Source organism: Corylus avellana, chromosome 6, assembly GCF_965113065.1.
Source record: "Corylus avellana chromosome 6, dhCorAvel1.hap1.2, whole genome shotgun sequence".
Lineage (NCBI taxonomy): Eukaryota > Viridiplantae > Streptophyta > Magnoliopsida > Fagales > Betulaceae > Corylus > Corylus avellana.
Window position 1 is genome coordinate 26,807,201 of NC_142495.1, and position 137,696 is coordinate 26,944,896.

At 36.1% G+C, this 137,696-nt stretch overlaps 15 protein-coding genes, 1 non-coding gene and 5 pseudogenes across 19 annotated transcripts; 15 read left to right on the plus strand and 6 right to left on the minus strand.

Annotated features, from left to right (window-relative positions):
- Positions 1-4,262: 4,262 nt before the first annotated feature.
- Positions 4,263-5,470, minus strand: LOC132187801 (uncharacterized). 2 transcript variants are annotated; one of them, XM_059602239.1, is made up of 3 exons: positions 5,303-5,470; positions 5,098-5,203; positions 4,263-4,758 (listed from the first exon to the last, which is right to left on the minus strand). In XM_059602239.1, exons 1-3 carry the CDS (start codon positions 5,333-5,335, stop codon positions 4,610-4,612), a joined length of 288 nt encoding a protein of 95 aa, XP_059458222.1. In that variant the 5' UTR covers positions 5,336-5,470; the 3' UTR covers positions 4,263-4,609. The 2 variants fall into 2 exon arrangements, with proteins under 2 accessions (XP_059458222.1, XP_088373932.1); XM_088517806.1 differs by having other exon boundaries at positions 4,263-4,803.
- A 4,905-nt stretch (positions 5,471-10,375) lies between these two features.
- Positions 10,376-10,527, minus strand: LOC132188920 (U12 minor spliceosomal RNA). The gene has a single exon (XR_009440978.1). It is a non-coding gene; the product is annotated as a U12 minor spliceosomal RNA (small nuclear RNA).
- A 550-nt stretch (positions 10,528-11,077) lies between these two features.
- Positions 11,078-22,760, minus strand: LOC132186890 (putative sulfate transporter 4.2). 2 transcript variants are annotated; one of them, XM_059601003.2, is made up of 17 exons: positions 22,367-22,755; positions 21,367-21,415; positions 20,361-20,562; positions 19,656-19,824; positions 18,493-18,558; positions 18,304-18,411; positions 16,904-17,011; positions 16,754-16,819; positions 14,642-14,702; positions 14,337-14,464; positions 14,016-14,057; positions 13,729-13,845; positions 13,204-13,255; positions 12,540-12,678; positions 12,287-12,375; positions 11,799-11,875; positions 11,078-11,686 (listed from the first exon to the last, which is right to left on the minus strand). In XM_059601003.2, the coding sequence occupies exons 1-17, from the start codon at positions 22,679-22,681 to the stop codon at positions 11,366-11,368; spliced, it is 2,109 nt and encodes a 702-aa protein (XP_059456986.1). In that variant the 5' UTR covers positions 22,682-22,755; the 3' UTR covers positions 11,078-11,365. The 2 variants fall into 2 exon arrangements, with proteins under 2 accessions (XP_059456986.1, XP_088373610.1); XM_088517484.1 differs by lacking the exon at positions 12,287-12,375 and having other exon boundaries at positions 11,515-11,686; positions 22,367-22,760.
- Positions 22,761-25,877: 3,117 nt separating this feature from the next.
- MTP11 (Cation efflux family protein) lies at positions 25,878-30,667 on the minus strand. The gene is made up of 6 exons (XM_059601316.2): positions 30,161-30,667; positions 29,130-29,239; positions 28,758-29,003; positions 27,220-27,300; positions 26,826-27,059; positions 25,878-26,302 (listed from the first exon to the last, which is right to left on the minus strand). Exons 1-6 carry the CDS (start codon positions 30,324-30,326, stop codon positions 25,952-25,954), a joined length of 1,188 nt encoding a protein of 395 aa, XP_059457299.1. The 5' UTR covers positions 30,327-30,667; the 3' UTR covers positions 25,878-25,951.
- Positions 30,668-33,831: 3,164 nt separating this feature from the next.
- Positions 33,832-40,868, plus strand: HEXO1 (beta-hexosaminidase 1). Its single transcript, XM_059600755.2, has 15 exons — positions 33,832-34,348; positions 34,435-34,518; positions 34,721-34,756; positions 34,976-35,087; positions 35,196-35,266; positions 35,408-35,538; positions 36,148-36,164; positions 36,371-36,419; positions 37,003-37,103; positions 37,458-37,517; positions 38,296-38,329; positions 39,104-39,202; positions 39,505-39,564; positions 39,657-39,907; positions 40,393-40,868. The coding sequence occupies exons 1-15, from the start codon at positions 33,986-33,988 to the stop codon at positions 40,566-40,568; spliced, it is 1,644 nt and encodes a 547-aa protein (XP_059456738.2). The 5' UTR covers positions 33,832-33,985; the 3' UTR covers positions 40,569-40,868.
- A 2,939-nt stretch (positions 40,869-43,807) lies between these two features.
- MKP1 (mitogen-activated protein kinase phosphatase 1) lies at positions 43,808-50,161 on the plus strand. The gene is made up of 4 exons (XM_059599998.2): positions 43,808-43,984; positions 44,358-46,931; positions 48,845-49,025; positions 49,947-50,161. The coding sequence occupies exons 2-3, from the start codon at positions 44,514-44,516 to the stop codon at positions 48,899-48,901; spliced, it is 2,475 nt and encodes an 824-aa protein (XP_059455981.2). The 5' UTR covers positions 43,808-43,984; positions 44,358-44,513; the 3' UTR covers positions 48,902-49,025; positions 49,947-50,161.
- A 1,254-nt stretch (positions 50,162-51,415) lies between these two features.
- On the plus strand, positions 51,416-52,292 carry LOC148585083 (uncharacterized). The gene is made up of 2 exons (XM_088517695.1): positions 51,416-52,048; positions 52,179-52,292. Exons 1-2 carry the CDS (start codon positions 51,416-51,418, stop codon positions 52,290-52,292), a joined length of 747 nt encoding a protein of 248 aa, XP_088373821.1.
- Positions 52,293-53,401: 1,109 nt separating this feature from the next.
- Positions 53,402-54,313, plus strand: LOC132188073 (uncharacterized; annotated as a pseudogene).
- Positions 54,314-56,999: 2,686 nt separating this feature from the next.
- Positions 57,000-60,119, plus strand: LOC148585084 (uncharacterized). Its single transcript, XM_088517696.1, has 3 exons — positions 57,000-57,724; positions 57,884-58,013; positions 59,872-60,119. Exons 1-3 carry the CDS (start codon positions 57,095-57,097, stop codon positions 60,117-60,119), a joined length of 1,008 nt encoding a protein of 335 aa, XP_088373822.1. The 5' UTR covers positions 57,000-57,094.
- A 5,531-nt stretch (positions 60,120-65,650) lies between these two features.
- Positions 65,651-66,533, plus strand: LOC132188071 (uncharacterized). The gene is made up of 2 exons (XM_088517697.1): positions 65,651-66,289; positions 66,420-66,533. Exons 1-2 carry the CDS (start codon positions 65,651-65,653, stop codon positions 66,531-66,533), a joined length of 753 nt encoding a protein of 250 aa, XP_088373823.1.
- A 1,121-nt stretch (positions 66,534-67,654) lies between these two features.
- On the plus strand, positions 67,655-68,571 carry LOC148585085 (uncharacterized; annotated as a pseudogene).
- A 2,025-nt stretch (positions 68,572-70,596) lies between these two features.
- LOC148585086 (uncharacterized) lies at positions 70,597-76,144 on the plus strand. Its single transcript, XM_088517698.1, has 4 exons — positions 70,597-70,675; positions 71,160-71,888; positions 72,053-72,182; positions 75,816-76,144. The coding sequence occupies exons 2-4, from the start codon at positions 71,280-71,282 to the stop codon at positions 76,142-76,144; spliced, it is 1,068 nt and encodes a 355-aa protein (XP_088373824.1). The 5' UTR covers positions 70,597-70,675; positions 71,160-71,279.
- A 3,318-nt stretch (positions 76,145-79,462) lies between these two features.
- On the minus strand, positions 79,463-80,434 carry LOC148585087 (uncharacterized; annotated as a pseudogene).
- Positions 80,435-89,226: 8,792 nt separating this feature from the next.
- Positions 89,227-91,601, plus strand: LOC148585088 (uncharacterized). The gene is made up of 3 exons (XM_088517699.1): positions 89,227-89,513; positions 90,549-91,293; positions 91,458-91,601. The coding sequence occupies exons 2-3, from the start codon at positions 90,682-90,684 to the stop codon at positions 91,599-91,601; spliced, it is 756 nt and encodes a 251-aa protein (XP_088373825.1). The 5' UTR covers positions 89,227-89,513; positions 90,549-90,681.
- A 2,859-nt stretch (positions 91,602-94,460) lies between these two features.
- Positions 94,461-97,589, plus strand: LOC132188779 (uncharacterized). Its single transcript, XM_059603315.2, has 3 exons — positions 94,461-94,520; positions 96,386-97,130; positions 97,397-97,589. Exons 2-3 carry the CDS (start codon positions 96,528-96,530, stop codon positions 97,535-97,537), a joined length of 744 nt encoding a protein of 247 aa, XP_059459298.2. The 5' UTR covers positions 94,461-94,520; positions 96,386-96,527; the 3' UTR covers positions 97,538-97,589.
- A 2,528-nt stretch (positions 97,590-100,117) lies between these two features.
- LOC132188076 (uncharacterized) lies at positions 100,118-101,044 on the plus strand (annotated as a pseudogene).
- An 11,301-nt stretch (positions 101,045-112,345) lies between these two features.
- On the plus strand, positions 112,346-113,614 carry LOC132188077 (uncharacterized). 2 transcript variants are annotated; one of them, XM_088517432.1, is made up of 3 exons: positions 112,346-113,091; positions 113,199-113,289; positions 113,442-113,614. In XM_088517432.1, the coding sequence occupies exons 1-3, from the start codon at positions 112,465-112,467 to the stop codon at positions 113,534-113,536; spliced, it is 813 nt and encodes a 270-aa protein (XP_088373558.1). In that variant the 5' UTR covers positions 112,346-112,464; the 3' UTR covers positions 113,537-113,614. The 2 variants fall into 2 exon arrangements, with proteins under 2 accessions (XP_088373558.1, XP_088373557.1); XM_088517431.1 differs by having other exon boundaries at positions 112,347-113,091; positions 113,199-113,295.
- Positions 113,615-115,015: 1,401 nt separating this feature from the next.
- Positions 115,016-115,955, plus strand: LOC132188327 (uncharacterized). The gene is made up of 2 exons (XM_059602750.2): positions 115,016-115,648; positions 115,739-115,955. The coding sequence occupies exons 1-2, from the start codon at positions 115,034-115,036 to the stop codon at positions 115,817-115,819; spliced, it is 696 nt and encodes a 231-aa protein (XP_059458733.2). The 5' UTR covers positions 115,016-115,033; the 3' UTR covers positions 115,820-115,955.
- Positions 115,956-119,061: 3,106 nt separating this feature from the next.
- LOC132188449 (uncharacterized) lies at positions 119,062-120,097 on the plus strand. Its single transcript, XM_059602902.2, has 2 exons — positions 119,062-119,832; positions 119,987-120,097. Exons 1-2 carry the CDS (start codon positions 119,215-119,217, stop codon positions 120,095-120,097), a joined length of 729 nt encoding a protein of 242 aa, XP_059458885.2. The 5' UTR covers positions 119,062-119,214.
- Positions 120,098-122,962: 2,865 nt separating this feature from the next.
- On the minus strand, positions 122,963-124,758 carry LOC148585089 (uncharacterized; annotated as a pseudogene).
- A 6,017-nt stretch (positions 124,759-130,775) lies between these two features.
- On the plus strand, positions 130,776-131,613 carry LOC148585090 (uncharacterized). The gene is made up of 2 exons (XM_088517700.1): positions 130,776-131,443; positions 131,533-131,613. Exons 1-2 carry the CDS (start codon positions 130,823-130,825, stop codon positions 131,611-131,613), a joined length of 702 nt encoding a protein of 233 aa, XP_088373826.1. The 5' UTR covers positions 130,776-130,822.
- The last annotated feature ends 6,083 nt before the right edge of the window (positions 131,614-137,696 follow it).

Sequence of the window (137,696 nt, forward strand, 5' to 3'; positions counted from 1 at the left end):
AATAAATAGTTCAATCCTTAAATTTGAAACTTATATATATATAAAGAATGCAGATCCAATAATTATTAGCTCGGATTTTCACCAAGACATGATCCCCGTAGGACGCGTAAGAGGCAGGGCCTGGAAATTTGTTTGCTTACGAATATGTTGTGTTTCTATCAGCTATCTATGGAGTATCACAATTACTTCACAAGCACTAGTTACAAGGACGTGACATGTCTTAGGTTCTTTCCCCAGGACCACAACAAGTGCCAAAATGGTTCTATCGATCAGTTGAGGGATTACAGGTGAAAAAGCCCAAAAATTATGTGATTTTATACAGCAATTTTTTTATTAGAAAAAAAAAAAAAAACAAAAAAAAAACAAAACAGGGATGTTACAAAAGAAAAGATATTTTTCCTAAAATATATTCTAGTAAGGTCCATTTATACCACCTCTTAGGAATATTCTCTTTGTATTGTTTTCTTGATTTAATTTGAATATTCAATATCATAATAGTAATCATAATCTGATGAATAATAATTTTTATGGTATTACTTGTTCTCGGCCTTTAGATAAATCATTCTCTGAACACAAAATTTATTACCCCTAACGAATAAATAATGGATTGAGCTATCTTTAATTAAAAATTTAAGGGTAATTATCTTTTTTCCTCGTGAACTACCGCTCATTCATAAGTTGCTCCCATAAAATGGCATGTGCTGCATTGAACTATTATTTACAAAACCCCCATTCATTAGTCAAAATTATTAATAAAAAAAATTATGCAAATACCCAAAATTTACATAAAATACCCTTAAAATTAATAATAATAATAATAATAATAATAATTTTTTTCAAAAACAAAAAAGGAATCTTCGAAGGGGTGGCTGGACTACCCCAAAAAACCAATAAAGGTTGACCTGAGTGTTGTTTGGGGTGGCTCGGCCACCTCCAAGTGGTGTTTGGGAGTAGCTTAACCACTCTTTTGTGATTTAGGGATGGGCAAGCTACTCTCAAGAATTTTTTGGGGGTTGCCTAGTGATTCGAGGGTGGTTCAACCCAATGATTTTTTAATGTTTATTTAATTTTTTAAGTTTTTAATGTTTATATTTTTTATTTGTGGATATTTTTGCACTCTAACGTCTAAAAATGGAATATTCTGTCTGATCTAGTGCTAATGGTATCGTTTTTTTTTTTTTTTTTTTTGTAACGAAATAATAATTCAATGCGACTGGGTATAACATGTGTTAGTTCATGGGTCAAGTTATAAATGGGCAGTAGTTTATAGATGAAAGGGTAATTACCCCAAAATCTGGAAACCTGCGGGAATTACAAAAAATGGTGCTTTCCTTTTTTATTATTTTCTCTACATCTTCTCTCCCCCCCCCCCTCCAAAGCCAAGAAACACAGACTTGAGCGTCAGAGTGTTCGGAGAACCGACAGCATTTCCCTCTTTTGCAGGTTTTGGTCATTTTGGATCCAACAAATAGGTTACTAAATGGGAAGAAAACGTTTTGTTTTTTTGGACAGCTTTTTGTATGTATTACGGCAAGCCCTTTTCCCTGATGTCCGAAGAAGTCACGATCGGATCACGTGATTGATTAATTATTTACGATCCGATGCATCCAGAGAAAGATTAATCCTGGGCCCCTACCCCTATCCCTACTATTCATTTGATTTACAGCAATATCATGCACCATGCAGAACCTTATATATTAAAGATAAATATTGCACACGGTGAAAATTATATGGTGACTTGTTCAGATCGAGAACGTTCCCCAATGGTTACAAAATGTTATGTGTGACATGTAATTGGTCTGATACAGGTTGAGACATGATATGATAATACTTTGTTTTTTTCTGGGCTGAGACGTGATATATATAGTACATAGTACATACAATAATACAACCATAATAGCACACCTCTATGATATGAATATTCGAGCTTAATTTCTATCATTCAGCTGCCAAACACAAATAGGCCAACTACTGATTTCTTTGTCCCATACCGGTAAGATTTTGCACTATATATGGTTCATACAACGTTAAGTGAGCTGAAGCATGTGGCCCAACAACTACTGGGCTTCAAACTCTAGGGCCTGTTTAATTTGTAGAATGTTTTTTCAAAACAGTCACGAAACTGAAACCTGCTTCTGTACTGTTGCGCGCTTCCGCACTTGCATCATGAATATATGCGTCGGAGATTTAAGAGTATAGATTGTATTTTCTGAGTGTTTTTTTTTTTTCTTTTTCTTTTTTATATTAATTTCTTGGGAAGTAGCTTTGATATTATATAAAAATTTGTGATGAAGATATATAATTCGTTGAAAACAACAGAAGAAAAAGAAAAATGGAGACGCAAATTAAAAGATTTTGGGGTGATTCGGCCTTAGAAGCTTACATTAATCACTACTATTTTGATCTTATATATATATATTGACTTGGGTGACCCTATTTATATGAAATGAAGTAAGTGGAGAGAATAAATGGTACATATTCTAATAAGAAAACATATATCCATCTAATATATATGGAAATCATATATATATATATACATGCTAACATTTTGTGAAGAATCCATTATTGTAAATGACACAATCAGAAATTCATATTTGAAAAATGATAACATGCAATGACCCCAATGCTAGCAAAATGACAAAATTATCTCTATAAAATTTTCAATAAGACAAAAATACCTTTAAAATTTTGAAAAAAATAAATAAATGTTAATATTTTTATTTTTATTTTAGTAAGGGTAATTTCATCATTTTTTAAAAAAAATTTGGAATACATTATCATTATTTTTGTAATTTAGAATGTAAATTATCGCAATTGATAGTCTAGGGAATAGATTATCTTTGAGGTAGTAATTTGAAGAGGTTAGATGGACTTTACCTTTATTTTTATATTATTAGAAGCTAAAGCAAGTCCGGGCTGCAGCCCAATTACCAATGTAGCTTAGAAGCCATACATTGTGATGCTCCCATCATATCAAATTTTGTCAATTCTCTTTCTCATATTTCATCGCTAGTTTCACATTATTTATTTATTTTTTCTGTTAGTAAAGTTTCACATTACTTTGAAGTGAAGTTGATGGATGGTAGTACATGGTATCACTGATTTCAGACACGTGGCCCATACAGAACCGCTAACATCGCCCTCAGTCCCCGAGAAAAAAAAGTTTATGACAGCGACGACAGCTAGCTGCTTAGTCCTCAGTCCCCACGTTATAATTAGCTTCAATGTTAATTAATAAATAATCTCTTATATATTAACTAATAGCATCACAACAAAACAAATTTTATACGACATTCTATGACACATGATTCTTAGTGTCGCTTACAAAATTCACAAAACCAATCCCAAAACGTCAATACAAATATGGAAAATGTTGGTCTACTTAATTACTCTTTCACTGTAAATTTCTTTCAAAAATATATATGTTTAACATATTCGAACGAGTTTGTCTAGATTTACCAATGCCATGAAAGTGTAAAAATTATTTAATTTTACTAAAACATGCACATCTAGGAAAAAAAATAAATTTAGTCTTTTTAATTTTATTTGGAGTTTATTAGTTAATTAGGTTATTTGCATTTCGATTAATATTTTATCAATATTTTAAGAGTTATTGTAATGGGCTTAACCTAAAGTCTGTTAAATTAGGGTTTTTGTTATTTAATAATTAATGAGCTTAACCCAAAAGTCAGTCAATTTAGGGTTATAGTTTATTTTACTATGTCTAATTAAATGTTGTTTGTAGTCCTATGGAGAACAGATTATGAAATTGAAAAAAGATGGTTTATTTCCTGAGAATTGTGACTGCTCTTTTATGTGGTGACTCCACATTCCTGATGAGATGCCAAATTTATCCAGTTGTGAGACGTCAATCATTTATCTTTATCCGTGCTGTGTAGGTGACTTATCTCTTATATAAAATTGAAAAAAGAAGAAGTCATTTTTCCTTAAATTCCAAAAAGAAAAAAGAAAATCGAAACCAAAGATACCCATTGCCAAAAACTAAAGAACAAACCTAAATTCCAAAGAACAGTAGTACCCTTCTGACATGATTATATACGTACAGTTTGTTGTATATATGTTGAAGAAAGAACTCAAAAGAAAAACGCCCAATTGGTCCTCTCTATCTCTCTTATTGACCAAAATTCAAATCATTGAGACCAAGATCAAGCCTTCCACGAACCAAAGGCCAAAATTTTGAAGCGAAATTTAATTTTGACAACATTGTTACTCAAAGATACAATCATAATAACAAATAATCGTTCAGTTAACTAGTTAATTAAATCACATTAATTGCTCCGATTGGTTTACACATATGGACAGTAGATAATTAATTAATACAGTAACGTGGCCTCTTCTGACTGGTTACAGCATGCGATTTATTTGGGAGGAGTAGCAAATATTCCGTGATCTTCCGTATAATTTGATATTATATGCATGGGGGAGAGGTTGGGGACCACGATACTGGCACCTGACTCATCTAAATACCTCTGTGTTTGACTCTTTGTAAAGAATTATATTTTAAGGTACTCAAACCAGCTAGCTAGCTAGGTTTCTACCAACCAGATCGAACACAAAGGTATAAGATCGTTTTCATATAAATTGCATGCTATTCGTCTGAATCTTTGGAGGACGAATCCGAAATCATCTTCTGGATCATTTGGCTTGTCTCTTCCTCCGACATTCGGTCTGCTTTGCTCTGAGATTGAGCATAGGCCTCAAAGAATTCCTTGTTTTCTTTCTCCAGTTCATTCCACACTGCATATATATATATATAGATATATCCATGCATGTATAAATTGGCTGCAACGTTTTCATTTTTACACTATATACATGCATTAATCTATCTGTGTGTGTGTGTGTGAGTGTGTGTGTTTTTGTGTATGTTATTAACGTTATCATTTTTGCAGTACAAACCGAGCTACGTGTAAACCATGCATTTGTTCAAGATCATGATTCAAGAGATCAATATGCCAAGCTGAATCCTATTTGGGATCTTGTCAAATTTTGAAACAAGCTTATGGTGATGACTATATATATATATATATATATATACGGGAAGGAAAGCAAGAAGAGAGAGAGTGAAAAGAAACAAACCTGTGGAGGTGATGACAGGTTTGATGTTTGCATGTTTTGAAAGGGCTTCCATGCACTCTTCTTTACTCATATGGAAGATCAGACATTTCTCTATCAGGTGCTGCACCTATATATATATATATACAAGTATTTCCGATCATCATCATCATCAACAATAACAAAAAACACAAAAGTTAAATGAACTATATACTCAATCATGAGTTACCATGTGTATGTATGAAGCAGAAGAGTCCCCCATGATCCTAGCTAGAATCTCTGATCTTCAGCAAGAGTACTATATGTAACCGAAAGAAATAATAGAGGAAACTGTTAATTGATAAGAATTGAGAAAGAGAGATCGAATAGGTGCAATATGTAGGAAGCAGCTAGCATATAGCATAATGGAGATGTAAAACTATATTATATTATATACTATCTCAAAGTAGAAGGGGGTGGTGGGGGGGGCCAGGAGTCCCACGTGGGAGACTGATGATAATTGGTTGGGAGGAGATTAGAGGAGATTTGTAACTGACCATTTTTTTGTCTTGTAGGATTGCCATTAGGGCTGCATCTTCCACGTGATAAGTGGGTCATCCCGATGAGAAATGACAAACCTACATCACCCAGATGGCGGCCTCCTACAGTACCCGAACTGACCCTCTCTCTCCCAAACCACATGCTACCAAAGACATGTGTTTTTCATCGACTTTTCGTTTGAAATTTGAAAAATGAAAGGGGTATTTTGATAATTCCATTCCTATATATATGATTTTTCTCAGTTTGCAAAAGCATACACATTTTGCCCATATATACCATGATGGCATGCAGCGCTTGGTAAATATAATTATATGCCATCTCGATCGGCTTCTCTAAGTTGCTCCAAAGAGCACCTGATCAATTAATGCATATGTTCAAACCAATTATTATATATATATATATATATATATATATAATAAACTCGCTCGCTGTCTTGTCTAGCTTTACGGAAGAGGCCATAGCTTTGTGTCCACTCTAGGATCTCAACTATACTACTTTTGATGGCTCTATCTTCTCTTGGATTTCATCATGTCAGCTAGCTAACTTTTGTTCTATTCAATTATTCTCTGCCTTATTAATGCCTTATGCAAGGTTCAAACTACTCTTGTTTACAAGAGTCAAAATTACCATGTATTCATTAATATGCCTTATTAAAAAAAAAAAAAAACACTCTTTTTTTTTTAATAACGCTTGAAAAATACATAATTTTTTAATAGAGAGTTGTACCTAAGGATAAGGATTAATGCTTGACTAACCGAATGTATTTGGTTATTCATGAACCTCCCTCCCCTTTCAACAACAATGCGGAAAACACCCCTAAAATTAGAAGATAGGCTCATTTTCTAGCTACACATAATTCTCTCGATCTCCAAATAGCTCTCCCATATATAATTACATGTTCTTATCTAAGAAAATACTAAATTAAGCATCAAAATGAGTCTCGCTAACCCTTGGTCGCTTGATGGTGTATATGAGGATAACCCCCTAGCAAATGAGCCTCCCGGCTCAAACTAAACCCAATATGGTCCATTATCAATTAAGTAATGCATACTAGTTCAACCTAATGACATGAATGCTCCAAGTTTAGAGAAAACGCTTTTGCATAAAATGATTAAAATCCTAACGCCGAGCCACAGAATCCTAATGTCCTAAGAATATAAGTGCAGCAGCGCTTGTGTCCTGTTCCTAGTTTGTGACAGTTCTGTCTTGTTTCTTGTAGTTGATATTAATAGAGAGCAGCATCAACATATTCCCTCTGAAAATAAAAATAAAAGAAAAAGGAACAAAGAACAATAGGCTCTAGTGGCACAATAGACACTATGCATCCAGAAAATGAATATTGTTGGCTCCCCCTTGCCCCGATATTTTCGTCTACTACATTCTATAAACGAATTAGTCCTGGACCCCTACTTTTCATCATTAATTTACAACAATATCGATATATATATATATATATATATATATATATATATAGGTTCCTGCATGCCTCGATCGTCTCGTGTATATATATATATATATATATATATATATATATATATATATTAAAAATGCCATGCATGAAGCATGAAAAGATAAACGCTCTGCAGTGAAAAAAAGCCGGTGTCCAGTAAATGAGATTTTCTTGTGTGGTCCGTCAACAACATAAAATTAATGTGGATTTGACATTTGACAGACACTACTATATATGCACATGAAACGAATGGTGCTGCAACACACACAGAGATAGCCATTATCGATCATTCTAGATTGAGATTGATGACGTGTCATATTAGCATTGGTTTACATTCACACAAAGCGTGAGCCATTTACCTACCATGCATCTTTTTTTCCTTTTTAATGTATTTTAGGAACGAAAGGATTTTCTTTTTTAATTTTTAATTTTTTTTATAAAAAATATTTTGACAGGGTATATATATAATCATGTGAAAAATATTATAAAGCGTTTAATATTTTTTGATATGAGAATTTTCGACCACATGCTTAGAATCAGTGCAAGCCGTACCATAATGCATATATATTGCGATATCCTATGATGAGACAAAGAAATATTAACTGTATGCGAATCACACACGCTCGATTTAAGATCATCTTTGACAGCTGTGTGATAGAATTTTTTTTTTTTTAATATGTCCACACAAAAGGGAAAGAGAGAATTCGAACTAGTGACTTTCGCTTTATGAAACACGATCCTCAATTGATTGACATACCCCTTAGAAACCTCTGTCGTATGATGGAAAGCTATTTATACTATATATTATGTCTCAATCCTTTATCAGACCAAATCATAAAAGTATTCAACAATTACTTAGCTTAGGAAGAAAAGTAGCGTCATATATGCAGATTATAAAGATGTTCCTGCATTTAATTATATCATATGACTTCAATTGGAATTTTTTGTTTTTTGTTTTTTACATGTCCGCCCAACGGCCAGGGAGGGAAAAAGAGGAAAGAGAATTCAAACTAATTTATATCTGCTTTATGAAGCATGGTTCCCGTCCGTAGTGACTTCAATTGGAATTAGTCACGTTGTTTCATCACTTTAAATAAATTAGTCAAATTATAATTTCTGAAGCTTAGTCTTAGTGAGAAATTAATGTACATGAGATGTCGACTAACTTTTTTAGACGTCACACAATATTGTGTGATACCTACACACGGTAGATTTCTCACATTGAGCAGGTAAATTATAAAAATAGTACATGGGTGATAACTGGTAAGTCTAACCTTACTTCTCTTATAAAGTTAATATGATCATATTGGGTGGATAAATTGTTCATGTTGAGTTGATGGATTATATAATTAAGCTAGTGTTGCATGGGTGATAAGGTGCACACTGATTCCTTATTAAATAAAAATAATTAAAATAAGTAATTTTAAAAATCAGGTACTTTTTTTTTTATTTCTCGTAGCATCTAGAATCCTAAAAACTCAGTGTATGATTTAAAGAAACAATTTTTTTTTTTTTTTTCGAAATTTTTTATCAGGGTTATTTTTGTCATTCTAACTTCTAAATACCAAATTAAAGACGATATTACAACCCCAATAATAGATTAGGAGAACATTGTAAAAATTAAGAGATTAAAGAAAACATTGCAAATTTGCTGCTAGTTAGAAAGCTAACTATAGTTTCTCCTGAATAAGCTACACATCCATCTCTAGTCCAAATTCTGTGTCCTTCTAACCAATCATTGCATTTTAGAGTAACAATTATTACTTCTTATGCATATGATTTTGATGAGGTAAACACAATATTTCCTCTCTCAAGGTTCTCTTAATCATCTCCTCCTTCATCATAATTTTTATTTCTTTAAACCATGTATTGCATGATAAAAACAAGGAGGTTGGGAAAACATAGATCCACTCTTTGCGGGGGAGGATTAGCCATATCCCTATTGATGCTGACTCAGCTGGGACATTTGCCTTAGCTCCACGCAACAAAACCTCAAATTCCAAATCTTTTAAGAATAATTCTAAAACTTATAATCATTTTTTAACTTGTTAACACGTGTCAGTATGTGTTTGGAGGATTTTAAAAAAAATTAGTAGCTGACGTGACTCTAATTACACGTGTTAACAAGTTGTAAGTTTAGCTTTACTCATTCTTTAGATCGATATACAAAATTATAATATCTTGACTCAAAAATTTTCCCTCTAAACCTCTTGCACTCAAAACCTCAGTCATTTGTGCCCTAGTGGGGTTAGGTCAGGCTATGACTTAGTTGGATTTGAGGGAACGCCTTCGGTTTTCGGTTCCCACCGTCTAGGCTTCTACTGTAGGTGATATTATATCACGCCTAAGTAAGATAGTTACAATTGGTCTCTCTGACCTACCATTTTTTATTAAAAAAAAAACCTCATAGTCATAACCATGTTTGTGATCCCTTCCAATTGTTGCCAAGCATTAGTGGTCAAATACTTACCACAACACAACATACAAATTACAATTATCAAAATTGTAGAATAATTCAATTGAGTAATACTGACGTGACAATTGGGTTAATTGAGACCAGCACGTTAATATTAAGAAAAAAAAAAAAAAAATTATAGCACTACTCATTATGGAGAATCTTAACCCAGTTGGTCCACACGTGTAGACAAAAGTGTCGACTTTCTTCAGCCGATGGTACAGAGTTTGGTTTTGACACGCAATGAATGTAGAGTAAATGGACCACCAAAAAGGAAATGAAAAACTTATGATCAAACAAGTGGGTGTATACGTGTATTTGTGATCAACCTAAATGTGAATGGCTAGGGGTCAGATATTCTATCCATTTGGGTCTACTTATGATCAACCAAGTGGTTTCTCTTTAGCTATATATGAATCCTGTGTGTTCTTCATTCTTCGAAAGTTCCAGACTCTTTTGTCATATGAACCACATTGAACAAACGGTTGGCATATAAGATAGGACATTTAAAAGGATAGGGAAAGGATGAAGAATACGCAGTTCATTGGAAGGTTCAAATTGAACAACATAAGGAAGAAAAGGAACAAAGATTTTTATGTCCTCTTATCATCGAGTATGCCCTTTTCAGATCACCTTTCTGTCACTCCTGTCCAATAAACAAGAAAAATCCAATATGTAGAACAGAATAGAATTGGACATTTAGCAGAAGGAATATATACCCATGGCCCCACAAATGTAATAATTTCTGGAAAAATAAGCCACCGTAAAAGTTACCAAGTTACTGTTAGTACTTCAATATATGCAAAGATAATTAGGACTTTTCGAAGTTTGGGAATAGAGATTGGGGATGGGTAATTGGGAGGCCCGCACAAGCGAGTTCTGCAAAGTAAGCAGCGTCAGCGCTTGGCCAGCCTATCACCCCTCCATAAATTCTTGCGCATGTTACTGTGGGCGCTGCGAGCGGCTCCCACCGCGCGCTTTGTTTTCCTTACTCATTAGTTTAAGGCAGTTTGCTCTATCCCACTGAAGTCCTATTTATATAGCTCCACTTAGGCGAGGTTTTCATAAATTTTCGATGTGGGACAATATGGAATTGGCGCCGTGCAAGGAATCAGAACAGAGCACGCCCACGTGCACGTGAAATTTAAACGCACCAAGGATTATGACTTCCTGAAGACCACTATTTTACTACGATGATGTGGTTGTCTCGTTTAATCTTTGACTTAGTTTTTGTTAAAAATAAATTCAAGTGTTTGTTGGAATTGCCACAAGATAAAACTGTAGTTTCTAGTGTTACTATGTGTGAAATGACAAAAAGTATCTCTCTTTGTTAATGTGTTTTAGAAAGAAAAACAAAAGATTTCAATTTGAAAAAAATGTGTTTTTAGTATTTTTAAAACTGTTTTGAATTGTTTATTAATAGTTTTGTTTTGAGGAAAAAAAAAAAAAAAACTAAGAATGTAACAAATGGAACCAACAGTTAATCATTTAACCAGTTATAAATTGTCATACCAGTTTACAAAGGAATTTATACTTTATAGTAAAAACTGTAATACCCATAACAGTGCAGCGTTAAAAGATAATGCAAATCACACTTATTTCAACTGTGACAAATATACAGAGTCGGATACAGATGGGGGAGGCCCATAAGTAGCTTAATTGCATACAAGAAACCTAGGTAGCTACATAACCTACCCTTTGAAGCTCATACAAATTGGTTTATATAAATTATATAACAATGGAGCCTAATTACAAGAAACAATCTAAAAATTTGACATATATCTAGCAGAAGCACTGCCATGCAAAAATAATGGCATTATTAAATTTGATGAATATTGAAGCAATGCTCAAGACTTCCGAGACAACAGTGGCTCCAATTGAGGGTCAATGTCCTTGGAAGTTTGAGATTTTTGGCTGCCTGACTCCAAGTCGGTGATAGTTAAATCTTCCCCTCTCTGTTTCAATAACCTCTGAAACAAACTGGGTTTTTTATCATCAGGTGAAGGATCTGGTGTTTTAGACGTTTGTTTCAAGCTCTGAACATGCTGAAGGCAAACTTGAACAGCGTCATGCACTCTCACAAAATACCACTCCTTACCAATCAAATCTACAACACCAGATCTTGATAGGGTAAGCAGAACGTCTCTGTTTGGATTGGAAATGGCAATCTGCAAAGAACCCAGACATATATATCCAATAACATTAAAGTTATGGTTTCGAGAGATTCAAAGCGTTCAAAAACAAAAACTTTAATCGACTTTGTTGAAAGGGGCGCTCAACCTGGATGTCCCGTAACTTGTACTCCTGATGCAAGTCTTTTAAAGCTTGCACGGCACTGGAGTCTATATATGTTACAGCTGCAACAAAGATGAATAAGGTTTCAAATGTAAAAGATTGGGCAATTATTGGAACCTAATGTGGATGAACTATATAAGTAAATTTGGCAGGTACAATTAATGAAAGAACAACGGAACTAAATAGAAACTGAATATTTATGGATGATACCAGCTGAACCATGGAAAGTACTACGGTGAAGGAATCATAAGGGAAACACGATATCGTGTAAAAAAGTTTAAGAGCTTCACCAAATCAGAATAAATATGTTTTGCATAAAACATTTGGAACTGCTTTTACTCTCTAACAATGGATCTTCCTTGCTTCGATAAAGAGTTGAAAAATGTAACCACTTCTTATTTGTTAGGATAATATGGAATATTTCTAAGGACTTGGCAGCAGATATGACTCCAAAGCAGCCGAGAAAGACTTACGTGCCATCTCTATAATGACGAAATAAATTCTTTCAACTTCCGGTCCACGACTAGTAGATCTATCAACATCAACTTCATATTCCCGTAGCCTGACAGACAACATATGGATGGCTAAATTTTTTTTTTTTTTTTTTTTTATTATTAGGAACTTGGCAAGTATAACTCAACTATGGATATTAGCAATATTAATTAACAAGAGTAAAATGAGAAAACCACTATTTTCAGATTTGATCAATACAAGTGTGAATCTCACCTGTCTTTCATGTAACTTGTGTTTGCAAAATATATGGGAGCATCAATCCGAACAATCACAATTCCATTATATGTATATGCTTCTGGATACTGTTGAATGTTTCTATATATAGTGGTGCCTGGAAGACGCCCCAAGACAGCTGGAGTATACCCCAAATTAACAATTAGAAGATATAGGTACTAGAATACCCTGAAGTATTCAAAATTGAAGCTAAATACGATTGCAAAGAGAAACTATGCCACTATTGAGCTCCAAGCTTTTATTTCTATCCCAAACCCACCAAGGAAAGCAAACCTTCTAATACCAGAGCCAACTAAGGAATATGTATTTTAACCAGCAAACAAGGAAGTGGTTCCAAAATCTGATTTATCAAAAGCTTATTGAACATGCGGTCATGTAAACTTAAGATCCCACCAAAAAGAAATGAGAAACTGGATTACTGCAGCTGATACCAAAGAGGTATAACTCATGGTCAACTACAAAAAGATAATGAAAGATGACAACAATGATCACAATGACCATGATGAATACACGCTGGACCACATATTAAAAACGCTCGAAGTTTAAACACAAAGCAAGCATATGCATAATATGATGTGATACAGGGAGCACCATGGCACATTTAAAATATGCATAGACCTTGTAATAAAATGCAGCCACTTACCAACATGTGGATTTGCTGATTCATAGATAACAAAAGCAAGGGAAACACCAACCTACAATTTGAAAATCACATTATAATTGAAAAGATGAGCTTCTTCCAGGTTATCATTAGCAGTCATGCAACCTACACATGTTTATTTAAAGTTATATCTATTATGTCTCTAGGCCACACCTTATGCTATATTGCAGGATTATCATATGAAATATTTATTTTAGACAAAAGTCGGTATAGTCACTGTCTTTATTTAACTTTAAATGCTCACAGTTGTGAATGCTTCTGGGTATGAAGAGTTTGAACATTTTTTTTTTTTTAATAAAATAAAGTTCAAAAAAGAATTTCAAAAAATATGTAATGAGATTTAGACTACTATCAGAAGCAATATACTAAAAAGCTTCTTTTGATGCATCTTGGGAGTTTAAAGAAAAACTCCCAAAAGGTGTGGCACAAAGCTTTCAAATATAATGGCACTGCTTAATATCTGAATCCAACTACAAACTAATATAGTAAACTACTTCAGGTTCTCACCCCAACAAGGACGCCGATCTCAATACCAAGGAACAATGTTGTAATGCAAGTAATTGTCCAAAGAAGAAAATCTTTCTTATCTACTCGCCATAAAAATATTGCCTCATTGTAATCCACCTGGAATGATACATCCAAAAGAAAAAGGTAAAAAGTTGTGATCTGAACATGATTGTTACCAGCCCTAGTCTAATGAATGTCAACTTATGTACCTTGCAAATTTAATTGTCTAGCTATAACAGAAAGTTGATGATGTAAACATCCTTGGCATGGACTTATATAATACTCACCAGACCCATTACAGCAGAGACAACGATGGCAGCAAGAGCACACTGAGATGGAAGAGACCACAAATCCCACAGTTAGCATTCCAATAATTGCACTCCTTAAAAGTTTGGAATGCAAAAGTGGATAAAACAAGAGAACTAAAAAAGCAACAAACAGTTGTAAAGGTGCCATATCATGTTTTATAAAATGTCCAACTTCCTAGGCCGTGGGTTCCATAAAAAAGCACCTATAATCTAAAATATGCTGTTCAAACCAGGAATTGATAAGAAGAAAAGACACCGCAGCCTCACTGAGAAAAGAAATGTATTAAAGTGGAAACATACCTGTGGAATGTATTCAAACAATGGAGTCAAGAATAAAAGAGCAAAGCACATTATGATCCCGGAAACTATTCCAGATAAGCCAGTTTTTGCTCCACTTTCATGATTCACAGCAGACCTAGAAAAGGAACCTGCGTGGAACATTGAAAAGAGATGAATCAAGTTTTTATAAGTAGGTATATAAAGTAAAAACTTTTGTGATAAACAAAATTATAAAGAATGAATGGATCATTTCTGTCCAACACTCATAGTTAATTACGAATTATAGACTCATGTTTGCAGCTCTTAAAACCTCACATAAGTATCACCTGTGGTAGGATATGCTGAAAAGAATGAACCCATAATGTTGGATACTCCAAGACCGAACAACTGTTTAAAACATATAGAAGATTCATCAGATATTTATTTGCTCAAAATAACTACATAAGTCCTATTGCTAAAATTGCTAATTACCACCACAAAAGACCAAATCACAACCTAGTTCCCTTTTTTTTCTCCTCGGTGCAGAATATAGCATTCTCTTTTAAAATAAATGATCATGTTTAATATGTAAACTCTCATAACCAGTGAAAATACAAAAGTTCATATCTTTCTCATCTTTTATTAGATGCATGGTGCATTCCTAGGTATAAAAAATGAGTTACAAATGGTAAAAATATAGCAAATTGACACCTGAAGCACCATATATGATGTTTATGATACCAGTTTATGTAAAGCCACATTAGTTCACTCAACTGACACCTCCCATTTCAATTTACTGGGGGAAAAAGGATTAAAAACAAAAGTAAAATGTGTGACTCTTATCTGTAGTAAAAGATGCAGAAAATAACAAAAAACTTATTCCTTTATGAGAAAGAGAAGTTCATCAGCACAATTAAGAGACCAGGTATTCAGTCCATCAAAACCACTCATGATGAACTTAAAAATTGCTGAAACTTAAGTCCCTCATCCAACGAAGTCATTCCTTTTACACTCCAACCAAATGATGAAATTAACTACATGAATGATGAAGCTAAGGGCTATGGCAAGGAACACACATCAACAATGGAAACTAATAACAAAAACCTAAGAAACAAACATACCACAAAATTTCAGATTTAACTATAAGGTGCTTAAGTTTTCCTTCTAATTTTTTGTATGATGCAGCCTAGAACTTATCACCACATTATATACATAAAATACCAGTCAATATGAACTCAATGAAAACATTTTGAAAGATACTAGAAACCAAATGAATATAAATACAGATCTTGAGAATCCCAATTCCCACACAGCTATAGCAGGAAGTCTTACAGGTTCAGTAGCAAAATGGAACATGTTGTTGACATTATTCTTGTAATATGAGCATCTCTTTAGATTTTAGCAGCCAAAACTTCATTTTCATAAACCAATGAAATTATTCAAACACATGAAACATGGCAAGGAACATGCTTAAAAACAGGAATTGATCATGATGATTAAATGAAAGGCAAGCTTCCAAAACTTGAGATTTGACTCCTAGTTGTTCCAAATAGGGGTGAAAATTTAGAATCGCTAACCGCTTTTCTAACCGCTATAACTGCTAACCGCTTTTGAAAGCGGTTATTAAAAACTGCTAACCGCTAACCGCTTTTTATATATATATATATATATATGACAATAAGTCCTTGCAGTATAGTGGTAATTATTTGTATGTTGTATTTAATTCTTTGCTTAAAATATTGGTAAATGTTGCATTTTATTAACATTAATTACTTTTGGGCTCCTTCAATATGGGCTCTTTTTGTAACAATTCGGCCCAATTTGTAGTATCTAACAATTTTTTATGCTAAAATGGCACTGAAAAGGAAAAAAAACATTTAAAGTGAACCCAAATATATCCTAATTCTCAAAACCGGCCCAAAAAAAGCCAAACAAAAAAGCCCAAAAAAAGTGGTTAGTAGGATGAGGTTAACCGCCTAGCAGTTAGCGGAGGCGGTTAGTAAAATTTACTACCCGCATTTTCACCCCTAGTTCCAAGTAATGCAGTCAAAAAGTTTAATCTCATGATGTCCATCCAAATATCAGCTGATTTGAGATCAATAAACAGAGTCTGAAATACGAACAAAAATGACCGATTTTGAACATCTCAATCCCCATCTAAGCACTTATGAAAGGGAAAATAAGAATATTGATCTACCTACAAAGTGCTGCAAGAAGATGAAACCCCCATGGGAAAATAAGATTTTGTCTGCTATAAATGGCGGTGGCCAGGGTAGGGGGGTTTGCTTATGTATGGGTTTAACATTGTACAGACCTTCATGCTTAAGCCAATCAACTATTTTGTAAAGAAAATCATGCACACCATTTACCAATATCCAAGTTGTGTGTGTGTATATATATATATTAGCTCTGTGTGTGTGTTTAAATGACATGCACTGTTATGTATTTCAAAAGCATACCTCTTGATTTGAATCCAACTCATACCCATTCTTCGCTGCTAATGCTTTTGCAATTCCCACAGATTCCTAGAGTTCAGGATGTAACATGATTTGACTGGTAACTATAGTTAATGTCAAACTAAGAAAAATAATCTAGACAACTTCTCTTACCAATATAGCTACACCAGTGATGAGAATTGCAGTTGGAATCAACGACGTTATGTACCCAAAACCTTTAGGTATAGAAAATTTTGGGAGGCCCTGAGGTATATCTCCTACCTAAAACAACACCAAGAATCCTTTATCAGTCTTGTTAACATATTAGTGGCCCAAGAACATTAAGACAACTAAAAGGAAACATAAAAAAATAAAAAGGAAGAACAATTGACCAACATTTTTATGTGAAGCTTTTTGTCTTTGACACTAATAGCAATTCAATCTTAAGACAGGGTTCCACATTAGACCATGATTACATAATGCAGGGAACTCCATAACATCACATCATTAGTTCGGATTCCAATCCCTCCATCAACACCATCCTTTTGCCATCTTAACCTCTGTATACAGACAGCACATTGAACTAGGTGCTTCTCAAACTTACATAGTTAACCAAAACAATATTTCAGTTAATTTTTTCTTTATAGGGGATTCCAAGGTCTGATATCTCCATCTCTTGCACACATGTATATCCACGCAAATTTCTCAAGAAGTATCTTTATGTAGCTAGTTATATTCATGTTCAAGCTCCAATGTAATCAAATATATTTAATTATTACTTTTGACATCTTACTTATCGGATCAATTCATTCTAATTTTTCTTTTTCTTCTGACTCTTTAACTCCATGTATGATGATAAAATTCACAAAAACATCACATTAGATGCAACTACAAGTTTCTTAAATCTAAGACACAATCATTCACCAAATCTGCATAGAACTGGTTTACTAATAGATGTGTTTTAATCACCACAAAGTTATTTGACAATCCCAAGCATTTGCTGAAACTATTCAAGAATCAATCTTTATAACCGATCAAATAGTCATAATTTCCTTTTGTCAATCCCAAAAATTTAATCAATGAAAAGACTTTCTTAACAATTGGTCGTCGACAACAATCTGTATTTGGTTTCTCTGACCTAAATCATCTTTTCTTTTTCCATTTCGTGATGATCAATATTTACAATTAAATTGTTGTAGCGCATTAGAAATTACGCTTAAAATTGAGGACTTAAATACAACTTCTTCAATATGTTGAACTAGTGAAGTCCATTAAGGATATTTTTTGTTAGGAATAAAGGCATTTGAAGTGCTAATAATCTTAGTCAAATTACAATTTGATCCAAATTATGTAGATGACAACTGCAGGGATGCTACCAGATTAGTTTTTTTTTTTCTTAAAAAAATTATTTTAGATTCATGATTGCTAATTTCGGGTGGATATCGTATGAGCAAGCATGCCCAAGTCTTAAATTCATTACTCCAGAAGCATAAAACTAGAAACAGCATTTCCATGACCATATTACTAGATCCAATACCAAATAATTTAGAGTGTCTAATATATGCCATTCTCACCAAAGATATGGAAGATGAATCAATTATTTTTGCAACAGTTGTACCCAAAACAACTCCTGTGAGGGGACCTGCAGCTCTCAGGAATCGCAAGTACTTCCTTGTTTTTCCCTATATGTGAAATATCAAAATCATAACTAGATTCCAGGTGAAGACAGATATCCCTTCAAAACAAATACAATGTACTCATACCAGGTGCTTCATGACCAGAAGTATTGCAAGAATGATGGATCCCATTACAAAAGGGGGCCATAAAAACTACAAAAGGAAAAACTTCCTGTGGTTAAAAAAGGGAATTTATAAGCGAATATAAAAAGGCAACACAGATGATGTTAAACTGAATACCTTGGTATGAAAATATTCAGCTATGCATATTAAAGGGCTTATTGAACACAAAAAAACCATGACCAGCTAGGTATAGTGCAGAGTGAAGTTGGAAAATTACTGGTGCCAAAAAACCATAATGTGAATTGCACCCATTTTCCCAATCCTTTATTTTTTACTTCGGCTTCCTATTTTGTAATTCCATGTTTCAGACCAACTTCTATGACTTCTAATGCTGAAAACTAGGTTTGATGGGATTAGTGATATATCCAAGCTTTAATCCTAAACGCCTTCACATTTCATCATAGGAAAACATTGTTTACAACCTCAAAACATCGGACAGGAACCTATTAGTTAACTAGCCACTGACTGCAATGGGTCCTCCTCTGCAATCAAACATAGTCTATAACCTAGTACATTCTTCTCAGTAGTCGCATATAAATGCAGAAAAGGTACTTTTAAAAAAAAAAAAAAAAAAAAAAAAAATCATTCGGAATCATTGGCCATAGAATATGACAAACAAAACCTACATAAATTTGACTACGTTCAACTGATTCAGAAATCCAGGAGAAGCTTCAATATATCTAAAATTTATAGTATGAGCAAAACTATGTTAAATGTACAACTGCCGGATTTTAAGAGTTTTTTGATTCCCCTAAATAAATTACCAAAGAGTGACCCAATCTCAAGACACAAGTGCAGATATAGACTGTCCTGTGCCACTTTAGGGGTAAGAACATGTGAAAGAGATACTTTCCAAAAGGATTTCACTTGATGAACATGGATAGACACATATTACAAATAGAAAGAAAATAATCAACAAGATTGCACTCAATAGAACACACAGAACCTAAACTTTTTCTTTGAAGTCAGATATCAACTTTATTGCAAACAGAACTCATAAAATAAGGATATCAGGTTTAGTAGCGAATCAAAGAAATGGGAAAAATCAAACACATTTCCATAGAAACGGCAAATATATGAATAAAATAATATGTGAAGGATATACCACTTGGGCATGCAAAGCATACCCCATCTGCTCCAGCTATGATGCTCTTAATCAATGGCACGATCTTGCTACTCCGTACAATATCATATCCCAAAAAGTATTTTGCTTGAGATAGTGCAATCACGATGGCTGAAGCAGTTGTAAAGCCAGAAATTACAGAGTGGCTGATGAAACGAATAAGCCACCCGAGCCTTTAAAGTTCAAAGAATAGATTGCATAAATTATAAAAGGCATAAAGAAAATCAGAGAACATACTTATCAAAATGATTCGAAAATCAGGGATTAACTTAAAAATAAAAAATATTCATTTTCAGGAAACACTAAAAGTCAATGGACAAGGTTAGGATCCATGTAATTCTCAAAATTTGCCCACTCTTCAAAATGAAGACAGGCTAGATGCTAAGTGGTTGGTTCACATGTAATAATACCAAACAGTTTTTAGAAAATTCAATCTACCTAACATGAATGCTCTGTACCTCCAAAAGTTCCTCTTTGTGAGATAGAAGACTGTCATTATACGACTTAAGAATAACTTTTCAAAGATATCATAGCCACACAAGAAAAGGATCAATATTGGTGCATAAGATATATTGTTCTATCCCCACAACACTCTGCATGATTCAACCTGCTGAGGTTTTTAAGGTATACCAACAATATAGTCTATAAAAACAGAAAGCAATTTGCATGCTTTAACAATTTCAGAAAAGAGAAAGATAAGCAGAAGAACCTCAAGAGCCCCATTATGCATTCCAATATCCCGACCATAAGCGCCAATAATATTGCAAGTTCTGTGTATATCGCATCAGATGAATCAGCAATTTCACCTAAGACATTGGAGACCAGGAGAGAAACCAATGCTACTGGACCAACTGCAAGCTGTCGGGAGGACCCAAACAATGCGTACACAAATAAAGGCACAAAACCAGAGTCTGCCTTGCAAAATCAGAAGTTACAATTCCAAAATTAAATAAGCAGGTATGATAAATAAATGAGGAAAAGAATCAGCATTTATGTAAGTAGAAAAGGTATAATACAGCTTAATAGAATAGATACAAGTAAAATTTAAATTTTAAAAAATAAAAGACGATAAAGTAGCAATTTAGATACATTTTTGAAACATAGAACTGTGATACATTTTTGTACATAGCACACAGTTCTATCATTGAACCACTACTTCAGCATGTGCTCAACCAAAAAGAATTGTTGGATGAAGATTGAAGACAAGCAAAATTTAGAATTCTGGGAACTCGATAGTCAACATTTCATAGGGAGTTCTCACTGTCTCCTAGAACTTGCAAATGTTAATTTAAGAATTTTTATCCCTATATCAGGTAGAAAGTATAGCAGAGCCAAATCAGATAGAAAATACTGAAATTTAGAGCTCCACATTTTTACCAGAAAGAAAGTTACAGAATTTTCAATAATAATATACTCAACTCAACTCAACTAAGCCTAAATCGTAATTGAAAAAGGCTAGCTACATCCAATCAGATCGGCGACATGGATCTTTTTCACCATTCACTCCATAAAATATCATGCTCTCTCTCTCTCTCTCGCATTAGTAAAATCATAATCTTTATTACAACTAGTACCCATGCTTTTAATCCTTTTCACCTCTACAACTGGAATTTTCCAGCGCAATACAATAATAATTATCAAAATGGATCAAAGCAATATCTCTACAAATGAAATCCATAAACTTTAATAAGATAATAATCTGGCATTGAACTTACAAAGTCCATATATTGGTTCAAGCCCAGCTAACTTTGCATAAGACATCGCCTGGTCATTCACAAGAAATAGTCAAAATACTGAACTTGCGTCCAATCCATGTAATTAAAATACCCAACTCAAACAAATCCCATACCAATAAGGTATCTCTAATATGTCACGATCAGGAAATTTACGACACAGTAGCACCAAAGGAAACCGCATAAAAAATATTTGAAGTTAAAATCAACTAGCGTAGATGCTTCATGTGTTCTACACCATAATTGGCTTAGAACTTACAATCATTGGAATTTTCAATATGTGTCTGTAATATAAAATAAACAGTAAATCGAAACATAATTTTCAAAGAAATAACGTATCAAATCAACAATAGTGAAGCAAATGGCCCAAACCTATCATATCAAAACAAAGAAAAATGGGACTATCCACAAATACGAACTTTTGGTAATTTCAACTTTAATTATGGCAACTGAGCTATGGGTCTATGACCTTGCAAAAACACCGACTAGATTGTAGAAATTTGTCCAATCATCAAAAAGTGCTGAACTCTATTCTACCACGCGTTCAGTAACCATAAACACGTGAATTAGGAAAGCGTTCAAAATCCGCAAAAGAAAAGCAAACAATTCGAAAGAGAATTGACATTTTCAAATACTCCGTTTGGTACCTGAGAAATCGCAGTAAAAGAAAAAAAAAATGGAGAATTTAGTATGTAATGTCGAGAAATTTTAATATTCACAAGCAAATGAAGAAAAATATTTAAAAAAAAAAAAAAAAATTCCACTCGACTAATTGATCGTAAAACAACAGTCCAGCTTAGTTGAGCTGAGTTCTGTAGCTTTCGGAAACAGAAAGAACATAAATTCAATTTTTCTCTTTCTTTTCGTCGCTTTTCCCAACAACCAAACAAAGGGGAGAAAGAAGTAAAACTAATATCAATTTCTTTCGAAAACCAGTGGCCGTAAGAAGAAAAAAGAATGAAATGGAGAAGAGTAGGATTACCTGCGGGACGAGCATAATACCGACGGTGGTGCCAGCCATGAGATCGACCTGTAAGTACTCCCTCCATTTGTAGGTACTAATCCAACGGTAGCAGGGAAGGAAGAGCCCGATCCACTCGGCCCAGGTCAAGCGCTGGAACTTTAACGTCCATCTGGAGAAGAGCGCGCTGGGATAAGAGCCGGAAAAGGAGGTGGAAGTCGACGTCGTATCGGGATGCTGCAAGGGGATGATCTTGACGGGCCGGGTCGAGCTCGACATGGAATTGTCCGACTCTGAGAGATTCGGAGCGCTAGGTGATGCGTACGATATTTCCATCCGCCCGACGGTTCACTTCGGGTCATATAATAATCATCGCCTCCATGGTTCGGGGCGCAGCGTCGTTTTTGCCTTTTTGGGAGCGCGAGGATGGTCAACCTTTATGATCAAAACGACAAAACTCGTTTCGCCACGTTGGAATATTCCATTTCGTTTACAAATATAAATTATCACGCCGGAAAGATTTGACTTATATGCTGTAACAGCATGTATGCTGTAGTTGAATCAACGGTCAAGATTGAATTTCTCAAAATCTCTTTTCATTTTCTCTCTCCTATTAAATGCTTTTAAAAGTAAGTCAACTTTAAAATTCAATCTTAACCGTTGATTCAACTACAGCATGCATGCTGTTATTTTAATAACAGCATATAAGTCAGATCCCGGGAATTACCAAAAATCGTGGTAATTAGTAGGCTTGGTAATAAAATTTGTTCAAGTTTCCCAATGTTAAAAACGCATTTTACCATTCAGGGAAAGTTGATTAGAACGTAGGTGGACGTAGTTTTGGTCAGGTTCACGAAGATAATGTGATCTGACAATTTTCCTGCGTGTACGTCATTTGTGTTTGACTCGCTATCTTGCTATTATTGACAGCAAACCACGTGCAAATCGATTACTGGCCGATCATACTTGAAGGACCGGATTACTATAATTGGACCTCTCTCTCTTACCAGAGTCGGAATTCCGAGTTTTTTTTTAAAAAAATAGAAAATTAGAAATGTTATTTATCCATATTTTTCATTTATTTCTTGTCTTTTTTTTATTCATATTTTTTGTTTAAATTTAAAAATAATAGATAAATCAAAGATGGGCGAATAATATCTTTACTTACAAATTCATCATGCTGTCATATGCGAGAGGAGTTCTCGTGTCCGAGGGAGAGAGTTCTACCAAAGCAGTTAACTCGAAATGACCTGAAAGCTACTCTTACATTCTCCTTTTACTACTTGGACATCTACAAAATAAAAAGAAATTAGACAAAAGGGCTTGACGGAATGTGCCAGTAGATGATAGCTATGATACTTAAGTTAGTGATTTGTTTTTAGATGATAATAACAAGTCCAATTCACAAAGATTCGACCCTTTTATTTGGATAGAAATCTCCTTATATAGGAGGGTGTGACAATTGGCATCGATCAGATCCATTGTCTATAAAATTAAATTAAACTTTTAAAAGCTTTCTTGATTTCAATCAATCTTGGACGATTGAATTTAGTGGGTCATAATCATATCATAATCAATCAGTAATAAAAGGTGGATTTTACTTTACATTTGCTTTTAACTAGCATCATTCAATAATTAATTGTCATTTTTGGATGGTTATGATTGTTTGTGTCATAGTGTAATTAAGTACTTAAGAGGCCTCCTAATTAACTTCACTTTATATAACTCAATAACATTCGACACCTCAGATGACGACATTGACTGTTGAGTAGGTTTAATGTTGGAAGACCATATTGAAAAATGCTAAACATCCCAATTTTTTTTTTTTCAAAAGTTGGTTATCAAATGATATGTTACCATCCCATGAGTTGATAAAACACTTATCAACATAATAAATCTCATGAGATGGTAACACATCATTTGGAAACCAACTTTTGAAAAGAAAATTTGAGATGTGTAGCACTCCTCGACCATATTATATACCAATAGGTCTCTAAGGCATGACTACTTTAATGTTGTCAAAATTATATTATTTTAATTTGTTTCAATTAGTGTTGTAACAATTATGTTGTCCTAATTTATTTTAGTTAATGAAATTTAGCCAATTTTGTAGTCTTTAAACTGGAAGAAACTTTTCTTGGCTCTTACGAATAATAATTCAAGGAAGATTGACTATGACTTAAGGAGATTGCTTTTAAAATGAATTTGAGTTTGAAAATGTCATGCACTTGGGTACACGTCTAGGAACCATATCAAACCTCGTGTAAATAGAAATGCTTTTTTAATTCACTTTATAGTTGCGTGTTATTTATTATACTGCTTGTGACTAGGAAACAGGTAAGTGAGATGTTAGGTGTAGTATCACTATCATTTTTTTTTTTTTTTTTTTTGTTTCTATACATATCACTATCATTCTTTTCCTTGTTGAAAGGTAGGATTGAACAATTTGCAAAATATAATGCACAGGAAAAGCAAAGAGAAAAGAAAAATAGAGGGAGGGGGAATTGCATGCAAGTGAGTTAAGTGAAAATTGAGAAGGGAAAGGCTTTGTTTGGAAAAAATTTCTTTCTTTCTCTATTTTGTTTTCTATTCTCAAAACAAAAACAATTAACAAACAGCCCTAAACACAAAACTATTAAATTACCAATTACTCCAAAAGCTTAAGCGGATAGGAAAAAGTAAATTTAATTGTTTAACCATTACTTTAACACTACCACTCATGTGTGAACTCAAACTCTCATTTTAATAGGTAAGGTCTAACACGTAAAATATTTAATTTAAATATGGGGAGAATTGATGAAGTCAAGGTTCGATCCAAGACCTTTGGTTCTAATACCATGTTAAATTACCAATTATCCTAAAAACTTAAGCTTATAGGAAGAGATAAATTTAATCATTTAATTATTACTTTAACACATCCTCTCACGTGTGAGCTCAAACTCTCATTTTAATAGGTGAGGTCTAACACCTAAAATATTTAATTTAAATGTGAGGAGAATTGATGGAGTCAAGGTTCGATCCAAGACCTTTGACTCTAATACCATGTTAAATTACCAATTATCCTAAAAACTGAAGCTTATTGGAAGAGATAAATTTAATCATTTAATCATTACTTTAACACACCCTCTCACGTGTGAGCTCAAACTCCTTTTTAATAAGTAAGGCCTAATACGTGGAATATTTAATTCAAAATTGTTTTTACGTTTTTGCTACATCAAAACAATTTTTAAACTAAGAACAAAAAATACCTCCCAAAACACATTAACAATCAAAGCTCTAATTTTTCTATCTAATAACATTTTATCCAACAAAGAAATGTTTATGCCCATCATTGACGGTGCGCGAAATCTTGGTTTCCCCATAACAAGTAGTAAATGTTTAGCAAATGCTCAAGCATTTTACTACTCCAACTATCAAATGTTCCAAAATATAGAAATTTCCACCGAGCTGAAACCATCCTGATTTACAGCTTCAGGTTGTTCTCGGTGGGAATTAATATCATATTCAAGTAGGGGCAAGGACGTGTAGAGTGGAAGAAAAAAGAGAGCAAGAAACAAAACTACAATAGATGTAGCATGTGACTTACATTTTTCCTTTTTTTTTTGACTAGGAGTGTGTCTGCTGAGCATGCTCAGGTTTGTGCGAGTACTCGTAATCCAGATGTACAAAGGCACGCTCAATCTCGGGCAGGAGTTCAAGCTTCTCCTGCAAAGATTCCCCGATGTCATGAGCCTCTTGCAAAGGCATGTCTGCCGGCAAAACTATGTCAACCTCCACAAAGTAGTGCGACCCAAAGGTGTAAGCCCGGACCGTATCAATATGTCTTATGGCCCTGTGGTGATTCCAAGAGAGGTACGTGAGTTTCTGTAGATATTCTGGAGCAGCTGATCTTCCCACAAGGGAGTTCACATTTTCCAACACTGTCATTGACCATGTACGGATAGTGTACAAAGCCAGCTGCAGCAAGTCCAAAGTAATATGTAAGTGCAATGGTGCCGAGAGAGAGAGAGGGAGAGAGAAGAAGTAGTAGAATGAAATGCCAGCAGCATCACATCCTTTCAAACTGTGACAGCATTTGATGGATCCAAAAGTCTTCAGGGTGTAAATTGACGAATAAATCAGAAGCTTATCACCATATTACTAAACAGATTTGTTTAAAAGGACTAGAAATGTCATGTTATTGGTCACAGAAAAGAGAGAAGTATGAGGGCATAAAAACATATGCAGAATTGCCAAGGTACATATACTTGGACAGACGGTTTCATAAGAGCACTATGACAGCCTTTTATCTATTCCCTAAAATCCTATGGCTAAAGTTGTAGAAGATTGGTAACTTCAATAAAGGACCAATATATGGCGACCTCTATATCTGTTCTATGCAAAAATAAATGATATGAACATTTCCTCAGCATAGATGCAACTATAACTCCATACATTGAACACAAGAAACAAAAATTAAGAGAGAGAGAGAGTTCCTTACAATGATAGCTCCAACAGGATCCATCCAATCATCAATATACTTTGCAAGGAGAGCAGCAATGAGTCCAATGACGTTGGTGATAACATCAAAAAAGTGATCTTGGGCATAAGCTTTGACGATCTCATTTTTGAAAGTGCGACAATAAATAGCCAAAGCGAGTTTTACCAGAGTCACAGAAAGCATAATCCCAACAAGCCATCGCTCCTGGTCGTCGGTCAAGCTGAATGACAAGTCCTAGGAAGCACATAAATATTGAGAAGCAACATTAGAGACAGTTTGTGCTCTCGAGACACAAATATATCCAGAAATTCCAAGAATCCTAACAAAAATAGAGAAACAACTCCATGAAAAATGGAACTTTAATACATCAAGAAGTCAACTAGCACCCACTTACATCAGATAATAGTGTGCGCACTGACTCCAAGATAATCTGCAGTCCAAGAGTCGCCATGACAGAGGCAAATACGAGGATTCCCTGCAAATTATTGTTGAGATGTATCAAACTATGAATGTAATATAATTCATTTTATTTCAACTACGAAACCAGAAAACATATTATGAAAAGGAGTTCTTTTTTCTATTACAGAAAGCAATAACGAGTTCCAAAGAGAGGTGAATAAAATAGGGAGAACAATATAAAATGACAGGGGGATGGAACACTCTTCTTTTTAATACTTGGGGTAACTTCACTGAAGACTTCTGAATTTCCATCCGATTTGACAATCCCCCCCCCCCCCAAAACTTCAAAATCTCTTAATTTAGTCCCCTGAACTTTCAATAGCAATCAATTTGGACCGCTCCATCAGATTTTAAACGTTAAATGACATTTATACTCCTGACTTTTTTTATAAAATTCCAACTTTACCCTTAATTCCAAAACTTTTTTTTAATTTTTTTTTAAAAAAAGAAAATCATGGATATTTTGGTCTTTTTTGGTATTTCTAATGGCTAAATTTGACGGAGAGGTTCAAATTAAGAGCAATTGAAAGTTAATGAGACTAAATTGAGAGATTTTAAATTTTAGGGGGGGTTTGTCAAATCGAGTGAAAGTTCAGAGGTCTTCAGTGAAATTACCCCTTAATACTTCAAATTAAAGAGCACATTCTAAGAAGAGATAACTATCACCAATTAAAAACCAAGTATTAATTCATACTGCACGGTTCAGTACCACATGACAAACAAATTAGGGAGCTGCGCAAAGAGACAATATTTAAGCATGCACCCAGAATATAGGCACACATGTAAGAGCACTTGCAACTACTAAGTTTATTTTAATAAAACATGAACTTCTATGATTTCATAAGTATTTGACACAATTTGACTCATCATAAAAAGTTAACTTTCCCTTCCTTCCAGTGATAATATCACAAAAGAATACCACTTTTGCATTAGGATGTCCATTCAACCACATACAAGTCAAGTAATATTCATGTACAGTTAGTGAATGCAACTCAAAAACTTGATCTCACCAATTATCAGCCATGGATCATTGCACAAAATCCATTTACGATTGGAGAGAATGGATTAAGATTATCAAACTCGAAATAGTGCTGCTTTGAGACCAGTCCACATCCTTCCACAAAATTGGTAATGCAATTGGAAAATAAGTTTAGGACAAGTTTGAATAGGTAGTGCTGGTAGAAACGGGTTCACATACTAGGATTAAGAATAACTGTAAGAGGGCATGCATGATAAAATTGATTATTGGTCATCTAGAATCAGAATGTTATTAAATAACAGTGATATAAAACCTAGCAGAAAAATAATTTGGCAAAGACAAGGTGACAGTGCATATCAAGCAGGCAACACTATATATGCATGTACAAGTGTAAATTTAGCATAGACTTGAGTTCCATCAATACTGCAATTATCGCATGTAAACTTGAGCATATAAATTAGACTATCACGCAGACTAATTGGAGGATGACTGACCAATGGCTGCATACGTTTCTTCCCAATAGGATACTGATATGGGTTTGGAGTTTGCATGGAGAATGCAGTAAACCACAGGATGAAGCCAGACAGAAGATCAAGAAGCGAGTCCAGTGTGGATGCAATGATGGCTAAGGAACCACTTCGGACAGAAGCATAGACTTTAGCTGTAAAGAGAGCCATGTTTGCAACATTTGATATTCTAATGGCAAATGTTTCACTTTTAGCCAACTTTTCTTGCTCTTCCTGGAACCATAACAATAGCACCATTTCAGTTTTAAGTCCACAGCCCCCCCCCCCCCCCCCCCCCCCCCCCCCCAAAAAAAAAAACCATAAAACTTAAGCATTTGGCAATGCAATGATGTTATGAACCTTTGACATCCCAGGAATAAAACCACGTTCCGCTAGGGCATCCATTTCATTAAATCCCTCAAGCATTTCTACCTGCTGCTGATAGTACTCGGCCACATTATCTTCTGGACCTGCAGCCATAAAGCAAAACGATTGAGATGGGGTTCCTGTGATATCTCTCAAATGTTGACTGTGTATTATATAATTCCTAGCATTTAACTCTCCTACTACTATTTAAAAGTAACCAGTGACATACAAAGGCCATGCAATTCACAACTTCTAAATCCTCTACTTAAACATTGGTGACTTCTAAAATGCACAATGAGTTTGAGGGAAACCATTCTTCAAATTCTATCAAGCTGAACTTCTAATTAGTCTCTTGAACTTATAAGACAAAAATGTTTTAAGTTCTTCAACCTTATCAGCTTATAAGATACCATCTACGAGTCAAATTTCTTTCTTTTCTCTTAATCTGTGAATAAACTATCAAACATGTCTACACACACACACACATACAAAAAGTAGGAGAAGTGAAGCAAAACTTACAACCTTAACCATCCGGAAAGAACCCGAAACAGCCAAGCAGCCAACTCAAAAGCTCAGAACTCCCCATAAAGAATTTCAAATCTTCTTCAATCATATACGATTCCACGCATTTCTCTTATCCCTCCCCTCTGCCACTTTCAATTACTCATTTTTACGGCCAGTTTACAGAGCAAACTCAGAATTTGACCTAAAAAAACAACTAGTACCACACAAAATGTATGGCAAAGCATAGCAAACTGAAGCTCAAAACACCACAGCCCTTACTCCACACCCAACAAGCACTAGTTCATAAACATTTAAACATACACAGAAGCACTAAAAAGCAATAAATTCTCAATGCCTGACAACTAAAATTAAAGCGAAAAGAAAAGAAATTAATACAACAACCTCACCAAAAACAAGTAAAATTCTCACAAACCAAAAATAAAGCACAGAATATTTTCCATTTCAGACCAAAAGAGAAAGATAATTAAGAAAACACCAACCAAAAGTGACAGTAAAATTACCCAACACCCCTAGGCAGTCGTGGAGGCCACGAGGAGGCTTTTTCTCCTTGTGCTCCGAGGACACCTGGAATCCGTCGAAGTTCAACCGCCACGACTGGTCAGTGCTGCTAGGCTGAGCCAAGAGCAAGCGCTCCTCGTCGCTCTCGGGCGCCAGCGGCTCCGCCATATTCGTTTGGAAATTGAATGGGAACGAGAGGACTTTTCCGCGAAATCTGTAGAGCACTGTTGTGGCTGCTACTGTTGGAGCGCTGTGAACCAGGGAAGAGAGAACGAAGACGCAGACAAACGAAGAAAGAAAAACGGGACACGTTTCGGTGTTTGGTCGGCTGTGTGGATGACCTTTTGATGAGTGTTGTTGTAGAGGTGATAGTGAGAGTGTCCGGGTCTAAATTAGGTGCGGGAATGTAGGGGGGCTGCTTGAATCGAAGTAAAACGTGGCGCCGCATTGGACGCTTGATGAGAGTCTGAGATCTGCTGAGTAGAATCATGGTGAAATGAAATCCGCCACCCGATTCTGATCGTCCAATGAGGTGGCACCGTCCCGTCTGACATTTGGTACCTAAATAAACAATTTAGATAAGGAGGCTTCAATCAAGCTCCGGCGGGACCCAGGAATCCCCTCTTTGATAGAACCACCTCGGTCAAATGGCGGCCTCGGGCCGCAACCTGCGTCATTGCGGTCCACATAAACGCCCAAGCTCACTGCAACCTTGCTACGTGTTATAAACCATTCGTTTAGTAGCTAAGATAATAGAAAAAATAAAAAATAAGAGTTCACGCACTGCTCAAACCACTAATCATATTTTCAATGCCCCTCTAAATTATAGATGTCACCAATATTTCTTCCAACTATAAAAAATATCGAGAAACTCTAAGCCTTGTGAAACCCTAGCCCTCCCTCCAGAGCGTCGCTGCCTCAGGGGAGGTGGGATGTCCTTCCTTGCCTCCCGATTTTTGTTTTAGGTTTGTTTTTGTCTTTAGTGTTTTCTGTTCTGTTGTGCTTGTGTTTTATCTCAGTGGATACTGCTTTTGGGGGCTTTCACTTAAACTCCTCCCTCCCTGTTTGTTTGTGTGTGCTGCCGATCTCCTCCGCGCTCACTTCGCTGCTCACCGCTCGCTGTCAAGTCTTTTCACGCGCTCCTCCCGCGCCAAGCTTTTTGTACCACCTTCTGCGGCAGTTTTCGGCCAGCTCGCGATCGGCCTCCTCCGGCTGCCGTGACCCGCTTTGAGTGTTTTTCGCATTTATTTTCCTGTTTTATTGTTTTTCTGTTTTGTATTTCCTTTGAGTTCCCCTGTATTTGGTTTTATTTGCTGTAATTTCTTTTTCTGCGTTAGTTTTATTGTTCCCTTTATTTTCCTGTATGGTTTTATTTATGCTTGTAATAAGACTTTCACCTCCTGCTTTGTTGCGCCCGGTTGCTGCCCGATATTACTGGTCCAAACCTTTGGGTTGTGGATGTGAAATTTATTTTGGCTTTCGAGTCGATGAGGATGAGTATCGGCTTGTGGGTTTTGCTCTCAAGGCCGAGGAATAAGTATCAGCTTGGGGGTTTTGCTCTCAAGGCCGATGAATAAGCGCTACCTATGCATTAGATGGTATTTGTTTGATGCAAATTTGAGTTTTCAACCTGATATTTAGTCATAGGTTAGCGAATGCTGTGTTTTGGTTAATTTAGTCTGTTGTTAATGACTGTATCTTTAGCTTCGGCTATGATTTACTTCAGAGCTTTTTGCTCTGTTTGTAAGAGCTTTAGGCTCACAACTTTTATCAATAAATAAGTATGATATGTTTTAAAAATTGTCAATATCTCCCTAATAAAAAAAACATCTTATTAAAAATTAGAAAGTAAAATAAAATTATGGGTGACAAATGTCATGAATTTATATATATATATATATATATATATATATATATATATATATATAGCAAGAGAATTGAACGGAGAGTGACAGAACTACCGAAATAGTCAAAGGTGATTTGACCACCCAAACTGGCCACCTAAAGCACGTTTTATGCAGAAAAAGATTGGTTGGTGACTCCTAAACTTCTGCAGCTTACTTTAGCTACTAAAATGTTAAAAAGTCCTCTTTATCAACCTCAACAAAACGTTGAAAATTCTCATAAGCATGAAAAACGCTCAACTTATTTGATGAGTATTGTTTACTCACAAAATATTTTTTTTAAAAAAAATTCTGAATGCTCTCTCTCCTCTTTATTTTCTTTTTTTTTATTTTTTTATTTTGGTTTCACCTCCCATCTTGGTATGCCACCTTGAGGTGGATGAACCTAGTGGCGTGGTAGTTGGTTGTTGACAATGCTTGTGAGTGGCGGTTAGTTAGGAGAGGGAGGAGATGGAAATAGAGAGAAGCAAAAGATTTGGAGGAAAATTGTTTTTGGAGAATGAATGTCTCGTTCGTGTAAAACATTGAATCTAAAATTTGATTTTTTTTTTTTGTTTTTTTTAAAGGTCAGAGAAATATATATTTTATAAAAATATGATCATTATAAAAAAACAATTTTCAAATGTATGATTGCTGGATAAATAATAAATATCTATTTGAAAAATAATATTTAAATTTAATAATTAATATAGATAATTAAAATGTTGAGCCTGTTGTACGGAATTTGAAAAAAAAAATGCATAGCTAAAATACAAAAAGGTAATTAAAAAAAAAAAAAAAACTATTATGACTATTTACTTTGATGAGACTGCTATGAATGAGCTTTACGGGAATAAATAAATGGTTATTTTATGAATGTGTCTTATTTTCTCGATTACTAACATCTACGTTTCCCGGTTCAGTATTTTAATAATATTGGCCAAGTGGTGACGTATAACACTTCAAGAAGTAGCTCAATTGGTTGAGATCACGCTTAATAAAACAAATATCACTAGTTCAAATTTTTCTCCTACCTCTTGTGCGAACATGTCAAAAAAAAAAAAAAAAAAAATTCTCTTTCTCTTACTACTATTTATACTCATTTTATATGAAATGAGATCACGTGTTTTGAGTGATTTTGTAAGGAAATTAATTACTACTTAATTGTTAATGTCTCTCTAAACTATCAATTATGTCAATGTCCCTTTAAACTACCAAACAATATCAATGTCATGAAATTACAAAAATACTATTCATAAAATTATATAATTTTGTTTTAAAAAGTTAAAAATTGTTTTAAAAAAATAAAAAATAAAGGACAAAGTTTTCATCCAAACTGGGTTAGAGGGAATTCCTCAAACTTAGTTTATAAAAATAACATGTGTCAAATTTTTTAATAACATATAAGATGCACATGAGTTTTTAATAAAATTTATTCAAACTTTGTTCCTGCTATTAAAAAAACATATGCATCTCACATTTTGGAGGGATACATATCACTTTTATAGATTAGGTTGAACGAATATTTTCCACCCCAGTTTAGAGGAAAATTTTGTCCAAAAAAACGGAGTCATCCTTTTTTTTAAAAAAATTTTGTTTCTTTTTAGTTTTTGCTTTTATTTTTTTGGAATTTATAAGGATACTTTTTGTCTTATTAAAAATTTAGGATATTTTTACCTTTTTACTAGCTTTTGAAAAAATTGACATTTTTAGTTAATTTACCAATTGAAGAATATTTGACAAGAATAGTAACATTAATCTAAATGACAGCGCAGACGGCCGTAACTGCTCCTGGTCTTCTGTTGACAAAGCCGACGGCCCAGATTCTCTATCGGTTCATCACGATCAACCGTGGGGCCCAACTGTCTTGCTTCACCACCTGGTCTGTGTTCACTCAGCTGAACCCCCAGACACCGTCTCCCTTCCCACAAGCCCCGATAAACCATGTTCGCCGACTCCTTCAAGATCTCCCACGTCCTCGTCCTAATTTTCGCTTTTGCCCTCCGAGATTCTCAATCCCTAAGGCTCAATTCGGCCCCAGAAATCGATGACTCCCTCACCTACCTCTGGCCTTTGCCCGCCGAGTTCACCTCCGGAAACGACTCGCTCTCTGTCGACCCCGGCCTCTCGCTCGACGTCGCCGGCCAAGGTGGAAACTCCAGCATTCTCAGGGAGGCGTTTGATAGGTACAGAAGGATTGTGTTCAAGCACAGCGGGGGGGTTTCTGTGTTTGATAGGCTTTGGGGAAGGAGATCGGTGTATGATATTAGCAAGTTGAAGGTTATTGTTAACTCGGATAGCGAAGAAGTGAGTTGCTTTGACTAGAAAGTGAATGTTTTTGAAGTTTTGATTGTATGAATTTGAAAGTATTTTTTTGTTGTTGTTATTTTCAGCTTCAACTCGGCGTGGATGAGAGCTATACGTTGTTCGTTGCGAAGAATGATGGTCAGTCGATTATTGGGGAGGCGACGATTGAGGTAATTTGAGGGTTAGAGATTGTGGGTTTAGCTTCTTTGGTGGTTTAAAGCTAATTGAATGAACATTTAAATTCAATTTTGTTGTTCACTTGATGAATTAGACGGGTTGGGTACTATACTTACTTGTGTGATGCACTATGGTTTATTTCTCTCTAAGCAGTCAGTCGTGAGATTCAGTGATGTTTAATACTCTCTATTGCAGGCAAATACTGTTTACGGGGCATTGCGAGGGTTGGAGGTATGTATGATTACCATTGCGCATGTTTATTAATGCATTTAGGCCTAGGCATTTTACAATCTTGCATTTGTGGCTCATCTCCATTTCCCTTGAAATGGAGGATCCTATTCCGCGATTGTGTTATTCATACTTAACTTGCAGAAAATATTGACTAGCTTGTGATTGTCTCAAGGCATGTGGGTCTTCCCTCATGAATTATTCTCTTTTGTAATAATGCAGACATTCAGCCAATTATGTGCCTTTGATTATGAAACTAAATCAGTACTAGTATACAAGGCTCCTTGGTACATCCAGGACAAACCCAGATTTGCTTATCGTGGACTTCTGTTGGGTAGGCTAAATTTATTTTATCTCAGGGAAAAGTAAACTTGGAAAATTTATCTATTAGTTTATGCTAGAATGTTGCTTGATACCAATCTTTATTGGCATTGTTTTGCAGATACTTCGAGGCACTTTTTACCGATTAATGTGATTAAGCAGATAATTGAATCCATGTCATATGCTAAACTTGTAAGACCTGTTGCTCGGTATTCTTGTCAAAGTGCGTTTCACAATTGACATTCAGTCTAGGACTCGTCTGATAATTGTACCATATTTTGCTTCTCTAATTATGTCACATGTAATTCTGATACTGAGAGTTGCATTCAGTAGAATGTCCTTCATTGGCACATCATAGACGAGCAGTCATTTCCTCTCGAAGTACCTTCATATCCAAATTTGTGGAAAGGTTCATATACAAAGTGGGAGCGTTACACGGTTGAGGATGCATATGAGATTGTCAAGTAAGATTATCTTCTTACTTATCAAAAAGATTATCTGAAGCAAGTTTAAATGTCTAAGTAACTCATTAGCTTTAAATACATTCAATAGCTTGTCTAAGTAGTCCTGTTAGACTCTCCAATCAGTTGAAGTTACTTGTCTAATAATCCTAAAATCAGATTGATTGCAATTTATTAAAATAGATAATTATCCAAATCATATGACGCTACTCATTCTCTTCAACAAAGAACTGATTTGTCATAACAGGTGCAGCATTGATGTTGGATTGAGGATATACCAAATCTACTTTTTATTTATTTTTTATTTTTTTGTTATTATTAGTATTTTTTATTTTATAAGATACCAAAGCTACTAAAATAGATAGTATGAAAATATAATATGGTATATTAAAAAAAAAAAAAATTCCAAATGATGTTTTCAATATGTAAAAAATATATGGCCTGCATGTTATTCCTGTAACCAAGCAAATTATTTTTGGCTTTCCTTTTCTGTCCTCCATTTACATGGCTTTCTACATGTTCTGATTTATTTTGCTTGTCTTTTTATGTTTCCTTAGTCTGCCATAGGCTAACAGTGTTTTTCTTTTCACGTGTCCATGCATCAACTTGAAGCTTTGCCAAAGTAAGAGGTGCGTTCTATCTTTATATTTTGTTGAAGCTTCAGTAAGACAAAAACAATTTGTACGAGATTGAACTTCACAGTTTTTCTGTTTTCAAAGTGAATTTATGCAGTAGAGAAAAACATTTTGTAAATGTCTCCTTAATATGCCATATAATGGTGTCAGCTATTAAATTAGTATTTATGGGGCTGATTATTTTACACGGTGCATGACAGGCATCAATGTCATGGCAGAAGTTGATATCCCCGGTCATGCAGAATCATGGTAAAGCATTGCTGTTTACTTTAAGCTAGCTATAGCTCAAATGGTACTTCCTCCCTTTGTAGCAAGGTGGAGCGTGAGGTTGTAGGTTCAAGTTTCACTGGGTGCATGTGTAACTTACCAGTTAAAAAAGAAGATATAATCTTTCAAGCTAAGAATCTCCCCGTATCCAAAGACTGGAAGGGAAATTTTTTTAAGGTTTAAGAAATCTTCTAGGGCAAGCTTAGATTTGGCCTTTTAGTGTGTCCTAACCAGTAGAAATGATATGGCTTTCTGGCCTTCAAACGATAACTCCATAATGGTTTCTATGAGCGGAAGAAGGGAAAGACAGCTATTTGTTAAATTTTTTCTTTCCAATATCATAATCATGGATTAAATCCTGCTTTAGAAATTCTTATATTGCAATTTGGTCTGGCAGAGCTGGGAATTCAGAATTATTCCTTCAAGCTGTTTCCACAAAGTCACAGAGAACATTTGTGGGGAATTCATAGAATAAAATACCAAAAGATTAGAATTTTCCAACTCTTCATTCTTTTATTGATCTATTTCCTCCGAGAGATAAGGATGTTATCTGCCTTGAATGCAGGGGCACCGGATATCCTGATCTCTGGCCTTCTGCTTCATGTACAGAGCCACTTGATGTTACAAAAAACTTTACTTTTGATGTAATTTCTGGTATTCTGACAGGTTAAGCTCCTTTAATACCTTTTCCCTGATGTTCATTCAGTACCTTTTTTTTTCCTTCTAAAATTGTACAAGATTTAATATGGTATTTTTTAAAAAGAGCTCAGTTTGTTTAGATGCGGTTAGCTGCATTTGACCTGGTGGATGTCTCACATAATTCAAAGACCAAAATGTAGAAGACTGCCATATGATATCAAACACACATGCAAATGTATGTGTATAAGAAGTTCTTGGTCACATGAAAAGATGTTTAGTAAAATTTGGGAAGGGAAAAAAAAATAAAAGAGTAATACTTATTTGCAATATGTATTACGTTATTTAGATTAGTTTATTTATTTACAAATTTCCATTTTACAGATATGAGGAAGATTTTCCCCTTTGAGCTCTTTCACTTGGGTGGTGATGAAGTTAATACAGGTTAGTTTGAGTGGCTTCCTTGTTGCAAGATAAAATTCTGCTATCACTATATTGACAAAAGGAACAATATAAATAAACCGAAAATAAAATCTTCTGTGCTCTTATGCTCCAAGAATGTATGTGAATAAAATAGTTTAGCACCAAATTTGTTTTTTTTTTGATAAGTTTAGCACCAAAAACTTAACTTATGCTAGTAATGATCTATAGTCTCCTTTCTTTGAGATTACAATTTTGTTCTTTTTTTTTTTTTTTTCACTTATAAAAAAAAAAACAATTTTGTTCATTTTTCCTTTCCATTATTATGATAAGCTTGAGCTTCTTGCTGTTATATATCTTCAATATAAGGAATTGTCTTGATGGAGTTGAAAATCTTTAGGCATTTAGGATCCCTATTTATGACCTGTCATTGGAACTGTGAAATCTCAAAATCATTGGAGATATCAATTTCAGTCTGTTTCTCCAAATACATATGGATATGTTTTATGCAATGGAAAAGCCTTATAGGCATTGGAACTACTCATAGAAATGGCGTCTTTGTGAGACTTGACTTCTCAAAAGCTATAACATCCGTCAAAAACTTGAATTCAAGGTTAGAAAGCATAATAAACTAAAAGTATTAGTTGATAATATAGTTCGTACTTATTTGCTTGATAGGATATTATCTATGTGTCAATTCTCTCTCTCTCTCTCTCTCTATGTGTCTGTGTCTATGTGTGTGGTATTACTTTTGTGCTTCTATGCTTATGATGTTTTTTATTTTATTTTATTTATTTGACAGATTGCTGGAGCTCAACTCCGCATGTGAAGCAATGGTAAATACCTGAATTGTTTTGGTTAAAAGTCTTGTTACATGATGACTTATGATCCATTAAGTCGTATCAGTCAAGCTATATGAGGTATGAAACATATATATAGTCTAGCTTGAAGGAAATGGCACAATGTGTAATTACAGAGATACTTCATTTTGCTGGTCATTTTGACTCCTATCCAAATCTAATCAAGGGTAAAAATTCTATCATGAGGTTTCGCTTTACAATTACTACTATTTGTGGAAAGTGCTTTGACATATTCAACATACCAATTTCTTAGTTTAATTCACAGTAGTTTACATGTTGCCAATATACCCTACTTTCAGAATAATGTTAGCCTTTTTCTAATGGTTACTTTTATCTGTGTGGCATGTGTGTAACATATGAATATCATAGAAGATAAGACACGAAAATGAAAATTTGGGCTTTATGTTATTTTGTGAGCTATTAGCACAAGTATCACTAGGGTTAGGGTTAGGGTTTAATCCCTAGGCTATGTAAGCTTAACTTTGTACTGTAGTAATTAGCTTTTGAAGAATAATATTTTGATAGAATGATTTGTCATCTTCTTCCTACTGATTTTTCTTCCATCTCCCGCTTCTTCTGCTTCTTTCCTCTTCTTCTCTTACTTCTTTTCCTCAGCTTCTTCTCTCTTCCTTCTCCTTCTCTTTCTCATCTATTCTAAATTTCTGTTGATTGTCCCGCATCACAATGTTTCCATGTTTGAATTAAATAGTGTTTATGTGACCTTGATTACATTGACTATCTAATGTGCAGGCTTCAGGAACGGAACATGACTACTAAAGATGCCTACCAATATTTTGTTCTAAAAGCTCAAGAAATAGCAATTTCAAAAAGTTGGACCCCTGTCAATTGGTATGTCCTAATTTACCTCAACAAGATTGTTTGCTATTTAAACTTGATTTTACTCTTGTATTGTGTGTGTGTGTGTGTATATATATGGTCTTGTTTGGATCATCTTGAGAGTTTGGAAAGTTCTAGGATATCAGCATAAGGTATGCAAATGGAAAATACTTGAGAAAATTGAAATTGGAAGTGCATAGCTGATAGCTTACATAAGCCTTGACCAAAAATGTCCACTATGCAAGTATCCATGAATTAGTGTCATTTTATTTAATTACTGAAGCATGTGACATATTTGAATTTTCACATCTCAGGGAAGAAACCTTCAATACATTTGCGGCAAACCTTAATCCACGGACTATAGTGCATAACTGGTGAGTTTTTCCCCTTGGGAGCAGTTTCACATTAGTATAAAGCAAAATGTCTAACTGTGTGAATTCAAAAATATTTTGCTGCATTGCTTTAGGTTGGGTGCTGGGGTTTGTCCGAAGGCTGTTGCAAAGGGTTTCAGATGCATTTTCAGCAATCAAGGTGTTTGGTATCTTGACCATTTGGATGTCCCTTGGGATAAATTCTACACTGCAGAGCCGGTGGAAGGAATAAATGATATTTCCAAGCAAGAGCTTGTGCTTGGAGGAGAAGTATGCATGTGGGGCGAGACAGCAGATACATCAAATGTTCAGCAAACAATATGGCCTCGAGCTGCAGCGGCTGCAGGTATGCCATTGGTGAATGTAAATCATTGATTAAGACTTGGGCATCGGCATTGTTTGGCCTCCTTGGACTTAACGTCTTTGAACCTGCAACTGGCGTCCCCATTGTCCACCAGTTGCAGGTGTGGAATGTCAATGGGTCTAGTTAGTTGTGCCTAATTTGGAAGTTGAAACAACTAAACTGATTGGATAAGTAAATGCATTAGTTTCATTCAATTCAAATTGTATGGTCTGAGATACACACACACACCAATAGACATGCGTACACACTAACCAGTGATTTGAGTTTGCAGTGATGCCTGAAGGGTGAGAGAGTTCATCCTATGTTTTCATTTTTATTGTTTCCCTCGTCATTATCTTGCAAGATATAGACGCTCCTATTGATTGTCTTAAATATGAGATGCATTTCTTTTCCTTTCTTTAATTTTTTTTTTTTTGGCTATTATTGACTCTGAAGCATGCCATTGGACTCTACTTTGTTTCCTACAGAGCGCTTGTGGAGCAAGAGGGACGCCATATCCACCGGAAATATTGCCTTAACTGCACTACCCCGGCTGCAATATTTCAGATGTCTCTTGACCAGGCGTGGGGTTCAAGCTGCCCCAGTCGCAAATAAATATGCCCGAAGCCCTCCGAGTGGCCCAGGGTCATGCTATGTGCAATAATACTTCTATTGGGAGATCCTGTGACTATACACATATCAGGCTGCATTTCTGTGCATAGTATTCAAAGAATGTAAGCAATGTTTAAAGGTCTTTTCTTGTGTCCAGCATTGTATGATAATTAACTTATATTTTGATTTGTTGTGCCACATTGATGGGTTTGGAAGCTTGGGCATGTAAATGTTGAGATCAGTGTTGACTGTGAGGTCAGATGAATCTCGGATCTTTCACTGGTGATTAGGTGTTGATTTTATTCGACATCTGGCGTTTTATTATGAATACAATATTGCCTGTTCTGATTCTTGTAGGCTGAAATCTATGCTTTGTGAATCCTTGCCCCTCAAATATGTTAATATGATCGCTTGTTTCTATGTCATAGTGAAAAATGTTCCCTCTATCTGAGAAAAGTTCCATTTTTTGACTCAATGGGGAACATATGTGTGGCATACACTAGAGGGGCAGATTTTCTTGCCCCCGTCAGATACTCTGAAGGAAAACTAGGGAAGCTATTAGAAAAGATGACAACCTAGGTTGAAAGTATTCAAATCTGCTAGCTTACTTTTCAAAGAATCAGGAAAAGACTAGCCGACTATAATGAAGAATGATGCTTTTACATGGGCTGAATTCATATTCCAATTCTCTATGCCTATGTGCTCTCTTGAATTCCACAGTTTGAAACTGACTTCTTCTTCACACTTGCTGACCTACTTGAGTATTGCCAAACCCATAAGTAATGCTAAGTTCAAAGGTTTCCTACTTATTTTAGAAGAGAAGTGTACGTTATACACCATATTTTTATCCCATTTTGCTAATGTGACATTGCTAATCAATTTTTAAATCAGTCATTGTTTAAAATAAACAAATCAAATACTGTGCAACAAAGTGAGATAAAAATTAAATGTAGTATATAATATTTCGCATTTTAGATAGAGTAATGCTACACCTGCTTACAACTTGCTGACATGTGTCAACATAAGGTAACATCAGGTACTAAAAACTGAGATAAGACCTGAATGAAGATATTATCTTAAGACAACTGAGTCATGAAGTTTAAGTTACTGCAAACTAATCTTGCACGGCTCCATCTTTACCCCTTCTGCACTGTTGTCTTACTTGCAAGATAGGGCAGTGAAAAAGACTTTCAAAGTTGAATGAGTGCAATCCTAACAAAATGCTGGGCCCTAATACATAATGAGAGTCTCAGAGAGTCCTCATTACTGATTTTTTTTTTAGTGAATGTGACACATGAGTGTTCATATTCAACATATTATGATGAGTTATTATCATAAAAGTTATGAAATATCCCTCTTGAGCTCATATGTGGTTCACCTTTATTCTCAATTTCACACCCTAGCTTATCTTCTTTATTTTCTAGGAAATATCAGTTTCACAAGTTAACGACTTGGATTTGACCCAAAAAAAAAAAAAAAAAAAAACTACAAGAAATCTTTGTATTTTTTTCAACAGTCTAAATTTAATTAAATTTCAACTGTTGAAAAAACTACAGAAAATTTCCTGTACTTGGTTTTACAACACCTAAGCTAAAGACTTAAAAAGCATAATTAAAGGATATGGATCAAAGATTAGGCTTAGGATTAGTTTAAGCAATGTCACTTTCCTCCTTGAAAGTCAGAGTAGGAGATAAAACTTAAAAGGGTCTCTCATATTATTAGTTCTTTTTTCTCACATAATTCAACATCTCTTTGAACCATTCACTTACTATCAAGTCAATCATCAACGATGGTGCTTAGGTACGATTTCTAAATAATTTAATGCTGACAAAAAAGTCATTTTCTTTGCATGTATTATCAATCACATTTTTCCTTTTCTTATCTTAACTTTATTTTATTTTATTTTATTTTATCTCCTCAGATCTATAAAACTAAGCATTCCCAAGGGCTCTATTTGTCCCTTTTGGGGGAAAAATTGTTTCTATTTCCCAACATTCTATCCTCTTCAAGTAGGGAAAAAAATAAAGAGTTTAATTGGATACACCATTAATGTCATGGGATAGCAACGGTGAACATGATCCTGCACTATTTTTAAATAAGAGCCCCTACTATTAGGTCCATTCCGATAATACCTAATTTGCAGCCTTCAATTACTATGTGACACATCATCAATTTAAGAAAAATGCAAAAAATAAAAGTGAACAATATACCAAATCAAAAAAAAAAAAAAAAAAAAAAAACGGTGAGTCTGGCTGATGGTGAACGCCTCAAACCCCGCCGTAACTCGCCTCAAAACTCGTTTTCTAATGCCCCCAAACCCGTTTCTAATGCCTCAAGGCCCGTTTCTAATGTCTCAAAACTCGTTTTTTGATTCAAAACGAAAACTTAGAGGTAGAAGGTTAACCCTTTAGGGGTTTTATTGCCCTAAAATTGAGTGTATTTTGGTTCAACTTATTTTTGTGCACTTTTTATGTTTTTGCTTATGTGTCAGTTTCTTAATTGGGGGTTGCAAAATAGGTGTTATAAGGATGGTCCTGATAAAATGTTCTCTTTTTAAATTTTGTTTTTTGTTTTTTTTTTTTAAAAAATTTATTTTTAATTTTTTTTATCAAGAGATTTATTTATTAAACCACTTCCTAAGTTTGTACTGTCACCAAATAACTCTTTTCGTTTTCCTATTTATTAAACTTTTGATGGTGTTGAGTAACGTGTAGCTATCCACACCCATGCATAATAAAAAAAAGACACGTGTTTAAACCATCTAGTCAACTAGCATATATCAAACATACGGCACGGCACGGCATGGCATGTTGGATTGCCACATCAGCACATAGTATAAAAATTATACACATCAACAAGAAAAAGAAAGAAGATTATTTGTGATTGAGGTGAGTCGAGTGAGCTATGCGTTTTTTGTCTTTGTTTCTTTTATCCTTATTCTTGCTTATGTGTACAATTTTAAAAATCTTGGCTAAGGCGGTAATCTACTGTGGTGTTTGTTTGATGTAAATTAACTAGATAATCTGAACACGTGTTTTCTTTTTATTAGATACGACAGGACTTGATGGACATGTGTCACTTAATACCATAAAAAATTTAACAAGACCAAATGAAGTAGTGTAAATTTTAGAAAGTGATTTGATAATTTTTAAATTGTAGGGACTTAATTTGATATAAGATAAAATTTCAAAAATAAAAATAAAAATAAAAACCCTGAGCTGGCACACACAATAAATACATTTCAATAGCACATTAATTAGCTCCCTATCAGTCAAGTAAACAAAGAAAATGGCAACAATTAGAAAAGACTCATGTTTACTACTCCATTTCACCACTAGCGCAGCTTTGCCTCCTTTTCTCTCTCTCTTTCTCTCTCTCTCTCTCTGTTCTCTGCTCTTTCTCACATACCCAAATCCACTTCCTCTCAAAATTACGTCTCCTTCATGGCTTCCTCATGCGGGTCACTCTGTAAGTCACAAATCTAACCCTCTCTCTCTTGGTAACGCATCACAGGAAGACAAAAAAAAAAAAAAAAAAAAAAACTGAAAAAACCCTAGAAATTTATACTTCTTGTTTCTTTCGCTGTATGAGTTTATATGTATATTTTATTTTATTTAATGTAAGCATTTTACTTCGAGATTGAAACTAGGATTTCCACTCTTTTTTTGTTGTTATTTTTTCCTTCTAGATTTGCCACTTTCTTCTCCATCCAAGTTTACAGTGCTTAATCCTTGATTTACTGTTAATTTCCTTTTTATTTTTTTGCCCTTTGTGTTATCTGCTTAATTATTATTATTTTTTGCTCAAATGTTAGTTTGTTGACAATTTTTATCTGTCACAGTGTGCAACTTGTGCTTGATCTGATATGGGTTTAATTCGTCACATTTTGGTTAAAACCACCATGCTTCACTTACCGAGGATGAAATTCGAAGATTAGCGCTTCCCAGATTTCTGGGTTTGCTTCTATTTCTACACTAGGAAAAAATTTGAAGTGGGCATGGTGGGTAAAGAGGATGCCTCGAGTAATTCTCGGGCTCCGTGCCAGTTTTCTGGCAACCGTAGAATGTTTTTGCGTTCGGCGTCGTGGTCCTCTTCCCGTGTTGCCTCTCAAAACCCGGATGCTGAGGAAAAGGAATGTGGGGATCCAAATGGTACTGGAGGAAAGAGTAATGGGCAGATTCGGAGGTTCCCTGTTCCGTTAACCCCGAGATCCCAGCAGAATTGCAAGGCTCGGTCGTGTTTACCACCGCTGCAGCCACTGGCTATTGCTCGCCGGAGCTTGGATGAGTGGCCGAAGGCCGGGTCAGATGATATTGGTGAGTGGCCGGGACCACCTACCCCGAGTGGGAGAGGGAATGGGGAGAGGTTGAAGCTTGATTTGTCATCAATTCAGCGAAACCCGGATAAGAATGGTGGGCTTGTGAAGAGGGATAAGATTGCTTTCTTTGATAAGGAGTGTTCAAAAGTGGCCGAACATGTATATCTTGGTGGGGATGCGGTTGCGAGAGATAGAGATATACTAAAACAGAATGGGATTACTCACATTCTAAATTGTGTAGGTTTTGTTTGTCCTGAGTATTTCAAAGCCGATTTTGTGTACAGAACTTTGTGGTTGCAGGATAGTCCGTCCGAAGATATTACTAGTATTCTTTATGATGTCTTTGACTACTTTGAAGATGTTAGAGAACAGAGTGGAAGGGTTTTTGTTCATTGTTGCCAAGGGGTGTCTAGGTCCACATCCTTGGTGATTGCGTATCTTATGTGGAGAGAAGGGCAGAGTTTTGATGATGCTTTTCAGTATGTCAAGGCGGCAAGGGGTATTGCTGATCCAAATATGGGTTTTGCTTGCCAGTTGTTACAGTGCCAAAAGAGGGTTCATGCATTCCCTCTTAGCCCGAGTTCCGTATTGAGGATGTATAGAATGGCTCCACACTCACCGTATGATCCTTTGCATCTTGTCCCGAAAATATTGAATGATCCTTCTCCGTATGCATTGGATTCTAGGGGTGCCTTTATTGTTCATTTACCTTCTGCAATATACGTTTGGATTGGTAAGAAATGTGAAGGCATCATGGAGAAGGATGCAAGAGGGGCCGTTTGTCAGATTGTCCGGTATGAGAGAGTGCAAGGGCAGGTAAGGATGATTAAGGAAGGGGAGGAACCAGCTCATTTTTGGGATTCTTTCTCGCACCTCTTACCTTTGATGGATAAACCCGGCAATGGTGTGGAGATTAGGGAATCAAAAGTCAACATTTGCCCAGGTGAACGGAAAGTGGACTCATATAATGTTGATTTTGAGATTTTCGAAAAAGCTATTATGGGGGGCTTTGTGCCTCCATTTGCGTCATCAGAGAATGAACATGAAACCCACCTTCCTGCTAGAGAAAACACTTGGAGTGAACTAAGGCGTAAGTTTGCATCTGGTGATATGAAAGAGTTTGTGACGGCTCCCAAATTGTACCTCTCTAGGGTCTACTCAGATTCTAGGATGATAGCACATTCATCTACAAATTTATCATCACCTTCATCATCATTGTCATCATCTGCGTCATCGTCATCGTCATCTTCTACTTCTTCTCCTCCTTATCTCTCTCCAAATTCTGTCTCTTCTGATTCAAGCACTAATTCGAAGTGTTCTTCAGAATCCTCTCTGGATTCCCCTTCTGCAGCTTCATGTTCTCTTCCGGTGTCTTCAACTTTGTCTAACCTTTCTAACTTGTCTCTCTTGTCATCCAAAACTTCTAATGGTCCACAAATTGCTGGTGTCAATGTTAATTCACAGCCATGTTCTAAATCAACTTCTGTTATGTCCAAAATATTTTCACCATCCCTTGCAGAGCGTAGGGGTAGTTTATCAAAGTCTCTGAAGCTGCCGCTGTGGGCTGAGAATATGAGGGCGGCATATACTCCCTCAAGTTATCTTGCTGATGAAGAAGATGGTGTTAGGATAAACGAGAGTACTTGCTCGCCATGTGAACTGGATAGGATAGAAGATATGTTAGAGTCCAAGGATGCAGTTAGAAGTGGAGAGGAAGATTTAACTCAATTATGGAGAAAACATCCCTTGGGAAAAAGTCTGGGCCCTGCTGTCTCAAATGGGATGGAGGAAAGTAGTTCAACACCTAGTAATCTTATGCAACCTTTAGTATGTCGGTGGCCCAGTTTAGAGAAAATTGCAACATTTGAGGCGGCTGATATGAATTCCAAAGATGCATTTGCTGTTTTCTCTCCAGGTGTAGGCAAAAATGAGAATAGGATATTATATTTTTGGGTAGGAAGGTCTTTTGATCATGATGAAAATCAAATTCGATTAGATAGTAACAAAGAGTTAAATGATCTAAAAGAGCTCGATTGGAATCAAGTTGGTCGTGCTGCTCTTGCCCAAATGGGTCTTCCGAAAGACACGGCTGTCAAGGTATGTAATCTTCACGTATTTTATTATTATTGTTTTGTGTGTATAAGTTTTATCATTCTCTACATGACTACAATTTTTAAGGCTAGCTCTATGTCTTCTTGTATGATTTAGTCTCTTACTGTCTAAATTTTTGACGTTTCACGGTAAAAAGCTGATTTGGTTTGTGGCTCAAATCTAATTATGCATTAAAATAAGTTATATTTGAAACAAAAAAGATATAGAGTAACATGTTTTTAACTTTAAAGGAAATATTGGTTTGAAGTGTTGGGATATTTTTTAAATGACATCACAGAATCGATACTTCAAAATGGCACTATATGATTTGAATGAGATTTATTATTATGAGTAATCAATTTGTCACTAATAAATTATCTTTTAACCTATGGACTGACCCTTGCTTGCATCCTGGTAAAAGCCATTGTGATTGGTTTGCGGGGAAATATTTCAGGGTTCAGGCCCATTGGGGTCAAACCTTTGTAAGCCTAGTGTTGGAGAAGAAATATCTGACTTGTAAGCTAGTTCAAGCCCCAAGTCACTTTTTAAATGGGCTAGATAACACATGCATGAAGTGTAGTAAAGATTTCTAGAGGTTAGGGGTTTAGTTTCTCTCCAATATGATCTCTCATGTCGGCTTCAGAAAAGGAGTGGACCATGTGATTGTGAGTTTTAAAGGTAACTAAATGTCTGTATTTTGGTGTAATTTTAGAACTTGGTATGTCAGTTTTGTGTCCAGTGTCAACTTAACTATGGTTTGAGCAAATGATGCTTTAGTCCATGGTCATTCTATCATATAATTCTTGCCTATGTGCCTTTGTCAGGAAAGTAAAAGGTAAAAATGAGAATACCTCTTCATATTCAAGTACTCAAATTAGAGTCCGTTGGTGTTACGGCGGTAGGAGGATTGGTTATTAATTTTAGCATGGTTTTCGGTTTAGGCGAAACAGGTGGTACTTATTAAGCTCTTGCTTTTTGAATAATTTCTTATATATATATATATATATATATATATTGTGAATTATCTGTTAAAATAATCTACTTATTTTGGCTCATGTCTATAATATAAAAAACTAATTATTTAAATGAAAGGTGATTTCATGTTGCTTTTGAATCGTACACGTGGTATGATTTCTCAGTTTCTCTTGTCAAGAAGACATTATTCACTGAGACTGAAACCCAAGTACTCCAATAGTGGAGTGCACGACTCAGCCCATAGTTTCTTTGTCTTTATCTTCTCCTACTTCTTTTTCTTCTTCCTTTCTGTCTATGCCCCACTTTCCTCCTCTCCCTCTCATATCCACACAGTTCATATGATGCTTGTGTTTTATTGTCCATAAGTTGGTTGAACTGTGGCAATAAGAATGAAACTTTTGTTAAACTTGTAATTGAAGAAATTTACTCTTTGTTGGTCATTGGAATGGGATTGCGAATGGAAATGTGAACGAAAAGGCTTTTGCAACGCAGGGAGCATCCTGAAATGCACAAGAAAATCTTCTCGTCTTGTGAAATTTGATTCTGCCACATGGTTCACTTACAGTTTCTTTTCTGTTTCCTTTTATTTTATCCATTTATATGTTTTATATTAATTTTTCTGCCATTTACGAAAATCTTGGGGCTTTTTGCTTCATCTCCTCAGTTTTCAGAGACAGCTTAATAACTATGGTTACTTAGCAGTAGCATGTTAATTTTTAATTACAACAACATTTTCACCTACAGCGCATTTCTAGTCCAACTTACCAAAAAGAGAAATCCTTTGTGCTTTTATTGTTTCCATTTGCATTCCATATCGTAACATTTTTTAAGCCATTTTGTTTCTTTATCTCTATATTGTGCTGGTGGAAGCAAGCAAAATCCATGCTGAAGCATTCTTTCAGTGACTAATAGATCTTCTAATTTGAATATTGGTGTTGGAACAGATTGTTAAAGAAGATGAAGAGCCAATAGAGCTTCTTGCATTGCTGAGTTCGTTGTAGTGGCAATGCAAAAAGATTCTGGAATCCAGTGCCTTAAAATCTTTCTCTGTTTCTTTGGTTGGCTTAATTGCACTTCAACTTTCTCAGGCATCATATTGAACTTTCCCTTGCAAAAACCAGCGAGGTAATATTCTATTTGTCCAAGTATCATTAACCTAAATACATTTCTTCTCGTTACCAGAACATGCTATGGGGTATTCTTTTTGTTATAATAGGGAAAAAAATAGGGAAAGTAGGTTTTCTTGGAGATTATTCTGCTTAGACCACGCATTCCTAACAACCTCCTAAATTCAAGGAAGCAAGATGCTTAATTTGCCAGGAACAACTATTCATATATAACTAAAGGAAGATACCTTAGTTTTGGATCGTAGGTGGGAAAGCTATTCGGAAATACTTTTGTAGTTCCCGAAGGACCCCCAATTTTTATTTTTGTTAATCTTCTGCTAAGAATATATATTAGGCATATCACGTAGTAATAATGTTCCATCACATCCATGAAACAGTCGTAAGAGGTTGAAATTTAAGCTTTTGCTACTTGACCTGCTGCAACATGCAATTGTATTTTCAACTATTTCACACCTGCTTCATCAATGTACTATTGAGAATTTGTGTTTGAAATAGTTGTCTCTCTCTTTTGCTCATCAAATGGCATTTTGAAGGGTCATGATTAATGTCTTGGCTAGTGTTGTTGAAAGATCATGCTCGCAAAGACAATCAATAGCCAGAGAACCAGCAGAAAGCTTGGTGTACAATCATGGCTTTTGAGGTCTTCGTTTGGATCCTTGGGTAAATGAGGCAAAAGGAAGTACAGAAGTTAAACATGATGACACTGATTGGAACAGTAATTGGGTGTGCCATTTGGCTTTTTAATGAAGTTCATTTACTTCATGAGCAACAACTATTTTTTTGTCTCGTTGGTTTTTTTTTTTTTTTTTTTGGGGGGGGGGGGGGGGGGGGGCAATGTCAAGAGCACTTTTATTTGTTTATTTATTTATTTTTCCTTGTCAAAAGAGATTTTCATTTATTCCTTGTTTCTCATTTGCAGGAGGCTGATTTGAAAGTTCTCTGTGGCTCTTCACTTGGTTGTACAGTGCTGTAACACCTTCACTCTCTAGTAACACATTTTCTTGCACAATGAATCATCAAATCTGACAAACTGAATTTTCTTGTATATTCGCAATTAGAAACAATCTGAGGGCCATAGCGGAATAATAGATTCGTTGATACTTTCTTTTGTTGGTTAATCTTATTCTTTCTTTATATTTTTCCCTTTAAATTCCTTAATGCAATGTTCAAATGTTTAAGGTATCACAATTAATGTTATGCCTCATAGAGGAGTGAAGAAACGTTGTTGCTGTACAGAGTTTCCTTACCCTTTGGCTCATGTAAAACACCATTTTTTTTTTTTGGGTTTTACCTTAAAGCCTCAAAATTTCCTTACCCTTTTTGACTCCAACGAATACTGAGTCACTTGGGAATTCCGGCTGTCTTTCTTTACGCATTTTATTCTTGCTTTTATTTTTTGTTTAGGCTTTATTTTTATGTCACGGTAAAATACTTTTTCAAATAAAAAATGTAATTTAAAAAGCATTGACAAAGGTGCCTCGAGATTTGATTTACAATGGTTGTGCCTTTATTGTATTGCTAGTTTACGTTCCCATTCATGAAAAAAGGCTTCCCCAAATTAAAGAATTACCGTCTTGTTTGGAGAAAATTAACCGTCCCTTGCAGCAAAATGTGTCGCAAACTACAATTGGCGTCTTCAATTGCTTGAAGTAGTTATTAGGGAAAAATATAATTTAGCTCCCAAAACTATCAGATGTTTTCGTTTTAACTTCTTAATGTTTAAAAAGTGATAAAGTAGTCCTTCAAACTACTGAACAGTTGCAATTTAGTTGCTCCGTTAGTCATTACCATCAAATAGGATGGAAAATTAAAACTAAGTCGATTTGGCAAGGTTCAGTTACTCAATTGCCTTTTTGGAATTTTTTTTTTCCCCTCAAAACCATGTCGTTTTGGGGGACATTTTTTAAATTAATTTTTTTTCTTTTCAAAATAGCATTTTAATAACTTAACCTTGTCACAACGACGTATTTTTTATTTTTCCATCCTATTTGACGGTAATGACTAACGGAGTGGCTAAATTACAATTATTTGGTAGTTTGAGAGGCTACTTTATTATTTTTTGAACATTAGAGGGTTAAAATGAAAATAACTAATAATTTTGGGAGCTAAATTATATTTTTCCCTAGTTATTACTACTCATAAATCTCTCACTAATTTGTGCCCAAACAAAGTTGAAAGGATTTTCCATTGAGGAAATCAACAGTCCCATTGCAGCAAATGGACTGTTGATTTGCTGTTCCAAGTCCCGAAGGTTCATGGAATGGTGACTGCAAACCAAGAGTGAATTCCATTCCGTACAGCCAAAAGACTATAAAAAGGGTAACAGCCAAGACAATTGAGGGCACTTACTGGACGGAATCCTCTTTAATTAGCATTCACATACCTAAAATGGCAGCAAAAGAGGTAAGCCTGAAGCTTTTCATAGAGAAGGGAAGCCAACAACGGGTGCTCTATGCTGAAGCAGAAAAGGAATTTGTTGATTTCCTCTTTGGCATTTTCACTCTGCCAGTAGGAGTTGTCTTTCGGCTTCTGAAAGAGGGTAACGTCACGGTAGGCAGTTTGCAAAGCCTTTACCAGAGCATTGAAAATATGAGTGTTACTCACATCCAACCATACAAAGACAAAAGCTTCCTGTTAGAACCCAAAGTATTCATGCCCGGTGCTAAACCCCCCACTCTCCTATTGCCAAACGTTGCCTCAACATTCCGTCGATTGTATAAGTGTTCGAGTTTGAGTCCGAGCGCATACAGTAGTTGTTTGAGTTATGTGGCTGATAACAATAACACAATTTGTGGTTCGTGCGGAACTAGACGGAACTTGTTAGCAACAATCATAGACTCCCCAAGCGCTTTCTCCACTAGTGAGGAAGGTTACGTGAGAGGGACGGTTACATACATGGTGACGGATGATCTGGATGTAAAGGTCTTGTCCACCACCTCTCTTGTCACTCTGCTTTCCCAGTTTAATGTCAATGATATAAGGGAAATTGAGGAGAGAGTGGTCGTTGTTGGCATGGATGAGGTATATTATTTTTGCTGTCTGTTTTGTTTATTATTTTTGGTAAACTTTGAACAACAAAGTCGTTAAATTTAAGGGTATCATTACATATTATAACACTATTGTTTTCTTTATTTATCTGGTTTGATTGTAGGGTGTGAAATTGCTCCATGCTTCTTTGCAATCAAAGACTGTTTTGACTGACGTCTTCCTTCCGGCGAAAATCATTCGAACTGAGGTCTCAGTTAAGAATGAGGAGACATGTTAAAATATGATTCACTTTCCGTATCGGAATATGAGTAAATCAAGGGTTTGATTGTTGTGAAGGAATCATGAAATAATAGCAAGTTAATTAGCAACTATGGCAATGTCGAAAATCAGTGTGCTTAATTACTAGGTGTAACTGCTCTGTCGTTGGATTTGTTCATCCAGGATAATATACAAGTGATTGTTAATTTATGTTTGTTCATTTAGTTGCAGTCATGTAGTAAACTTCTGTTATTTTATAAACTGATATTGCTTATGAAGATAATTCGTAGTATAGTTGACTTTTCAAGGGATCAGTTGTTAATTTATAGTGGCATTTGAATGGGTTCAGATAACTTCAACCTTATTTAGAGTTTTAGATTTGCGATTTTAAAAAGTACGATTTAAAAATAACGTTTTTATAATGGACGATTTGCAAAAAACATAATTTTTAAAAACGCAGTTTTGTTTGACAAAACTACAGTTTGACATTTAAACCTCAGTTTAGCTTTTAAAATTGTGCATTGTCAAAAAAAAAAATTCATTTTATCTGCAATTAGAAAAAGCAGTTAATCACACCTTTTTTTTTTTTTTTTTTTTTTAAAATGCAATCTCAAATAATTCATTTCTTTTTTATTTAGTTTAAAATTGCACTTTTGTCTATAAAATTGCAACCCCAAACGCGCTGTACATGAATATATGTGATCCGTAATTGCCTTTGTTCATCCGCTTCCTTTCACCTCATAGACGTGCATTCAAAAGGATTTAATTTTCATTGAGAAAATCAAAAGTCCCTTGGAGCAAAATGTTTATTCAACTGCTCCAATTCACAAACTCCAATCATTTTCCACTGAGAAAATCTAAGTTTTTTGCAGCAAAATGTTTATTTGACTGTTCCACTTCACGAACTCCAATTGGGTTTTTAATTGCTTCAAGTACTAATAAATCCATCGAGAAAATCAACAGTTCCATATTGCATCAGAATCTTTATTCGACTGTTCCAAGTCCCAAAGGTTCATGAATTGTGACTGCAAATGCAAAGGGTAAAACAGACAGAATGCACTTCAATTCCAAGAGTGAATTCCATACAGCCATAATACTATAAAAAGGGTAACAGGCAAGCCATCGAACATGGCTGCAACAAACGTAAGCCTGAAGCTTTTCATAGACAAAAAGAAGCAACGGGTACTTTTCGCCGAAGCAGACAACAAATTTGTTGATTTCCTACTTAGCATTTTCACTCTGCCCGTTGGAGTTGTCACCAGACTTCTCAAAGATGGAGGCGGCGTGGTAGGCTGCTTGCTAAGCCTCTACCAGAGCATTAAAAATTCTAGTGTTACATCCATCAGGCCAGACAAAAACAAGCTTTTTCTGCTGGAACCCAAACTAGTCATGCCTGGTGCTGAGCTCCCTCTCCTATTGCCAAACGTTGGTTCAACATTTTCTCAACTGTATAGGTGTCCGAACACAGGCAGCAATTGTTTGAGTGTCGTGGCTGTTGATGTTGGCACGATTTGTCCTTCATGCAAATCGAAGATGGACCGGAACGTAAAATGCGTGGACCCAACAAGCGCAACCAGGGCTGCATCCTCCGCTAGTGAGGAAGGTTACGTGATAGGGACGGTTGCATACATGGTGATGGATGATCTGGAGTTGAAGCCATCTTCCTCCAGCTTTCTTGTCACTCTGCTTACCAAGTTCAATGTCAAGGAATAAGGATGTTGGGGATATTGAGGAGAAAGTGGTCGATCTGGGCATGGATGAGGTTTGATTTGGCAATTAACACTTGTTTTCTGTGCATTACAACTTCCAAATGCTTCTTTTACCAAATGATTACATATTTTAACTACCTTCTTTTATGTGGTTTGATGGTGGGGTGTGAATTTACTCGAGGCTTCTTTGCGATCCAAGACTGTTTTGACTGATGTCTTTCTTCTAGCAGAAATCATTAAAACTGAGGAGTTGATTGAGAACGTGCAGACAAAGATCATTAAAACATATGAGTCAATTAAGAACGATGGATATATGTGGAATTTGAAATAATGATGTAAATTCCGTATCAGAATTGAGTAAATCCAAGGGAATGATTGCGTAGATCGAATACAAGTGATTGCAAAGTTTTGGTGTTCATTTAGTTGCAGTCATGTCAACTTCGGTTAATTATAAACTGATATTACTGATGAAGATCAACCTGACCCTTATTAAAATGGAACCATTACTCTTAAATTAGAGTTGTTAATTCAAATGAATATGTTATAGCAATTTCTGTATTTTCAATGTACTCCATGGATAGAAAAATACAGTAGATTAAAAATACACTTCTTTGAGTAGATGAGTCCCATAAGAGTTTTCTGTATTTTCCTTTATTCGATAAATTAATTAATTCCAAAACAAATGTGCACAAACTCCAATTGGCTTTTAAATTGCTTAAAGTAGGTGTTGTTACTACTCATGAATGATAAATCTCTCATTAATTTGTGGGCAAATTAAACTGAGGATTTTCCATTGAGAAAATCAACAAGTCCCATTGTAGCAAAATGTGTATTTGACTGGGATCAGGATCCTTGGCAATACTGTCAAAATTGTCCATCAGTTTTTTCTCAAATCTTGACCATTCAATATTATCCAACAGCTACCAATATGTTCTGTGTCCCACTAAAAAAAAATAATAAAATATTATTTATTATTTCTTTAAAAAAATATAAAATAAAATATTAAAATATTAAAATTAAAAATTAAAAAAATTGGGTTGGCTTCGGGCACCCCCTAGGGCCATGGGGGTGCCCGAAGCCACACCCAGGGCCAGGGCCTTGTTGGGGGTGGCCGAAGGCACCCCCATGGCCCTAGGGGTGGCTGAACCACCCCCAGGGGCGAATAAGGACAAGGGATATGTGGAAATTTGATTATTTTCAGTATTAGAAAGAGAAAATCAAGGGATTGATTGTTTTGAATGAATAATGAAATTATAGCAATCAAGGCAATGTCAAAAATCAGTTTGTTTAATTACTAGTTGCAAGAGCTCTTTCGATCGTAACTTTTTGGTGTTCATTTACTTGCTGTACGTCATGTAAGCTTCTACTAATTATAATCTGATATTGTTGTTGAAGATAATTCCTAGTATGGATTTCCTCTCAAGTGTGGTTAACATAGTAAAATTTGATTGGGCTCAGATCAACCTGACCATTATTAAATGGTTAGTAGTGCTTAATATCAGTCATGTTAGAATTGTTAATACAAATGTTTTTTTTTTTTGAATGAGAAAAAAGAATTACAAGGGAGGGTCATTGCCATTCCTGATCTGAATGGAAGAGAGAATAGGGGACCCTGTGCCCTGTGGGAATGCTTCCAAATAGGGGAGACCCCGAATGACCATTTAGCTAAAGCATGCATGTACTGTATAATTAGCATATCGAGAAATTTTCAAAGTATTTCCAACTTTGAAAAGAGGATAAAGTTAAACTAATATCTGAAATACAATTAGCAAATGACCAAAAATAAAAAAAAGAGGCAGATTGTTCACAACCAAAATCACTAGAAGAGCATCTCCTTCCAAAGATAGACATTCAAAGCTCAAAGAGGTAGTTAATTGAACAGCCAAGAGGGCTATGTTATATCAGTTTATGCATATTTAATGTACTGTATGGAAGAAAAATGCAGTAAAATAATTTTTTTAAAGTGATTCTAATCTTTTAATCAATATGAGCATCAAATTGTTGGAGATTCTAATATTTTCTCGCATTTTAGCTTGGCATGTCGGAAATAAGTGATTCCTAGTTACCACAAAAGTAATTCGAAATTAAGAACCAATGTGTATAAAATTCTATGGTGCGAAATTAGATAGGAATGATAGGACAAATTACTAACAGAATTGTACCATGGACGAAGCCCTCTGCTTGGGAGAAGAATAATTCCTTCCTCTTCTTATTAAAGAAGACCCTAGAGTGACTTGTAGGGTCTTCTTTAATAAGAAGAGGAAGGAATTATTCTTCTCCCAAAGTGACTTGACCCCAAAGATTGTGGAGGGCACTCAATCCCTTATTCGAATACGGAGTCGTAATTTATTTGATCTCATATTCGACTTGGTGGTTGTCTTCGGCTATTTAAGGAGTAATAACAAGATGAAGAGGTATCGAGGTTCATACCAACAAAACCAGGTTCAGACCATTGGAAACGAACGAAGAAGAAAGACAGGTTTCGGAAGCGAGTGGACCTTCCTCACATCAAAAAGGTATACGAGTTACAACTTATAAATGCTTTGAGCTGAAACTCAAACCGGATTATATTAAATTATAATTCTGTATAACATAATTTACATTTTATGAACATCAAGACATATCTAGAATATACAAATTACAAAAGAAACCCACTAAAGAAAAACGCTTCTTCTTATTTATTTATTTATTTATTATTTTTTCTTTTGTCTTTTCACTGTCATCAATTAATTGGGTTTACAATAAATTAATTTATTATGCAACCCATCGATCATTTGTAGAATAAAAAAAATGGGTTGCGGCACTGTTTGCAAATTCATGGAGGAAAAATGCAAAATGCATCCGGAGTGATCATTAAAATGGGTTTTTTTAGTGATAGGACCTACACAATTTATAGGAATTTTTTTTTTAAAAAAATTTTGTTTTTGTTTTTCTTTTTAACTAAGACCTTATTTTTGTTGTGTTTATCTGAAAATTGTAATGGAAAGCGTAGCTAGCATAAGAAGGACTTGCAAGAGCGAATTCTCTGCAGGCCAAAAGCCTATTGAGGGTTCTTGCCATATTGATCATTAATCCATTTGAAGATTTATAATCATCGACGCCAGCACCTAACATGGCAGCAACAAACGTAAGCCTCAAGCTTTTCATAGACAGAAACGAGCAAACGGTGGTTTTTGCTGAAGCAGACAAAGTATTTGTTGATTTTCTATTAAGTATTTTCACTCTTCCTGTCGGAGCTGTAGCTAGGCTTCTGAAAGAGGGAGGCAGCGTGGTAGGCAGCTTGCCAAGCCTCTACCAGAGCATTAAAAATATGAGTGTTAATTACATCCAACCAGGCAAAAACAAACTTTTTCTGCTAGAACCCAAAGTAATCATGCCCGGTGCTGAAGTCCCTCTCCTTTTGCCAAACGTTGGGTCAACATTTCGTCAATTGTATAGGTGTCAGACCATTTCCAGTAGTTGTTGGTTTTACGTTGCTGTTGACAATAGCACAATTTGTCCTTCGTGCAAACTTAAGATGGACCGAAATGTAAGATTTGTAGACCCACCAAGCGAAATCAGGGCATCCTCCACTAGTGATGAAGGTTATGTGAAAGAGACAGTTACATACGCGGTGATGGATGATCTTGAGGTGAAGCCCTTGTCCTCCACTACTCTTATCTCTCTGCTTACCAAGTTTAATGTCAATGTCAACGAACCGGGGGCTATTTTGGAGAAAGTCGTCGATCTAGGCATGGATGAGGTATGACAATCAATAATCATCCCTTGTTTTCTGTTCATTACAACTTCTAAATATGCCTCTTTTACTGCATGTTTGGTAAACATTGAACAAGGCTATGCTACTAGCATGACTACATATTATAACTATATATTTTAATTATTTTTTCTGATTTGATGCTAGGCTTTGAAATTGGTCAAGGCTTCTTTGCATTCAAAGACTGTTTTGACTGACGTCTTCATTCCAGACAAGATCATTAAAGCTAGAAGCGAAGCCGAAGCCCCATATCGGCAAATGGGGGCCAGTTGCACAGGTGCAACCGTATCCCGCACCAGGTTGAGATGATAAATCACATACAACATATTTGATAAATCACATATAACATATTGTGATAAAGACAATGACAAAGTCCTACCTTTTATCAAACACAAACTCTTGCAAGAATAATTGTTGAAGAGAACTACCTCTTAAAGATAATTGTATAGAATTAGGTTTCTAGCCGTTATTGATCTTGTAAATAAAACAATATCTTTGTCATTATAAATAAAACATACTGCCATATGGTGGGGCAGGCAGAATTATACATGTTGGATATTTTTGTCAAATATGTGATTGACAAATTCTAGTGATGAAAACCTTGTAATTGTATCCCAATTGTAATTTGGCTTCACTGGAGTACATTGTAACACTTCTAGGATGGACCGTTCGCAAGGCCATTCACAGCCGTTCGAACGAGAAGACTTTTAGTATTAGTTCCTGAGAGCTTTGGTCACATGCAGATCGTTCGAACATAGGTGGCTAAATAACTTTTCCAAAGTGTTTTATACTTGGGTGAATGCCTTCCTCACATCCATTTTCCTCATTAAAATGTTACCTTCCCCTGATATATTCACAATGAATCACCTTTCTCCAAGTTGTTCAACAAAGCACCTGAGTACACCATCTTGAAAACAATTGGCTGCCTATGCTATCATCTCCTTAGACCTTATGCCAACCAAAAATTATCCTTTAGAAGCAAACCCTGCAGTCTATTGGGTTATGGTGCTAATTAATCAGTGAGGGTGTAGATGCTTTGATCCTCAAACTAACAAAGTTGATCTCTCTAGAAATGTTGTCTTCGATGGAAACCAATTTCATGCCAAAGGTATGTCCCTCTCACAAGGCTCCTGCAAGGTCACTCCCAACTAAGGTACATCCTTAGTGATTCTACCAAATCCTTTACCTGCTGAATTTTCTCATCTTAATTATTTTAATGCTCCATCGTTTACTTCTACTTCTCCATCCTCTGAATTGCCATCCTTAGATCACCCTAAATCTGTTCACCTCAGAGCTCAACCTTAGATAATTCAAACAATCCTACGGATGACCCATCACCTTCCTGTTCACAACCACCAACTTCTCCTCATAACAATGCCCTCTCTTTGGACCTTACTTCACCACAGCCGCCCATTTCACCTGCTGCCCCTATCAATCGAATCATCACCAGATCACAGACATGCCATCTAAAGCCCAAGGAATTCCCTAGCTTCAAACTCTTCCACACCAGTAAACACCCCATTTCATCCCTTCAAGCTATTTCTCTACCTTCAGAACCCTCGACCTTTAAACAAGCTGCTTCCAAACGAGAATGGATCCAAGCCATGCTACTTGAATACAATGCTCTCATCTCCAACCAGACTTGGACATTATGCCTCAGGGCTCCTCATCCTAACGTAGTTAGAAACAAATGGGTGTTCAAAGTCAAACAAAAATTAGATGGTAGTGTGGACAAATTTAAGGCTCGTCTTGTAGCTAAAGGCTTTGACCAACTGAGTGGTGTTGACTATTATGAAACTTTTAGCCTTGTTATCAAACATTCCACCATTCAGTTAATTCTACCTTGGTAGTGCAATTTAATTGGGCAATCAAACAACTAGATGTTTCTAATGCCTTCTTTCATCGTGTCTTAGATGAGGAAGTCTACATGGAGCAGCCTCAAGATTTCATAGAATCATCTTATCCTAATCATGTGTGCAAGTTAAACAAATCCCTCTATGGACAGGCTCCAAGGGCTTAGTTCACTCGTCTATCTCATGCACTATTGGACATAGGATTCAGTGGCTCTCAAGTGGACCACTCTCTATTTGTCTATCATCATGGCCAAGTTCACATCTTTCTCTTGGTATATGTAGATGACATCATCTTTACTGGCAACCATGAAGACACCATGAATTGGCTCATCAGCAAATTACAAGCTCACTTTGCTATCAAAGACCTTGGGACTCTTGGATACTTTCTGGGGATCCAAGCTATCCGAGATGCTACAAGCCTACATCTTAGACAATCCAAATATGTCTTGGATCTCCTTGATCGCACCTACATGATGGATTCAAAGCAATTCCTCCACGCAATTGTCATCCCAAAGATTGCAACGGATTGAGATCTCTCCAATTAGGGAGAAATTGGAGATTCTCCAATTGTTAATTGTGGCCCTTCATTTTAAATCCAGTGGTCTATAAAATGTCAGCTGCTTTTGTATAACCGAGACATTAAATATTGGCTTTTGTTTTACAGAAATTTAAATGAGTGGATGGATGGTACGGCTACTTGAGAGATGGAAAGTGTTGCAGAGAGAGAGAGAGAGAGATGGGGATCGGGAGGAAAAAGAAGGTGAATCTATGCAGATCGTCGTCGTTTCTTAAGCTTTACCATCTTTGGGTCTTGGATTCTCTTGCAGGCTTTCTTCTTCTACGATCCCCAGACCGAGAAATACAAAGAAGTCTATTTGGGTGGGTAGATGAGTCCCATCAGAGTTTTTTGTATTTTCCTTTATTCTGTAAATTAATTAATTTCGAAACAAATGCGCACAAACTGCAATTGGCTTTTAAAATAAATGATAAAGACGACTTTTTGACACAATTTTTGTTCAATTTTTATCTCATGCGGTCATTTCTTAAGAAAAAAAAAAAAAAAAATTCTAAGCAATAACATCATTTTTTTTATTTGATATATATATATATATATATATTTTAAAAATGGTCTCTTTTTTTTTTTTTGGTAATAATGACCATTTTTTTTTTTAAAAAAATATTTTTATGAACAAAAATACCATTTAGTTTTTAGAAAAATACCAAATAAAAAAAAGGATAACATAGGATGTTATTGTTTTAGAATTTTTTTTTTAATTTTTTAATTTTGTTTTTTTTTTTTTTTAATTATTTTTTTAGAAAAATAAGAGAAAAGTTGGGCCAAAGTTGTGTAAAAAAGTTTGTCTTTATCATGCCTCTTTAAAATATTGCTTCAAGTAGTTGTTGTTACTACTCATAAATGATAATCTCTCATTAATTTGTGGGGAAATTAAACTGAAAGGATTTTCCATTGAGAAAATCAACAGTCCCATTGCAGCAAAAAGTGTATTTGACTGCTCCAAGTCCCGAAGGTTCATGAATGGTGACTGGAAATGCGAAGGGTGGCAAAAGAATACACTTCCAATAGAGTGAGATCCATTCCATATAGTCCAAAGGCTATAAAAAGGGTAGCAGCCAAGCCAATAGAGGACAATTTCTGGAAGATTTATAATAACTGACATTAGGGGTGGGCACGGGTCGGTTCGGGGCGGATTTCTGCAGTTTTCCTGCCTGAACCCGCACCTTGCGGGTTGGAAAATTTCAACCCGGGTGGCTAGCACAAGGAACTAAATCCGTGCGGGTCGGGGTAGATCGGGGCGAGGTAGATCGGGGCGGGTTGGGCGGGTTGCACGGGTTTCTTTCTTCCCCTCTTTCTTCTCCTCCATTTTCATTTCTTCTGCAGATCTATCATCTATTTTCCTTCTAAACAAACAACCCAACAATTAGAAGTTGCTAAACCCCGAGATTAACCCAACATCTTCAGATTAAGATAATGAAAGAAGAGATCTCTTGGATCCCCATTCATGAAGGAGGTCTAGAGAGAGAAAAAAACCTGGATCGGCGGAGGTTGAGCGGCGGCGCAGATGAGAGAAGAGTCGTACGAGAGAGAGGAAGAGAGACGAGAGAGAGGGAGAGAGGTGAGACAGTAGAGAAAGAGAGGCGAGACTGAGAGAAGAGAGGAGAAGGGGGAAAAAAAAAAAAAAAAAAAAAAAAAAAAAAGAGGCAGGGGGAGGCAGTTGGACTCTGGAGAAAAGTAGGGTTTTTTTTTTTTTTTTTTTTTTTAATAATTTTAATTTTAATTTTAATTTTTTATAATTTGATTAATGCGGGTCGGGTCGGGTCGGGTATCCGAGGAAAAACAATTTGTTATAACCCGTAACCCGCCCCACCCCGCCCCGCCCGGGTTTGGGAAAAAACCACCTGTACCCGCGAAAAATAACTTAAAATTCGGCTTTTGCGGGGCGGGTCGGGGCGGTTTGGCGGGTCGGGCGGGTTTTTGCTCACCCCTGACTGACATACCTAACATGGCAGCAACAAAAGTAAGTGAAAAACCTAAATACGACTCCAAACGACACCTATTCGAATTGTCTAGGTATTTCACAAAGAGTATGCGGATAAGATCTAACCTAATAGATAATATTAAACCAAACACAGATATGTAATGAACATTCAAGAACACAAATATTTGGTTACGAAGAGGAAACCATTTAGAGAACTCTCTAAATGTAAAACCTCTAAGGGGCAGCCAAACCCAGGAAATCAATTCACTATAAGAAGAATAAGGAATACAAGAAGGATTACAAAACCTTTGCAATTGATACTTCCTTGCACACGACAAGCGACCCACTTGACTTCTACAGCAGTAGCCCTTTCCAGAACATCTGGCACAATTCTTCTATATGATTTTCTTTTACAGGAACCTTCCTATAGACTTCTTAATCGTAGATTTATCAAATGAATAACTAAAACTCTAAGAAATTCAATTTAACGCTCACCACATATGATCTCTCTTAGCACAGCCTCCAACGAACTTTTTGGGGTGAAAATTCGTGCCTCTCTCTTCTATAATGATGTATATATATCAGTACATCAAACTCTAGACCTGGACCCACTAAAAATACGTTTTTGGGTATAATAGGTACGGGGTGTCCAGATAGGTTAATGGGTTGTTCGGACAGGGCCTTGCGAAGCAAAAATAGAGTTTTTAGAAAGCCTGTCCGGACAACCTAGCACCGTTTTCGGACATGGCCTGCAGTGAGAAAACAACATTTTAGAAATGCTGTCCAGCCTTGATCAATAGCTCCGAACGATGGGCGTTTGTGGTCCGATTGAGCTGAAATTTTGCAGGGACGTTCATGACATATGAATCTACATTATGTACGGTGGAGATTGGATTCTGAACATTCTATATAAGTGTTTGAGCCTGTAAACAGTAGCCTCTACATTTTGGAACTGAATTAAGCCAACATAAGAACTAACAGTAAGTCTCAAGCTTATCATAGACAAGAAGAGGCAAAGGGTGATCTTTGCTAAAGCAGACAAAGAATTTGTTGATTTCATATTAAGCATTTTCACTTTGCCTTTCGGGGTTGTCACAAGGCTTCTGAAAGAGGGAGGCAGCATGGCAGGTAGCTTGCCAAGCCTCTACCAGAGCATTGAGAATCTGAGTGTTACTTACATCCAACCAAACAAAGACAAATGCTTTGTTCTAGATAGGAGTGGGCAGATTAACCGGTTATCGATTACCGAATTTAATCGAACCGATAGTAACCATAACCGATAGTTATCGGTTAAAAATTTTATACCGATAAGCTTATCGGTCGATAATAGGTCGATTAATAATTTGTTATTGAAAAACCGATATGACCGATAAGCTATTTTAATTTTTAATGTCGTTTTGGTTGAAACCAAAACAACGTCGTTTTGGTTGAAATCAAAACAACGTCGTTTTGGTTGAACTATACTGTCTATAGAGAAGTAAGTTATTACTTCTTAGGTTTTCAACTTTTCACTTTTCGTGCTTTTCCAGTTTTCCCCAATTTCCCAAAGGACCCAAACCCGCACGCAGCACTGCAGTAGCCAGCAGGTCTCCCTCCATCAATCTCGCAGCAGAAGCGCCGCAAGAAGGTCTCGCATCGCAGTAGAAGCGTCATAAGCCCGCAGCAGCGCCGCTCCCTCCTTCGATCCCCAGCAGCATCGCTCCCTTCGTCGATCCCGCAGCAACACTGCATCTCCGTCCTCTACCTCGAGTCCCTCTACAGTACCTACACCGTCGATCTTCTCTCGCAGAGTCGCATCGTAGGCCAGTAATTTTCTGGGTTAATTGTTTTTTTCTTGTTTCATGAATGAAGTGGCTGGTTGAATTCTTGTTTCTCATGATGATTCGTTTCCCATTTCTAAGGATTTACATCAACACCTTCATGTGCATTTCAAGATCTTGTTTTTCAGAGTTTCAATCGAGTGAAAATGAATTTTGTAAATTGAAAGATCTGATATTATTGTTGTTTGTTGGTAGCTTTTCCCATGTTGGGAGAAATTACGTTATATATGGCCTTGGTCTGTTTTCAATTTCACCTTATTCTAGTAATTATATATAGCTAGTTAGAGTTTCACTTTTCACTTGTTGTTGCAGTACTCTTTGGAGCTTATACTCTTATATGCTTCTAATACATCATTGATACTAATAATATTAGAGATGCATTATGCTTCCAGTTGTTCTATTCGAAAACACCAATTCACAAAATGGGTCTGAATCTGATTCCCATCTAGTTTTTTGAACTTTTCATATACTGTGTTTTTTAATAAGTAATTTTTCACATTGTATGAGTTTTAAAAATATTGAATGCAAACTATTTTTATTTTTATTGTAGTTTAGATGGATGCATACACACCTACATTAGCTACTTCTTCTTGTCCCATAGATGATAAAGAATTAGAAACATATGATGATGAATCTGATGAGTTTGAAACAGATAATTTAAAAAGCATTGACAAAGGTGCCTTGAGATTTGATTTACAATGGTTGTGCCTTTATTGTATTGCTAGTTTACATTCCCATTCATGAAAAAAAGGCTTCCCCAAATTAAAGAATTACCGTCTTGTTTGGATAAAATTAACCGTCCCTTGCAGCAAAATGTGTCGCAAACTACAATTGGCGTCTTCAATTGCTTGAAGTAGTTATTAGGGAAAAATATAATTTAGCTTCCAAAATTACCTGCAATTTTCGTTTTAATCCCATAATGTTTATAAAGTGATAAAGTAGCCCCTCAAATTACTAAATAGTTACAATTTGGCCAGTCTGTTAGTCATTATCGTAAAATAGGATGAAAAATTAAAATTACGTCGTCTTGGCAAGGTTAAGTTACTAAATTGCCCTTTTGGGAAACAAAATTAATTTAAAAAATGCCCCCAAAATGACGTCGTTTTGAGAGAAAAAAAAAAAAAAAACGGGTGGTTTCCGGCTACCCCATAGGCCCTGGGGGTGGCCGGGCAGCCACCCCTAGGCCTGTTGGGGTGGCTGGAAACCACCGACTTTTTTTTTTTTTTCCGCAAAACAACGTCGTTTTGGGGGACATTTTTTAAATTAATTTTTTTTTTCTTTTCAAAATGGCATTTTAGTAACTTAACCTTGCCAAAACGACATATTTTTTATTTTTCCATCCTATTTGACGGTAATGACTAACGGAGTGGTCAAATTACAATTGTTTGGTAGTTTGAGGGGCTACTTTATTACTTTTTGAACATTAAGGGACTAAAATGAAAATAACTGGTAATTTTGAGAGCTAAATTATATTTTTCCCTAGTTATTACTACTCATAAATCTCACTAATTTGTGCCCAAACAAAGTTGAAAGGATTTTCCATTGAGGAAATCAACAGTCCCATTGCAGAAAATGGACTGTTGATTTGCTGTTCCAAGTCCCGAAGGTTCATGGAATGGTGACTGCAAACCAAGAGTGAATTCCATTCCGTACAGCCAAAATACTATAAAAAGGGTAACAGCCAAGATAATTGAGGGCACTTACTGGACGGAATCCTCTTTAATTAGCATTCACATACCTAAAATGGCAGCAAAAGAGGTAAGCCTGAAGCTTTTCATAGAGAAGGGAAGCCAACAACGGGTGCTCTATGCTGAAGCAGAAAAGGAATTTGTTGATTTCCTCTTTGGCATTTTCACTCTGCCAGTAGGAGTTGTCTTTCGGCTTCTGAAAGAGGGTAACGTCACGGTAGGCAGTTTGCAAAGCCTATACCAGAGCATTGAAAATATGAGTGTTACTCACATCCAACCATACAAAGACAAAAGCTTCCTGTTAGAACCCAAAGTATTCATGCCCGGTGCTAAACCCCCCACTCTCCTATTGCCAAACGTTGCCTCAACATTCCGTCGATTAATATTGTATAAGTGTTCGAGTTTGAGTCCGAGCGCATACAGTAGTTGTTTGAGTTATGTGGCTGATAACAATAACACAATTTGTGGTTCGTGCGGAACTAGACGGAACTTGTTAGCAACAATCATAGACTCCCCAAGCGCTTTCTCCACTAGTGAGGAAGGTTACGTGAGAGGGACGGTTACATACATGGTGACGGATGATCTGGATGTAAAGGTCTTGTCCACCACCTCTCTTGTCACTCTGCTTTCCCAGTTTAATGTCAATGATATAAGGGAAATTGAGGAGAGAGTGGTCGTTGTTGGCATGGATGAGGTATATTATTTTTGCTGTCTGTTTTGTTTATTATTTTTGGTAAACTTTGAACAACAAAGTCGTTAAATTTAAGGGTATCATTACATATTATAACACTATTGTTTTCTTTATTTATCTGGTTTGATTGTAGGGTGTGAAATTGCTCCATGCTTCTTTGCAATCAAAGACTATTTTGACTGACATCTTCCTTCTGGCGAAGATCATTCGAACTGAGGTTGCAGTTAAGAATGAGGAGACATGTTAAAATATGATTCACTTTCTGTATCGGAATATGAGTAAATCAAGGGTTTGATTGTTGTGAAGGAATCATGAAATAATAGCAAGTTAATTAGCAACTATGGCAATGTCGAAAATCAGTGTGCTTAATTACTAGGTGTAACTGCTCTGTCGTTGGATTTGTTCATCTAGGATAATATACAAGTGATTGTTAATTTATGTTTGTTCATTTAGTTGCAGTCATGTAGTAAACTTCTGTTATTTTATAAACTGATATTGCTGATGGAAATAATTCGTAGTATAGTTGACTTTTCAAGGGATCAGTTGTTAATTTATAGTGGCATTTGAATGGGTTCAGATAACCTCAACCTTATTTAGAGTTTTAGATTTACGATTTAAAAATAACCATTTTATAATGGATGATTTGCAAAAAACATGATTTTTAAAAACGCTGTTTTGTTTGGCAAAACAGCAGTTTGACATTTAAACCTCAGTTTAACTTTTAAAATTGTGAATTGTCAAAAAAATACTTCATTTTAAATGCGATTTGAAAATGCAGTTTTTCTGCTTTTTCTAATTGCAATTTTTTTTTTTTTTTTAAAAAAACACAATCCTAAATAATTTATTTTCTTTGATTTAGTTCAAAATTGCACTTTTTGACTATGAAATTGCAACCCCAAATGCACCGCCGTACTTTTTAGATGAATATATGTGATCCGTAATTTGCCTTTGTTCATCCGCTTCCTTTCACCTCATAGACGTGCATTCAAAAGGATTTAATTTTCATTGAGAAAATCAACAGTCCCTTGCAGCAAAATATTTATTCGACTGTTCCAAATTTCCAATTCACAAACTCCAATCATTTTCCATTGAGAAAATCTAAGAGTTTTTTTGCATCCAACTGTTTATTTGACTTTTCCAATTCACGAACTCCAATTGGGTTTTTAATTGCTTCAAGTACTAATAAATCCATCGAGAAAATCAACAGTTCCATATTGCAGAAGAATCTTTATTCGACTGTTCCAAGTCCCAATGGTTCTTGAATTGTGACAGCCAATGCGAAGGGTAAAACAGAATGCACTTCAATTCCAAGAGTGAATTCCATACAGCCATAATACTATAAAAAGGGTAAAAGGCAAGCCATCGAACATGGCTGCAACAAACGTAAGGCTGAAGCTTTTCATAGACAAAAAGAAGCAACGGGTACTTTTCGCCGAAGCAGACAACAAATTTGTTGATTTCCTACTTAGCATTTCACTCTGCCCGTTGGAGTTGTCACCAGACTTCTCAAAGATGGAGGAGGCGTGGTAGGCTGCTTGCCAAGCCTCTACCAGAGCATTAAAAATCTTAGTGTTACATACATCAGGTCAGACAAAAACAAACTTTTTCTGCTGGAACCCAAACTAATCATGCCTGGTGCTGAGCTCCCTCTCCTATTGCCAAACGTTGGCTCAACATTTTCTCAACTTTATAGGTGTCCGACTCCGAACACAGGCAGCAATTGTTTGAGTGTCGTGGCTGTTGATGTTGGCACGATTTGTCCTTCATGCAAATCAAAGATGGACCGGAACGTAAAATGCGTGGACCCAACAAGCGCAACCAGGGCTGCTTCCTCCGCTAGTGAGGAAGGTTACGTGATAGGGACGGTTGCATACATGGTGATGGATGATCTGGAGTTGAAGCCATCTTCCTCCAGCTTTCTTGTCACTCTGCTTACCAAGTTCAATGTCAAGGAATAAGGATGTTGGGGATATTGAAGAGAAAGTGGTCGATCTGGGCATGGATGAGGTTTGATTTGGCAATTAACACTTGTTTTCTGTGCATTACAACTTCCAAATGCTTCTTTTACCAAATGATTACATATTTTAACTACCTTCTTTTATGTGGTTTGATGGTGGGGTGTGAATTTACTTGAGGCTTCTTTGCGATCCAAGACTGTTTTGACTGATGTCTTTCTTCTAGCAGAAATCATTAAAACTGAGGAGTCGATTGAGAACATGCAGACAAAGATCATTAAAACAGATGAGTCAATTAAGAACGATGGATATATGTGGAATTTGAAATAATGATGTAAATTCCGTATCAAAATTGTGTAAATCCAAGGGAATGATTGCGTACCTACGTAGAATACAAGTGATTGCAAATTTTTGGTGTTCATTTAGTTGCAGTCATGTCAACTTCGGTTAATTATAAACTGATATTACTGATGAAGATCAACCTGACCCTTATTAAAATGGAACCATTACTCTTAAATTAGAGTTGTTAATTCAAATGAATATGTTATAACAATTTCTGTATATTCAATGTACTCCATGGATAGAAAAATACAGTAGATTAAAAATACACTTATTTGAGTAGATGAGTCCCATAAGAGTTTTCTATTTTCCTAAATTGCTTAAAGTAGTTGTTGTTACTACTCATGAATGATAAATCTCCCATTAATTTGTGGGCAAATTAAACTGGGGATTTTCCATTGAGAAAATCAACAAATCCCATTGTAGCAAAATGTGTATTTGACTGGGATCAGGATCCCGGCAATACTGCCAAAATTGTCCATCAATTTTTTCTCAAATCTTGGCCATTTAATATCATCCAACAGCCACCAATCTGCCACGTGTCCCACTAAAGATAAATAATAAAATATTATTTATTTTTAAAAAAATATAAAAGAAAATATTAAAATTAAAAATTAAAAAAACTGGGGTTGGCTTCGGGCACCCCCTAGGGCCATGGGGGTGCCCGAAGCCACCCCTAGGGGCTTGTTGGGGGTGGCCGAAGGCAACCCCATTGCCCTAAGGGCTGGTTCGGCCACCCCAGGGGCCAATAAGGACGAGGGATATGTGGAAATTTGATTATTTTCAGTATTAGAAAGAGAAAATCAAGGGATTGATTGTTTTGAATGAATAATGAGATTATAGCAATCAAGGCAATGTCAAAAATCAGTTTGTTTAATTACTAGTTGCAAGAGCTGTTTCGATTGTAACTTTTTGGTGTTCACTTACTTGCTGTACGTCATGTAAGCTTCTACTAATTATAATCTGGTATTGGTGTTGAAGATAATTCCTAGGATGGATTTCCTGTCAAGTGTGGTTAACATGGCAAAATTTGATTGGGCTCAGATCAACCTGACCATTATTGAATGGTTAGTAGCGCTTAATATCAGTCATGTTAGAATTGTTAATACAAATGTTTTTTTTTTTTTTGAATGAGGAAAAAGAATTACAAGGGAGGGTCCTTGCCATTCTTGATCTAAATGGAAAAGAGAATAGGGGACCCCATGCCCTGTGGGAATGCTTCCAAATAGGGGACCCCGAATGACCATTTAACTAAAGCATGTGCTGTATAATTAGCATATCGAGAAATTTTCAAAGCATTTCCAACTTTGAAAAGAGGATAAAGTTAAACTAATATCTGAAATACAATTAGCAAAGGACCAAAAATAAAAAAGAGGCGGATTGTTCACAACCAAAATCACTAGAAGAGGATCTCCTTCCAAAGATAGGCATTCAAAGCTCAAAGAGGTAGCTAACTGAACAGCCAAGATGGCTATGTTATATCAGTTTATGCATATTTAATGTACTGTATGGAAGAAAAATGCAGTAAAATAATTTTTTTAAAGTGATTCTAATCTTTTAATCAATATGAGCATCAAATTGTTGGAGATTCTAATATTTTCTCACATTTTAGCTTGGCATGACGGAAATAAGTGATTCCTAGTTACCACAAAAGTAATTCGAAATTAAGAACCAATGTGTATAAAATTCTATGGTGCGAAATTAGATAGGAATGATAGGACAAATTACTAACAGAATTGTACCATGGACGAAGCCCTCTGCTTGGGAGAAGAATAATTCTTTCCTCTTTTTATTAAAGAAGACCCTGTAGGGTATTCTTTAATAAAAAGAGGAAGAGTGACTTGTAGGGTCTTCTTTAATAAAAAGAGGAAGGAATTATTCTTGTCCCAAAGTGACTTGACCCCAAAGATTGTGGAGGGCACTCAATCCCTTATTCGAATACGGACTTGGTGGTTGTCTTTGGCTATTTAAGGAGTAATAACAAGATGAAGAGGTATCGAGGTTCATACCAACAAAATCAGGTTCAGACCATTTGAAACGAACGAAGAAGAAAGACAGGTTTCGGAAGCGAGTGGACCTTCCCCACATCAAAAAGGTATACGAGTTACAACTTATAAATGCTTTGAGCTGAAACTCAAACCGGATTATATTAAATTATAATTTTGTATAACATAATTTACATTTTATGAACATCAAGACATATCTAGAATATGCTAAGTACAAAAGATACCCACTAAAGAAAAACGCTTCTTCTTATTTATTTATTTATTTTTTATTTTTTCTTGTCTTTTCACTGTCATCATTTAATTGGGTTTACAATAAATTAATTTATTATGCAACCCATCGATCATTTGTAGAATAAAAAAAATGGGTTGCGGCACTGTTTACAAATTCATGGAGGAAGAATAATGCAAAATGCATCCGGAGTGATGATTAAAATGGGTTTTTTTAGTGATAGGACCTACACAATTTATAGGAATTTTTTTTTTTTTTTTTAAAAAAATTTTGTTTTTATTTTTCTTTTTAACTAAGACCTTAATTTTGTTTTGTTTATCTGAAAATTGTAATGGAAAGCGTAGCTAGCATAAGAAGGCACTTGCAAGAGCGAATTCTCTGTAGGCCAAAAGCCTATTGGGGGTTCTTGCCACATTGATCATTAACCATTTGAAGATTTATAATCATCGACGCCAGCACCTAACATGGCAGCAACAAACGTAAGCCTCAAGCTTTTCATAGACAGAAACGAGCAAACGGTGGTTTTTGCTGAAGCAGACAAAGTATTTGTTGATTTTCTGTTAAGTATTTTCACTCTTCCTGTCGGAGCTGTAGCTAGGTTTCTGAAAGAGGGAGGCAGCGTGGTAGGCAGCTTGCCAAGCCTCTACCAGAGCATTAAAAATATGAGTGTTAATTACATCCAACCAGGCAAAAACAAACTTTTTCTGCTAGAACCCAAAGTAATCATGCCCGGTGCTGAAGTCCCTCTCCTTTTGCCAAACGTTGGGTCGACAATATTTCGTCAATTGTATAGGTGTCAGACCATTTCCAGTACTTGTTGGTTTTACGTTGCTGTTGACAATAGCACAATTTGTCCTTCGTGCAAACTTAAGATGGACCGGAATGTAAGATTTGTAGACCCACCAAGCGAAATTAGGGCATCCTCCACTAGTGAGGAAGGTTACGTGAAAGAGACAGTTACATACGTGGTGATGGATGATCTTGAGGTGAAGCCCTTGTCCTCCACTACCCTTATCTCTCTGCTTACCAAGGGGGCTATTGAGGAGAAAGTCGTCGATCTAGGCATGGATGAGGTATGACAGTCAATAATCATCCCTTGTTTTCTGTTCAGTACAACTTTTAAAAATGCCTCTTTTACTGCATGTTTGGTAAACATTGAACAAGGCTATATATGCTACTAGTATGATTACATATTATAACTATATATTTTACTTATTTTTTTCTGGTTTGATGCTAGGCTTTGAAATTGGTCAAGGCTTCTTTACATTCAAAGACTGTTTTGACTGACGTTTTCAATCCGAACAAGATCATTGAAGCTAGTAGCGAAGCTGAAGCCACACGTCAGCCAAGGGTGGCCAGTTACGCAGGTGAATCACATGATCCGTACCAGTGTCGGCCGGTGGCATGTTGATATGATAAATCACATACAACATATATGATAAATCACATATAACATATTGTGATAAAGACAATGACAAAGTCTTACCTTTGATCAAACAGAAACTCTTGTAAGAATAATTGTTGAAGAGAACTACCTCTTAAAGATAATTGTATAGAATTAGGTTTTTAGTGTTATTGATCTTGTAAATAAAACATTACCTTTGTCATTATAAATAAAACATACTGCCATATTGTGGGGCAGGCAGAATTATACATGTTGGATATTTTTGTCAAATATGTGATTGACAAATTCTAGTGATTAAAACCTTGTAATTGTATCCTACATGTACTTTTGGCTTCACTGGAGCACATTGTAACACTTCCAGGATGGACTGTTTGCAAGGCCATTCACAACCGTTTGAACGAGAAGACTTTTAGTATTAGTTCCAGAGAGCTTTGATCACATGCAGGCCGTTCGAACGGAGGTGGCTGAATAACTTTTCCAAAGTGTTTTATACTTATACTTGGGTGAATGCCTTCCTCACATCCATTTTCCTCATTAAAATGTTAGCTTCCCCTGTTATTCACAATGAATCACCTTTCTCCAAGTTGTTCAACAAAGCACTTGATTACACCATCTTGAAAACAATTGGCTGCCTATGCTATCATCTCCTTAGACCTTATGCCAACCAAAAATTATCCTTTAGAAGCAAACCCTGCATTCTATTGGGTTATGGTGCTAATCAGTGAGGGTGTAGATGCTTTGATCCTCAAACTAACAAAGTTGATCTCTCTAGAAAGGTTGTCTTCGATGGAAACCAATTTCATGCCAAAGGTATGTCCCTCTCACAAGGCTCCCGCAAGGTCACTCCCAACTAAGGTACATCCTTAGTGATTCTACCAAATCCTTTACCTGCTGAATTTTCTCATCTTAATTATTTTAATGCTCCATCGTTTACTGCTACTTCTCCATCCTCTGAATTGCCATCCTCAGATCACCCTAAATATGTTCACCTTAGAGCTCAACCTTAGATAATTCAAACAATCCTACGGCACTACAAAAAAAAGGGGGTTTTCTGACGTGTGCTACAGTGTAAATTTTTTGCCACCTCAGCAATTTTCTGTCGTGTGGGATATAAAACGTCAGGAAAATTTTTCCTGACGTGTGAATAGTAACACGTCAGAAAATTCTGACGTGTTACTATTCACACGTCAGGAAAAATTTCACGTGGCAAACACCACAACGTCGGGAGGTTCATTAATTTTCTTAAAAATAAAAATTGAAAAAATTGCTGACGTGTGAGGACTTACCACGTCAGAAAATTGCTGACGTGGTGCTATGCCACGTCAGCAATTTTCTGACGTGGCGTTAAGCCACGTCAGAATTTTCTGACGTGGCATATTACCACGTCAGAAAAATTCTGACGTGGCGATATACCACGTCAGAATTTTCTGACGTGGCATATCGCCACGTCAGAAAATTGCTGACGTGGCGATATGCCACGTCAGCATACTGATATTTCTAAAATCAGATAATTATAATTGGTTTTATTCTAAAATCATAATATCTAAAATCATTATATATATCAGATATTTATATTAAAATTATATAAAATTATCAGATATTAAAATTATTTACTTATAATTTATATAAAATTATATTAAAATTATCAGATATATATATATATATATATATATATATATAGCTATAATTATACCTATATATGATATTATAGGTATAGTAGGTATAATTATAAATATATATATATATATATATATATATATATATATATATAAGGCATTCCTGGCGTCAGGAAGGGACGCGCGGCGCGCGGTTCGGAGCGCACGCATCCCATCCTGAAGGCCAGCGCGCCATGCCTCTTAATTAAGAGGCTGGCGCGCGATTTTTGAGTTCTAATTTTTTTTTTTTTTTTTTTTTTTTCTTTCCCCCCAGTTTAAAATAGGCGGGATTTTAAACTTTTTTTCCCTCTTTTTATTTCCACCCTCAACTTTTTCCCTCTTCATTTATTTTCCCCCCACATGTGCATTCTCTCTCCTGCATGTCTGAATCTCCCTGCTTCTGTGCAGTGTGCACCGACTGCACAGCACCTCTAAAGGAAGAAGAAAAACAGAAGGTGAGAAGGGAAAAAATTGAGAAGCATGCAGCAGATCGAAGCAGAAGAAGAAGAAAAAGAAAAGGAGAAGAGAAGAAGAAAAAGAAAAGGAGAAGAGAAGAAGAAGAAGAAGAAGAAAAAAAAAAATGGAGAAGAGAAGAAGAAGAAGAGATCGAAGATCGGTAAGAAGATTTTTTGGGTTTGTTAGATTGATTTTTTGATGGTTGGTTTTAATTTTTTGAAGATTTTTTCGGTTTGAGTTTTTGAAAATATTTTCAAAAACTCAAACCTGCAGAACTGCACCATGGAGATCGAAAAGATGAGGGAGATAGTGAGAAAATTGAGAAAAGGGAGAGCTCATGGAGAAAAGAAGAGAGCTAGAGAGAGAGAGAGAAAAGAAGAGAAAAGAAGAGAGGGAGTGGCCATGGCAGATCTGCACTACCGTGCAGAGAAATTCCCAAAAAAAATATAATAATAATTTAATTGAAAATTAATTTTAATTAAAAAAAAAAAGAAATTCCAGAAAAAATTAAAAAAACGAAAAATTAATTTTTTATTTAATTTATCAATTTTCTGACGTGTGGGACAGTGGAACGTCAGAAAATTCTGACGTTTTACCCACTGGCACGTCAGGAAAAAATTTTTCCTGACACCTATGTTTCTGACACTCGACGCACGTCAGGAGCGCCACGTCAGAAAAAATTTCTGACGTGTCAGACACCCCAACACGTCAGAAAATTCACGTCAGAAAAAAATTGTTTTTTTGTAGTGCGGATGACCCATCACCTTCCTGTTCACAACCACCAACTTCTCCTCGTAACAATGCCCTCTCTTTGGACCTTACTTCACCACAACCGCCCATTCACCTGCTGCCCCTATCAATCGAATCATCACCAGATCACAGACATGCCATCTAAAGCCCAAGGAATTCCCTAGATTCAAACTCTTCCACACCAGTAAACACCTCATTTCAGCCCTTCAAGCTATTTCTCTACCTTCAGAACCCTCAACCTTTAAACAAGCTGCTTCCAAACGAGAATGGATCCAAGCCATGCTACTTGAATACAATGCTCTCATCTCCAACTAGACTTGGACATTATGCCTTAGGGCTCCTCATCATAATGTAGTTAGGAACAAATGGGTGTTCAAAGTCAAACAAAAACTTGATGGCTGTGTGGAGATTTAAGGCTCGTCTTGTAGCTAAAGGCTTTGACCAACTGAGTGGTGTTGACTATTATGAAACTTTTAGCCTTGTTATCAAACAATATTCCACCATTCGGTTAATTCTACCTTGGTAGTGCAATTTAATTGGGCAATCAAGCAACTAGATGTTTTTAATGCCTTCTTTCATGGTGTCTTAGATGATGAAGTCTACACGGAGCAACCTCAAGATTTCATAGAATCCTCTTATCCTAATTAATCATGTGTGCAAGTTAAACAAATCCCTCTATGGACAGGCTCCAAGGGCTTAGTTCACTCATCTATCTCATGCACTATTGGACATAGGATTCAGTGGCTCTCAAGTGGACCACTCTCTATTTGTCTATCATCATGGCCAAGTTCACGTCTTTCTCTTGGTATATGTAGATGACATCATCCTTACTGGCAACCATGAAGACACCATGAATTGGCTCATCAGCAAATTGCAAGCTCACTTTGCTATCAAAGACCTTGGGACTCTTGGATACTTTCTGGGAATCCAAGCTATCCGAGATGCTGCTAGCCTACATCTTATACAATTCAAATATGTCTTGGATCTCCTTGATCGCACCTACATGATAGATTCAAAGCAATTCCTCCATGCAACTGTCATCCTAAAGATCGCAATGGATTGAGATCCCATCCAATAGAGGAGAAATTAGAGATTCTCTAATTATTAATTGTTGCCCTTCATTTTAAATTAAGTGGTCTATAAAATGCCAGCTACTTTTACATAACCGAAACATTAAATGCTGACTTTTGTTTTATCAAAGTTTAAATGATTTTGTAAGTCATTGAATTTAAAATAAAGGGTCACAATTAACAATTAGAGAATATCTAATTTCTCTTTAACCGGAAGAATTGGATCCAAATCACAACACCCTTTTCTTTTTCATCACTCTCTCTCTCTAGATCTCTGTGGGTTTTAGGGATGTGTGAAGGAGTGGGGGTGGTTGTGGAAAGAGTGGGTGGATGGTACGGCTACTTGAGAGGTGGAAAGTGTTGCAGAGAGAGAGAGAGAGAGAGAGAGAGAGAGATGGGGATCGAGAGGAAAAAGAAGAAGGTGAATCTATGTGGATCGTCGTCGTTTCTTAAGGATTTACCATCTTTGGGTCTTGGATTCTCTTGCAAGCTTTCTTCTTCTACGATTCTCAGACCGAGAAATACAAAGAAGTCTATTTGGGTGGGTAGATGAGTCCCATCAGAGTTTTCAGTATTTCCTTTATTCGGTAAATGAATTAATTTCGAAACAAATGCACACAAACTCCAATTGGCTTTTAAAATAAAATGATAAAGACGACTTTTTGACACAATTTTTGTTCAATTTTTATCATATGTGGTCATTTCTTAAGAAAACAAAATAAAAAATTAAAAATAAAATTTTGAAGCAATAACATCCCTTTTTTTTATTTGATATATATATATATATATATATATATATATATATATATATATATATAAAATGGTCTTTTTCTTCGTAATAATGACCATTTTTTTTTAAAAAAAAAACCTATTTTTATGAAGAAAAATACCAAATAAAAAAAGGACAACATAGAATGTTATTGTTTTAGAATTTTTTATTTATTTAAAAAAAAAAAAAAGAGAAAAGTTGGCCAAAATTATGTCAAAAAGTTTGTCTTATCACGCCTCTTTAAGATATTGCTTCAAGTACTTGTTGTTACTACTCATAAATGATAATCTCTCATTAATTTGTGGGGAAATTAAACTGAAAGGATTTTCCATTGAGAAAATCAACAGTCGCATTGCAGCAAAAAGTGTATTTGACTGCTCCAAGTTCCGAAGGTTCATGAATGGTGACTGCAAATGCGAAGGGTGGCAAAAGAATACACTTTCAATTGAGTGAGATCCATTCCATATAGTCCAAAGGCTATAAAAAGGGTAGCAACCAAGCCAATAGAGGACAATTTCTGGAAGATTTATAGTAACTGACATACCTAACATGGCAGCAACAAAAGTAAGCCTCAAGCTTATCATAGACGAGAAGAGGCAAAGGGTGATCTTTGCTGAAGCAAATAAAGAATTTGTTGATTTCATATTAAGCATTTTCACTGTTAAATATATTGGATAATATATTAGAAGCGGAAGAAAGAGAGAGAGCGGAAGCATATAGGATTACATCTCTTCTATTATGATTGTGTTAATAATGAATACAGATGCCTCTATTTATAGAGTGGCAAGTAACCTAATAGACTAAGGAAAGGTAAACCTAGTAGACTAATAATACTTAAAGAAGTAAATAACAAGTAAATAACTCTAACATAATATTCTTAACATCCCCCCTCAAACTCAATGTGTAAACTTGAGTTTGGGTAAAAGAAAAGGGAAAGAAAAATTGTAAGTCGTCGAAAAAGCTGCTTGTGCCAAAAGAGTTGCCGAAGTAATGCCATAAAAGTTGCTATGTTAAGAAAAATGAATTTACCGAAAAAGCTGCTTGTGCCGAAAGAGTTGCCGGAGTAACGCCATAAAAGTTGCTAGAGACCGGTGGATTATGCCTAAATTTAGCTATGCATTTAAGCTGGAGCTTGGTTCACTTGATGGTAATTTGACTTGAAAACCATATACTAATAATGAAGAAGCTCACCTGGTCGGCTGAGAAAAGCAGGGCCGGTTAAAAAGGGGCTTGTTTGGCCCATAACCGTTGGACTGTCTCGCCTAATTGGCTGAGCTAAAGTCTGTCCCAAAAATTCTAACTAGTAGACCATCTCGCCTGGTCGGCTGAGCTAAATAGGGAGAAAAATGGCCGATTGAAGAGGCTAATCATACCTCAAACCCTTGGACCGTTGAAAGGTCTGATCCAAAAAAAATTTCACTAGTAATGGATCAATAGCCTAGGAGAGGCTGCAGTGACCGGTGATGACAGCATTTGACAAGGCATAAGTGAGCCGGTTGAAAAAGGGCTTATTTGGCCCGAAAACCCATGGACCTGAGGAAAGATTGGTCTGACCTGAGAGTGCCTACCGCAAGAAGAATGAACCGGATTGAACTACGCTAAAGAAAAGGCTATGGAACCGAATTGAACAAGCATGAACAAACTTGAACCGCATAAAACAAACGCCTAAATTTGGAGAAGAATTTTGTTTTCTGCCATTTAGAGATGCCAAAAGCAAAAATAGACCACAAATTTGAAATCATGACAAAAAATTGAATAAAAAACACTTGGTCAACTTTTTTAGTGGTCAAAGTCAAAGTAAATGGTCAACAAGGGAAAAGTCAACCATGTCAAGGTGCTAATGTGGCTGATGTGTTGACATTGTAGTGGCTGATGACATGGCGGTAGGGCTGACGTGTCACTAGGGCATACAGTGAAGCATTGCCTAGCGCGTGGACGAATGAAAAAGGGAGGTCACCGGAGGGAGCGCCGGAAGAAAAGTGGCTCTAATACCATGTTAAATATATTAGATAATATATTAGAAGCGGAAGAAAGAGAGAAAGAAAGGAGAGAGCGGAAGCATATAGGACTACATCTCTTCTATTATGATTGTGTTAATAATGAATACAAATGCCTCTATTTATAGAGAGGCAAGTAATCCAATATACTAAGGAAAGGTAAACCTAGTAGATTAAGAAAAGATAAACCTTGTAAACTAATAATACTTAAAGAAGTAAATAACAAGTAAATAACCATAACATAATATTTTTAACATTCACTTTGCCTGTCGGGGTTGTCACGAGGCTTCTGAAAGAGGGAGGCGGCATGGCAGGCAGCTTGCCAAGCCTCAATGGCGGACGCAGGAAATTCATCTACTGGAAGTATATTTTTTTTAATGAATACAAAAAATAAAGTTGAACAAAAATATAACAAACCGAATAAGTGAATAATTCAACAAAATTTTTAATTATGTTCTAAAACATATAAATAGAACTTACAATTTGTTTTGTCACGACTAGCGCTAATTCAATTGTCCTCGACGAGTCTTCATACCTTGGAATCGCTACATGATCTCTTCATTACTGATGGTCTTGAATATGTCTTTCTCAATGTACGTAATCAAATAATCATTCACCCATTGATCTCCCATTCGGTTACGTAAACGATTTTTAACAATATTCATTGTTGAAAATGCTCTCTCAACAGTTGCTATCGCAACTGGCAGAATCAATGCCAATGTCACTAATGAATAAACCAAGGGATATACGACATCCTTTTTTGTCTCTACCTATTTCTTAGCAAGTTGTTCAATCCCTTTGAGTGTTGCAAATTCATCACTAGAACGCATGTCAAAGATATATGTTTTAAGTTGGTTGTCTAAAGTGATAAGTTGAACTGCTGAAAAATCATTCGGATATAATTGAGCAAGACTAAGCAATTTCTCTTTGTTAAAAGACGCAAACAAGTCATCTGGACTTAAACACGAAACACAGAGTAATAATTTAGAACTTGCCTCATTAAAGCGACTGTTAAGTTCTTGGAGTTGCATGTCTATAACAGTATAATAAAGCTCCACACGGTAATGATGTAAATTTTTCATGCCTTGAGCTTTTCGTCATGATCGAGGTTGGTAAAGCTCATCCATATTGGGGACAACAATCTTGTTTTTGGCACAAAACTTAGTAACTTTTTCAAATAAGGAATTACACCCATCTTCTCTTATAGCCTGTAAGCGCAGCTTTGAAATTTTAACTAACTTCATTGCATTCAGAATATCTTGATCTTTTCGCTGTAGTGCTTGAGATAACTCATTTGTAATCCCCAAAATATTTTTCATCAAATGTAAATTGAAAGCAAAATGAAACGTCTGGAGTGATTGATTTAGTATATTTGCTTCTGCTCTCTGTTCAAAATTTAAACCATCTTCAACAATGTCTTCAACTGTATCGATAACAGAAGAAAACATGGCAATAAGACTAACAATTGCACCATAATGAGAACTCCAATGCGTATCACCATGTCTCTTTAGGTTCATTTCTTGATTCAAGCCACGACCAGTTGACATTTCATTATTTTGTAGTGCTTTTATTACTTCAGCAGTTCATTTTTCACGAAGTATGTCACGACGTTTGCATGATGCTCCAACAACATTAAAAATACTATTGGCCAAACTAAAAAAAGTTGCAATTTGAATGTGATTTTTGGTAACAGCAACTAAAGTGAGTTGAAGCTTATGTGCAAAGCAATGAACATAATAGGCAGACGAATTGTCATTCAAAATAAGAGTTTTAAGTCCATTCAACTCACCTCGCATATTGCTAGCTCCATCATATCCTTATCCTCGCAATCTGCTAATACTTAAATTATGCCTACTAAGCACTGAATCAATTGTCTTCTTCAATTCTACAGCTGTGGTATTGTGAACATGTGTAATGCTTAAAAAACATTCAATCACATGGCCCCGCTTATCTACATAACGCAACACAATTGCCAATTGTTCTTTAACAGATATATCACGAGATTCATCAACTAGGATAATGATGAGATTCAACAAGCACCATTAAAGGATCCATTGCATGTTCCAGTTGGGCCTATTACTAGACAAGCACCATTAAAGGATCCATTGCATGTTCCAGTTGGGCCTATTACTAGAGCAAGATCAAAGAAGATCAAAGAAGCACTTAATGGGCTGATTCAAGAGATTTGGGCTGATTCTAAAATGGGGCATTCCAAGCTTGGCCCAAAGGGAGATGAAGGCGTAATAAATTTGATTCAAGCTATTCATGGAGCAGATTGCACAAAATTTCCTTAGCCATGGCATGGATTAATGGTTGATTATGGCTGATTGACTATCCAATTACATACCAATTAATTGGATGATTGACTTGCCAAATTACATGCCAATTAGTTGGTTGATTGACTTATCTATTTCAAGACCTTCCTTAGACGTGATTTAATTGCCAATCTCAGTCTATTTTTGGCATGGAGGAGCTGCAAATTTCAGACCAAATCAACCTTAATTTTAGGCTTTTATTAGTTAGTCTTTTTTTACTTTATTTACTTTCCAATGTTGGAACCAATTTAATTTCCTTTCCATAGCAAGTAGGTAGTCATATTTTCAGTCATGCTTTATAAATAGCATGCACTCAATTGTAATGGACATCATGAATGAAAATACAAAAGTGAGGTTTGCTTCTTCTATTAGTTCTTCAGAGAACTTGTGAACTTATCAAGGATTCTTCCTTGTGGCGTTCAAACTTTATACATTCGGTTCGCGTTTCGTTTATAAACGTTGGGTCGAGGGTTGTTTCGTTATACCTTTGGTTCGCGTTTCATTTGTAAACGTTGGGTCAAGGTTTTCTATCAAAATCTGCATTTTAGCTTTCTTGGGTCCGTATTCCAATATTGTTGTTGGGTCTCAAAGCAAGTCGATTGAGGTTCGCATCAGATAGCAAATGGCAAATCTCCAAGATCTTTAAGAATAGCATCTAGAGTTTCACTTGCTGCCGCATTTGCTATATCTCTTTGAATATGTGGTGCAATCATTTGATGATTTTCAGGAGCATTATCTAAGACTACCTTATCAATTTCTTCATTGTGTTTAGCAAGAAACCGCAACAATTCAAAAAAATTTCCTTGATTGCTTGAACCTTTAGATTCATCATGGCCACAAAATGCTAATCCTTGTTGTTGTAAAAAGCGAACACAATCAATTGATGCATTCAAACGAGTCATATATAACATTTTCTGTTGACCCGATTGCTTGTCAAAAACTGTTATGATGCTTTTTTATGGTTTAACAAAGCGTCACATCTTTGTCGAGCTTGATTATGTGCACTATTGTGAGCTCCCACATGACATTCGAGCCTCTCTTTCTTTTTCCAATTACTAAATCCTTCAGTAACAAACGAATCTCCCCCTCCTTGATTTCTAAAGTCCGGTTTGAATAGATAACAACATAGGCAATATGCACCATCTTTTTCTATACTATACTCCAACCATTTATATTCTTTGAACCATGCTGGATTAAAACGACGCATTGTATTTCTAATTTTTTACTTTTTGAAAAACCATGGTCAAAGGGTTGACAAGCTCCTATTTGTAGATATGCTATTCGGATTTGGTCTCTATCACTAGGATGATAATCGCATATTTTTTTCCTGAAGTAAGGATCTCTGGGTAGATTTGCTAAATCTACTTCAACACGAGGTCGTTTAGAATTTGATTGGAGGTCAATAGCATCATTGTTTTTCTCCATAATCTCAAACAACTACAATTATATATTTATACAATTAAAATATGAAACAAAAACTATATAAATTCATAAATAATTAAATATAAAAACAATTAGCAAGAATAGGTTGAATAGCAATATAAATATTAAGACAATTCATTTAAAAGAACAATCTAAATCTAATTCTAAAAATTTAATTACATATTTACATACCTCAAATTTTCGTTGAAGTTATTATCAAGAATAGGTTGAAATGTTGAATCCTGAATAACAACATAAATATTAAAACAATTAATTTAAAAGAACAATTTAAATATAAATTTAAAAAATTAATTACATATTTACATAATTACATACCTAAAGAAAATTGAGGCCAATATAATCTTAGAAACAACTCAAACAAACACAAGTTTTGCCCAGTGCCCAGTGCCCAATTGCCCTTCCAAACTTGTCTCTTTGGGAAAAAAAATTTTGAACCTTTTGGAATTGAAATTGGTGTTTGGCAAAATTCCAAAAGGAGACTTCAAGCAGTGTTGAACCTTTAAGGAGAGACTGGAGAGTTATACGGGCAGTTCTTGACACACACGCAAAAAAAAAAAAAAAAAAAAAATCAAAGTTTAATGTAAAATGACGATTAAGCCCCTCAAGTCAAAAATAATAAAACACCTTTCATTTTACATTAAACTGACTTGAGGGGCATAACCGTCATTTTACATTAAACTTTGAAAATGCTTTTTTTTTTTTTTAGCGTGTCAATTACTCTCATGCAGAACTCACCATCATTCTTGAAGAGTTGAAGGTCTTGTGCTGCTCGAAGTAAACAGTGCACAATGCATTAATTGGTATGTTGGGACTTGGGGTTGGCCTTGTATCTTTTCAAAGTTTTTTGTTTTTTTTTATTTTTTTATTTTTTTTATTTTTTTTATCTCTTTTGTTCTCTGCTGTGAACTGTGACTTCCAGCTGCCCTGTCAGCTGTCCCCAATCCCCACGCACTAATACTAAAACTCTCACAATTAGAAAAAAAAAAAAAAAAAAACTAATATTCTCACAAAAGAAAAACGCACCGTTTAGTTAGTTTAAGTACTATTCATCGTTTTCTTCCTTTCATTTGTCTGAAAGACTAAGTTTCTATTTTTTTTTTTTTTTCAAATTTCAATTTACTAAGGGGCATAATATATGGTTGAAACATGAGGGAGGGGCATAATCATGGCTTTGGGGGCATAATCATAATATAAAAAATAAAAAAAATTCCATAGTAAGGACTAAGGAAGATTTTTAGCGGGTCGACTGGGGACATATTCCACCCCTGCCAAGCCTCTACCAGAGCATTGAAAATCTGAGTGTTACTTACATCCAACCAAACAAGGACAAATGCTTTGTTCTAGAACCCAAAGTAGTCATGCCTGGTGCTAAAGTCCCTCTCCTATTGCCAAACGTTGCCTCAACATTCCGACAATTGTATAGGTGTCCGAACAGTAAGAGTAATTGTTCGTGTTACGTGGCTGATGACGATAGCATATATTGTCCTTCGTGCAAGTATAAGATGTGCTGGACCGTAGAATGCTTAGGATGATCTGGAGGTGAAGGCTTTGTCTAGCAGCTCTGTTGTCACTCTGGTTAGCAAGTTTAATGTCGTTGATTTTGAGGAGAAAGTGGTCGATTTTGGCGTGGATGAGGTATGGCAATCATCCCATGTTTTCTGTGCATTACAGCCATCAAATGCGTGCTAGCTTCTTTTTGTGCAGTTGTTTTTCCTTTTTGGTGAACATTGTGAAAAACGCTATGCCAACTCCAAAAACTTGTTTATCACAATTTATGCGGAATTAATATAATGAAGCAATAAACAATTCAATCACCCAAAATATATAAAGCAATAAAAAGGCAGACACAGATATTTTGGTGACGAAGAGGAAACCTTTTAGAAACCGATCTAAAAGTAAAACCTCTCCGGGGCAGCCAAACCCAGGAAATCACTATCAAAAGATTATCCAGAGATTACAGACACTAGGAACACTTACAACCCTTTGCAAGACCTTGGCTCTGTAAGATCGACAAGCCTACAACTCGTCTCCTTGCTCACAATCTTCTTCAACGTGATTCTCCTTTACCGGACCCTTCCGATAGACTTCTCAACCGTAGATTTATCAAAGAAATAACTAAAACTCTAAGAGATTCAATTTAACGCTCACCACATATGATCTCTCTTAGCACAGCCTCCGACGAACTCTCTAGGGGTGAAAAATTCGTACTTCTATCTTCTATAATGATGTATATATACCCCCGACAAAACCCTAGACTTAAACCACTTAAAATCACGTTTTTGGGCCTCAAACTTACGGGGTGTCCGGACATGTTAATGGGCTGTCCGGACACGGCTTTGCGGAGCAAAATTTGAGTTTCTGGAAATGAGGTCCGGACCCGGGGAAGGCATGTCCGGACATGGGTGAAACAGCATTCTGGAAATGCTGTCCAGTCTTGATCAACAGCCCCGATCGATGGGCGTTTGTGGTCCGATTGAGCTGAAATTTTGCAGGGACGTTCATAACACATGAATCTACATTATGAACGGTGGAGATTGGATTCTGAGCATTCTATATCAGTGTTTGAGCTCGTGAACAGTAGCCTCTGCATTTTGGAACTGAATTAAGCCAACACAAGAACTAACACATTGAAATATAAACTCGTTAAATTATGAGTAGTTTTAGATATACAAGTCTTGTGAAGCGAACCACAAAGACTTTGCAACATGGGAAACAACAAATCCATCCCCCTCATATCAATAGTCCTCCAGAATTAATGTTCATGCATTTTTGTTTAATAATTTTAGTTATTATATTATTATTGACTGGCTAACATTTAAGAACACAAGAGAGGAATGGACAAGCTCTGCCTTCATAATAATTGATCTATTCCAGCTGCTGTAGATGTTTGAATGAGAGGTGCAGTTCTGTGATGCCTTGGTTGTGATTCGGTGCTTGCATTGCATATGCTTTATTTTCTGTACTTGGTGTCTCAAAAAATAGTGGATTATGGAACCGCAACTGAATCTTATAATTACATGTATTAACTGTTCTTCTCCTTTTGTTTATAGGGTGTTAAATTGCTTGAGGTATGTCTGCAATCTAAAACTGTTTTGACCGATATCTTCCTCAAGGCCAAGAGTGTTGTGAAAGTTGAATCAACATGGGGAATGCCAAATCCTGTATGGGAAACGTGGAATCCTGTATGATTCAGGGATAGCAGGGTAACCTTGTGAGCTGGGCTTAATACTTGTGGTCATGTGAAGGCGATATTTCATTTTGTTGTTCTTTTTCAATATGTGAGATCGCCAATTTGGTGTTGATGTTTTAGTTGCAATCTTGTTTCTTATTTTGTTTTTGAAGTAGAATTATGCCTTAAACCCTAAATAAAAAACATTGCCTTCAAACTCCAAGCAGAATGTGGCGAATTAAGAGCCACTGCATTGAGACTTTTTCAGAAAGCAGCGTGATCTCTCTTAGTGTGAATTCTATATAACCCAAAGACTATAAAAAGGGTAGCAACCAAGCCAATAGAGGGCAATTACTGGAGTTTGTATCTTGGAAGATTTATAATCATTGACATGCTTATCATGGCATCAATAAAGGTAAGCCGGAAGCTTTTAGCATAGACAATATGTGGCAACGGGTGCTCTTTGCTGAAGTAGACAAGGAATTTGTTGATTTCATATCATGGCATCTTTGTTAAAATATTGATTAAATTATTAAATTTATTTCTTCTTATTAATTTAGATTTTTGAAAAAGTGGTGATTTAACATGGTATCAGAGTTCGAACCCCGACTTCGTTAATGCATCATCATTTAATTAAAATATTTCATGTGTTGGGTCTCACCTATTAAAAGGAAGTTTGAGCCTATACGTGATTGGCCTCAGATCAACCTCACCCTTATATTATGTTTAGCACCGCAAAAACTGTTAATGATATAAATCCTTTAGAATAAATGTTGATTTTGTATTCTCTACATCTAGGGATTTAGATAATATTTGTTAATCTTGATTTAAGGGATATCATTATATTTGAAATGTTTCAAATAACGTGTAAAACTCTATAAATAGAGTTGTAAAATCAGATCATATAATCAAGGAAATATGTAGCCTATTAAGGTTTTGAGGTGTGTGAGTAGGTTATATACTGAACCACCTTGTCTTTCTCTCTTTCCTTTATTTCATATTATTCCGCTTTATATTTATCTTATTATATGTTTCTATAAAAACTATAGATGTCAATTCGTGTTCGCGTGTCGGGTTCATGATATGTCAGTACATGGTTTTTTTTTTTTTTTTTTTTTTTTTTTTTTTAAACCGCAAATACATGATTTTAAGACTATATAGGTTTTTTTTTTTTTTTTTAACTGTAAATACATGATTTTAAGACTATATAGGTTAATCCTAAGCAGACCTATTAAATTAAATAGGTCACTCTATTCTATTTACATATAATTTTTATTCTATCTTTAATTATTTTTTTATTCTCAAAAGCAACCATGTGATGAGAGAGAAAGTGAGGGAGATGGGGAAATGAATATAAAAAATTTATGAAAGTGAGATAAGGAGGACGATTGTTTCTCCAAAGAACATAGTTTTTCTCCAAGTATAGAGTCGAAATCTGACAAGAATTATAATAGAGAATGAGAAGAGAGCTTGATAAATTAAGGTTTTTGTGAATTTTAGCCCAAATTTGGCTAAACGTTATATTTGGAGAGGTAATTTTTTATGCTCTTAAAGCTCATTGAATGAAGAAAGTCATATATAGAAAAAAGAATAGGATACTCTACAGTTCAAATGAATTAAATAATATCCAGTAAGTTATAATAGATGAGTAATTTTGTCTTTTCACTTTTTGAGGAGACAAAAATACCATTTCACTATAACTAACTAGATATTTTTTAGTTCAAATAAAATGAAGAATATCTTAATTCAAAAAAAAAAATATAAAGTCAACTTGACATTTATAAGGCCCAACAATAAAGCAATTGTGAGTGGCAGTGGGCTGTAGGGCGCTTTAGTGGTGCCTTGATGGATTTACTGGACTGTAAGATGCTTCTCAAGTAGATCTAGTGGTTGGATTTACTGGATCGTCAATAAAGTCAATTAAAGATCAAATCAACTTTTATCTAACAGTTGAGATTAAATAATTATGATCTAACAGTTATTATTAAATAATTGTTGATAAAATTAAGTGAATGTCACCCTTAACGTAGGGGTGACATTGCAAAAAATTAGAAATTTGATACGTTAAATTGAGAGTTTTAAAATTTGGGAGGATAATTGCAAATGTGATAGAAGTTGAGGAGGGTTAAATGAAGTTTTCCTAAAATTTATAGTCTTAGTTTTTTTTTTTTTTTATTTTATTTATTTTTTGTTTATAAAAGTATAATCTTAGTTGTTTAGTTGTATCCTTCATGATCAACTATTTTTTTGTCTCATTGTTTTTTCGGAGGGGCAATTGTCAATTGTCAAGAGCGCTTCCTTATCCCCCCTGTTTCTTATTTGTGTATTTGCCATATGCTGTTTGCAGGTGGCTGATTTGAAAGTTCTTAGTGGCTCTTCACCTGGTTGTACATTACTGCTGTAACACCTTCCTGGTTTATCTTATTCTTTCTTTATATCTTCCTTTATTCTTTAAATTCCTTGAGCAATGTTCCAAATGTTTAAGTTTAAGGCATCACAATTAATATTATGCCTCATAAGGAGTGAAGAAACGTTTATGTGACTGTTCCAAGTCACAAACTCCAATTGGCTTTGGAATTGCTTCAAATAGTTGTTAATACTAATCATAAATCTATCATTAATTTGTAGCCAAAACTGAAAGGATTTTTCCATTGAGAAAATCAACAGTCCATTGGGCCACAATGTTTTTTTGACTGTTCCGAGTCCCGAAGGTTCATGAATCGTGACTGGAATTGCAGAGGGTAGCAAAAGAAGTCGCTTCCAATAGCGCCAAAAGACTATAAAAGGCAAGTCAACAGAGGGCTCTTGCCATACTCAATCCTTTCGAAGATTTATAATCATATGACATATATTGTCTTTATGTTCCATCTGAATCAAATCTGGTGCAATTAGATTATCATAAATCGCAAATCACAGTGAGATCACCTCTAACTTCTGAGACATTAATTTGTTGTTATTACTACTCATATAAATCCTAATTGCTATCAAATTCTCAATATGAGGATCGAATTGTTGGAGATTCTAATATTTTCTCGCAATTTAGCTTAGCATGGTGGAAATAAGTGATTCCTAGCTAGCTACGGTAAAAGTAATTCGAAATTAAGAAGCAATATGTATAAAATTCTATGGTGCGAAATTAGATAGGAATGATAGGACAAATAACTATCCTTCTCCCTCTGCTTGGGAGAAGAATAATTCCTTCCTCTTTATTAAAGAAGACACTACAAGTCACTCTAGAGTGACTTGACCGCAAAGATTGTAGAGGGCACTCAATCCCTTACTCGAATACGAAGTCGTAATTTATTTGATGCGGCGGTTGACTCTAGCTATTTAAGGAATGTTAACAAGATGAAGAGGTATCAAGGTTTGGAGAAAAAGACGAATTACCCTTAAAAATTAACTTTCTAGTTTGTCACGCTAAACTCTTTGGTCCCAAGAGCGAAGACCATCGCAGATGTATGTTGGTATCTACTTCTGCCGTATAAGCCGTTAGCTAGGGGGCGTCTAGGCGTTGACCGTTGAGGACCCGACACTAGCCAACTGTCAAAGACGAGTCCTGCAACGAGATTTAAGATCATCAGACCAACATAACCAAGTTCAAACCATTGGAAGCAAACGAAGAAGGAAGAGAGATTTCAGAAGCGAGTGGACCTTCCCCATATCAGAAAGGTATACGAGTTACACAACTTACAAATGCTACTCGAACATGACTATATTAAATTATAATTTTGCATTACAATTTAATTAGCAGAAGAGCGAATGTAGTTCAATACCATATCCGGCCACCCCCAATTTTTTTTGTTGTTTTTCTTTTTTTTTAAAAAAAAAATTATTTATTATTATTTTTTAAATATTAAGGCAATTAGGTATTTTTAATAATTTCCGTTAGAGATGGATCTCTATTGGAAATTATTGATGGATGTACGTGTCACATCACGAATTTTTGATACTTTATTTGGATGCATTGTCAATTTTTGAACTTTTGAGGCTAAATTACAAATCAGGTAAAAAGAGGTAAATTTTATTTTCCCCTTTTGTTTTTGTCTTTTCACTGTCATCAATTAATTGGTTCTACAATAAATTAATTTATTATGCAACCCATCATGTGTAGATTAAAACAAAATGGGTTGTTGCACTATTTACAAATGGAGGAAAAATGCAAAATGCATGCATCACGAGTGATGACTATTTCTCGTTTGGGAGTGCGATTTTTTTTTCTACCCAACTCAATAAAGAGAAAAAAGAGTTGAGATTATGTGTTGGTGAAGGAAAAAATTAAGGAAAAATTATAATTAAAAAAATTTATTAAAATAAAAAAGGTTGGGGGTGGCTGAAAACCGGTCGGCGGTGGCTCGGCCACCCCCCATTAGCTTCGGGGGTGGATCGGCTACCCCATACTCTTAGGGGTGATCTGGTCACCACCCCTAAATATATATTTTTAAATTTTTAAATTTTTTTTAAAAAAAGTTATTAAATGAGATGAAAATTATTGAGATAAATTGAAAATTTTTTAGTTGAGTTGAGTTGGGAAAAATTTGTTTTCCGAACAAGCTGGGTCAACAAATTAATGCCAATCACACCATATATTGTATAGGACCTACACAATTTATAGGAATCCTTTTTTTGTTTTCTTATTTTTGGTTTTCTTTTTAACTAAGAGCTTAATTTTGTTATGTTTATCGAAAATTGTAATGGAAAGCGTAGCTAGCATAAGAAGAGAAGGAACTTGCAAAGAGCGAATTCTATGTAGGCCAAAAGACTTTAAATAAAGCCAAGCCTATTGAGATACTGATCAATCCCATTCGATGATTCATAATCATTGACGCCAGCACCTAACATGGCAGCAAAAAAGGTAAGCCTGAAGCTTTTCATAGACAAGAAGGCCCGACGGGTGCTGTTTGCTGAAGTAGACAAGGAATTTGTTGATTTTCTCTTTACCATTTTCACTCTGCCCCTCGGAGCTGTCGTGAGTCTCCTGAAAGAGGGAGGCGGCATGGCAGGCAGCTTGCCAAGCCTATATAAGAGCATTGAAAATCTAAGAGTTAATCATATATTCCAACCAGACGAAAGCAAACGCTTTCTGCTAGAACCCATGGTATTCATGCCTGGTGCTAAAGCCCCTCTCCTATTGCCAAACGTTAGATCAACACTCCGTCAATTCTATAGGTGTTCGCAAAGCTCCTATGGTTGTGATTCTTACGTGGCTGATGAGGATAGCTCAATTTGTCCTTATTGCAAGACTAAGATGAACCAGATCGTAACATTCATTGAACCACCGAGCAGAGAATCCCCTAGTAAGGAAGGTTCCTTGAAAGGGGCATACATGGTAATGGATGATCTGGAGGTGAAAGCCCTGTCCACCATCGCTCTTGTCACTCTGGTCAGCAGGTTTAACGTCGAGGAAATAGGGGGTATTGAGGAGAAAGTGGTCGATTTGGGCATTGATGAGGTATATATGCCAATGATCATCCCATTGTTTTCTGTTCATTACGGCCATTCATGATCAAATGCTTCTGTACTTGGTGTCTAGCTCAAAAAATAGGATTTATGGAACCGCAACTCAATCTTGTAATTACATGTATTAACTGTTCTTCTCCTTTTGTTTATATATAGGGTGTTAAATTGCTCAAGGCTTGTCTGCAATCAAAAACTGTACTGACTGATGTCTTTCTCCCGGCGGCCAAGAGTATTGCGAAAGTTGATTCAGCATGCAGGGGAACGCTGAATCCTGTATGGGAAACGTGGAATCCTGTATGATTCAGCGAAGTCATCTACAATCTTAAATAGAGAAGAATTATACTTATTTTTAGTAATTGACAACATAGAAGGAAATTATGGAAATATCGTTGTAACAAGAATATTGTAATCATTAAATAAACTAGCACATAACCTACGTTATACGTGCAATACTTCTTTATAATTTAATTTTAAAATTTAAACGCATTCCGATCTTACTTTTCAGGTGAATAAATCTATCATGACTCTTTTAATGAAAATACATTCTAAATGTTATACACCAGTACATTAACCAGTACATTATTGAACATACACTTTTTTTTTGAAGTGTATTGAACATGCACTTAATGACACAATCACACACATGTGTATTAAAGCATAAGACCATTGAATTTAGTTTAATTTATATAAACTAAAACATGGTAAAATCTTTATTCCCGTCATAGTAGTTTAAAATGAAAAGAAGTATAAAGAGAAAAGAGAGAAAAAAAAAAAAAAAAACATTCAAATGAATTACAACATATTTGTAAAAATGTTAAAATATTTCTTCTCATGTGAGTAGTTTAAAATGAAAATAATAGCAAGAAGAAAACATGTGGATTTTGAATATTAAAGCATTAGTTTTTAATATTATTGGTATGATACCTATTATATTTCAATGAAAATTAAAATTCATATAATTCTAAACATTCTAAAAAAATATAAAGCAAACTAAACAAAATATTTTGTTATGAATACAAAATAAAACAAAATCTTTCACTAAACCTCTAACGCAATCAAATCAATCCTCACATAAGTTGCAATGCTTAATATTTTTTTGGTGTTTCGAAAGTATTTATGTTCAATTTATGCTTATTAATCAAATAAATGTTTGCCTTGTTTTGCTTTCAAAAGCATAAAAACACTTTAAAAAATGGTCAAAAATCGATTAAATCACATAAACAAAACAAAAAATCAAGTAAAATATAAGAGCCTTTATTTTAGTTTAATTCATATACATTAAAATATGTTTAAATCTTTTTTCGTATAAGTATATATGATTTAAAATGAAAAATATAAAAAATAAAAAAGCAAGAAGAATACGTAAATTATAATATAAAAAATTAGCAGGAATATTTAATATTTTTAGTGTGATATTTATTAAAAAAAACATATCAGCACTTTGGTAATCCGTTTCCAATTTCCCAACACCGAATCCTATATATTGTTAAATAATAATAATAATGGATATGTGTGGAAATATGATACATATTCCGTATCAGAATTGAGTAAATCAACGGAATGATTGTTGTGAATGAATCATGAGATTTTAGAGGAAGTCAAAAATCAGTTTGCTTAATTACTAGGTGCTAGATCTGTGTGTGATTGTTCATCCAAGTTAGAATACAAGTGATTTCAAGTTTTTGGTGTTCATTTAGTTGCAGTCATGTCACCTTCTGTTGCTTATAAACTGATATTGCTGATGAAGATAATTAGCAGTATTCTTTAAAATTTCAAGTGTTGTTAACAAAGTAAATGTTGTTTGGGGTCAGATTAACCTGACCCTAATCAAAATGGAACCATTCCTATTATAGTTGTTTTTTTTTTTTTTTGAAGTGAAATTTCATTCATTCATGAAATTTCATCATGAATAAAATTAGGATATTCTTCAATCCAAATTTTCTCTATTGGTGTATGGAGTGCCCCTTTCACCAACATGTGTGCTGCCATTTTTGCTTATTTTCTTGTATGCACCACAAGCCAAAATTGGAAGCTTTGCAAAACAATCTTTGCATATCTTCAATTAATATACTATATCTTAGTCATATATAGTTGATCTTTCATCTGAAAAGCATGAACTATTTCCAAAGTATCACCTTCCTATTAGAGTTGTTAATACAAATGAATATGTTATAACAATTGTTGTATTATTCAATGTGCGCTATGGAAAGAAAAATAATGTAAATTAAAATTTTGAAAGATTTTTATTGCATCCACCTTAGCAAGTGTGGCGCAGTCAAGAGTCAACTCACCACCTATTTGGGTAGATAAATCTTATAATATTATCTCATATTTATTATTCAGATTGTTAACGATTTGAATAACAAATTATTGAAGATTCAAATCTTTTCTCACATTTTAGCTTGTGGTGGTGGAAGCAAGTGATTCCTACTGCAAGTAATTGAAAATTAAGAAACAATCTGTATAAAATTCTATGGTGGGGAAATTAGATGATCATAAATGGCAAATCACACTAGTAAGATCACCTCTGACTTCTGAGACATTAATTTGTCGTTATTACTACTCATATAAATCCTAATTGCTCTCAATTGAGCATCGAAGAATTGTTAGAGATTCTAATATTTTCTGGCAATTTAGCTTGGCATGGTGGAAATAAGCGATTCCTAGCTACCACAAAAGTAATTCGAAATTAAGAAACAATCTGTATAAAATTCTATGGTGCGAAATTAGATAGGAATGATAGGACAAATCACTATCCTTCTCCCTCTGCTTGGGAGAAGAATAATTCCTTCCTCTTTATTAAAGAAGACACTACAAGTCACTCTAGAGTGACTTGACCGCAAAGATTGTAGAGGGCACTCAATCCCTTACTCGAACACGAAGTCGTAATTTATTTGACGCGGTGGTTGACTCTAGCTATTTAAGGAATGTTAACAAGATGAAGAGGTATCAAGGTTTGGAGAAAAAGACGAGTTACCCTTAAAAATTAACTTTCTAGTTTGTCAGGCTAAACTCTTTGGTCCCAAAAGCAGAGGCCATCGCAGATGTATTTCTGCCATATAAGCCGTTAGCCAGGGGTTGTCTAAGCGTTGACCATTGAGGACACTAGCCAACTGTCAGATCATTAGACCAACATAACCAGGTTCAGACCATTGAAAGCAAGTACTGAAGACGGAATAGAGGTTTCGGAAGCGAGTGGACTTTCCCCATATCAGAAAGGTATACTAGTTGCACAACTTACAAATGTTTCGAGTATTAAATTATAATTTTGCTTTATTATTTAATTATTAGTTCAATACCATGTATTGGGGGTGGTGAGCCACCCCATGGTGGTGGTCAGCCACCCTCAAATTTGTTGTTGTTTTATTTATTTATTATTATTATTATTAAATATAAATGCAATTAAGCATTTTTAATAATTTCCGTTAGAGAAAACGAATTTGTAACGGAAATTATTAATAGATATGTTGCATTGTAAATTTTTGATATTTTGTTATGATACATTGTCAATTTTTAAACATTAAATGCCAAATTACAAGTCGGGTGAAACATTTGGGAGATAAATTTCATTTTCCCCTTATGTTTTTCTCTTTTTACTGTCATCAATTAATTGGTTCTATAATAAATGAGTTTATTATGCTTAATGCGTAGATTAAAAAAAATGGGTTGCTGCACTATCTACAAATGGAGGATTTTCTTTTAACCCAACTCAATCCTCTCTCTCTCTCTCTCTCTCTCTCTCTCTTTTTTGTGTGAATTTTGAGGAAAAAAATAGTACTATTTGGGGTGGTGAAGCAGAAAATAAAGAAAAAAAATATAAAAAATATAATTAAAAAACAAAAATATTAAAATAACAAATAATAATAATAAAATAACAAAATTTGGGGTGGTTTTGAACCACCCCTATGGGTGGCCAGACCACCTCCAAGGTGTGGATCAGCCACCCTAGCCGCTACTTGGGGTGGCCGAACCACCTCCAAATTAGACAAGGGTGGTTGAGTTACTCTTGAAAACCGATCAGGGGTGAATCGGCTACCCCATACTCTTAGGGGTGGTCCGGCCACCACCCCTAAATATATATTTCAATTTTTTTCAATTTTTTATTTTTAAAACTTTTTATTAATTGGGATGAAAATATTTGAGATAAATTGTAACATTTTGAGTTGAGTAGGGTTTCAAACATTAATTTTGAAAATAGTTAAGTTGAGTTAGGAAAAATTTGTTTTCCAAACAAGTTGGGTCAACAAATTAATGTCGATCACACCATATATAGGACGAGTGCAACTTCTGTGGGGATGTGGCATAAAAGGGTGTGTTTGTGCCACCAATCAGAAGTTGTCACATAAGTTTATCATACCAAACTTAAGCTTAGGAAAAAAAAGCACAACCACACCCAATCATATCCAATTTGAATAAAAAAGTTAATTAATTAATTTATTTTTAAAGAAACAAAATTAGAAGGGGAACCGCCAAGTGGGGAAGGAGAAGCCATGCCAGATGGGCGGGGGTGGTGGCTAGCCACCCTCTGGGATGGCTCCTCTCCTACTTGGATTTTTTTTTTTTTTTTTCTTAACATATTTCATGTTGAGGTGTCAAATCTTTATTGGTAGGCACAAAATGGTGGTTTTGTGCATCATCCTCTTTGAAGTTAGGGAAAAATACTTTTTACCCCTTGAAGTATCCATAAATTTGCAATTTTGCTCCAAATGTTTAAAAAGTGACATAAGACCCTCCCAAAAGTATCTATCATTGACACTTTACCCTCTGAAGTAATTTATGTTTACACTTTACCCCCAAAACCTAGTCACTTCGGAGGTAAAATGTAAACATAAATTCTTTGGGGGTAAAGTGTAAACATAAATTACTTCAAGGGTAAAGTGTTAATGTCAGATTCTTTGGGGGGTAAAATGTCACTTTTTAAACATTGTGGGCAAAATTGCAAATCTATGGATACTTCAGGAGTAAAATGTATTTTTCCCTTGAAGTTATTCTCTATATAGAACCTATGTATAGGAATTTTTTTTTTTTTTTTCCAATTTTTGTTTTTCTTTCTAACTAAGAGCTTAATTGTGTTATGTTTAAAGGCGTAGCTAGCATAAGAAGCACTTGCAAGTGTGAATTCTATGCAGGCCAAGAGACTTTAAATAAAGCCAAGCCTATTGAGGATTCTTGCCATACTGATCAAGCCCATTCGAAGATTCATAATCATTGACGCCAGCACCTAACATGGAAGCAAAAAGTATATGTCTGAAGCTTTTCATAGACAAGAAGGGCCGACGGGTGCTGTTTGCTGAAGCAAACAAAGACTTTGTTAATTTCCTCTTTACCATTTTCACTCTGCCCGTCGGAGCTGTTACGAGTCTCCTAAAAGAGGGAGGCGGCATGGTAGGCAGCTTGCCAAGCCTATACAAGAGCATTGAAAATATGAGAGTTACTCACATATTCCAGCCAGATGAAAGCAAACGCTTTCTGTTGGAACCCATGGTATTCATGCCTGGTGCTAAAGGCCCTTTCTTATTGCCAAACGTTTGCTCAGCACTCCGTCAATTGTATAGGTGTCCGCGCGTCTCCAAGGGTTGTGATACTTTGGTGGCTGATGACAATAGCTCAGTTTGTCCCAAGTGCAACTCTAAGATGAACCAGATCGTAACATTCATAGACCCACCGGGTAGGGAATCCCAAGGTTACCTGGAAGGGGCATACATGGTAATGGATGATCTGGAGGTGAAAGCCCTGTCCACCAGCGCTCTTGTCACTCTGGCCAGCAGGTTTAACGTCGAGGAGAAAGGGGGTATTGAGGAGAAAGTGGTCGATTTGGGCATGAATGAGGTATATATGGCAATCATCCCATTGTATTATGTTCATTACAGCCATGCATGATCAAATGATTCTTTTAGTGCCTGAAACCAAATGCTAGATTCTTTTCTGCAGTTGTTTTTTTTCTTTTTGGTGAACATTGAAATATAAACTGTGATTCGGTGCTTGCATATGCTTGTATTTTCTGTACTTGGTATCTCAAAAAATATTGGATTTATGGAACCACAACTCAATCTTGTAATTACACGTATTAATTGTTCTTCTCCTTTTGTTTTTAGGGTGTTAAGTTGCTCAAGGCTTGTCTACAATCGAAAACAGTATTGACTGATGTTTTCCTCCCGGCGGACAAAAGTGTTGTGAAAGTTGGTTCAGCATGGGGAACGCTGAATCCTGTATGGGAAACATGGAATCCTGTATGATTCAGCAATCTTAAATAGAGAAGAATTATACTTATTTTAGTAATTGACAACATAGAAGGAAATTAAGGAAATAACGTTGTAACAAAAATAATGTAATCATTAAATTAATTATACTGCAATGAAAAATTAAGCGGGAAATATTAACATATCCCACAATCCTTTCACATAACCTTGACTATTAAAGAAACCGATGTCAAATCCATGTCCTTGATTACATGGCGATATGCATGTCCTTGTCAAATTAAGGTAATGTCTTATAAATGGTGTTCGGATGAAGTGGAAAAAGAAAAAGCCCTTGATCCGACATCAATCCTTGCAAGACAGCCAAATGTAGTGATCCGCCGCAAAGGTATGTGGGAGGGAGGCGAACGCTTACTTAATTGATGAGTAAAATTGTGGGGGTAAGAAAATAAGAGAATCAAAGAAATAGATAAAGTTTGGGGCATGAGAGCATACCTTTGCGTTGCCTTTGGCCAACCTTAGTTTTATAATCATGATTGGATGCTCGGGTAAGGCTGCAGGTATCTTCCGTTAGTGATTTTATTTGGATGATTTGGCCTTTGATTACGTTGGGGTTTCCGTTAATTCACATTTGTCTTTCTTATAGAACTTTGATAGATCCTTGCCTTTTTCGTACATAAAATTAACAAATATTTGTTATATTTTCTTTCAATCATATTAATCTATAAATATCAACTTTGATTCATAATATAAAATATTAATATAAAAAACTTAAAAAACAGCTAAAAAAACCATGTTTAATTAAAATATATACATATTTACTAACGATGATCATATATTTTTTCCTAATATGAGGGTCTTCGCCGGGGGGGGGGGGGGAGGGGGGGGGGGGAAGAGTATGAGAATAGAAGACTTTCAAAAATATAATTAGGATCTAGAGCAATGGACAAAGTTTTCCTCTAAATTGAGTTGGAAGAATTTCCTACAACTTAGTCTATAAAAGTGACATGTGTCCATTGAACATATGAAATGCGCATGTTTTTTTAATTGCAAGAACAAAGTTAGAATAAATTTTATTAAAAACTCATATGCATCTCACATGTGTTATTAAAAAAAATGACATATGTCACTTTTATAGATTAGATTAAAGGAAATTCTTTCAATCCAGTTTGGAAGAAAACTTTGTCCACATGCAATTGCTTGTTTATATTGTTTGTAATTTGAGCAAGTAATTGTGAGTGATATAGAAATTTCCTTCAAACAAGTTTGGAGGAGATTTCCTCCAACTTACTCCAATAAATGCCAAGTGTCATATTTTACATTTTTGTATTTTTTTTTTCTTCTAAGCCACATTCCTATTGAATATACTCTTATGGATAGAAAAATACAGTAAAATATAAATTTGGAAGATTTTTATTGTATCTATATGTCTGAGTAAGTCTTGGGTATCCCACGTACTACTCTCAAACTTTCACCTAATTGAAACTATCTTTTCTAAACTTTATATTAAGTCATTCTCCCCCTTAACTATTAAAAAAAAAAAAAAAAAAATTGTCAATGCCCCCCTTTGACAAAAGGTTGATAAAAACTAAGTTTGAAAATTCTTTATAAAAAAAAAAAAACTAAAAAAAAAATAGAGATGAGGTTTTAGGGGTGGTCGAGCCACCAACCAAGGCAATGGGGGCAGTTCGACCACCCCCTCTAGCCGACCTGGAGTGGCTGAACCACCTCCAAATGGCCAAAGTGTGGTTCGACCACCCCCTTAATTTTTTTTTTTTATTTTTTTATTTTTTTTTTTTTACTATGTAGGGATGACCGGACCCCCAAATGGCTAGTAGGTGGTTGGAACACTCCCAGATTGGCAAGAGGGGGTAGCCGAACCACCTGCATGACCTTGAAGGTTGTTTGGCCAAGGGGCATGAAATCTTGAAAGTAGCATTAAAATGATTTTTCTCTTCCATCGCATTTTTCATATTTGCCTTTAAATGTTAGAGCATCTACTCCGATCCTTCTATCATTTTTGTACCTTTTATTTTTTAAAATCAACCATTAGATCTGTAGGATCCACAGTTTTATATAGGTGAGTCCTACAAATCTAATGGTTTTATTTTTTTTAAGAAAAAAAGTAGAATGGAGAAGAACCAAGGTAGATAGATGCTCAAACATTTCTCTTACTTTGCTTCTTGATAATTCCAAAGACTTAGACTAAATATATTCCGAAACAAATGCGCACAATTAAACTCCAAATAGGGTTTTCAATTGCTTCAAAATTGAGAAAATTATTTACTCGAGTGTTCCAAGTCGCAAACTACAATTGGCGTCTTCAATTGTTTGAAGTAGTTATTACTACTCATAAATCTCTCAATAATTTGTGCCCAAAATTGAAAGGATTTAATTCATTGAGGAAATCAACAGTCCCATTGCATGCAGCAAATGTTGATTTGACTGTTCCAAGTCCCGAAGCTTCATGGAATATATGGTGACTGCAAAAGAAGACAATTCCAAGAGTGAATTCCATATAGCCTATATAGCCAAAAGCCTATAAAAAGGGTAACAGCCAAGACAATTGAGGGCACTTACTGGACGGAATCCTCTTTAATTAGCATTCATATACCTAAAATGGCAGCAAAAAAAGTAAGCCTGAAGCTCTTCATGATAGAGAAGGGGAGCCAACGACGGGTGCTGTTTGCTGAAGCAGACAAGGAGTTTATTGATTTCCTATTTAGCATTTTCACTCTGCCGGTCGGAACTGTCACGAGGCTTCTGAAAGAGGGAAGTGGCATGGTAGGCAGCTTGCCAACCCTCTACAGAAGCATTGAAAATATGAGTTTTAATCACATTCAACCAGCCAAAGACAAAAGCTTCCTGTTAGAACCAAAAGTATTCATGCCTGGTGTTAAGATCCCTCTCCTATTGCCCAACGTTGCCTCAACATTCCGTCAATTGTATAAGTGTAATAGTTCGAGTTCGTACACATTCAGTAATACTATATGTTCGAGTACTTACGTAGCTGATGACGATAACACAAAATGTTATTCGTGCGGAGCTAGAAAGAACGCGTTGGCAACATTCACAGACCCCCCAAGCGCAACAAGGGCATTCTCCACTAGTGAGGAAGGTTACGGAGAGGGACGATTACATACATGGTGATGGATGATCTAGACGTGAAGATCTCTTCCGCCAGCTCTTTTGCCACTTTGCTTACCCAATTTGATGTCAACGATATACGGGTTATTGAGGAGAAAGTGGTCGATGTGGGCATGGATGAGGTATATATATATGCCCTCTTCCCTTTCTTTCTGCGCAATATCACTACTATACCAAATGCTTCTTTTAATTTGCTGTCAGTTAATTTGTTTATTATTTTTGGTAAACTTTGAACAACAAACTACTGTTTTCTTAATTTATTTGGTTTGATGGTAGGGTGTGAAATTGCTCCGAACTTCTTTGCAATCAAAGACTGTTTTGACTGACGTGTTCCTTTCGGCAGAGATTATTCAAACTGAGGTCTCAATATTTAAGGAGGAGGAACATGTTGAAATATGATTCACTTTCCGTATCAAAATGAGTAATTCAAGGGATTCATTGTTGTGAATGAATCATGAAATAATAGCAAGTTAGCAGCTAATTAGGCAATGTCGAAAATCAGTGTGCTTAATTACAACGTGTAACTGCTCTGTTGGATTTGTTCTGCATCCAGGATAATATACAAGAGTGACTGTTAATTTATTTTGTTCATTGGTTGCAGTCATGTAGTAAACTTCTGTTATTTATAAACTGATATTGCTGATGAAGGTAATTCGTAGTATGGATTACTTTTCAATTGATCAGTTGTTAATTTATAGTAACATTTGAATGGGTTTGGATCAACCTCAACCTTATTTAGATTTGCGATTTTAAAAAGTAATTTTAAAATAATGATTTTAAAAACGCAGTTAATCGTTTGGCACAATTGCGGTTTGACCTTTAAAATCGCAATTTAGCTTTAAAAATTATGTATTTTCAGAAAAGTACTTCATTGCTTGCAATTTGAAAACGCAGATTTTTTGCCTTTTTAAATTACAAATTTTTTAAAAATGCAATCCCAAACAATCAATTTTGTGTGATTTCGTATAAAATCACACTTTTAATTTATATATATATATATATATATATATATATATAATTTGCCTCTGTTCATCCGCTTCCTTTCACCTCCATAGACGTGCATTCAAAAGGATTTAATTTTCATTGAGAAAATCAACAGTCCCTTGCAGCAAAATGTTTATTCGACTGTTCCAGCCAATTCACAAACTCCAATCATTTTCCATTGAGAAAATCTAAGTTTTTTGCAGCAAACTGTTTATTTGACTGTTCCAATTCACGAACTCCAATTGGGTTTTTAATTGCTTCCAGTACTTATAAATCCATCGAGAAAATCAACAGTTCCATATTGCAGCAGAATCTTTATTCAACTGTTCCAAGTCCCAATGGTTCATGAATTGTGACTGCAAATGCAAAGGGTAAAACAGAATGCACTTCAATTCCATACAGCCTTAAGACTATAAAAAGGGTAACAGGAAAGCCATCGAACATTTATAGTCATTGCGGCTGCAACGAACGTAAGCTTGAAGCTTTTCATAGACAAAAAGAGGCAACGGGTGCTTTTCGCCGAAGCAGACAACAAATTTGTTGATTTCCTACTTAGCATTTTCACTCTGCCCGATGGAGTTGTCACTAGGCTTCTCAAAGATGGAGGCGGCGTGATGCAAATCGAAGATGGACCGGAACGTAAAATGCGTGGACCCAACAAGCGCAACCAGGGCTGCATCCTCCGCTAGTGAGGAAGGTTACGTGAAAGGGATGGTTGCATACATGGTGATGGATGATCTGGAGGTGAAGCCCTCTTCCTCCAGCTTTCTTGTCACTCTGCTTACCAAGTTCAATGTCAAGGATGTTGGGGATATTGAGGAGAAAGTGGTCGATCTGGGTATGGATGAGGTTTTATTTGGCAATTAATTAACACTTGTTTTCTGTGCATTACAACTACCAAATGCTTCTTTTACCAAATGATTACATATTTTATGTTGAGGAAGAAAATATTAGCAACGGTCATAAATTAATTGAGAAAATAAAATCTCAAGCCTGTAACGTTAACATTCCATCTACATGAACAATTTCCTTGTATAGAAGATCACAACATCAATTCTTAACGGTTATGTAAACCAAATTCCCTGTATAAATAGATCCTCATGTAAATCAATTATCATCAAGAAATATACAAGTATTTTCTTCTTCATTCTCTCACTATTTTTCTTGGGTTTTATCATGGTATCAGAGAGTGTTCTTAGAGATTAAAAAAAAAAAAAAAAAATCTGTTTCTTCAATTGAAAACAGAGTCTCGTTTTTTTACCTGTCGGCAATATTCTTGCCAGATTTTGGGTACTAGTCCCACACGTTTTCGCCGGTCAGAAAACGTGTTGGCCATTCTCTACCCATCCCAGTGATCCTCGTTGGTCAGAGGACACCATCTACATCAGTGTGGTACTCGTTTGGTCAGAGCCCACTCTGATCAGTGCCCAAATTCTGATTCAGTGGCGTTGTGCAGCCGGTTTCATCACTTCCGTCGAACGCCCAAGCCGTAGCAAGCCCATCACTTCGTGTTGTCAGATTTGCCCCACCCATCCCTCAGTTTCTCCGTTGGTGCAGTTTTTCCGCTAGATTTGTTGATCGCAGTGAGACAAGAAGAAAAGAAAAATTGCTCTTGGGTGGGTCAATTCTTTTTCATTGTAGTCAAACTCTCTGCACAAGAAGAAGCAATTGCTTCTAGAAGGCACGGCCAGCAGGTGCTCATTCCTAACCCACTATTTTTTTATTTGTTGTTACTCATTTTGTCTTGATTTTAGACCTGGCCCAACCCTTGCATTCAACAATTTTTTTAACAAGCCCATTTTGTCTTGATTTTTAGACCTGGCCCAACCCTTGCATTCAACAATTTGTTTTAACAAGCCCATTTTGTCTTGATTTTTAGACCTGGCCCAACCCTTGCATTCAACAATTTTTTTTTAACAAGCCCATCTACACAAACAGTACACTTCCATGTCTTCCATGTCATAAACTACAGGTAGTTTAGCCATCCTCCCTAAGCTACAAGTCGTTTAGCATTCCCTTAAAAAAAAAAAAAAAAAAAAACCGTAGTCTTCACCATGACCGAAACCACACCTTCTACCATTCCCATACCTCCATCCCAAGATCCCAATCATCATCTATACCTCCACCATTCCGATCACCCTGGTGTAGTATTGGCATCTCAGTCTCTTAATGGAGAAAATTATCAAACTTGGAGCCGGGCCATCATTATGGCTCTTAGCGCCAAGAACAAGCTCGGATTCATTGATGGGACCATCTCTCCACCAATGACCTCCTCCAAAGATTATCCGCAATGGAGCCGTTGCAACAATATGGTAAAATCTTGGTTATTAAATTCCATTTCTAATGATATTTGCACTAGTGTTATTTATTGCAACCTTGCGAGCGACGTTTGGTCGGACCTTAAAGAGCGATTTTCTCAAGTGAATGGTCCTCGCATGTTCCAACTAGAGCAAGATATCAGCACCCTCGTTCAAGGCACCATGACTATCGCCACATACTTCACAAAACTCAAAGGGTTATGGGATGAATTATCAGCACTTCAGCCCAGCTCTCCTTGCACCTGTGGCGCACTAAAGGAAGGCCTCAAACTACAGCAATGTCAACGTACTATCAAGTTCCTCATGGGTCTCAATGAGTCATATGCAGCTGTTCGAGGACATATCCTCTTGATAGAACCATTGCCTTCAGTCAGTCGTGCATATGCCTTGGTCCTTCAAGAGGAACGCCAACGCAACATTACCATCCCACCCACAATTGAGGGCATTGCCCTGGCTGCAAAAGGCAATCTACCACCACGGAAGGACAACCGCTCTAGCTTTCAGAAGAAGGAAAGACCGAAATGCACTTATTGCGGTCGTGATGGTCATACTACTGAGCGGTGCTACCAACTTCACGGATTCCCCCTACTCATCGCAATATTAACTCCGGCTCAGGCTCTAGTCTTAAGCCCCGTGCTCATCAGGTTTCCACTACCAACAGTTTTCCTTTTACACCTGATCAATGCCAACAGCTCCTTGCAATTTTGAATAACGTTACTCCACAACAGTCCATGGCCCACCAAGCAGGTAGTACCGAACCATCTCTATCAGGTACGTCTTCTGTCTTATCTGATGATTTATTATGGATTCTTGATAGTGGTGCTACTGATCATATGGTATGTTCTCCCACTGCCTTGACCCAGTCCCATCCTGTTCATGGTCGTACTGTCCAATTACCTGATGGCTCATATGCTTCTGTAACTCACATTGGATCTGTGGCTTTTTCCCCTTCACTCATCCTTCATAATGTCCTTTGTGTTCCTACTTTTCATTTTAACCTGATCTCTGTGCGTACACTAAGTAGGACATTGCACTGTCTCATTATTTTTTCTTCTGATTTTTGTTTCATCCAGGACCTTCGCTCGATGAAGATGATTGGTCTGGGCACTGAGCGGGATGGCCTGTATTACTTCACCAACACGAGACCCTCACGGTGTCAGGTGGCAAAGTCAACCCCACAGCTTTGGCATCGCAGATTAGGTCACCTCTCCAATAAAGTTTTGTCTTTTCTTTCCAATAATGTATCTGAAATTTGTAGTTCAAATTCAGAACAATGTTTTGTTTGTCCTCTCGCTAAGCAAACACGTATTCCGTTTCCAACTAGTCAAATTTCTTCTATTGCACCTTTTGCCTTAATACATGTTGATATTTGGGGTGGTTACCGCACATCTTCCATTAATGGGGCACATTATTTTTTGACCATTGTTGATGACTACACCCGATGCACATGGGTATATTTGATGCAACATAAATCTGAGGCTCGCTCTCTTCTACAATCTTTCATTAACCTTGTCGAGAACCAATTTTCGACTACCATCAAAGTTATTCGCAGTGACAATGGCCCTGAATTCACCATTCCATCCTTTTATTCTAACAAAGGAATCATCCATCAGACCAGTTGTGTTTCTACTCCCCAACAGAATGGAGTTGTTGAACGCAAGCATCGCCACCTTCTCAATATGTCCCGAGCCTTACTCTTTCAAGCCCACTTACCCACACGTTTCTGGGGAGACGCTATCCTCACCGCTACCTATTTGATCAATCGAACCCCTACCCCCCTCCTATCTGGAAAATCTCCATATGAGAAGTTACACAACTCGAAGCCTCAATACAATCACTTACGAGTTTTCGGTTGTTTATGCTTTGCTTCCACTCATTCACAAAATCCCTCAAAATTTGACCCTCGTGCCATACGATGTGTCTTCCTTGGTTATCCTTATGGTCAGAAAGGATACCGTCTATATGATCTTGATCATCACAAAACCTTCATCTCTCGTGATGTCCTTTTTCATGAAGATCATTTCCCTTTTGCCCAAACCACCCCTGAGCAATCTCTACCGGTCCTACCTATCCCTTTTGATCTTCCTGATGATGTCGCTACCTCGTTGTCACCTGTTATTGAAGCTCAAGTTGCCCCTTCCACCATCCAGACTGCCCCCTCTCCTTGTCCGGTCACTCGGCGATCCACTCGGTCGACCCAGCCACCTGCATACTTACGTGATTTTCATCTTGCACAGGCCTTGCCATCTCGTACCACTCAATCATCTGAATCAGCGTTGGTGCGTTCGTCAGGTAACCCTTACTCCCTTGATGCCTTTTTATCTTATACATGCCTCTCTAACCACCATCGTGCCTTTACCACTGCTATTTCCCTTGCACAAGAGCCAAAGTCGTTTTTGCAGGCCATGCAAGACTCCAAATGGCGTGATGCTATGCGGGCTGAGGTGGATGCTCTTGAGTCGACTCACACATGGACTCTAACTTCTCTTCCATTCGGAAAGAAACCCATTGGCTGCAAATGGGTTTATAAAATCAAATATCACCCAGATGGTTCAGTGGAACGCTACAAAGCTCGTTTAGTGGCTAAGGGTTACAACCAACAGGCAGGCCTTGATTATACGGAGACTTTTGCTCCTGTCGCTAAAATGGTGACTGTCCGCTCTCTCCTTGCACTTGCTGCTTCATGCGGATGGCATTTGCATCAACTTGATGTAAACAATGCCTTCCTTCATGGTGACCTTCACGAAGAAGTCTACATGCACCTTCCTCCTGGTTTCGGACGAAAGGGGGAGACTAGAGTTTGCAAACTCAATAAATCTCTGTATGGGCTTAAACAAGCTTCAAGACAATGGTATGCAAAACTCTCTTCCACTCTCATTAATGCAGGATATAAACAATCCAAGGCCGACTACTCACTATTCGTCCGATCCCACGAAGGTAACTTCACAGCTATTCTCGTCTATGTAGATGATATTATATTGGCAGGCAATAACTTGGAGCAAATTCAGAAGCTAAAGAAACATTTGGGTGACCATTTCAAACTCAAAGATCTCGGCAACCTAAAGTATTTTTTGGGCATCGAAGTGGCTCGTTCAAAGAAAGGCATCTTTCTATCACAAAGAAAGTATGCTCTTGAAGTACTTGAAGACACAGGCTTCCTCGGTGCCAAACCCAGCACTTTTCCCATGGAGCAAAATCTGGCACTCAGTAAGCATGATGGAGACCTCATTACGGATCCCTCATCATATCGTCGATTAGTTGGTAAGTTGATTTATTTAACCATCACCAGACCAGATTTGGCATATGCAGTGCAGGTGTTGAGTCAGTTTATGGACAAGCCACGCACATCTCATTTAGATGCAGCACATAAAGTATTACGCTACATCAAGCAGTCTCCAGGACAAGGAATTCTCTTATCAGCCACAAGCAACATTCAATTACATGCATTCTGTGATGCAGATTGGGCACGATGCAGAGATACTCGACGTTCAGTCACTGGATATTGTATACTCCTTGGAAGCTCACCAATATCTTGGAAAACAAAGAAGCAAACAACAGTATCCCGTTCTTCAGCTGAAGCAGAATACAGAGCTATGGCCTCAACCTGCTGTGAAATTACCTGGTTAAAACAACTATTGGCAGACCTTCATATCCCACATCCACAACCAGCGAAATTGTATTGCGACAACAAGGCGGCCATCCACATCGCCTCAAATCCCGTCTTTCATGAAAGAACAAAACATATAGAGATTGATTGTCACCTCATTCGGGAAAAGCTGCAGGATGGCATAATTCAGACTTTTCACATACCTACCACTCAACAACCTGCTGATCTATTTACTAAGGCACTGGGTTCAAAACAATTTCATCACCTACTTGGCAAGTTGAGTGTTATGAATATCCACTCCAACTTGAGGGGGAGTGTTGAGGAAGAAAATATTAGCAACGGTCATAAATTAATTGAGAAAATAAAATCTCAAGCCTGTAACGTTAACATTCCATCTACATGAACAATTTCCTTGTATAGAAGATCACAACATCAATTCTTAACGGTTATGTAAACCAAATTCCCTGTATAAATAGATCCTCATGTAAATCAATTATCATCAAGAAATATACAAGTATTTTCTTCTTCATTCTCTCACTATTTTTCTTGGGTTTTATCATTTTAACTACCTTCTTTTATGTGGTTTGATGGTAGGGTGTGAATTTGCTCAAGGCTTCTTTGCAATCCAAGACTGTTTTAACTGATGTACGTCTTTCTTCCAACAAAAATCATTAAAACTGAGGAGTCGATTGAGAATGAGCCGACAAAGATTAATAAAACAGATGAGTCAATTAAGAACGATGGATATATATGTGGAATTTGAAATAATGATGCAATCAACAACAATAATCTCCTGGATGGCTCAATAATATCCCCTTGAATTTTCGATACCTCTCTCTCTCTCTCTCTCTCTCATATCAGCATACGTAGAAATCCTTTCTTTTTTTGATGAACTTCCCTCTGATGGTAATATACATGGTGATGGATGATTTGAAGGTGATTCCCTGTTCCACCACTACTCTTATCTCTCTGCTAACCAAGTTTAACGTCAATGTCAACGAAATAGGGGCTATTGAGGAGAAAGTCGTCGATCTGGGCTTGGATGAGGTATGTCAATCAATAATCATCCCTTGTTTTCTGTTCATTACAACTGCAAAAAATGCTTCTTTTACTAAATGCCCTTGATTTAGCTAGGGAATGATTGTTGCCATCCATTAACAACAGTCAAATCAAGGGAATGATTGTTGTTAATGAAAAAAATGCTTCTGTGAAAGAGATGGTAATATGCATGGTGATGGATGATTTGGACGTGATACCCTGTTCCACCACTACTCTTATCTCTCTGCTAACCAAGTCTAACGTCAATGTCAACGAAATAGGGGCTATTGAGGAGAAAGTTGTCTATCTGGGCATAGATGAGGTATGTCAATCAATAATCATCCCCTGTTTTCTGTTCATTACAACTGCAAAAAATGCTTCTTTTACTAAATGCCTTTTACCACATTCAGCGCCACTAGTATTATTACGTATTGGGATCCGGCTTACATATTGTAGTTTAAGTAATGGTTAGGATTGAATTTCTCAAAATCTTTTTTAATTTTTTTTTCTCCTATTAAAAGCTTTTAAAAGTAAGTTAAATTTGAGATTCAATCTTGACCGTTGCTTACACTACTGTTATTTTAATAAGTAAGCCAGATCCTACATATTGTAATTATTTTACTTCTTAATTTTTCTGGTTTGATGCTAAGGGTTGAAATTGGTCAACGCTTTTTTACATTCAAAGACTGTTTTGACTGACGTCTTCCTTCCGACTGAGATCATTAAAACTGAGTACTCAATTAGAAAGAGGAAATCAAGGGATTGATTGTTATGAATTTATAATGATATTATAGCAATGTCAAAAATCAGTTTGCTTAATTACTAATTGCAAGAGCTCTTTCGATTGTAACTTTTTGGTGTTCATTTAGTTGCTGTCATGTAATCTTCTGCCAAGTATAATCTGATATTGGTGTTGAAGATAATTCCCAGTACGGATTTCCTCTCAAGTGCTGTTAACATAGTAAAATTTGATTGGGCTCAGATCAACCTGATCGACCATTATTAAATGGTTAGTAGAGCTTAATTAAAACCATTGCCCGTAGAGTTGTTAATACAAATGTATATGTTGATCAGTTTCTGTATATTTAATGTACTCTATGGATGAAAAATTCTGTAAAATAAAATTTTTAAATATTTTTATTGGACCCACCTGTCTGATAAGGTCTTGAGCAGCTCATTTACCTATTTGAGTAGATGAGTGTTATAAGATCTCTCTCATATTTGTTATCCTAATTGCTATCAATCTGAGCAATTAATTGTTGGAGATTCTAATCTTTTCTCGCATTTTAGCTTGACATGGTGGAAATATATAAGTGATTCCTAAGTAATTCGAAAATAAGAACCAATTTGTATAAAATTCTGTGGTGCAAAATTAGATTGGAATGATAGGACAAGTATCTATGAGAAGTACCATGGACGAAGCCCTCTGCTTGGGAGAAGAACAATTCCTGCCTCTTTATTAAAGAAGACCCTATACTTGACAGCAAAGATTGACTTGACAGCAAAGATTGTAGAGGTCACTCAATCCCTTTCTCGAACACGGAGTCGTAATCTATTTGATTCCATATTCGACGTGGTAGTTGGCTCCAGCTATTTAAGGAGTGGTAACAAGATGAAGAGGTATCGAGGTTTGGAGAAAAAGACGACCGTTGACCGTTGAGGACAATAGCCAATTGTCAAAGACGAGTCCTACAAGGAGATTTAAGACCATTGGAAACAAACGAAGAAGGAAGAGACGGAAGCTAGTGGACCTTCCCCGGCCACATCGATCAGAAAGGTATAGATGATTACTAAAGGACATGGTAAAAGAAAATGATCAGTCTCAGGGGGAGTGTATCGGATGAGGGAATCTAGGTCCTAACATTATAAGGTTTTACTGTGGTTTGAATCAGACTGCTGGTCTTCCTTTACAAAATGTCTGCCTAGATTTACCTTTCATTGATGAAATCTTAGTTAATGGGAGTACTCACACACTACACCATCACATGAGATTTCTGATTATTGCCTACTTGACTGCATTCACAGACCAAGGTTGTGTCATGCATATGGTACATTTACGGTGTAAGTGTAGCTTGTTGATCACTCCGAATTGTTCAGATATTCATACGAGCATGCATGATCTATTGCTTATCTATACAAGTTTTCTTTGGTGTTTTTTTTTTTTTAAAAAAAAAAAAGAAAAAGGAAAGCTTTTGGATATTCATTGTGCAATACATGAGTCATTGATGTGTTATCATGTGTGTTCATTTAACTTTTAAAGGGGGAGAAACATGCTTTGCATTTCCAGTTTCCTGTTGTTAATTAAGTCATACATTGAGGGGGAGTTTTGCTGATGTTTCTTTATAATCACGCATCATTTTTTTTCATGAGTTTTATTTATGTCTTCTTGTTCCACATATGCCTTGATGTATTTTGTGAAGTGTTTCAGGAAACATGAAGACCTTTTGTCATTCTGTGACAAAAAGGGGGAGTAAATATGGGGAGATGATGGGATTGGCTCGACATTTTGGTTTTGTCACTGAATTGCCAAAGGGGGAGTTTGTTAGTTTTTGTGTTGGCTTAATTCAGTTCCAAAATGTAGATGCTACTGTTCACGGCTCAAACACTGATATAGAATGCTCAGAATCCAATCTCCACCGTTCATAATGTAGATTCATGTGTTATGAACGTCCCTGCAAAATTTCAGCTCAATCGGACCACAAACGCCCATCGATCGGAGTTGTTGATGAAGACTGGACAGTCCGGGTCCGGACCTCCAGAAGCCGGGTCCGGACCCCATTTCCAGAAACTTGATTTTTCAAGCAGGGTCCGGACCTCAATTCCCCAGGTCCGGACCCCAGTTCCCGAAAGTGCATTTTATGAGGCATGTCCGGACCTCAGATCTGCAGGGTCCGGACCTGGGTGACTTATTAGGGTTATTTTCTATTTAAACACGATTTTGCTACATTTACAAGTACGTATTTTATTGAGCAAATATCTGGGTGCTTAGAGAGAGAGAATTTGTTCTAGATTATTGTTGAAGAGAAAATACGTGAAGCCAATCGGAGTTCCGGTGAAAGGAAATCTTTTAGAAGAATCGTGCCAGATGTTCTGGAAAGGGCTACTGAGGTAGAAGTCAAGTGGGTCACTTGTCGTGTGCAAGGAAGAGTCAAAGGTTTTGTTATTCTTCTTGTATTCCTTATTCTTCTATTTAGTGAATTGATTTCCTGGGTTTGGCTGCCCCGGAGAGGTTTTACATTTAGAGAGTTCTCTAAATGGTTTCCTCTTCGTAACCAAATATCTGTGTTCTTGATTTTCATTACATATCTGTATTTGGTTGATTATTGATTGTTAGGTCAAATCTTATTCCGCTTAATATTTGTGAATCACCTAGACATTTGAATAGGTGTCGTTTGGAGTCGTTTTAGAATTTTCAGAACTTTTATCACATTTTCGTAAAGAGACTTGCTTCATAGAGAATCCTGGGAAATAGCTCTCGAAATGTCAGTTCCAATATAAGCTAAAAATCATAAATAAAATAATAAATAAAAGTATATGTAGTGTAAATTTCACTGCAACTTTGAAACGTGAGCATTTGAAAATATGTAAAGCATTTCTCTTTTCTTTTTATGATTATGATTTTTTTTTTTTTTTTTTTCTCAATATCTAACAATTTCATCCTATTATCCTAAAGCTTAGCTGCTAAGTGTTACTTTTCCTTGTGAAGATAGACCCACTTCGTATTGTCACTGAAAAGCTTAACATAAGAAGACCCTTAATTGGCTGAGCGAATTCTGTGTAGACCAAAGAATATAAAAGCCAAGCCAATAGAGGGCACACTTACTCGACTGAATCCCTTAGAAGATTTTATTCATAATCATTACACACCGAAAATGGCAGCAGCAAATGTAAGCCTGAAGCTTTTCATTGACAAAAGGAGCCAACGAGTGCTCTATGCTGAAGCAGATAAGGAATTCGTTGATTTCCTCTTTAGCATTTTTACTCCGCCGGTCGGAGTTGTAACGAGGCTTCTGAAAGAGGGAGGCGGCATGGCAGGCTGCTTGCCAACCCTCTACCAGGGCATTGAAAATATGAGTGTTGCTTACATCCAACCGGACAAAGACAAACAGTTTCTGCTACAACCCAAGGTCGTCATGCCCGGCGCTAAAGTCCCTCTCCTATTGCCAAACGTCGGCTCAACATTCCGTCAATTGTACAGGTGTCCGAACCAATACAAGTACAGCAACTGTAGCAGTTACGTGGCAGATGACGCTGGCACAATTTGTCCCAAGTGCAAGTGTAAGATGGACGGGATGGTAACCTTCATAGACCCAACAAGCGAAATCAGGGCATCCTCTGGTGAGGAAGGTTACGTGAAAGGGACGGCTACATACATGGTGATGGATGATCTGGATGTGAAGGCCTTGTCATCCACCGCTCTTGTCTCTCTCCTCAACAAGTTTAATGTCAAGGAAATTGGGGATATTGACGAAAAAGTGGTCGATGTGGGCATGGATGAGGTATGTATATATGCCACTCATGACTCATCCCTTGCTTTCTATGCATACGCATGGCATGGCAATAACCATTATAACTATTTTGCTTCTTTTTTTTGATTTGATGCTAGGGTGTGAAATTGCTTCAAGCTTCTTTGCAATCCAAGACAATTTTGACCGACACCTTCCTTTCTGAGAAATCATTGAAGTCTAAAAATGCTGGTAAAGGTCAGCGTTAATAGTGATCATATTTTATGTAATTGGAAGGAATATTAATGCTGCGTATTCTTTTCCTATTTCACTTTCATCATTGAGCTAACGTAGTAGTGTATATCCAACTCTTGGCTGATGTGGCATTTATGCGACTACAAAAGGCAAGTGTAATGCAAAGGAACACATAGTGACAGCCGAGACGAGTATGGAGCTAAAGATTACTGATACGAAATCTCTCGAAGATTATGGAATGTAGATGGTCCATTTGCAATGTAACTTGTGATTTGTATTTTGAATTCTGTTTTTATAGTTTACGATTGTTCTTTTGATTATAGCTTACATGTAGCAGTAGAACTCTTGCAAGTGTAAGTAAATATAATATATATAAAGTAAAATAGAATTGCAAAAGCAAGCATTACTTCCAAAGTATAAGATAACAAATAATAAATAAATAAATAAATAAAAAGAGTGTCGCACCTTCCTACAATAGACAATAAAGCACATTTCCCCACTCCCCACCTCTTTACACACTGACATCTTTTCAACTCTCTTTCCTTTGTCACATCTATAATATATATAAAGTAAAATAGAATTGCAAAAGCAAGCATTACTTCCAAAGTATAAGATAACAAATAATAAATAAATAAATAAATAAAAAGAGTGTCGCACCTTCCTACAATAGACAATAAAGCACATTTCCCCACTCCCCACCTCTTTACACACCGACATCTTTTCAACTCTCTTTCCTTTGTCACATCTGTCATCTCTTTATGGCCCCCCGTTCGTTTGGCAGTGAATCGGCCAAATTTCAAAAAAATTTCGACTGTTATATACCTGGGCTTGAACATCCTTCTTTATACCCTGCATATTTCTAATCTCTCTACCGTATGTAGAATTTTATGCGGATTGTTTCTTCATTTTCACACACAGTACATAAATAGACTTTTGTTTTGTAGCTGGGAATCAGAAATTTCTACAATGTCAAGCTACAATGGTAGAAACATGTCGACAAAAGTAATGCAATGGAAACCCCGGCCGATAAAAGTAAAGGACAATAATGCTTGGCTACTAGCTCTTGCTTTTCCTTCAAAGGCCACTCACTTCCATCTTTTACTTTCTTTTTCTTTGGTAGAGTAGTTTCGGCCGATTTTTTATAAGGGAGTTTAGTCTTTATGTGTAAAAAACATGTTCAAAAAATTACAAAAATCGTTTTACAACATACTCTTTAAATAAGCCATAATTATGAGGATTGCTGCAATAATAAAACTCAAAGTATAAAGTTTCACTATTGCAATCATTATGAATATTAATTTTTTTTTTTTTTTTAAAAAAAAAACAAAAACAAAAACGTTTCTCTCTTTTCTCTACTCTCTCCTCTCATATATATATAATTAAAAAAAAAAAAAAACAAATATATTAATAATATAGGAAATGATTAAGGGAAGTTATTAGGATATATTTTGACATAAAAAAATAAAAAGTAGTTTTAATCCTTAAATATAAGAAAAATGATAAAGAAGCTGCTGAGAATGCTCTTAAAGCATAGGTTATCATTCAAAAGAATTTATCATTTACTCTATCATCCTCTTTCAACTTGAAGATTTAATTAGAATCAAATACGTATATCTAGTTATTTTGTCAGCATAAATTAAACTTTGTACCAAATACCCAAATATTTTACTAAAAAAAAAAAAAAAAAAACATAAATTAAACAAATAGAAGGCAATTGCCACAATCCACTTGAAGATTCATAATGTCAAACATAGATAACATGGCAGGCACCAAAGTAAGCCTGAAACTTGTGGTAGACAAAAAGAAGCAACAACTGCTCTTTGCTGAAGCAGAGAAAAAATTTGTTGATTTCCTCTTCACCATTTTCAGTTTGCCCGTTGGAACAGTCACCAGGCTCCTCAGAGAGGAAGGAATGGAAGGCTGCTTGCCAAGCCTCTACAAAAGCATTGAAAATCTGAGCGATGATTGCTTTCAGCTTGACCGGAACAAAGATTTCCTGTTAAAGCCCAGAGTAGTCATTCCTGGTCTTAAAGCCCCCCTCCTCTTGCCAAACGATGAGTTGTTTACATGCAGGAAAAACTCAGAAACTATGTGCAGGAACAGAGGTTGCAGTGCGTATCGAATCCGCGAAATCAGTTATAAGCAGGGGGAATCGTCATGTTCTTCGTGCAGTGATTTCATGAACAAAATCTCAAAAGAGGGAGGTTACGTGAAAGGGATGGTTTCGTACATGGTGATGGATGATCTGGAGGTGAAGCCCATGTCCACCAACTCCGGTATCACTCTGCTTAGAGAGTTCAATGTGAAGGCAGCAGGGGATGTTGAGGAGAAAGTGGTGTATTTGGGAATGGATGAGGTATGCCACCACTAACCCCTTTGCTTTCAAATATCAAATGCTTCCTTTTTCTTTTTGGTGAACATCCAATAATCACATGGTCTATTCCAGGGTTTGAAGTTGCTCAAGGCTTCTCTGCAATCGAAGACGGTCCTGACTGATGTCTTCCTTCCAATTCATCGAGCACATTAAAGGCGGCCCAACATATGCAAATTAATTAAAAGAAGCGAGTGTTTATCCAAATGATGTATCTATGAGATTGCTAATTAGGCGTTGTTTTGTGTTTTTTGTGAAGAATCATTATGCTTTATGAAATCAGTAATTAGTTGTAAGCTTCTGTATCCAGTGAGGTAGGCAGCAGAGTTGACAGGGATGGTGCATTGGTGCCTGTGGATCAGATGGGGATACCTCCGGCTCCGGCTCCATAGTAAATGATACCAGCTAGGAAGCTCGAGGGCAGGGGAGGTGTGGGGCCAGAGACCCACGGCTTGGCTGTGGGTCTGCCCGGCCAACACCCATACCCAGGTCGGGGGAGAGTTGGGGCCGGAGGAGGACAGAGTCTCAGACTCAGACTCAGACTCTCACAGTGGGTCCCGATGATCAGGGGAGGGTTTTTGCGAAAATGCTAGGGTTAATAATATCTTTATATTATATTTAATCGTATTCAATTTACAAATTTAATAAATCGATGATTAAATTTGTAAAGTTTATTATTGATTTATGTGAGGTTTACTATTAACTTATTTATAGTTAAAATAAATTTATAAATTTAATAGTTAATTTATAAGATGAAATGAATTAAATATAACAAAAATATTGACCTTTTAGTATTTTTCAATATTTTTTATAATGGTCATTTTACGACATATGTATAGCGTGTGATGCATTTTTTTGTTAGATTTGTAATTTTAAAATTTTGAAGGAAAAATTGAGCAAATAGTTGAACGAAGTAAGTGTAGAACAAGAATTAAAAAGAAAAATGCATGAGGGTCCTCAAAAAATATACTAGCAGAACTTTATTGTGGACACAATTTCCTTTAAATTAGTTCTGAGGATTTTTTTTTTTTTTTCTTGTAAGATAAATTTTAATTTCATTCATAAATAATCAAGAGCATAAAAACTCTTACAATTATAGAGCATAACGCTCTAAAATTCATAACCGAATCTAAAAGATTACATGTCATAGAGGTCAAAAACATACAAATCTTACATTAAAATTTTATGACGTCTATATCCGCTAACTCATGCCCAATCTTCAGCTTATAGAATAGATTTGTCCGGTACAGATTCAAGTCAGGACATAAGTAGCCATTCTCCAAGCATATGCAAAAGCATCACGCCAAAACTAGTCATTCTTGACCCGAAAGGCCAAAAAATTATTCACGCCAAAACTGGTCTTTTTAACTTATAATAAATGTCAAGTGTTTTGGTTCATCTCTTGTAACATGTTTAGGTTTATCATAAATCAATGTTTGAGTTCCTGGGCTAGAAGATGGATAAGAAATAACTGTTAAAAATGTTAAATAAAATATCTACTTAAATGTTAAAAGGATACTTTACATTTATTAGAGTGAATTCGAAAATATTTCCTCTAATTTTGAAGAAATTTCCTTTTCTTTTCTTTTTTTTCTTTTTTCTTTTTTTAATTTTTTTAATTTTTTGCGGGAATAATTCCATGAATTTTACCATTACTTAACTCAAATAAGCAATTGATACACATGATACGTAACCACCATAAAATATATAATATTCTCTTTTTAGATTCAAATAGGATTTATTATAATATTAAGGGTTAAATACTTTTTTGACCAATGTCGTTTAACAATTTTATTTTTTGTCCCATTCGGTTTCGTTTTGTATTGTACCTCAATAATTGTTAAAAATGAAAATGATACATCCGTCTAAATTTTGTCCAAAAATTAACGGAAATCTACGTCAGCACGATTAAAAAATTGACATATGTCCATATAAATAATTAAAAATTAAAAATTAAAATGATTAAAAACATTAAAAAATAAAATAAAATAATAATAATATATAATTAAATAAAATGGAAATGGATGGCTGGAGCCACCCTTGGCCGATATGGGGGTGGCCGAAACCACTCCCATTTGGCTTGGGTGGTTTCACCAATTAAAAGAAATATATATAGGGTTGACCCTTGGAGGTGGCCGAACCACTCCTAAGGGCCATAAGGGTTGTTTGCCCACCCCTAGACCAACCGTTCTAGGGTGGCCGAAACCACTTCAAGCCAAACGAGGGTGGCTGAACTACCCCCAAAGCTGTTGGGGCTGGTCTCGTCCACCTCAAGAGTCCTTAACCACCCCCAACCTGTGGGTGGCTGTTCACCCATTAAGGCAAAATGAGAGTGGCCAGCCCACCTTTTTTGCAAATTTTGTTTTTAAAATTTTAATTTAATTTAATGTTTTTAATCATTTTAATTTTGAAAAAAAATTATTTTTATTTTTAATTAAGTATATGGATACATGTCAATTTTTAAAAGTGCTGACGTCAATTTTCGTCAATTTTTGAATCGAATTTAGACAGAGATACTATTTTCGTTTTTAACCATTATTATTATTATTATTATTTTGACATGTCCACACAAAAGAAGGGGGGATTCGAACTAATAACCTCCGCTTCATTAAACGTAATCTACAATCGATTGAGCTATTTCTTAAAAACAGTTTTTAACTATTATTAACATACCATTTATGATACAAAAAGGAAATCGAATGAGAAAAAATAAAACTATTAAACCACATTAGACAAAATAGTATTTAAACCTAATGTTAAAGAAATTATTACTAGTGTGATGGGGCCCAGCTATTTGTTCTTTTGTATATTGGTTGTTCTCGGGGAAAGTTTGGGTTTCCATTTGAATTTGGAGACAACTCCTATTTGTACTTGGTGTGTTGTCCTACTCATTGCTACGTTAGATTCCTCTGATACCGTCCTTTTTTTTGAAAAGAAAAATGTTGGGCTTTACCCCACCCCCGCCCAAAAAAAAAAAAAAAAAAAAAAAAAAACAGTTTATGAAATAATAGAGTACAATTTAATTGATTTCTTTTTTTTTTTAAAAAAAAAAAATTTAAATTTATCTCTCCTTATAGCATTTCGTATTTCTATTGAGCTCTTTAAATTTGATTTTTCTAAAAAAATTTTAAAAAAGTCATTTAATAAACTTTCTATTTTATTTCAAATTTAACTATAATTAACGAGTCTCTCCAAATATTAAAAATTATTTTATTTTTTCAAACTTATATATTTATTTTCTTTCTCTCTTATCTATCAAGAACAAATAAGAAATTTGATATTTAGATTGTTTTAAAAGTAACTCTCCTCATTTAAAAAAGTAAAAATATAACTTTTATTTGATCTCGGTCAATAATGATGCTCTTTTACTCATGGAAAGTGAAAAAAAAAAAGCAGCACCCATCTTCCCAAACTCAGCCGCAGCAGCACTCTCTTTCCCAGGCTACAGTCACTCTGTTTCTCAAACAAGTCTTTTGCAACCAACGATCTTTTAGTTTTGGTATCCAGATCAGAAAATTACATCTGGGTCTTAAATCTTCGTAGGACCTAAAATGGCAGCCACCAAGATAAGCCTGAAGCTTTTCATAGATAAAAAGAGCGAAATTGTGCTATTTGCTGAGGCGAGCAAGGAATTTGTTGATTTCCTCTTCAACGTTTTCACTCTGCCCTTCGGAAATATCACCAGAATCCTAAAAGACAAAGGCATGGGTGGCTGCTTGCCAAGCCTCTTCAATAGCATTGAAAATCTCAGCGACGCTTACTTTCTGCCAGACCAACCCAAAGAATTTGTGTTGAATCCCGTAGTAGCCGTTCCCGGTCCTAAAGTCCCTCTACTCCTCCCACAGATTGAGTCTTATAAATCAAGGGAATCGAGTCGTTTTTGTGGTTCTTGCGGCAACTTTCAGATCGAGGAAAAGTTAAATTACAACACCAGACTTTGTGCCTCCTGCAGTACTGCTTCAGTGACGACTCGTTTTCCTGAGGGTTTCGCAAGCCCGGCATCTTCGAGTGATGAAGGTTACGTAAAAGGGATGGTTATATACATGGTGATGGATGATCTGGAGGTGAAGCCCATGGTCAACATCTCTTTCGTCACTCTGCTTACCCAATTTAATATTCAGGATGTAGGGGATATTGAGGAGAAAGTTGTCCAATTAGGCATAAATGAGGTATATATATATATATATATATTTGGAATTCATCCCTCATTCCCTTGCTTTCTGTGTACTAATACAACTCTGAAACTTTTATTTTTTATTTTTAAATACTGGTGTTTTTGGAAGCAGCTTTTGGGATTTAAGATTTACGGTGACTATTTTTCAGGGAGTGCAATTGCTTAAGGCTTCTCTCCGTTCAAAGACTGTATTGACTGACATTTTTCTTCGGGCTGAGAACCTTGCAACTGAGGTGTCAGTTAAAGATGAAGGTGTATAAGCGGGTCATTGAAGGCGGGTCATTGAAGGCAGTGTAAATTCGTATGTTGAAGATATTAATACGAATTCAGAAAGAAAAAACAAAAATTCTATTTGATTCTGATAATAATTCGGTGGGAGCAACTTTTTGACGACAAATTCTATCGGCCATGATTTCAGCGGTGTCTCTCTCTTCTCGATCACCTTTTTTGATGGTTGATGATCTTTCGAGCTATCATGCTTCTGCCAATTTCCTGTTTAGAATAGGGTTGATGATATTATATAGATGGTTCTTTTTTTTTTTGAATAGATATAGATGGTTGTTTTGGGATTATTTATAAATCACATTTATATTTATTGTTTCGGCACTCTTCTTTTACTTCTGAGTTCTGAGTTTGTACGTTATTGAGAAGCCACGTCTTTTAAATTTTTGTTCCAGTGTAACCAGGACAGGCTCAATATATTTGGGAGCTTTAGGGGAAATTTTAAAGTTAGACATTAATTTTTTTAATATTTAAATATTAATTAAATAATATTTATTGTAATAATATTATTATATTTTTATAATATTATTATTATTATTATTCTTATTGTTGTTTTATAACTTTTAAGTTTAACTTTTAACTAGTTGTCCAAAAAAATTAATGTGGCATATTTATTTTTTTTGGGTTAATTGGCATTATTTTACTATGGGCTTATTATATTGGGGGCCTTACTTTAGAGGCCTTAAATTTTTATGAGAAAATTTTAGGTCTTATTTATTTATTTTTTTAAAAAAATTAAGCATTAAGTTAAAATAAAATTTTAAAAAATTTTAGGTTTTTTTTGGGCCTTATTAAAATTTTTTTGGGCCTTACTAACTGGGGGCCCTAGGCGACCGCTTCAGTGGCCTAGCCATTGAGCCGGTCCTGAGTGTAACTATCTTCTCTTTAAATATAATGGAATATTGTACTTTAAAAAAAACAAAAAAAGTGTGTAAGCAAAATATATATATATCAAAAATTAAGGTAATAAAAAAAAGTAAATTTAATCACTTAATCATTACTTTAACGCTTTTTCTCTTCTCTTCGCTTGTAAGTTTAAACTTTTTTTTAATAGATAAAATTTATTACGTGAAATATTTAGTTTAAGTAAAAATAACTTGATGACGTCAAGTTTGATTCCAGGACTACTTGGAAACGTGACACTATCCTGCCCCTACGCGGGTAAGGGAAATGATATCCTGCAACGCAATGGACTCCACGTTTGCTGCAGTCGCGGGAATGGGCTAAGAAGCTTGATTGGGCTTGGGTGAGTAATCCTCATAAGGGGGATGACTTACCCTAGCCCAATGTTTTCAGCCATGACCCATAAAAAGAAAGGTACATCTATGATGGCGAGGATAGAATTATGATATATATGTAGCACTTCTTGTTTAGGAGGGAGCGAACCACTTCTTTGAAAAAAATAATAATTGAAAAAAAAAAAAAAAAAAAAAAAACCTTGAGGGGTTGACTTGGCAATGGGTTGGCTTGAACATCTGCATTCCGCTTCATTTTTTTTTTTTTTTTTTTTAATTTTTTTTTAAAAAAATTATAATATGATTGATACTCACACATCCATTTTATGAATTCGATCAACTTCTTTGATGGTGGGGACCGATTTATTTATTTTTGCTTACCTTATATATATAATAAGGTATAGTTTAATTATTAGGATTAAGTTATCATATGTCTTAGTTTAATTATTAACTTTATCGTTTCCAAGGAGTAGTTCAATCAGCTAGGAGCCGTGCCTCATAAAGTGGAGGTCACCAGTTTGATCAATCCATTTTCCCACATCTTGTATGGACATATCAAAAAAATAAAAAAAAAGATTGAACTTTATCATCTTTTTATAAACTAATAATAAATTTGGTTGGAAATAATTATGGTAATGAATTCATTACTTTGTTGAATTTAGTGTTGTGTATATGTATACAATAAACTTGTAAAGTTTGTATCTCACAATACGTAAGAGTGACTTTTAACATTACTTATCATAATAACAACTTTTGTGCGGTCTTCATAGAAATCAAGGGTTTTGTGCCCACTACTTAGAGGTCAACACATTAGTTTGGTACAAAAAAAATCATATGTTAGTAAAACACGGGATTAAATCCCAACACAGCCGCTGAGCCACCGCCTATCGCCGCCACTGCCCGGATCTCTCAGTCTCACCCACACCCATGCCCACGCCAAGACGTTGCCTCCTAGCCGAACCCTGCCGCCATGCCAGATCTCTCTCTCTCTCTCTCTCTCTCTCTTATAATTAGAAGATCTAATCCCACCACAACCACCTAAGATGCAAGCACAGCCCACCCATGTTGGGATCTTTGAGAATCACCGCTTAGAACTACCCGAGAGAGGGAGATAGATACTAGCTTAGGTGGTAGGGTTTAGCGGGTGGCGACAACGTCTGGCGTGGTTGGCGGTGATTGTGTTATGAAGGTTTTTTTAAAGAATAAAAGAAGGTTGGGTTAAGTCGTATGTTTTTTTAACATGTGTTTTTAATTTTTTTTTTCAAGCTGATGTGTCAGCTTTTGAATGGTGGACAAAAAAACCTTGGTTTATGCCAAGACCACATTGAAATTATTCCCTACTCATCACATTGAAAGAGTATAAAGAAAGATAGAGTTTTTAATATATCTAAGGCCCTATATGAGATTGTCTTAGAGAGTTTAAAAAGTATTTTTAGTACCTAAAAAGTTGTGCCAACCAAAAGTTGACATGTTTCTTAAAATTTATATATATATATATAGAGAGAGAGAGAGTTTTTTACTCTAACTTTAAAACTATATTTCTTAAACACAATCGCAATGCATGTTCAAAATTGACCATCCAGCCAACAAAGTAGTTATAATATGTAATCATACACTTAATAATTTAACAACATGCAAAAAAAGAAGCATTTGGTTGTTGCCATGCACATGCACAGAAAGCAAGGGATGAGTCATGAGTACATGGCATACCTCATCCATGCCCAGATCGACCACTTTCTCCTCAACATCCCCAAAATCCTTGACATTAAACTTGGTAAGTAGAGTGACAAGAATGCTGGAAGAGGATGGCTTCACCTCCATATCATCCATCACCATGTATGTAACCATCGGTTTCACATAACCTTCTTCACTAGTGGGGGATGCCCTGATTACTCTTGGTGGGTCTATGAATGTTACCATCCGGTCCATCTTATTGTTGCACTGAGGACAAATTGTGCTATCGGCATCACTCATCGGCCACGTAACTGCTACAGTTGTTGGAAATGTATGAGTACGGACACCTGTACAATTGAGTCAATTGACGGAATGTTGAGCCAACGTTTTGCAATAGGTGAGGGAGTTTAATTAGCAACAGGCATGACGTCATGACGACGTTGGGATCTAGCAGAAAACGTTTGTGTTTGTTTGGTTGTATGTAAGTAACGCTAATATTTTCAATGCACCGGTAGAGGCCAGGCTTGGCAACTATTAGAAATGGGTCTTGGGTTTCACTTAACCTAAAAGTTAACTTAAAAGTTGAGGTTTTTTCTCAATTTATAAATGATCCATCTCCTTAATACCCAAGTAATGTGGTACTTCCAATACGCCCCCTCACGTGTGGCGGGAGGACATCCAAGCTAACAACGTGCGACAATGGGTGACGGTGGGCCACAGCTAATTGGGCTAGGCAAACCCAGCTTTGATACCATATTAGAAATGGATCTTGGGCCTAATTCAACCCAAAAGCTAGCTCAAGAGTTGAGGTTTCTCCTCAACTTATAAATGGTCCATCTCCTTAATACCCAAACAATATGGGACTTCCAACAGCAAGCATGAGCCTACCATGCCGCCTCCCTCTTTCAGAAGCCTCGTCACAGTTCCATTGGCAGAGTGAAAATACTAAATAGGAAATCATTGAATTCCTTGTTTGCTTCAGCAAACAGCACCCGTTGTCTCTTCTTGTCTTTGAAAAGCTTCAGGCTTACTATGGACCTCTGGTCGTTGCCATGGTACCGATGGTAGGTCTGTGAACGATGATGAATCTTGGAATGGATTCAGTATGGCAATTAGAACCTTACACAGAATTGTTGGATATTGAGAAAAAGAAAAGAAAATGCAATGTTAGAATATTTTATAGTATTCTCTAGGTTTATTCCTTACCTTAATTAGTATAGGGTTTCTTGCTTATCACTTTTAGCCTCTCTATATATAGGGACCTATGTAATCATCATATTATATAATTAATATAGAAGAGATGTAGTCTTATATACTTCTGCTCTCTTTTCTCTCTCTCTCTCTCTCTCTCTCTCTCTCTATTATTCTTCTTCTTCCAATATACTCCACAATATATTTAACATGATATGAGAGCAACTTTCTTGTGGCCTCCAATAAACGTCTTTGACGTTTTTCGACGCTTCCTCTAGCGACCTCCATTTTTTGGCCATCCGCTTGCCGCCAAGCGGTCATCGCTCAAAATTTCTTTCATGCCTTCATTGCAGACTCATCTAGGAAAATTAATCCCAAATTCATAATTACGAGGCACAGATCTACAGAACTGTGGAAGATCCGCCGCCACTGTCCCACCAACGCGCCTCCGCTAGTTTCTGCCCGTGCCTCCACGCACCGCCACTGGCCGGAGCTACACGCTCCTCCTCAGACGACAGATCAAACACCTCTGAGTCCATATCCAAAGAGATTTCAGTCGTCCATGCTTCCACGCGCCTGTAGCACCTCCCACGCGCGTTCACGTGCCAGCCATGTCTTGGCGCGTCTGATGCACGCACCTCACGCACCAGAAAACTATAGCTAGGGTTTGGTGCATGTGGTGTACGCACGCTAGACTCTTCTCCTCCTTCCCTACTACCACATCAGCCCTAGCCTCTGCCACGTGTTAGATACGAAAAAAAAAAAAAAAAGGATTCCTACTCATCTGGATCCAATATTTTTTACCTGATTCAACGAGTTAGAACCAGATCGTCTCTTTAGGGCCAGACCAACCCATTTAACAGTCCATGAGTTTCAACCATTTTGGCCCTTGTAACCGGCCCACTTGTTATCTTGGATCCATCTAAGGCGCTCTAACCAGATCCAAAATCGGTTTCTAACCGACTCATCTCGAGTCCATCAAAGGCGCTCCAACCCAGTCCAAAACCAATTTCTAACTGGGTCATCAAGTTCAAATTGAATCTCTAACCCGGTTCAACCGAATAGGCCAACTGGGTCAATCTGTCCAACCGGTCCAAATTAGTCAACCCAATTCAACGGGTTAGACTTGGTTTATATGATTTCGCGTCAGACCATATTTAATTGTCCATGAGTTTTGGCCTATTTTAACCCAATCAAACCGGCCCAATCTAGCTTATCCTATAAATCTACAATTGAAGACCCAACTCCATCAAGTTGGCCCAAGTCCTCCAACAACCTGTTGCCGTCCTCCACCTCAGGCCTCCACTCTGTCAAATTTTCCGGCGATTTTTCAAGTGACCCAAAAAAAAAAAAATCATAATTTCTTTCTTTTTCCCAAACTCAAGCTTGCACCTTGAGTTTGAGAGAGAATGTTAGAATATTTTATATTATTCTCTAGGTTTATTCCTTACCGTAATTAGTCTAGAATTTTTTGCTTATCACTCTTTGCTTCTCTATATATAAAAGCTTATGTAATCATCATAATATATAATTAATATAAACAAAATGTAGTCCTATATGCTTTTGATCTCTCTCTCTATTATTCTTCTGCTTCCAATATACTCCAGAATATATTTAACAAATAACATAAACATAAAAAGAAAAAGAAGACAATAAAAGAATTTTTTTTTAGGAAAAAAAAAAACACACAAACAAACAAAAGAAAAGAAAAGAAAAGATGACTGAGGTTGCATCATGTGCTATTAACTTTTGATTACAGTTTTATGTGGAAGTGGCTTTTCATGGAAAAGCACAGGCTAGTAGCTAGGCTTTAGTGTCCTTTCATTTCACCATCACGAAAATCTTAAACGTCGTACAATTGCTTTTACTTTTGTCGGCCATGAGGGTTCGTACGACATGTTTATCGCATTTTTTCGCTAGACATGGTATAAATAAGTGATTCCTCAACAAAAGTAATTGAAACAATCTGTATAAAATTCTGTGGGAGATGTTAATTTCCCGGAATCATTTTAATCTGTAAGGAATATAGGAATTAATAATATTTCTAACATTTATTTGTATATTGCTAATAATTTTAGCATATAATTTTGTGAAAAGATTTTTATGAAATTCATCGGTCTTGGACAGATGACTAGATGAGGGAGGGAACAGTTCGAGACACTATTCTAAATTGGCATTTTGTATAAGAAATCATCTCATAATAATTACTGAGAATTAGATCCAAGCACAGGAAGATCTCGTTGAATTACACAACTTATTTTGAATGCCATTAGGGCTGGATCGGACCCAAAAATTTTTAAAATTTTTTTTTTAAAAAAATTAACTTTAATATTTTTACTTTTTACATCACATTAATCATTTTTTGTTACAATTCAAATAAACAAATCACTACAAAACAAAATTTTTCACTTTTTTATACAAAATATTCTTATTTTTTCTCTCATATCAATCAAATCCGTTACAATATCGTTCTACTCATTTTTTCAATTCCATTGCCAAACACAGCTTATAATTCTTTGTAAAGTAACAAGTCTCTTTACGAAAATTTCATAAAGTTGTTATCTCAGTAATCGCCCAAGCCTAATAAGTAGCTTGGTTGCCAACAAACCAAAAGAAAAGTCGTAACTTTAAAAAAGTAAAGTTCAAGGTTTTTAGTATTTAAAAAAAAAAAAAAAAAAAGAAGACAGAAATTCCTTTCAATCCAATGTAATCTGTTAAATTGACGTGTCATTTTAACTTTTCTCTCTCATGTTTTTTAATATGCTTGACAGAGTCATACACGGTTAGGCGTTAACTCTTCTCTCCTAAGATTCTCTCTCTCAAACATACAGGCAAGTACAAGTCCAAAATTTTACCATTGGTGGACCTAGCCGTTGAAGATGCATCGCGGTGTGGACGTTGGACAAGAGAAATCGGCATTTTCTTTTACAATATATTTCCTAACCATTGAGGACACAAAACTGATACATGTTACCATTGGTGGACTTAGCAGTTGCAAGACCTAGACAAGATACTTTTATGTTTGCTCAAGTTTCCATCGGAGAACCACCAAGGTGGTAGTTGGTAAAATAGGAGGGAATAAGGTTCAATTCCTCCCTCCTTTCTTAATTAGTGGTCACGGGTTTGAACCCGTTTATGGTAGTAGTTCGCGAACCAGATGGTACTAAGATGGGGGCTTTACTAACTTGCACTTTGGTGGGGTTGTGGTGACGAACTCGCTTTCCTAGGCAATAGCGCGCTATGGTTCAAACCAAACATTTTATGGATGGGAACCCCTATGGTCACGCCCAAAAAGAAAAAATTACACTGATCACTCCTTCCAACCTTTTTTCAAAAAAAAAGAGAAGAAGTTCCCATTGGAGACTTCAATGCTAGTAAGTGGCCATGGATGGAAGATTGCTTTCCCTTTGGAATAAGAACTTTCCAATATTATTTAATGTTACTGTAGTAACCAGAGGTCATTTTTGGTTTCTCCATATAATCATTCGAGATATGTTACACATTATTCTCTCAATATCTTTCAACTATCTCTTTTTGCAAATCTAATGAATTCATCATTTGATTTGTAGAGTCATGTGAGTCTCATAAAAATTTAATGGTAAATTTACTCATTTACTATGGAGAAATAGTTGAAAAATGCTTGAGAGATTTTTTTTTTTTTTTAAAAAAAAAAATTATTTATTTATTTATTTTATCATTTCTCTGATATTTGCAAATGGCAAGCCAAGAAAAGATGACGCTAAGATTTCACATGATTTTATGTCGATTATAATGTTAGCTTTCTAAACATAGTGAAAATAAATAATATTATATTTTTATGCCAATAGAACAGCGTGAATCAAGCTATATTTGTTTAACATGTATGATGTTTTAACGCATAAGTATGTCACGACTTGTTCATAGGAGAACCCTCTCGTTTGCCTAAAGACGGAGATACTATTTTCTTCAAAATTTCGTTTAAAATTTGACGAAATGCCATATCAGCACTAATCACGATTTGACACATGTCTACACACTACAAAAAACTAGCACTTTATTGACGTGGCAAACAGTAACTTATATTTGCCACGTCAATAAATTTTGACGTGTCTAAATAGACACGTAAATTTTTTTTTTTTTTGACTTGTTAGATTTTAACACGTAAAAACTTTTTGACGCGCCATTTTAACACGTCAAAAAGTTTAGACGTAAAACCAGCACGTCAAAAAAAATTTTGTTCTTTTTTTTTTCTTTTTTTTTCTTTTTTTTTTTTTTAAATTTTTTTAAATTTTTAAATTTTTAAATTTTATAAATCTACATAGTTTCTAACGTGCTGGTTTTGGCACATCAGAAATTATTTTTGGAAAAAAAAAAAAAAAAAAAACTTTTTTCTTACGTGCTAAAACTAGCACGTCAAATTTTTTTGACGTGTTAAATGTTGGCACGTCACTAAAAAAAAAAAGAGCTAGATTTTTAACTTTTTCCCTCTTTTTCCCTATCTTCTTTTCCCTTTATAATTCTTTTTTATATTCATCTTTTTGGTCATTTTTCTTTCATTTTCAGACTCAGCTCTCTTTCTCTCCTCTCTCAATCTCCCTAGCCTCTTCTCTCTGCAGCTGGCCAGCTCCCTCTAGAGGGAAGAAGAAAAAGGAGAAAAAGAAGAGGAAGAAAAAGAAAAGGAGAAGAGAAGCAGATTTGCGAAAAAAAAAAAAAAAAAAAGGAGAAGAGAGAGTTTCACGTTTTTGAAGATTTGTTGAGTTTCACGTTTGAGTTTTTGATTTTTCAGGTTGATTTTTTGAAGATTTTTTGGGTTTGGGTTTTTGAAAATGGAGGAAAGAAGAGAGAGAGAGTGAGAAAATGGAGAAAAGAAGAGAGGGAGAGAGCTGGGCCATGGGGGAGAAAATGGAGAAAAGAAGAGAGAGAGAGAGCTGGGAGGGAGTAACGAAAATGGAGAAAATAAGAGAAAATGAAGAAAAGAAGAGAGGGAGAGAGCTGGGCCATGGGGGAGAAAATGGAGAAAAGAAAAGAGGGAGAAACACGGTGTGGGTGAAAATAATTATATATATTATTTTAATTAAAAATAATTTAAATTAATAAATTTTTTAACTGAAAAAAAAAAGATGGCCAAAATTTTTGACGTGCCAAAACAGCCACATCAAAAATGCTTTTGATGCCACGTCAAAAAATTTTGACGTGCTGCATTTCAGCACGTCAAAAATGTTTTCGACGTGGCGACAGTGCCACGTCCAAAAATTTTGATGTGGCATTGTAAATACGTCAAAAACCTGAAATTTTTGACACCCCCCATTTTAACCGTTGAAAAACGTCAAAAGGTGCACGTCAAAAACTCATAGTTAAAAATTCACTCCATTTTTGTAGTGATATAATTAATTAGTTAAAAAATTAATTTTTTTTTAAAATTAAAAACATTAAAAAATTATATTTAATTAAATTTAAAAGAATTTAAAAATATAAAATATAAAGCCACCCTTTTGGCCATTTGGGGGTGGCCAAAGCCACTCCTATTTTTTTTTAAAAAAAATTTAATTAAATATAAATTTTTAATGTTTTTAATTTTTTTAATTAATTATATAGACACGTGTTAAGTCGTGATTCATACTAACTCAATGTTCCGTCAAATTTTGGATAAAATTTTGAGGGAATTGAGATTATCGAAGAGAGTATTTAACCCTTCGAACTAATGGGTGGGGATGACATATCTTTTCAACTCTCTCTCCTTTGTCACATCTGTCGTCTCTTTATGGCCCCCCCGTTTGGCAGTGAGTTTGCCAAATGTCAAAAAATTTTCAGTTGCGGACATCTTTACCAAATCCTCTTCTCCAAACTGTTATATATTTGGGTTTAAACTTTATTAGAAATGGGTCTTAGGCCTAATTTAACCCAAAAACTTGATTAAGAGTTGAAGTTTTTCCTCACCTTATAAATGACCAATCTCCTTAATATCCAGGCAATGTGGAAACCTCAACTCTTGAGCTAGCTTTTGGGTTGAGTTAGGCCCAAGACCCATTTCTAACAAACTTCCTTCTTTTTACACTGCATATTTCTAATCTCTCCACCGTATGTAGAATTTTATGCAGATTGTTTTCTTCATTTTCACACTCAGTACATATATAGACATTTGTTTTGTAGCTGGGAATCACTAATTTCTACAATGTCAAGCTAAAATGGTAGAAACATGTCAACAAAAGTAATGCAATGGAACCCCCGGCAGACAAAAATAAAGGACAATAATGCTTAGCTACTAGCTTTTGCTTTTCCTTCAAAGGCCACTCACTTCCATCTTTTACTTTCTTTCTTTTTCTTCCTTAGGGCATAGGTTATCATTCAAAAGAATTTATCATTTACTCTATCATCTTCCTTCAAACTTGAAGATTTAATTAGAATCAAATACGTATATTTAGCTATTTTCTGAGTATAAATTAAACTTTCGACGCAATACACAAATATTTTACTAAAATAAAAATAAATTAGGAAGTCTTCGAATTTAAGATCATATTAAATCATATCTTAATGGACAGGAAATGGTTCATATTCAGTCATTTAAACTAGTCTTACATCCAACACAATAGAGGGCAATTGCCACAATCCACTCGAAGATTCATAATGTCAAACATAGATAACATGGCAGGCAGTGGCACCAAAATAAGCCTGAAACTTGTGGTAGACAAAAAGAAGCAACGACTGCTCTTTGCTGAAGCAGACAAGAAATTTGTAGATTTCATCTTCAGCATTTTCAGTCTGCCCGTGGGAACAGTCACCAGGCTCCTCAAAGAGAAAGGCATGGTAGGCAGCTTGCCAAACCTCTACAAGAGCATTGAAAATCTGAGCGATGATTGCTTTCAAGCTGACCGGAACAAAGATATCCTGTTAAAGCCCAGAGTAGTCATTCCTGGTCTTAAAGCCCCTCTCCTCTTGCCAAACGATAAGTTGTTTACATGCAGGAAAAACTCAGAAACTGTGTGCAGTAACAGAGGTTGCAGTGTCTATGAAATCCGCGAAATCAGTTATAAGCAGGGGGAATCGTCATGCTCTTGGTGCAGTGATTTCGTGAACAAAATCTCAAAAGAGGCAGGTTACGTGAAAGGGATGGTTTCGTACATGGTGATGGATGATCTGGAGGTGAAGCCCATGTCCACCAACTCCGGTATCACTCTGCTTAGAGAGTTCAATGTGAAGGCAGCAGGGGATGTTGAGGAGAAAGTGGTGTATTTGGGAATGGATGAGGTATGCCACCACTCACCCCTTTGCTTTCAAATATCAAATGCTTCCTTTTTCTTTTTGGTAACATCCAATAATCACATGGTCTATTCCAGGGTTTGAAGTTGCTCAAGACTTCTCTGCAATCGAAGACGGTTCTGACTGATGTCTTCCTTCCAATTCATGGTGCACATTAAAGGCGGCCCAACATATGCAAATTAATTAAAAGAAGCGAGTGTTTATCCAAATGATGTATCTATGAGATTGCTAATTAGGCGTTGCTTTAGTTGCAATCATATATGCTTGTAATGTTGTATGTTAACGTTCCATGTTACTCAAATCTGGTGTGTTTTGTGTTTTTTGTGAAGCATCATTATGCTTTATGAAATCAGTAATTAGTAGTAAACCTCTGTTAATGATATGAGATTGCATATTGCCTTGAGTGGGATGGAATTGGAGAGTTGACAGGGATAGCATGTTGATATGAGATTGCAGAGTTGACAGGGATGGTGCCTATGGATCAGATGGGGATAACTCCAGCTCCATAGTTAATGATACCACCTGGTAAGGTCGAGGGGAGGTGTGGGGCCAGACACCCACCGTTTGGCTGTGGGTCTCCCCGACCAAACAACCATACCCAGGTCAGGGCAGAATTGGGGCTGGAAAGGTTCACTATTTACTTATATGTGGTTAATCGTTTATTTATGTTTAGTTCAAATAAGTTTATAAATCTAATAATTAATTGGTAAGATGATAGGACAAATACGAGAAAAATATCAACTTTTAATATTTTATTATTTTTTTAATAGACATTTTACGTCATATGTATCACATGTGACGCATTTTTCGTTGTATTTGTAATTTTAAAAATTTGAAAGAATCGTTGCAAATTGAGCAAATACTTGAAATAAGTAGGCTTAGAATAAGAATTAAAAAAATACATGAGGGTCCTTCTCAAAAAATATATTAGCAGAACTTTAATGTGTCAAAGGTGTGGGGGGATGAAAAGAAAACTTCTCCTATAAAGCTTGGGAGTTGGACCCCAATTTTTTATAGTTTGGACACAATTTCTTTTAAATTAGTTGGAATAAATTCCTTTTCACTTATAGGGCTAAATACTTTATTGTTCAATATGGTTTAACAATTTTATTTTTTGTCTCATTGGTCTCGTTTTGTATCACAACTAATACCTCAGTTATGGACAAAGACTAAAATGATACCAACATCCAAAAATTGACGAAAATACACATCAGTGTCCCTAAAAACTCGATATGTGTCCATATATCTAATTAAAAATAAAAAATATTTTTTTTTACAATTAAAATGATTAAAAACATTAAAAAAATGAAAATTAAATTAAAATTCTTTTTGGAAAAGGAAGCCACCCCGTGGGGTGGCTGGCCACCCTTGGCTAGTTTGGGGTGGTTGACAAGTTGCAAAATGGGGGTGGCCGAAACCACCCCCCAAGACTGTTGGGGGTGGCTCGGCCACTCCCCAACCGGCCGGTCTGGGAGTGGCCGAACCACCCCAAGTCAAGTAGGGGTGGTTTCGGCCAACCCCATTTTGCAACTTGCAACCTGGGGGTGGTTCAGCCACCCCCAAACCGGCCAGCGGTGGCTTCAGGGAAAAAGGGGGTTGCCAAAAAATATTTTATTTTTTTAAAAAAATTTAATTTAATTTAATTTTTTTAATCATTTTAATTTTTAATTAATTATATGGACAGTGTTAGAGTATATGTGGGCTTGTCCGTCAAGTTTTTAGGAGCGTTGATGTAGATTTCCATCAATTTTTGGACATAAGTTTGACGGAGGTATCATTTCCGTCTTTATCCATAACTAAGGTACCAGCTCTAATACAAAACGAAGTCGATGGGGCAAAAAATAAAGTTATTAAAATATAGGGGGCAAAAAAACATTTAACCCTATCTTATAATAAATATCAAGTGGATTGATTCATCTCTTCTAACATTAGGTTAGTTGATGGGTAATAAATAACCTTTAAAAATGTTAAATAAAATATTTACCTCTCACATTTTATATGACATTTGACATTTATTAGAGTGAATTTCCTCTAATTTCAAAGAAATTTCTGTCCGTATTTTTTATTTATTGTGGGAATAATTCCATGAATTTTACCATTACTTAACTCAAATAATTAATTGATACACATGATATGTAACCACCATAAAATATAATATTCTCTTTTTAGATGCAAATAAGATTTGCAAATAAGATTTACTATAACGGAGGTCACTAATTCGAATCTCTACTCCCCTCTCTTGTGCGGACATATCAAAAAATAAAAAAAAAATAAAAGGATTTACTATAATATTAAAGAAATTATTACTAGTGTGATGGGACCCAAGTATTTGTTCTTTTGTATATTGGTTGTTCTCTCGGGGCAAATTTGGTTTTCCCCTTGAATTTGGAGACAACTCGAATTTGTACTTGTCCTTCTTGTTGGCGTGAGTCCCACAATTAGCTGTCAGCGTGAGTCTTGCAATCAGCCAGTTGTGGAAATCTTAGATTTAGGAATCCCTTCATTCAAGGGATAAACATGATTGTAGGCGTGAATATTGTACAGACATAGAATAGCTTCCTAAAATAATTCCTTGTATCTCTATATCTTGTACTCAGTTTTATGAAATTGATATGAAAGAAAGTTACGTTTGACATGGTATCAGAGCATGATCTTGGGTTCCCTGTTTTTTGATCAGGCAGGGGTCAAGATTTTGCTCGGCCTTCATGGCTGACTCCACTGAAAAAATCCTTGATAGTCTAACATCAAAAATGACGGAGGTTTTGTCAAAGGTCCAGACCTCCTCCTCTCCCATCACTGATTCCCCGATGGTACCAATCAGCATCAAGTTGGATGGTTCCAACTATGGATTATGGTCCCAGGTTGTTGAGATGTACATCTCAGGAAAAGACAAACTGGGATACATCAATGGAGACTACCCCCAACCACCAGAAACTGACCCTTCCTTTCGTAAGTGGCGCACTGAGAATGCCATGGTGAAAGGCTGGTTGATCAACTCCATGGACCATTCCTTGGTCGTGAACTTTATTCGCTACCCAACGGCTAAGCAGGTATGGGATTCTGCTGCCACAACATACTTCGATGGAATTGACACCTCGCAGGTATATGAACTCAGACGTCGTGTATCTCGAATGAAACAAGCAGGCGGATCTATAGAAAAATACTATAACGATCTACAGGGTTTGTGGCGAGAGATCGATTTTCGTCGACCGAATCCAATGAAATGTGAAATTGACATACAAAGCTACAACTCCATTTTACAGGAGGAGCGAGTATACACTTTTCTTGACGGACTAGATGATCGATTGGATCATGTTCGGAGCGATGTTCTTCGCCTGAAACCTTTCCCTTCAATTGAGCAGGCATATGCTCACATTCGAAGGGAAGATCTCCGACAATCTGTGATGATATCGGGAGCAGAAGCAGTGGCTAGTGGTGCTGTTATGGCCATCAAAGGCGTGAAATCTGGCCAGTCACACAAGTTCGGGTCCTCCTCACGCTCCAAAGGTCATTTTGATGGGAATAAGTGCACTCACTGTGGGAGTACAAAACACACTCGGGAAACCTGTTTCAAATTACATGGTTACCCAGACTGGTGGCACGAATTACAAGCCCGAAAGAAACGAGATGCTCCTGGAACTGAAGACATCCCAGGTCGAGCAGCGGTAGCCACGGCTGGATCCCAATTCTCTCTTATTCCCGTGGTTGAACATTCTACCTCAACCCCAGATCAAGGTAATTGTGGTCAAGTTTTTTGCAGCCCTACTAGTCGGAATGATGATGCCTGGATTATCGACTCCGGAGCGACGGATCACATGACATTTGATCCAAATGACTTCTCCAACACAACTCAGCCACGAAGGACTTGCATTGCCAATGCCAATGGGGCCACTTACCCAGTCACAGGGGCTGGAACCGTGCCCCTGTCTCCTTCTCTTTCTCTAGCTCACACACTTCTTGTTCCCTCCCTCTCCAACAAGTTGTTGTCTGTGAGTCAAGTTACTGAAGAACTTAATTGTGTTGTGCTGATATACTCTACTTTTTGTCTTCTTCAGGATGTTCTCAGCAAGGAGATTATTGGGCGTGGTACTAAGAGGGAGGGACTGTACTACCTTGATGACTTCAGCCCAGGCAAAGCAAATCACATGCACCATCACACAAGTAGTCATGAACGGCAGATTTGGCTATGGCATAGGCGCTTGGGGCACCCATCATTTGGCTATCTCCGGCATCTACTCCCATCTTTATTTTCCCATTTGCAGACTGTGGACTTTAAATGTGATACATGTATCAAGGCTAAAAGCCAACGAGTTTCTTATCCAGTTAGCTTGAATAAAACTACTACTCCATTTGCATTGATACACTCCGATGTGTGGGGACCATCCCCGATACCCACTACCTCTGGTCACCGTTGGTTTGTAATTTTTGTCGACGATTGTACTCGAATGACATGGCTCTATCAGCTCAAAACCAAAGACGAAGTTTTCACCATATTTCAAGCATTTCATGCCATGGTTCAGACTCAATTCTCTTCCAAGATAAAAATTCTTCGCTCCGACAATGGTGGCGAATTCATCAACCACAGATTTCAGGCCTATTTCCAACAACATGGCCTCCTCCATGAGACCTCATGCTCTCACACACCACAACAAAATGGTGTCGCCGAGAGGAAAAATCGGCATATTTTGGAAACATCCCGTGCCCTACTCCTTGGAGCAATGGTGCCGAGCTGCCATTGGGGGGATGCTGTAGCTACTGCCGTGTACTTAATCAACCGTATGCCATCTAAACTTTTACACTTTAAAACCCCCTTACAAATCCTCTCTACTCATATATCCCTTCCTTCAATATTGATGCTTCCTCCTAGAATTTTCGGGTGTGTTGCTTTTGTCCACCTCCACAAGAATCAACGTACCAAATTGGACCCATGTGCTGTTCGGTGCTTATTTTTGGGCTATGGTTTACATAAAAAAGGCTTCCGGTGCTATGACCCCACTACCAATCGAACCTATATCACCATGGACGTTACATTCCTTGAGTTCGAGAATTTCTATCCTTCACTGGTACCCAATTCTTCCCTTCAGGGGGAGACTCAAGTAGAAGAGACGAATTGGTTGATGGCCCCCGTAGGTAAGCATGGAACGGGAAATAGAGAGGATGAATCGCATGAGGTACCACCAGAGATTGAAGATGTCGAATTGAGGAATGAAGAAGCCGAAGAAGCTGAAAATGAAGAAGCAGAAAATACAGAGTACCCTCAGTCCCCTCACTCCTCAGTACCCGAAGACCCTCCTCCTCCTGAGAATGTCTCTGAGGTAAGTACTCCTGCTACACCTTTACATGCTAATATTTTGGATTCCCCTACTGGTTATGTGTTGCCTTGTAGACACAATCGTGGGAAACCACCGAACAGATACAGCCCAGATGAAGAAGGAAGGAAGTCCAAGTACCCAATTGCAAATTATGTATCTACTCAAGGTCTGTCCAAGCCACTCAAGACTTTCACTCAAATACTATCCTCCTGCCATATTCCCAGTAGTGTTGAAGAGGCGTTATCTGATCCAGAGTGGGCGCAAGCAATGCAAGAAGAACTAGAAGCCTTAAAAAAAAATAATACTTGGAAGTTGGTCCCATTACCGGAAGGAAAAAAAATAGTGGGATGCAAATGGGTGTTCTCTATAAAATACAAGGCTGATGGATCAATTGACCGATACAAGGCAAGACTCGTGGCGAAGGGTTTTACCCAAACGTATGGCATAGACTACTCAGAAACCTTCTCACCAGTAGCTAAACTGAATACCGTTAGAGTCTTACTCTCTCTTGCAGCAAATTTGGACTGGCCACTACATCAACTCGATGTGAAGAATGCTTTCCTTCACGGCAACCTTGACGAGGAGATATACATGGATATTCCACCAGGATATACAGGATCAGCTGGGAACAAAATTGTTTGTAAATTGGAGAGGGCATTGTATGGACTAAAACAGTCACCGCGAGCATGGTTTGGCCGACTCAGTTCAGCTATGAGGAAGTATGGCTATCACCAAAGTAACTCTGACCATACTCTCTTCCTGAAACACCGACAAAGCAAGGTGACAGCATTAATAGTCTATGTGGACGATATGATAATTACGGGGGATGACGCTGATGAGATCTCAAGGCTGCAAGAACAATTGTCTACTGAATTTGAAATGAAGAACTTGGGAGGGCTTAAGTATTTTCTGGGAATAGAGGTGGCAAG

Coding starts and splice junctions, on each gene's coding strand:
- LOC132187801 (XM_088517806.1), bottom strand. CDS start 5,335: ATGGGGGACTCTTCTGCTTCATACATACACATG. Junction 5,204..5,302: donor CTGCTTCATACATACACATG/GTAACTCATGAT, acceptor ATATATATATAG/GTGCAGCACCTGATAGAGAA. Junction 4,804..5,097: donor ACCTGTCATCACCTCCACAG/GTTTGTTTCTTT, acceptor AAAACGTTGCAG/CCAATTTATACATGCATGGA.
- LOC132186890 (XM_059601003.2), bottom strand. CDS start 22,681: ATGGAAATATCGTACGCATCACCTAGCGCTCCGAATCTCTCAGAGTCG. Junction 20,563..21,366: donor TGAACCAATATATGGACTTT/GTAAGTTCAATG, acceptor TTTGCAAGGCAG/ACTCTGGTTTTGTGCCTTTA. Junction 12,679..13,203: donor ATCAGCAAATCCACATGTTG/GTAAGTGGCTGC, acceptor GGTATACTCCAG/CTGTCTTGGGGCGTCTTCCA.
- MTP11 (XM_059601316.2), bottom strand. CDS start 30,326: ATGGCGGAGCCGCTGGCGCCCGAGAGCGACGAGGAGCGCTTGCTCTTG. Junction 27,301..28,757: donor AGAAACGTATGCAGCCATTG/GTCAGTCATCCT, acceptor AATAATTTGCAG/GGAATCCTCGTATTTGCCTC. Junction 26,303..26,825: donor ATCCTGTTGGAGCTATCATT/GTAAGGAACTCT, acceptor GACTTGCTGCAG/CTGGCTTTGTACACTATCCG.
- HEXO1 (XM_059600755.2), top strand. CDS start 33,986: ATGTTCGCCGACTCCTTCAAGATCTCCCACGTCCTCGTCCTAATTTTC. Junction 35,088..35,195: donor TTATCGTGGACTTCTGTTGG/GTAGGCTAAATT, acceptor ATTGTTTTGCAG/ATACTTCGAGGCACTTTTTA. Junction 37,518..38,295: donor TGGTGATGAAGTTAATACAG/GTTAGTTTGAGT, acceptor TTTATTTGACAG/ATTGCTGGAGCTCAACTCCG.
- MKP1 (XM_059599998.2), top strand. CDS start 44,514: ATGGTGGGTAAAGAGGATGCCTCGAGTAATTCTCGGGCTCCGTGCCAG. Junction 46,932..48,844: donor CGAAAGACACGGCTGTCAAG/GTATGTAATCTT, acceptor GTGTTGGAACAG/ATTGTTAAAGAAGATGAAGA.
- LOC148585083 (XM_088517695.1), top strand. CDS start 51,416: ATGGCAGCAAAAGAGGTAAGCCTGAAGCTTTTCATAGAGAAGGGAAGC. Junction 52,049..52,178: donor TCGTTGTTGGCATGGATGAG/GTATATTATTTT, acceptor GTTTGATTGTAG/GGTGTGAAATTGCTCCATGC.
- LOC148585084 (XM_088517696.1), top strand. CDS start 57,095: ATGGCAGCAACAAACGTAAGCCTCAAGCTTTTCATAGACAGAAACGAG. Junction 57,725..57,883: donor TCGATCTAGGCATGGATGAG/GTATGACAATCA, acceptor ATTTGATGCTAG/GCTTTGAAATTGGTCAAGGC. Junction 58,014..59,871: donor AATGGGGGCCAGTTGCACAG/GTGCAACCGTAT, acceptor TGGTATATGTAG/ATGACATCATCTTTACTGGC.
- LOC132188071 (XM_088517697.1), top strand. CDS start 65,651: ATGGCAGCAAAAGAGGTAAGCCTGAAGCTTTTCATAGAGAAGGGAAGC. Junction 66,290..66,419: donor TCGTTGTTGGCATGGATGAG/GTATATTATTTT, acceptor GTTTGATTGTAG/GGTGTGAAATTGCTCCATGC.
- LOC148585086 (XM_088517698.1), top strand. CDS start 71,280: ATGGCAGCAACAAACGTAAGCCTCAAGCTTTTCATAGACAGAAACGAG. Junction 71,889..72,052: donor TCGATCTAGGCATGGATGAG/GTATGACAGTCA, acceptor GTTTGATGCTAG/GCTTTGAAATTGGTCAAGGC. Junction 72,183..75,815: donor AAGGGTGGCCAGTTACGCAG/GTGAATCACATG, acceptor TATTGGACATAG/GATTCAGTGGCTCTCAAGTG.
- LOC148585088 (XM_088517699.1), top strand. CDS start 90,682: ATGGCAGCAAAAAAGGTAAGCCTGAAGCTTTTCATAGACAAGAAGGCC. Junction 91,294..91,457: donor TCGATTTGGGCATTGATGAG/GTATATATGCCA, acceptor GTTTATATATAG/GGTGTTAAATTGCTCAAGGC.
- LOC132188779 (XM_059603315.2), top strand. CDS start 96,528: ATGGAAGCAAAAAGTATATGTCTGAAGCTTTTCATAGACAAGAAGGGC. Junction 97,131..97,396: donor TCGATTTGGGCATGAATGAG/GTATATATGGCA, acceptor TTTTGTTTTTAG/GGTGTTAAGTTGCTCAAGGC.
- LOC132188077 (XM_088517431.1), top strand. CDS start 112,465: ATGGCAGCAGCAAATGTAAGCCTGAAGCTTTTCATTGACAAAAGGAGC. Junction 113,092..113,198: donor TCGATGTGGGCATGGATGAG/GTATGTATATAT, acceptor ATTTGATGCTAG/GGTGTGAAATTGCTTCAAGC. Junction 113,296..113,441: donor GTCTAAAAATGCTGGTAAAG/GTCAGCGTTAAT, acceptor CGACTACAAAAG/GCAAGTGTAATGCAAAGGAA.
- LOC132188327 (XM_059602750.2), top strand. CDS start 115,034: ATGTCAAACATAGATAACATGGCAGGCACCAAAGTAAGCCTGAAACTT. Junction 115,649..115,738: donor TGTATTTGGGAATGGATGAG/GTATGCCACCAC, acceptor GGTCTATTCCAG/GGTTTGAAGTTGCTCAAGGC.
- LOC132188449 (XM_059602902.2), top strand. CDS start 119,215: ATGGCAGCCACCAAGATAAGCCTGAAGCTTTTCATAGATAAAAAGAGC. Junction 119,833..119,986: donor TCCAATTAGGCATAAATGAG/GTATATATATAT, acceptor ACTATTTTTCAG/GGAGTGCAATTGCTTAAGGC.
- LOC148585090 (XM_088517700.1), top strand. CDS start 130,823: ATGTCAAACATAGATAACATGGCAGGCAGTGGCACCAAAATAAGCCTG. Junction 131,444..131,532: donor TGTATTTGGGAATGGATGAG/GTATGCCACCAC, acceptor GGTCTATTCCAG/GGTTTGAAGTTGCTCAAGAC.